The sequence below is a fragment of the Thrips palmi genome, unplaced genomic scaffold (assembly GCF_012932325.1).
Source record: "Thrips palmi isolate BJ-2018 unplaced genomic scaffold, TpBJ-2018v1 HiC_scaffold_17, whole genome shotgun sequence".
NCBI lineage: Eukaryota > Metazoa > Arthropoda > Insecta > Thysanoptera > Thripidae > Thrips > Thrips palmi.
In genome coordinates, this window is record NW_023144626.1 from 11062677 (window position 1) to 11201923 (window position 139247).

At 43.5% G+C, this 139247-nt stretch overlaps 14 protein-coding genes and 1 long non-coding RNA gene across 33 annotated transcripts; 11 read left to right on the forward strand and 4 right to left on the reverse strand.

Annotated features, from left to right (window-relative positions):
* The first annotated feature begins 4704 nt into the window (after window positions 1-4704).
* On the forward strand, window positions 4705-11316 carry LOC117643901. The gene is made up of 4 exons (XR_004587651.1): window positions 4705-4783; window positions 7885-8100; window positions 8804-9004; window positions 11263-11316. It is a non-coding gene; the product is annotated as an uncharacterized LOC117643901 (long non-coding RNA).
* A 5088-nt stretch (window positions 11317-16404) lies between these two features.
* LOC117643893 lies at window positions 16405-19154 on the forward strand. The gene is made up of 4 exons (XM_034383050.1): window positions 16405-16686; window positions 16840-16993; window positions 17105-18002; window positions 18078-19154. Exons 1-4 carry the CDS (start codon window positions 16449-16451, stop codon window positions 18330-18332), a joined length of 1545 nt encoding a protein of 514 aa, XP_034238941.1. The 5' UTR covers window positions 16405-16448; the 3' UTR covers window positions 18333-19154.
* Window positions 19155-27377: 8223 nt separating this feature from the next.
* LOC117643898 (E3 ubiquitin-protein ligase RNF166-like) lies at window positions 27378-35933 on the forward strand. 10 transcript variants are annotated; one of them, XM_034383064.1, is made up of 6 exons: window positions 27378-27478; window positions 30557-30676; window positions 32156-32287; window positions 34124-34179; window positions 34770-35092; window positions 35811-35933. In XM_034383064.1, exons 3-5 carry the CDS (start codon window positions 32156-32158, stop codon window positions 35056-35058), a joined length of 477 nt encoding a protein of 158 aa, XP_034238955.1. In that variant the 5' UTR covers window positions 27378-27478; window positions 30557-30676; the 3' UTR covers window positions 35059-35092; window positions 35811-35933. The 10 variants fall into 10 exon arrangements, with proteins under 10 accessions (XP_034238955.1, XP_034238953.1, XP_034238954.1 ...); XM_034383062.1 differs by lacking the exon at window positions 27378-27478 and adding an exon at window positions 28229-28285; XM_034383063.1 differs by lacking the exon at window positions 27378-27478 and adding an exon at window positions 28740-28776.
* Window positions 35697-41063, forward strand: LOC117644045. The gene is made up of 5 exons (XM_034383231.1): window positions 35697-35724; window positions 35811-36035; window positions 36346-36638; window positions 36750-36857; window positions 39852-41063. Exons 1-5 carry the CDS (start codon window positions 35697-35699, stop codon window positions 40467-40469), a joined length of 1272 nt encoding a protein of 423 aa, XP_034239122.1. The 3' UTR covers window positions 40470-41063.
* On the forward strand, window positions 40640-45027 carry LOC117644046. The gene is made up of 3 exons (XM_034383232.1): window positions 40640-40767; window positions 43746-43882; window positions 44888-45027. Exons 1-3 carry the CDS (start codon window positions 40640-40642, stop codon window positions 44962-44964), a joined length of 342 nt encoding a protein of 113 aa, XP_034239123.1. The 3' UTR covers window positions 44965-45027.
* Window positions 45028-45123: 96 nt separating this feature from the next.
* LOC117644047 lies at window positions 45124-62582 on the forward strand. The gene is made up of 9 exons (XM_034383233.1): window positions 45124-45178; window positions 47149-47280; window positions 47640-47695; window positions 49307-49638; window positions 61044-61292; window positions 61384-61685; window positions 61784-61891; window positions 61974-62309; window positions 62418-62582. The coding sequence occupies exons 2-9, from the start codon at window positions 47149-47151 to the stop codon at window positions 62580-62582; spliced, it is 1680 nt and encodes a 559-aa protein (XP_034239124.1). The 5' UTR covers window positions 45124-45178.
* Window positions 62583-69002: 6420 nt separating this feature from the next.
* Window positions 69003-79763, forward strand: LOC117643643. Of its 3 annotated transcripts, none has more exons than XM_034382635.1 (5): window positions 69003-69071; window positions 74206-74335; window positions 76225-76392; window positions 76932-77102; window positions 79403-79763. In XM_034382635.1, exons 2-5 carry the CDS (start codon window positions 74249-74251, stop codon window positions 79568-79570), a joined length of 594 nt encoding a protein of 197 aa, XP_034238526.1. In that variant the 5' UTR covers window positions 69003-69071; window positions 74206-74248; the 3' UTR covers window positions 79571-79763. The 3 variants fall into 3 exon arrangements, with proteins under 3 accessions (XP_034238526.1, XP_034238525.1, XP_034238527.1); XM_034382634.1 differs by having other exon boundaries at window positions 69004-69085; XM_034382636.1 differs by having other exon boundaries at window positions 69010-69071; window positions 74211-74335.
* A 1006-nt stretch (window positions 79764-80769) lies between these two features.
* Window positions 80770-87451, reverse strand: LOC117643647 (gastrula zinc finger protein XlCGF57.1-like). 7 transcript variants are annotated; one of them, XM_034382645.1, is made up of 4 exons: window positions 87433-87451; window positions 86363-86492; window positions 82350-82423; window positions 80770-82264 (listed from the first exon to the last, which is right to left on the reverse strand). In XM_034382645.1, the coding sequence occupies exon 4, from the start codon at window positions 82221-82223 to the stop codon at window positions 81543-81545; it is 681 nt and encodes a 226-aa protein (XP_034238536.1). In that variant the 5' UTR covers window positions 82224-82264; window positions 82350-82423; window positions 86363-86492; window positions 87433-87451; the 3' UTR covers window positions 80770-81542. The 7 variants fall into 7 exon arrangements, with proteins under 7 accessions (XP_034238536.1, XP_034238535.1, XP_034238533.1 ...); XM_034382644.1 differs by lacking the exon at window positions 87433-87451 and adding an exon at window positions 86705-86845; XM_034382642.1 differs by lacking the exon at window positions 87433-87451 and adding an exon at window positions 86663-86809.
* A 373-nt stretch (window positions 87452-87824) lies between these two features.
* On the forward strand, window positions 87825-92308 carry LOC117643646. Its single transcript, XM_034382640.1, has 6 exons — window positions 87825-87978; window positions 88187-88411; window positions 88528-88626; window positions 88696-88800; window positions 88882-89094; window positions 91092-92308. Exons 2-6 carry the CDS (start codon window positions 88187-88189, stop codon window positions 92181-92183), a joined length of 1734 nt encoding a protein of 577 aa, XP_034238531.1. The 5' UTR covers window positions 87825-87978; the 3' UTR covers window positions 92184-92308.
* A 7748-nt stretch (window positions 92309-100056) lies between these two features.
* On the reverse strand, window positions 100057-102359 carry LOC117644048. Its single transcript, XM_034383234.1, has 9 exons — window positions 102353-102359; window positions 102154-102270; window positions 101928-102065; window positions 101716-101853; window positions 101506-101640; window positions 101278-101420; window positions 101114-101201; window positions 100514-101036; window positions 100057-100121 (listed from the first exon to the last, which is right to left on the reverse strand). Exons 3-9 carry the CDS (start codon window positions 102048-102050, stop codon window positions 100057-100059), a joined length of 1215 nt encoding a protein of 404 aa, XP_034239125.1. The 5' UTR covers window positions 102051-102065; window positions 102154-102270; window positions 102353-102359.
* Window positions 102360-102492: 133 nt separating this feature from the next.
* LOC117644049 (ubiquitin carboxyl-terminal hydrolase 17-like protein B) lies at window positions 102493-104701 on the reverse strand. The gene is made up of 10 exons (XM_034383235.1): window positions 104586-104701; window positions 104349-104495; window positions 104102-104270; window positions 103916-104027; window positions 103777-103844; window positions 103476-103695; window positions 103210-103393; window positions 103026-103115; window positions 102721-102939; window positions 102493-102642 (listed from the first exon to the last, which is right to left on the reverse strand). The coding sequence occupies exons 2-10, from the start codon at window positions 104487-104489 to the stop codon at window positions 102493-102495; spliced, it is 1353 nt and encodes a 450-aa protein (XP_034239126.1). The 5' UTR covers window positions 104490-104495; window positions 104586-104701.
* Window positions 104702-105762: 1061 nt separating this feature from the next.
* Window positions 105763-107926, reverse strand: LOC117643648 (ubiquitin carboxyl-terminal hydrolase 15-like). Of its 2 annotated transcripts, XM_034382649.1 has the most exons (6): window positions 107863-107926; window positions 107530-107763; window positions 107045-107444; window positions 106841-106965; window positions 106446-106634; window positions 105763-106303 (listed from the first exon to the last, which is right to left on the reverse strand). In XM_034382649.1, the coding sequence occupies exons 3-6, from the start codon at window positions 107045-107047 to the stop codon at window positions 105982-105984; spliced, it is 639 nt and encodes a 212-aa protein (XP_034238540.1). In that variant the 5' UTR covers window positions 107048-107444; window positions 107530-107763; window positions 107863-107926; the 3' UTR covers window positions 105763-105981. The 2 variants fall into 2 exon arrangements, with proteins under 2 accessions (XP_034238540.1, XP_034238541.1); XM_034382650.1 differs by lacking the exon at window positions 107863-107926 and having other exon boundaries at window positions 107530-107858.
* Window positions 107927-113242: 5316 nt separating this feature from the next.
* Window positions 113243-117356, forward strand: LOC117644050. Its single transcript, XM_034383236.1, has one exon. It carries the CDS (start codon window positions 113243-113245, stop codon window positions 117080-117082), a length of 3840 nt encoding a protein of 1279 aa, XP_034239127.1. The 3' UTR covers window positions 117083-117356.
* Window positions 117357-122930: 5574 nt separating this feature from the next.
* On the forward strand, window positions 122931-126042 carry LOC117644052 (acylcarnitine hydrolase-like). Its single transcript, XM_034383237.1, has 5 exons — window positions 122931-123007; window positions 124153-124280; window positions 124444-124590; window positions 125673-125733; window positions 125945-126042. Exons 1-5 carry the CDS (start codon window positions 122935-122937, stop codon window positions 126040-126042), a joined length of 507 nt encoding a protein of 168 aa, XP_034239128.1. The 5' UTR covers window positions 122931-122934.
* A 695-nt stretch (window positions 126043-126737) lies between these two features.
* Window positions 126738-137460, forward strand: LOC117644053 (juvenile hormone esterase-like). Its single transcript, XM_034383238.1, has 4 exons — window positions 126738-126758; window positions 130398-130536; window positions 136295-136480; window positions 137177-137460. Exons 1-4 carry the CDS (start codon window positions 126738-126740, stop codon window positions 137458-137460), a joined length of 630 nt encoding a protein of 209 aa, XP_034239129.1.
* The last annotated feature ends 1787 nt before the right edge of the window (window positions 137461-139247 follow it).

Genomic DNA, 139247 nt, shown 5'->3' on the forward strand with positions numbered 1-139247 from the left:
CCATTTTCCAATCAGAGGGTACCGGAAAAAAAATAAGAATCTGAGCCGTCCCGGGCAATAGGGGTCCTCCTTCGTCGGAACCCCTAAAAAACTTCATTTACGATCAAGCGACTGACACTCCATCTTTCATTTGACACCACTCTCATTTTCCCACATGCTGTGAGATCTGAGATGAAAGATGTCCCCCCAAAACTCATTTTTGAACACAATACTCGTTCTAGAGTTTTGTATGTTAATGAGTGGTGTGTAAAGAACGAGTAAAAAATACATGTAACACCAGGAAATCGCGCAACACAGGTTGACCCTTTCCCTCTATTATTTATCGGATGCGGGCCAAAAACATTTTAGGAGTTCTGCCTTAAAACTATTTGAGATTGTCTAACGGTGCAATCAACAAATACAAACACCGCATGCTGTTTTGATTTGAGATCACGACGATAAGCGCGCCGATATCTATGAGGGGACCGTGCCGAAGGCTGCCCAGCGCCGCTGGCCAAAAGCCAAGTGTAAAAACCAAATTTTTGAAAGGATTGTCGAAACTGGTGCAGATTCTCAATGGCAAAGCCAATTACGACAAGCCACACGGTTTGCCGTCTACCCTGTTGAAGACGCCCCCACCCCCCTTTTCCCCCCATAGTGGCGTAGCAATACGCTTGGCCCAGACCGCCCCGATGTAGCGTTACACAAAATTAATTATTCATGAAAACATAGCTTTAACCCTCTCACATTCTGAGTGTTACGCGTGACTTAACGCCGCCCTCTCATGTCCATACCGCAGCGTAACGCTCTCGGCCCCCCTGCCTCGAAGAGCGCACCGTAATAAAGGGACGTCCCCAAACAAACGCAACTGGCAAGACGAACTCAAATCCAGGGCCACTTGTCCTGTTTTACCTTTGCAAGTTAGCCCAACGTAGATCGGAAATACTCACGTTCCTCGCCGACTTTCCTTCACGCTAATCCGGACGACCAGAAAGAAATCCTAAAGTCGTAAGCACATTTGACGGTGGATCGTGACGTTTACAGTGACCGGAAACAAGGGTGACCGGCTTATCTAGCGAACTGATTCCCTGGTTGAAATGCCTGCACAAACACTCACACTTAATGATTGTGAACAATTTTGTACGTGTAACTTGCACGATTATGTGCATGTAAGTTGAATTTGCATAATATTATGCGTACAAGTCCATAAATTTAAACAGATTTGAGCATAATCATGTGAAAAACGTTGCAGAGGTTTCAAAATACGCATCAGCAAGTACAAAATTGTGCACAAACATTTAGCGTGCAGGCTTTCTCGGCGCCCCGTTGGCAGTGGAGCCTTACCGTCGCGCGGTGCACCGTCTCTCTGCACCGTCTCTCGGCCTCGCGTACCCACTGCAACTTACCTTCGGGAAGTCCGCCTTGGGCAAGCCGACGAGGGACCGCTGGGAACACTGCGGCTGCGTTTCACGGCCCGAAGTGCGCCACGAACTCTGCAACGGAAGTGGAGCGGAATTGAAGAAGTAATGCAACAGATTCTGCGATAGTGCGGATGTCGAGAAAAGAGGAAGCGTGGAAGGGAATCGCTCGCGGTTACGCAATGTCAGGATCCGCATCGTTCTCGTTGCTTCCGCTTCAGTATAACGTACCCACTTCGAATCCAGAGGTCAGACTTCTCTCCACTCCAGTCTCTCGCCAACACACTAAATGTCATGGGACTTTTTTTGTCCCACGGTTTATGCAATTTTAAGCACATCCGGTGGTGATGCAATTTTGTGTCCGCCAGGCGGGACAAATTGTCTAGTGAAAGTACAAGTTGCAGCTGGCGCCGGACAAAATGTGTCACCAGACGGGAACAAAATTGTTTCAGCGTCGGATGTGCTTAAAATTGCATAAACCGTGGGACAAAAAAAGTCCCATGACATTTAGTGTGAAGGTTTGGCCAGATCTAAATGTCTCGCCAAAATTTTGTCAGACAAAAAAGTCTCGCCACTAAACGGTCAGACACAAAAGTCTCACCTCGAGACTTTTGTGTCTGACCACGGCCCTAAAAGGACGTAACCGATCGGCTCATTACGGCTTTCAGGTGGCGGTCAGACACTTAAGTCTCTGAGACTTTTGTGTCTGTCCGTTTTGAGGCGAGAATTTTTTGTCTGACCTAATTTTGACGAGACTTTCAGGTCTGACCAAAACTTGGCGAAACTTTATGTCTCGCTATATTTTGGCGCGAAGTCTTTCCATCCAATTTGCAGTGCAAGCTTGTGAACAAAGCTGGGTGATTCCATGTTAAAGGTCGCACACTTCCCGACTTCGATATCTTCGATTTCGCTCATATTTGGTAAATCGTCATCAATTAGTGAATAGATGACTCGTGCAAAATGGTTTCGGTCAGAAGTGAACCGTTCCAGAGATCTGCACACTAAATGTCATGGGGCTTTTTTGGTCCCACCGTTTTTGCAATTTTAAGCACATCCCACGCTGATACAATTTTGTTCCCGCCTGGCGACACATTTTGTCCGACGCCTGCTGCAAATTGTACTTTCACTAGACAATTTGTCCCGCCTGGCGGACACAAAATTGCATCACCACCGGATGTGCTTAAAATTGCATCATTCATGGGACAAAAAAAGTCCCATGACATTTAGTGTGTGGATACGTGATGTTTTTGGGTCACTAAAAAAACCGCGGTTCACTGTGACAAAATCACCCATAATTCGGCCATTTTTGAAGATATCGCAAATCCGAGACCTGATTTGGAAAGAGCAGAAAATTTTGCAGAAAACTGACTACCTCGATAGGTCGATGGGTCAAAGTTCGTTTTTCCACTTTTTCTGAACAGTAGTAAAAACTTTCATGAGCTACCCCCAAAATACCTATGTTTCTATTTGTCTCATATTTGGTTTATGGGGCCTCTACCTAGTAGAATAACCCCCTAAAATATTGCGACTCGTTTTTCACTCGTTTAGCCGTGGTGGGGTGAAACGTGCAACAACGCACCAGAAAATCGCGTTTTCCCACGTTTTTTACGCTTGAAGAAGGGCGTACTAAAGTTTATTAAAATTCAACAAAATTCGACTGAAATTCGTCTAAATTCGACTGAAATTCATCTAAATTCGACTGAAATTCATCTAAATTCGACTGAAATTCATCGAAATTCGACTGAAATTTGTCGAAATTTGACCAAAATTCATTGGAATTGTACACTGAAATTCACAGTGATTTCCTCTTCAGTTGCCCTGTTAATGACAAGTCGAGGGGTCCTAGTCAAATTATCTTATCTGGGCGTTCCCTCCAAGAGAATCTTATCTCCAACGCAAGTGAATTTTTCTCAGTTTGATCATTTGGGACAAACACGAGAGTAAGCGAAAAAATTTTCTACATGCACTTTTGGTTTCTTTGATCTTTCATATTCAGGTTTAAGTGAATGAAATCACAAATAATTTTGATTTTTAGCTATATCAAATGATCAAACTGAGTGAAATTTGCCTGCTTGCGGGATAAGATTCTCTTGGGGGAATGCCTACACACTAAATGTCATGGGACTTTTTTTGTCCCACGGTTTATGCAATTTTAAGCACATCCGACGCTGAAACAATTTTGTTCCCGTCTGGTGACACATTTTGTCCGGCGCCAGCTGCAACTTGTACTTTCACTAGACAATTTGTCCCGCCTGGCGGACACAAAATTGCATCACCACCGGATGTGCTTAAAATTGCATAAACCGTGGGACAAAAAAAGTCCCATGACATTTAGTGTGTAGATAAGATCTTTCGAATAGGACCCATCGTAGTGGTCTTCGTTTTTGCGTTCGCGTCGGGCGCCGGGTGCTGTCAAATGTGTTAAAGATAAAGAGAAGCTCCAATATACCTTTTTTTTGTCAAGACCTTGCAGTCCTCGTCCTTGTACGGCAGCGAGGTGCGTGCGCATCGCAAACACTGAAAATCAAATAGTGATACATCTCACTCTCTGAGGGGTGAGACATAACTGTCTCACCGAAAAACGGGTGATACTAAAATGTATGACCGAAAAAATGGTCGAAGTATCGCCTTTGCATTTGCAGTGTACGGAGTTAAAGCGCGGATGGCTTTTAAATGAAAATTTACCCCCCTTATATCTCCGGATCCACCCCTGAAATGTTCGAAATATGATCAGATTTAGAATCAGCGGCCATAAAAACAGAGAATATGGAAGGATGATTTTTTCAGAAAAGTAGTTAAGTTGTAATGACTTTTTCCGTCAAAAGTGGTCTTTCCGACCACTGCGCGGCCGCAACATCATCGCGAAATACTCCATAGCAGAGGAAAGCAGCCGGGCGATTCAGAAGACCGGTTTGTCGCACTGTCCCCTGTCTCTCTCGCACCCTTACGGAGAGCCCCATGCGTGCGAGAGGGACAGAGGGACGTTGCGACTCTTCTGAATCGCTCTGATTACGACGTTCTTCCAACTACAGCCGACACCGAACAGCCGAGCGATTCCGCATCAGCATGAGTCTGTCTCTCTCGCACCCTCACGGAACGCGCTATGCGTGTGAGTGAGACAGAGTGACAAAACCTTTGTTCGGAATCAGCCTGTATGCGCTTCCGACGCTCCAACGGGCGAGCGAATCTGAGTCGTTTCGTCGCTGTGTCTCTGTCGCACTGACGGGGCTGTCGCGACCGAGGGACGAGGCGGTGAGCGGGAGGCTTGAGGGCTGCGGCACGGCCAGCGCCGGTCAGTCAGTGGCCACCGGTTGCCGCGCTGTGTTGTGTTCTCCGAGTACGTCGCGCTGCCGCTCTGTTTACCATTTGCTGGACCATCCGAAACGGTAAGAAAATCATCAGTGGACAAATTTTCTGCGACCATTGTCCTCGCGTTGAGGCTTTGTCTATTTCGGACAGCTCCTGTTTCTTTTCGCTTTTAGGTGGTAAATTCAGTGCTGGTGGCTGATTTTGGTACCGTCGTGCCAGTGATTGCGTGTGCATGTTTGTCGATATGTGTCGTTCTGGTGGAAGTTACACTGTGGCAAAAAGGTACGGAAAATTCTGTTAATTTTTTTGCCAGGATTCTCTGTAGCCTTCTTATCAATATTCTCCGTAGGCTCTTACAGAATTCTCCGTAGGGCCGTACACACTAAATGTCATGGGACTTTTTTTGTCCCACGGTTTATGCAATTTTAAGCACATCCGGTGGTGATGCAATTTTGTGTCCGCCAGGCGGGACAAATTGTCTAGTGAAAGTACAAGTTGCAGCTGGCGCCGGACAAAATGTGTCACCAGACGGGGACAAAATTGTTTCAGCGTCGGATGTGCTTAAAATTGCATAAACCGTGGGACAAAAAAAGTCCCATGACATTTAGTGTGTACAGTATTCTCTGTAAGTCCGCACAGTCTTCTCCGTAGGACCTGGAAGACTGTATAGTCCTACGGAGATCACTGTAAGGTCCTACGGAGAATACTGTGCGGTCCTACGGAAAATACTGTAAGAGCCTACGGAGAATATTGATAAGGGGGCTACGGAGAATTCCCACAAGCTGCTTACAGAATTTTCCGTAGGTTTTTGCCACAGTGTATGGCCATTTTTGTCGCCCGCCATCTGTGTTCTTTGTGTGAGTGCGATAAGCAGGCAGCGACGCCGACGCGTTTCCAGCCGTGTCTCCTTCGTCCTGCCTGCCACAAGAGTGAGGTTAAGGGGCGACCCTCGTTCTGTGCACCCTCGAGGCGACCTGCTGCAGCCTTCCATCCGAATTCTCATCTGCGTCATCGCCGATGGATCCGTCTGCATCACCTGCTCCTTACTGTGGAATTCCAGGTGACTTTATGCCTCGCTTCTGGAGTGGCGAGAAGCCTGACCTTTGCATCTGAGTGTGTGTCGAGCTGCGGGTCAGGGTATTCCCCGTGTTCCTTGTTTGGGTTGCTTGGCAGTGCTGCAACCAGATTCAAGTTTCCGGGCATCGACTTTCCCCTTGAGCTGTGAATTTGCTAGCTGTTCTATTTTTATTTCGTCGGTATTTTCTTACTCGCTACGTCGTGATGGTGAACGTGATCCAGAAGGTGCCGCCGCTACGCGTTGCAGCGATAAGCGCACACTAAATTACTATGTAGGTTTTTCTGCGCGCTAATGCACGAAATTGTACATGCACTTCCTAACGCACGAATTTGTGCGCGACAATGCACGATTTCCTGCATACTTGCGCACGAAATCGTGCATTATCGCGCACAAATTCGTGCATTACGAAGTGCATGTACAATTTCGTGCATTAGCGCGCAGAAAAACCTACATAGTAATTTAGTGTGCGAGGACTGCCGCTGAGTCGGCGATCCGACATGTAAGAGGAGCGACGGAGGGGCCCGCAGAAGGAAGGCATGCTACAAAATGTGACGCTGACACCACCGAGGTGGCGGCCCAGGAGGCCTCCACTGTGAAAATTTCTTGTCACTTTATGACAAAAACATGGATGATATTTTCATCCCTTTCAAATGATGACAGTCTCATCAAAATTTGACGACATTTTCATCAAAGCTCCTATACTTATTGCATGGGCGTGACAACAAATTCATCAATTGTTTTGATGACATCGTTGTAAGGAAATTTAGCCTTGAAATCGTCATCAAGTGACCACTCAAATTTTCACAGTGTCACTGCATCTTTTTTGCCTCCGTGGTCAGGCGTGGATTGGAGGGGGGGCTAGATAGCCGCTTGAAAGGTAGGCAAAAATGCTACTTTGCCCCCCCCCCCCACAGGCCGCCTCTGGATCCGCCACTGCCCGTGGGCTGCATTTTTCTGCCCCTGTTTCAAGCAGGGTTGCCGGGTCGGAGCTGTGGGTTTCAGCGAACGAGTTCCCGCTGGCTCACTCCTATGTTTCTTGTCTGTTCGAACGAACCCGGTTTCCCTCCTACGCATTTTCTTGCTGCCGTCTTGTTCTTTTGCATCCTCCTTCCACCCTCCCCCTTTCCCCTTGCCCCCTTTCCCCTCCGAAACTTTCAACACCTCCCCCCCTTCCGCTTCCGCACTGCTAAAAATCATTGTCTGATACGGAGCATGCTACGGCGTTCCGTATACCCCCTGAAATGGTGATACGGACATCTGCCGTACCACTCTTCCCATAAGAGCCTGTGCTTTGTAAAGCGTGGTACGGAAATTTAACGGAAAATACCGCTTATTTTAGACCGGAGGTTGCCGTTTCGGTTTTCCGTTTGTGAAATAGTCCAAAATGCTCTACGGACCGTGAGACACGGACGCTGCGTAACGCAAAATTCTCTGACGAAACGCATGAAACGGTCACTCCGTAGGGATACGGACTGGCCGTTACACGTTATCCGTTACAGAACTTTGAGTGACGGAGCGTCCGTTCCTTACGGTCCGTAGAGCATTTTAGACTATTTCACAAACGGAAAACCGAAACGGCAACCTCCGGTGTAAAATTAGCGGTACATTTTCCGTTAAATTTCCGTACCACGCTTTACAAAGCACAGGCTCTTATGGGAGGAGTGGTACGCGAGGGGTTACCCACTCCGGGAATCGTGTGTAAACTCAGTCCGGGAATCGTTCGTAACTCGCTCAAAATTTTATCGAAAATCTTAAAAGTTTCAATGGAGAGGGATATGTAAGAGACACTAAACACTCAAAAGCTAAGAAAAATCTTCAAAAACCTCTCCTTTTATGCAAGATTTGTTCAGGAATCGCGGGAATCCGGAATCGTGTGTACGCCCTAGTACCGAGTGGCTAACCCCTCGGTGGTACGGCAGATGTCCGTATCACCATTACAGGGGGTATACGGAACGCCGTAGCATGCTCCGTATCCGACACTAATTTTTTTGCATTGCGGTCTGCGAGGGCAAGGGTTCACCGGACCTATAGCCAGGTGACCTACCCTTGGTAATATTTACATAATCTACATTTTATCACGAATATTTAAAATATTTACAGTGGGGGGGGGGCGATCTGCGAGGCCACCTACTCTGCTGACGGTGCGTCCGGCGGCCGGTGCAGTGCTGACCTTGCACTGACGGCTGTGCTCGCGGGGCGCTGGGCCTTCGCCGTCGCCGTTGACAGTTGGCCTTCGGCGTTGGTGCAGGGAGGTCGTTGCTGCTTCGTGCGGGGCAGCCACGCGGTCTACACGAAGTCGTTGGTGGGGACCTTCAGGTAGGTCAACGGGCGGGCACCGTGTGCGGGTGGCGCGGGCGGTGCCGTCGGCTGGGTGAGCTTCTCGCTGGCCGGCTGCTCGAGGGGGTGAGTTGCAGTGGCGCCCAAACGTTTTGAGGACGGTGTAGCAAGCCTTCTGAACTCCCTCCCTTTAAGCTCCAAACCTCCCTTTAAATCTTACCCCCCCCCCCCCCAAAAAAAAAAAAAAAAAAAAAACTTCAAAATTCGTTTGGAAGAAAAATGCACTGCATTCCGATCGTCTTATTTCGTCGTGACACGCCCCCATTTGCTATGGGCCGTTGCCCTTACACTCTAAATGTTGTACAGTGAAGATTCTCCATATTATGGTGAAAATGTTCCATATTATGGTGGTGCAGCTGACTTCGTAACATACCATTGAGAATTCCCTGTACCTTATGGAGGTTTTGACGAATTTCGCTGGTATTATGGAGAAAATCTCCACCATATTATGTAGGTGCAGCCTTTCACCGTAAGACATTTACTGTGTAGTAATAAAAGTAGTGTGAGGTAAGATTAGGGGTTAAGAGGCCCGGCGGGAAAGATTTGAAAAGGCCTTTATTTTTCAGTAGTAACACTGAGAATCCAAACGCTTTGAGTATAGCGTCAATTGGTGCAATACAAAAGCATTGCACATGAAGTGCAATGCCTCCTCATTCCCATGCATAAGCGAGTTGGCTTGCAGGTGGGCACGCGACGCGCCGACGTCCTTCAGGGATATTCTGGCCAAGTTGGTCACGTTGCTGCGGTCGTACGCCGTCAGCGCCAGGGCTCCGCCGGCGAGCAGGACGACGGCGAGGGGCAGAGACGCGCGGCTTGGTGTCATGGTGGGACGGAGCTGAGTGGAGTCCGTCTTTTTCGTCGCCCGGCTGGAGCCGTTGTTTGGGTTTGTGGAGGCGCGCTGGCGCCGTTCGTGCGGGGCGCTGACGCTCTGTCGATGAGAACAGAGTTCAGAGTTCGTTTATCTCTGGCGTCGAAGCGCCCGATAGATAGGCAACCCACCACACTGTCAGAAAAAAAGTCCGTAAAATTACGGAGAAAGTTACTCTAATTTTGGGAATGGAGGCTCCGTAAATTTTCCATATTTTTACGGAGATTTTCTATATTTTTACGGAGATACACCGCATTTTTGCAGAAATAAACGCATTTTAACGGTTTACTTCCTTCCACCTTCCATGTTAATGCAAACAATGTCCTTTTAGACGAAAGTGATATTCTCCAAAACTGTTTGAAGATCCACTTGACCCCATGCCATAAGGATCGGCTAAATGGACGGAAACCCAAAGGCGAGGTCGCTTTAAGGAAGGCGCACTCTTGGAACACCTAATCAGTTGGTCACCCAACCCATCGATAACGTGAGTTAGTCTGTTCTTTTTGATAAGTAAGGCTTCTATTTCATTTATATACATAACTTCCATATTTTTATGGAGAAAATCCATAATTCAAAAAAAAACGGAGATCTCCGTTAAAAAAAATGGACAGTCTCCGTTAAATTTCCGTATTTTTACGGAGTTTTCTGACAGTGCAGGCCTTCAACGCGGTCGTGTAGGGAAGGTTCCCTACAGGGGTTGCCTTTAATCGAGGGGTGACCCACTGAAAAATTTCGTGTACAATGATTGTGTGAATGTGCAAGATTTCTGGCGTTTTGCCACACATGTTGCCTACTTTGAGGCGTTTTTGCCACACATGTTGCCTACTTACAGGCGTTTTTGCCACCTGAACGTGGAATGTGGTCAAATTTTGTACCATGAATGTGGGAAGCTGTTCCCCCCTCGCCTTTAATGCAGACGAAAACGCGTCACCCCGCGGCCACCATTTGCCGCGCCAGAGCGATTCTCACGTTTCGGGGTAGTTTTGGCGTCTCTGATTTGCCGAAAGTGAGAAATATCCAATTAAGTTTTTCTGATTATTGGGGTCCTGAATGATACTAGAGTTATGGCAATGGTATTTATAGTAAAGACCTTGTACTATCTTCCTAAAAACATGAGCCATAAGGTATTCCCATACGTTTTAGTGGGTGTTTTGATCACGGAAATTACGTTATCACGGAAGTTACAAAGTGTGAAAATCAGCTTTAACGGCTGACTCGGGTTTGCTGTGGCTTCAAAGTCGTTCCAGGGTCAAATGATACTCTAAGCCCGACATTTCAGCGGAAAAATTTTTCACCTAGTGCTGCTGCAACATTGGGTAAAGGGTGCCACGGAAGTTACAGGTAATTGTTGATACACGCCATTTTATAATGCTCTAGCCCGCTTTGAGACCGTATACAGCATCTTAGATTTCCGCGACCCATGCAATTATATCCCAGGGACTCCACTTTGATGGCTTGTGTCATGGAAAGTTAAAAGTTTGGCTTAGGGAGAAGTCCAGAGCTGCCTTTTCGAAATTTGTGTAGTTAAATTGAATATACGGAGGACATTTTTCGTTGCAGGATAAGTACCTTTGAAAGAAGTGTGGCGTATTGGTCTTCGGTTGAAATTAGCTCGAGACATGCCAAGCTTCGAATCCCCATCGACAGTGGGCAGCATTTTCGAACCACACCGCCACACTGGGGGCGGAAAGTTCGAGTATGTTCTCTTTGGAAAATCACGGAAGTTACATTTGGGGTATTCCAAACGTTACTAGACCAATCCAACGAACGAGAACTTTTCGAAATGTGTGCGTTTAGTGGGAAATGGCCCTCCCTAACATCAGAAACAAACCCCATGTCGATATCTGCGCTCGTTTGGGCACAGGAGTCAGAAGAAACGAAACTACCCCGAAACGTGAGAATCGCTCGCCAGTGTCCGATTTCCAGCGCCTCCTCCCTAAATTTACCGTGCGACTCCGCTCTGTGGAAAATTCAAACGAGAACCACAAAGAAAGAGGAGTTCCCGAACCGACCCTCCAACGTGGCTGATGCTGTCACCCAAGGAGAACAGGTAGTCAAAATCAAATCAAACTGACATCAAATGATGTGATTTGGACATCAAAAGGGACCAAATTTTGCCCAAAAGATGGCTCATTTTGAGGTCATATTGACATAATTTGGACTTTTTTGTTCTCCCTGGGCACGGTTCGGACGACATGGTTCTTCTTTCCGGTTCCGCTTTGGATAGAGCGGCGGCTTGAATGCAAGTATTGCACCGTTCGTCATTGTTGCAGATGGAGTGCGACGTGTGCATGCAGCACTTCGACTCGGAGGAGCGCCGCCCCAAGGTCCCCTTTCCCCGCGGCCACACGTACTGCATCTCGTGCCTGAGGCAGCTGCCGGCCAAGCAGTGCCCCGCGCAAGAAGGGAAGGCCCAGCCTCAAACAGTGGGGGTGGTCATGTTTCTTTCTCTCCGACAGCGCATCAATGCTTGCATGGAATTAGTCCATGAAGTGGAGGGAGGACGCAACTCAATTTTTATATTTTTCTAAGAGAAAAATTTACCTGTTTGCAGAGTAAACTAAGCAAAACAAAAGAATCATGCAGATGGATATTAGTCAAGAAAGCATGGTGAAAATTTTTCCCTTTGTCACTCCGTTGACGGTTGCTGTGATTTAAATCTTTACGTTAGTATGGATTACGGAACTATGTTCACTTAGTTCTCCCAAACAAGGTGGAATTCGGAGACTATTCAAGTGGAGCTGAGGTATCAGTAAAGTCTTTAATAGTGCTCAGGAACATTATTTAGGAGTTACCTCTCTTTTTGGAACTCGTGTTCAAAACTTAAGGGTGGTTTAAGTTAACTCTTTCTCATGTAAGTCATAAAATACAAGTTGAGTTATCTCCTTTTTCAATTTTGTGCAATGAAGTCATGTGGACTCTGGTTGAGTTATCTCCATTTTCTGATGAAAGTAAGACCGCAACCAGGGCAAGTTGAGTTTTATCCAAAAAAGGGTACCAAAAATATCAGAAGATCTACGTGGGTTTTCTCCTAGGCAGCTTGGAATTAATTAATTAAATCAAAAAATTTTGGGGTAATGATGAAAGCCATCCTGAGGCACAATAACAAGGTAGGTGTACGCCAGGCCGTATCTTGTTGTAACAGGCTTCGCGATGCTGCGCCAGTTGCGACAATCCACGCCTGGCGTATACACCTACCTTGGCCTTCGGCAGGCTGTTCCGAGACAAACAGTAGAAATGGGCGTGATCCCCTCAAAAAATAGCATTTGGCGATCAAAATCTACACTGATGGGTCTTAACTGTGGGTCGGGGGTCAGGATGGCTTCTAGTTTCGTCATTAGCACCCTCATAAACACAGGAAATGATACGAGACTCGACCTAAAGTTGAAAGTACCTGTCTTTTTTCTGCCGTTTTCTAAGTGTTTTTCAGTTAATATGACCAAATAGATTGAGTTAGAAAGCTGAATTTTGGTTTGTGGCGATGATGATGATAGCCAAGGACATGCCATGCCTAATGACCCTGCAAAATCGGCCGAGCCGTTTAGGAGGAGTAGTGAACACACACACAGACAGACAGAAATTTAATTTTAGCCGCACTCGAGTAACGGGCTTTGCTATCGCGCAGCCAATAAATTAGCTCAGTTTGCATATAAGTCAAGTTATTCCATTCATCCGCTTTCTGGATCAATTATTATTGGAAAATAACTGAACCAGATTCCACATGACCCCGTTGCACAACAAAACGGCAAAAGAAGATAGCTCAACTTGTGTTTTTATGACTCTAATGTATAAAGAGTTAACTCAACTTAAACCCCCGTTTATTTCAGAACCTCGAGTTGGAAAAAAAGAGGTAACTCCAAAAATGTACGACAGCACTGTAGACTTAACGCAGACCTCAGCTCCAGTTGAATTGTCTCCAAATTCTACCTCATTTGGGAGAACTAAGTAAACGTGGTTCCGTAGTCCATTGCAACGAAATATTTAAATCACTCAAACCGTCTACGAAGTGATCTTACGTCTAAGAAAATTTTCAGTTACTAATCATGCTTTCTTATTAATATCCATCTGCATGATTTATTTGTTTGGATTTAGTTAACCCTGCAAACAGTTAAGGGGAGATTATACTGAAAAAATGGCCGTTTTCGGTCAAAAATGTGAAATTGGATTTTCACGAAAATACCTTGTTCAGACCTTTGTCTAGCCGGTACAGCAATTGTTCCTTCTCACAAAATATATTAAGAATCTTTAAAAGCTGGATTCGTGCACGCTCTGAGAAAACCTTACAAACTATTTTTGGCCTTACAAAGAAAAGTAGTTTGTATAACAACGTAGCATACGTAAGCTCACAAAGAAAATACTTTGTAATTTACAAACTATTTCTTCGTATAACAAAGTATTTTTGGCTGAGCGATAGCGAAGCCAGTTACTCAGGTGGGGTTGAAAAGTTTTTCCTGTCTGCGTGCGTGCGTGTGTGTGTGCGTGCGTGTGTGTCCGCACTACTCCTCCTGAACGGCTCGGCCGATTTTGGTGAGATTTTGCACACTTTTTAGGTATGTCCTTGGCTCGGCACACGCGAAATTTCACAATCCTAGCTCAACTGGTTCAGTTTTTATAGTTGAAAAACACCTAAAAACGGCGAAAAATCGAGTTTTCTGAAGATAGATCACTCCTATCTCGGAGAAAGTGGGGTCTGGGGGGAGGAGCCCCCCAGCCTCGACAAGTTAAAAAGTTACAAGGGTCAAGATCGTGTTATCTGTAGATGGAGCATCTCTGTCTAGAATGTAGGGGGGTCTGGGGGCGGAGCCCCCCAGCATGCAACAAGTTAAAAAAATTACCGACAATGGACGAGCCATTGCCTGCCGAAGGCAGGCTAGCGCCCTACATTCTAGACAGAGATGCTCCATCTACAGATAACACGATCTTGACCCTTGTAACTTTTTAACTTGTCGAGGCTGGGGGGCTCCTCCCCCCAGACCCCACTTGATGCGTAGTTCACTAAGTTTGCGCCTCTCGTCTAAACGAGACACAGGACCGAGCACAGGACAATCGTTCCCGACGGCTCTATTTGCTAAGGCACTTTCATACTTTAACTTAATCCCACTGACTGTAGTAAAAAGTTTGAAGCTTTGTGCCTGCATAGAATTAACTTTTGTCCCGACGTTTTCACTTCCCAAAAATCCACATGTACACTGTTACGAGTTTGGCACTCCAGGAGACAAACGGTAAGTCGCAGCCTCAATCTGAGGGCTGCAATGGATTCCGGATGAAAAAACACTTCTAGACACCAAGTTTTTAGGGATGTGTGTCAAATGGCTAGCACCTGATTGGTACCCAAATTTGAAAAAGGGGGTCGCGTTTTTTTTAAATGTAAACTCCGTACCCGATTTGCCACGGATCCCCTGTGCGTCAAACTTTCGAAATGTGGATGAAAACAATGCTTTGGTGGTCCTTTAGTCAGCTGTGTATGCGCGTTCTACTGTTTCAACTCATACGGCTGCAATCCAGGTATTTGCTTCAAAATGTAAACTCCGTAGGCGTCAATTTATGTAAACTCCGTAGACATTTCCCCTATAATTGGCTGAGCGTTAGCGAAGCCTGTTACTCCAGTTGGGTTTAAAAACTTTTTCTGTCTGTTTGTTTGTCTGTCTGTCTGTGTGTATACAGTACTCCTCCTGAACGGCTCGGCCGATCTGGCTGAGATTTTGCAGGCTCATTAGATATGTTCTTGGCTCGGCACACGCTAAATTTCACTATCCTAGCTCAACTGGTTCAGTTTTTATAGCCGAAAAACACCTACAAAATGGCGAAAAATCGAGTTTTCTGCAGGTAGATCTCAACCACTAATCGGGGGTTTCAAATAATCGCACGATTTACAAAATAATCGCGATTATTTTCGATTAATCGCCCAGGCCTAGGCGCTGAGTGCTGCGCATTCGATTCCTACATTTTTGCGTCGCGGTGTTCGTACCACGTGACCCTGGATGGCAGGGGACATTACCGTTGGGATGTTAGAAGAAAATACAATCCTACAGGGTCAAAAAGCTTAAAAAATGGGAAGGGGAAAAAACGCTCAACTTTGAAAGTGTGCCATTTCTAAACGGTTCGTCGGAAAAATATGAGGTTGTGCTCATTGGATTCCTTGGGAGCGATTCTCACGTTTCGGGGTAGTTTCGTTTCTTCTGACTCCTGTGCCCAAACGAGCGCAGATATCGACATGGGGTTTGTTTCTGATGTTAGGGAGGGCCATTGCCCACTAAACGCACACATTTCGAAAAGTTCACGTTCGTTGGATTGGTCTACGTAGCGCTTGGAATACCCTAAATGTAACTTCCGTGATTGTCCAAAGAGAACATACTCGAACTTTCCACCCCCAGTGTGGCGGTGTGGTTCGAAAATGCTGCCAACTGTCGATGGGGATTCGAAGCTTGGCATGTCTCGAGCTAATTTCAACCGAAGACCAATACGCCAGACTTCTTTCAAAGGTACTTATGCTGCAACGAAAAATGTCCACCGTATATTCAATTTCACTACACAAATTTCAAAAAGGCAGCTCTGGACTTCTCCCTAAGCCAAACTTTTAACTTTCCATGACACAAGCCATCAAAGTGGAGTCCCTGGGATATAGTTGCATGGGTCGCGGAAATCTAAGATGCTGTACACGGTCTCAAAGCGGGCTAGAGCATTATAAAATGGCGTGTATCAACAATTACCTGTAACTTCCGTGGCACCCTTTACCCAATGTTGCAGCAGCACTAGGTGAAAAAATTTTCCGCTTATATGTCGGGCTTAGAGTATCATTTGGCCCTGGAACGACTTTTAAGCCACAGCAAGCCCGAGTCAGCCGTTAAAGCCGATTTTCACACTTTGTAACTTCCGTCAAAACACCCACTAAAACGTACGGGAATACCTTATGGCTCAAGTTTTTAGGAAGGTAGTTCAAGGTCTTTACTATAAATACCATTGCCATAACTGTAGTATCATCCAGGACTCCAATAATCAGAAAAACTCAATTGGATATTTCTCACTTTCGGCAAATCAGAGACGTCAAAACACCCCGAAACGTGAGAATCGCTCTTGGCTCATTCGCTAAAGTTAAGACCACTGGGAAAGCCTCTCACGGGAAGTTTTGACAGTTTCCCCAGGATTTGGGACTTTTTTGGCAACTTCTGGCAGTTTTTTGCCAATATCTCCCGAAGTATGAGTCCTAGCTCAATTCCGGACCCAGATTCAGATTCCTTGGCTCATTTTACGTCTGAAAAACCTTATCTCAGCTTCCTAGTGCAAATACTGTAGCAAAAGTAGAAAATACTCAAATTTAAGTTAAAAACTCAAATTTAGAAAAACAGCTGCAGATTGGTCAATTGGCGACGCAAAGATTCTCCCGCGCGCCCCTGGTGGCCGCTTCGCGAAGCTCCCTAAAGGCTATACTGGGCACCGGCTTGCATGGCGATTAGCCGCGATGGATCATCAATACGCTAATGACGAGTCCCGTGGCTTGAAACGGAAGAAAGGAACCACTTATTGTTGTGTGCCACAGTGTTCACAATACGCCTCGGAAGGAATAAGCTTTCATTTATTCCCAAGAGAAAAAAACCAAAGGAAGAAATGGGAGTCAGCCCTCCGAATGGGCAAGCCAGCCTCGGATACTATGCGTGTTTGTTCGAAGCATTTCAGCTCTAAAGACTTCTTTCCCAGCTGTAAGTATCTGTAAGAATGTAATGTGGACCCTTATTAACCGTTCTATTCACTGGTTGTGGCATGTCACTTGCATAATACTGTGAAATTCGTTGTTTTGTTTATTGGTCTTTCGGGGTTATGTAAACTTTGTTTACCTTGCTGTTCTCTTTCAGCTAATTCTACCCAGAGAAAGAAATTGTTTCCTAAGGCAGTCCCATCTCAAAATCTGCCCCAACGAACTCATGACAAAGGTGTGACTTCAGATGAGGCTGAAAAACGTTCAGCCAGAGCAGGAAGAATTGCTAAGAGGGATGCTGCATCTCTAAGGTTTGTCTATTGTTTACACTAATTTAAATCAATAATAACATTGAAAGTATATTAAATGACAAATATTAGTTGTGTTCAAGATTGAAATTTATAAATTTCCATTATGTTCAGGTGCCCAGTCAACACTGAGACTGATAACGACACTAACGACACTCACACTGATGATGTAGAATTTGATGAAGAAATCCCCTGTCTTCGAAGCATTCTGGATTGTGCTGTTCAAGCAAATCTTGCTGACACAAGAAGTATTCGTCCTTGCTGTGAAGGTGTTACTCTGGCTGACATTCTAAGTGACTTAGATACTGGAGAGAAGTGCACTCAAGTCAACTTTTTGCCATTATGGAAAGATGAAGATGACAGCAAATCAGTTCCCTGCATTACTTTACCACAACTTCTGTGTACCAAAGAGAAACTGTTTACCTTCACTGGTCTCCATTCGCCTGATATGCTGGAGTGTTTAGCAAAATGTGTGGCAGATATAGCTGTAGATTCTCGAAGCAACAAGAAAATATTATCTGTTAGAGATAGAATTATTTTAACTATGGTAAAAATCAAGCAAAATATGGATTTCACTGCTATAGGTGTTCTATTTGGTATTAATCGTCAAACATGCTCTAATTATTTCAAGAATATGAGTCCGCTTCTTGCTAGAGTATTGAAAGTAGTGATACCGTGGCCGGACCAGAGCATGATAAGGTGTAACCTTCCCCTCTCTTTTGATAAATTTAGAAACACAAGAATTATACTTGATTGTTGTGAAGTAACCATTGAGAAATGTAAATGCTTAAAATGCAGAGTGTTAACATACTCCCAATACAAGAAAAACCACACTGTCAAGTTTAACATGGGAGTAGCACCTTCAGGACTCATAATTGAAACAAGCTCTGCTTTTGGTGGCCGAGCTTCAGACAAGCACATTGTCGCTGATTCAGAAATATTGAACAGGCTTGATTATGGAGATGCTGTCATGGTGGACAAGGGCTACCAAATAGAGAAGGAATGTCTTGAGGTAAGCTTCATATTATTGAATTTAACTGTAAATTGCGAAAAATGTTTGTCTTATTTTATTTTCTTTGCCTTTTAGAGAAATTTGACTTTGTATCGACCACCATTCTTGACCCAAAAGAAACAACTAAGTCGAGAAGAAGCTTTGTCCTGTGCTGAGATAGCTAGGGCAAGAGTGCATGTCGAGAGAGTTTTCCAGCGGATTCGAGAGTTTGATTTCCTTCGTGGGCCAGTACCTTGGCCTCTGGCCCCCTACTTTGAAGATGTCTTAACTGTTACTATGGGTCTGACTAATATAGGCCCACCAGTTATTAATATTGATAAGTTTATGTAAGTGTCTTCTCTTTTAATAAGAGGGACAGTTTCAATGTGTCAGACATTTTAATTGAAGTCAAGCTAATTAAAAACGAGCTTATAAAAAAATTGTTTTCTTAATGTCAGAAATTAAAAAAATTGTTGCACATGCCCAACATGAATTCACATACCTAATCATTAACAGTTTGATTAGACAGGTGGTCTTTTACCATCCTAGGTAAAAACTTATCAAAGTAAACATGGACAAGCCTTGAAAAGAGGTCTAACACATGTTTTTCATCAAAAGGAACTCTGACATAATGTGAATCTTTTCCACTTTCTGAGTAGACAACATATTCACACATATCTACCCCTGTGACCAACATACCTATCTGCATTTGGGCATAATGCTGGGTTTTCACCTTTACATTTCCATTCTCATCTAAGGTTTTAATACAATTATATTCCACAAGCTCCTGTGCATTGAGATGTTGACCTTCTTTAAATGTTTTAATTTCTATAGTGTTCAAAAACTTTCCTGTCTCATCGATTACAGTTCCATCAACACTAGCCCCGAACCAGGGTATTTCTGGTCTCACCAAAAGACCAGTCTCAAAAACTTTGCATCTACGTTGCTCTTCATAAAGGTCTCTTGCTAAAATTTCACAACGAAGTCCTGCAACTGTGTATTCATTTCCCTTGAATGTACTGTGGTACAACTCATTGTATCTTGCGTCCCAATCAGCTTTCTTGTTGACATAGTAGGTATACTGGGCTCTAGCTTTGCTTGCACTGATTCGAACACTGCGGTGCTTATGCCAAGCTGCTGTGCCCTGGGGTGTGTTGGCAAGTTCGACACACTCCTGGAGGTTTACTTTCACAAACCCTTCGTAAAACTGAAGTAGGTTTGGGGCTAAGCAGTCAAGCTTCTGTTGCGTCAGCTGTCTCACAGCTGATACAACCCGCCAAGTGCGGAATGTCAGCAGCCTTTTAATGGTAACTTTAATCTCCTCTTTGCGGCTTGCTGCATCCTGCGGGCAGCATGCTACTCCTGACCCTTGCCTCAGACAACTCGTGAAAAGGGAAAATTCACTGAGAACTGCACCTACAATGCACACAATAAGACACAAGAAATAAACATGAATTTGTTTATTTATAAAATACTTCAGCAACAGTTGTTAATAAACAAATCACAACACATACACAAAAGTGATTGACACAAAATAATTTCAAGGCTCAGACAGCCCACTCATAAAAGGTACAGTTCATTACAATACTATGACTTTCTCAAATAACAGAGAGAAGAAATCAAAAGAAAAAAAATTAAGTGCATTGATGGCTTGTAAAGAAAAACCAAACTTCATTTAGGCAAAAAGTGCCAAAAAGTAAATTATAAAAACGGTATAAAAAATGGAAAAAAAATCACGAGAATTTCTTACAGTTGGTCAGTGCTTCCTTCCACCTCTCTTCCATTTCTTTGGTGACCTCTGGCATGTTAGAAACATATACATCCCTCTTCGCTTTCACATGGCACAACTCGGTGAGTTTTTTCGCCTCGTATTCCTGAAGGGGTGCTGCCTTCAGAGAACCCCACTGCTGCTCAATGTCGGTGCAACTTAGGTCATCTAAGTCAGACTCTTCAACCCACTTCAACCCTAAAAAAAGAACAGTCCAAATATTATTTCCACTCCCTAGGGTACTTAAACTTGGTCAAAATAGAGCCGAATGCAGCGCTGGTAAGGTTACCTTGACAGGTACAGAAGCACTGCAATAATATGTTTGCACTTCTCGGAAGCTCCAGCCGGGCATTGACATTCAGGCGAGGAGTCTTTGGTAACACGCTGGCCAGGTGGTTTTGACAAATCAACCCAGATTTCAATAACATACGGAGTTTTGGTGGTAACTCCGGTAGTGCGAAGGACTAGAGCCTGGATGTGTAGTTCGTCATCATTTTTGGCTTTTATACCAATTGCGACAACAAACCCGGCCTGTAGCACTTGTTCGCCTTCGCGTATAGGTCTCTCAAAACCTATCGACGCATTAACAGCGTCTAACACCGATAAAATCATGCTGGATTGTAATATTGACAACGATTACCCTACACACGCCGTGTAAACAGATCCCATGGATAGCCTTTAGAGAGCTTCGCGGAGCGGCCACCAGGGGCGCGCGGGAGATCTTTGCGTCGCCAATAAATTTTTGCCGGACCTGCTACTCTGGCTTTTAGCATCTTTCTAGGGTGCTAAAACACCCACCAAAAATGAGCCAAATCGGAGAGGTGAAATCCAACACGGTCACCTCTTATATACTCTTGCTCAATTAGAGCCCACCCCGATCCCACCTCTGCCTGCCCTGACGCGGCAGGCCCGCTCGACTTGCCTGAGCAAGGGGCTGCCTACCCACTAGGCGTTATGTACGCTTTGTAGTGTGTGGGCTTTCCCCACGGTAGAAAAACGTAACTTCATTGCCAAAACCATGTCTCTGAGGTATAAAAATACCTTGCATGGTGAAGATTGCCAAAAGGAAGAGTCGCAATCGACTTCCGGAGAGAAAGAAATCTGTTTCAGTCATTTTTAGTGAAAACAGTGAAATTGAGCAACTTTGAGAGCCCGTAGCGTCTAAACCCGACGTCGTAGAGCCTCGAGCGACCGGCATTCGAAAGAGCGCACTTTTTTCTTTCGGAAAAATCATATTGGTAGATTTTTTAGTTAGCCGGCAGGTTCCGAGATCCCAAAAAGCCCCAAACCCTCAAAAACAGCCATTTTGGGGAGTTTTTGACCCGTGCCAAAAAGCCGATCGGTGTTGGATCCGGCCCAATTTGTGTTTAGGCAATTCGTTTTCTCTAGTTGAACCAAAAAAACCGGGAGGGAGCCAGATTTGAGGGGGTCCCCGGCCAAGTGTTTTTTTTTGGCCCGCCCTTCTATTCAAAAAATAGGGGGAGGGCCTATGCATTTGCCTTTGTGTCTGTGTGTTGTTGTTGTTGTTGTTGTTGGCGTCTGTGTACAAGGAAGGAGTTGAGCTAGAGTAACCAGATTTGGAGGGTACTTCAGGAGTACCGTCCAAACAAATAATCCGGTGGTGCAAATCCCGTCCGGGTCGCACAAGGGCTGCTGCAGGTGCATCATGGTTTACATGAGCGGGAGGGGGATTTCCGCCATTATTGGTGCTAGCAGGGCACATATGGGTATTTTTGGAAGCGGGGCGACGAGACAAGATGAATGGACCTGGTCCCGACCCCATCGGCCGCTTTTACAAGTTGGCCAGATCAGGATCTTCAAAAAAGGGGGTCGACCGACCAAAAAAAATTATTGCAGATTTCGATTGGTCTCAGCAAGACCTTTTCAACGAGGGGTCGGAAAGGGGGTCCAGGAGCCCGACATCGTCTATTAGTCACATCAGGATCTTGAAAAAAGGGGGTCGACCGACTGAAAATCTTTACTTAAGTTTTGGATAGGTCTTGGCAAGACCTCTTCAACGAGGGGTCGGAAGGGGGGTCCAGGAGCCCGCCTTCATGAGTTATGGGAAAAAGTGCGACGGACTCGTTTTGCGCTCCTGCTGTGCCTCTATTGCAAGGAGTTGCAGTAGCATTGCAAATATGGGTATATTCGGAATGAGGGCGAAGAGACAAATGAAACCGAATGAAACGGGCATATTCTAAGGACAGTTGGAGTAAAAAGAGTAAGGACTTTTGCATATTGTGAATAGAAGGGCGGGCCTAAGTCACGATGGTACATCGATAACTTTGCTTTCCCGCTCACGGTGTGTGTGATGCGAGCGGGCCGAAGGCCAGGGCCTTCGACTGGCCAAGTTGGGTCTGATGCGAGGGCCGAAGGCCCGAGAAAAGGCCGCCGGCAGGCCAAGCTGGGCCGGCCCCCTGTCGAACCGAGTTGCCGGCGCAGCGAAGCGGAGCTGGCAACTCGGTTCGACGGAAGGGCGGGCCCTAGCTTGTTTTTTCTGGAGCTGCTCAGTACATTTTTTGGCGATACAATCGAGTACCATGAAACGGGGTAATTTCGGACACTCGGTGTAATTTCGGACAACTCTGCCCGGAAGCATGGCGATGACGCTCCCATCTAACGGCCAACTTGGAGGCTTGTCCCGTTGCGCGCATCGCATCGGCCACACTTAAAACCATCTGATCAATCACTCGGAGGCCAAATCAGGGGTAAACTTCAGGAGAAAGAGTGGTTTTTGTATTGAACCATCTATACCTAAATTCGCTTTATGCGTAAAAACTTTGACTGGCAAGCCGAAACTGTTCATGGCCGGTTCATGAGATGATTGTTTGTCGATTCGATCATGTTAAGAGCATACTGTGTCAAATTTTCAATCACCTGGGTCAAATAGTATGGTTTAGGGCTCAAAACTAAAAAAATGTTACTTTACAGGGTAATTTCGGATATACAAACGAGGGGTCGGCAACTATATTACTTCGTACGCGGTGGCTATATTACCCGTATATTACTTGTATATTACCATATATTACTTGCATATTACCACACTTTCGCCTCTATAATACCCCTATATTACTATATATTACTTTGTATTACTTTATATTACACATATATTATCTATTTTACTGGTAATATACGTATACTCCCTCGTACACGGCCAAGGGAAGTTGCCGACCCCTCGCATACAAACGTCACGCCAGGGAGAGTGGGTATGTCCTGAACACTTTCAATTTCGCAGGGTTTGAGTGGTGAAAGCTGAAGAGCTCTTCTGAAAGTTGAAGATAATCCAAACACAACGATAATCCCACTTTGTAAACTTCGAATTTCATAAAAATGGGGCAAAGCTACGTCTTTAACACTTAGTTTTATGTGCATATCTTACCTTAGTGTCAACGACTTTTTTGTGATTAGTTTTCTTTCATCTGACATGAGAGTTGGACTTGGCAAATGGTTGCATAGCTCGCCGGTTTACTACAATTGAAATGCAAAGCTTTCCACTGAGCCCCTGTATCTTCCTAACTGTACATACGACACGACTACTTGCCCTTCATATACATGTATGTGATTGTATGTAATCTTGTAGACGAAGATTTAAGATTCACTTTCGCGTAATAAAGTATGATCCAAGTTGCCTTTGAAAGCTAATCGGTCAAAAATTTTAAAATAGAAGCGTTCTAAATGGCTCTACTAGCTCCACCCACTATTCCTGAAATCGAACTACATATGAGTGCAAAACCATGACTTCAAATTATGTATGAATGACCACCCCGACCTTGCCTTTACATCTAAACCCTTACGAATTTCTCATATAATCATATTAGCACTTTAGAAAGAGACAGTGATCGATTTTGGGACCAAAATCAGAACGAAAAGTCGTTTTTTCCAGGGGTGTCCGAAATTACCCCAAAACACGAGGTAATTTCGGACTCTGCTTCGGACCCTCCACTGTAAAAACGGTGAGGTGCAGATATTTAAAATAAGCGCCAGAACGAAGCTAAAGGTGGGTAGATGATAAATTTTAACCCTCAAGTCCATGACAGCACCACAACTTTCACAATTTCAAAAAACCTCTCATGTCCGAAGTTACCCCGTTTCACGGTATCGCCAATAAACGGCCTTACGGAAAAGTCGAGGGGGTATTCACTTCGAAAACTGGCGCACAGAGTAGTCGCTATTACGCTTATTACAATTATTACGCGTTATTACACATTATTTTACATTATTACACATTATTTTGCATTATTTTACATTATTTCACACTATTACAGGATTATTACAGTCATTATTACGGTCGTTTTTGACCGAAAGGGAAGCCCAGCACCACCTTGCCCCCCTCCCGTGTTCGCCATTCAACTGTAGTTTTTCATATTACAGAATGCTGTTTACATGCTACTAAAATTTTAAGTTTGTTTGAATGGGCAGAGAGATTCTGATGGATTTTTTTTCCAATACCCCACCTTACCGATAGGATTTCTAAAGATTTTCAGGAGAGCATGATTTTACTATTTTGTCCAATAATCAGCAGAGGAATTTTAACCAAAATTTATTTTATTCTAAATTTTGTTTCATATTTGTTGTAAGGGTGTAACCAAGAACAGTGAGTTTCAATGAAAAAGCTGCGTACGGATAGTAAACCCCTCACTCAGCTTTTCTATGAGCTTCTCTTTGTTTCCTTGATAAGTTTTTTTTTTTTTTGTAGCTTTCCCGCAGCCGCAAATATTCTTGGCAACCTTTCTTGCTCTGATCCAAGTGTGCGCAGCCTCATGAAATCAGCCACTCCACCGTGCCGTTTCCCGCCAACATGAACATCGGGGAGTGGGGGGAAGGGGGAGGGAAGGAAGGGTAGGGGAAGACGGTGGAAGACAGAAAGGATGGCGGGACCACCGGAAGGGTAGAAAATATTGCTGCACAGAGTAGCAAATTACCCCGTAAACAAAACTAGTACATGTCTGGAATCCGACGTCTTTCGGACGTCCCGAAGAAGTCGGTTTTGGGAGCTCTTCGGGACCTCCCTAAACGTACTACAAATGAAGCTCTCTCGTACGTCGCGCGGGGACCTAGTGTGTGGTGCCAGAGTTCGCCGCCAGAGCGCGCCCTGGTCGCTCGTCCCAAAGTAGTCGGTTCTTGGAGCACTTCGGGACGTCCGAAACGGTAGGTCTATGTGAGGTCTTTGGGAGGTCCCCCACCACACCCGTCGCAGCGTCCTGCGGCCATGTAGTTCCGAGTGTGTCCGCTAGAGCGCGCCTCGGGCCCACGCGATGCTCACCTGTTGTGCAGATGACAGATGACAGTCGGCGCACTTTGGCGCGCACTGTGCTTGTGGCGTTGGATCCTTACTTCTATTTATTTTTCTGTTAACTATAGTAAATTCATTTCTCCAAAGAAAAGAAACTACGCACAAAGATGTTCAGTTCTCAGGTGCACCAATAAGAAGAATACTTCAAAGCCTGGTGCAGGCTTATTTCGTGTTTCAATCCAAATCAGAAAGTGCCGGTGTAAGTTAACCTACAATATTCTGTTACTTTGATACTCTTATTGTCAAAGTGTTTATTTTGTTCGTCTTCTGATTTTATGCTTGAGAAATAGGCTCTTTGCGGAAACCTTGACCCACTGGAGTTGCCCAAGATTCTGGAACGATAACCTGCACCACTATGCAATTACATGTGGAACAAGAACTGACTCCTGTGCTTCAGTGTCAAATTAAGTGAATTTCCTGCGACAGAGCAAAGTAAGCATGACACCTTGGAATCAGTGCTAATTGAATTTCTTTCAGTCATTTTGGCTTATTTTTTAATCAAGGGGTGTTACAGTTATGGTTGCTGTATTTTCTTTTCAGTCCAACTGAGATTCCTCTTTTAAATATTTTGTTTTTGAGTCCTGTCCACCATTTTTGTCTCCATATTTTCTGTTGTTCGTGACAAGTCCTATCGTTTGATTTTTAATTTAAAAAAATCAGTGAATAAATACATTTTTCCTAACAGGTTATCTGTGTCATATTCACATTCCTATACGCATTCACATTCATATCCGGAACAGTGGCGCACCCTAGCGGCAGGCCATCGAACTACGACACAGGTGCGCGCTCTAGCGGTCACCTTCGGAACTACATGGCCGCAGGGCGTTGCGACGGGTGGTGGGGGACCTCCGAAAGACCTCTCACAGACCTACCGTTTCCGACGTCTCGAAGTGCTCCCGAAAGAGACGTCCTGAAATGTAGCACGGCAGTACTTCTTTCGGATGCCTTTTTTGTTTCATAAGGTACTCCTTCCGTACTACATTTTGGGATGTACAGAGCTCCGAAATGGTAGTACGACAGTACTACTTTTGATAGTAGTTTTGTTTACGGGGTAAGACCACTTTCATTTTGTAGCCAATATGTGCCAAAATTTCAGTACAAAATGCGTACATTACGCATTATTACGTGTTATTACACGTTATTGCACATTATTACACATTATTTTACATTATTCTACATTATTTTACATTATTTTACATTATTTTACATTATTACACATTATTACGCGTTATTACCCATTATTACAGGCATTATTACGGCCAAGGTGAACAGACTATTACAGCAGTGAATACCCCCTCGGCAGGCAGTAAGTGTGCCCACACGGTAGGACCTTCGGGCAGCGGTCCGTCCAGTCGAAGACCTGCTTACACACGTCGCACTCCATCTGAAACATAAACAGGACAAATAAAAACACATTCTATACTTGAGAGGCAAGTATCTTCTGCCTTCCTTCATGAAAATGTCGGAATGCACAATTGACCGCACTCAAAGAATATTGTACGGTAATATTACCGCACTTCTTTATCTTCCGAACTGCACGCGTACGGCGACGCCGGGGTGCAACGAAATTCTCAAAATCGGAAAACTCTTAGTTAACCTTGACAAGATATTGTGTCAGACAGGGTGGCCACATGCCAGGACAAGACAGGGAAATTAAAAGAGGTGACCGGGAATCGTCCGGGAAAATCAAAATTGTCGGAGGCAGATTGAGCAGTGTGGGCGAGAAACTCATCTAAAGGCTGACATCGAACCGACAGAATCGAATTTTCCTCTATCAACTTCTAGGTCGCTTCGTCTAAAATTACTTGAAGTGTCGACAAGCAGAATTTCTATTCCATAATTTTCACTTCACTATTTAAGACTGGTCAGGGAAAGTTGGTTCCACGTCCCGGGAAAGTCAGGGACTTCGACTATCCAAAGTTTGTGGCCACTGTTGATGTTTTGGTCGTCGTAAATTAGACACTGTTTAGACAATCCGAAAAGGGCAATCAAAAGCTTTTAAGTCCTGCAAAAAATCAGCTCGCAACATGTTGCGGTCCAGCTTTTCTCTAGGATGATTTCTTGTTCCATTAAACTAACGTCCGTACCGTTTTGATGGAACTGCTTCCGAAGCTGTTGACTCTTGACAACTTGCAAAGGGATAGCTCTTCGCAGGCAATGATTTGAGACGTACTGTTTTTACCAACAAAATAAGGGGCAATCTATTGACCGCCCCTTTCAGTCCCCAGTGAAGAACTTAAGTAATCAATGATCAGGAACTAGATGCACGCCACCTAGCTGCCGCTGCTATGAACTTCGTCCTGACCTACGCTTGTGACTGATCTGCTCATAGGGTTCAGGTTTTGACTGTTCGCAGAACGGCCGCTAGGTGGCGCGCTGCTGGTACCGGAGTTTTTGTTGAATACTTCAATTCTTCAGCCGGCCACGACTGAAAGGGTCTATAGTGTACTTTCGTAGATCCTGAACCGGAAGCAAGCAGACGCCATATTGGCCGGAAACTCCCCCCCCCCCCGGGAACAGGGTTGCCAGATTAGGCTAGAAACCGCCACTTAGGCTATTTTTTGGTCTCAGTCGGCGGGTCGAAATTCCGATTTCCGGGAAATCTCAAATTAGGCTATAAATGATACAAATTTGGGCGGTTTTGATTCCAAGTGATCGAAATGGTCTTTTTTGGTTGTTTCGGCTGGTTTCGGGTCCAAGTCGAGAGCACCAATACCTCGCCGCCGAGGTAGTTTGACCGCACCGTATTATTTCTAGGGTTTGAAGACGAAAACTTTGGGGTTAGGGCCTATTTCATTGTTATGTATTGTCACGGAACAAATAAAGACTGAAACATTAAAATCGGATTTATGATTATTTGTCCCGCGAATTTAGGCGGGATGGTGCTTTCATTAGGCGGTTGTAGGCTATTTTGAAAGGTGGCGGGAAGCGGCGGGTCGAGCGCGCTCTGGTGGCGGGACAGTGCACTAGGGGTCTGGCAACACTGCCCGGGAATTTTAAAATAAAGACGAGCTGTACAAATATTGCTCGCGAATCACATATGCATGGCAAATAAGTATCAAACGATTATTAAGGATAAGGTGTGGCCGATACGTTTGACGATCGTCTCTTTCCCATGTCAAGTTTAGACTTACTTCCGCCAACATGGCGTCTGAGAGCTTCCGGTTCAGGATCCACGAAAGTACCCTGATACGTTACGCAGTTTTGAGCACTTTTTGACCACCACCCCCTCCCAGCCTGACTGTACGCTAAATTTAACGTGGAAAACCTTTGAATATAATCTCATACACACTAAACTTCTTACGGATACATGCTATCTGTATTACGGACATTTTTGTGCAATTGCAATTACGGATAGATTTTGCTTGTAATACGGGATGAAATCATCCGTATTACAAAGAGTTTTACGTCCGTACCATACGGATATTTTCGACTGTATGTTACGGACACGAAAACCTTTGTAATACGGATAAAATCATCCGTATTACAAACAAAATCCATCCGTAATTACGCTTGCACAAAACCGTCCGTATTGCGGATACATGGTGTCCGTAAGGAGTCTTGAGTGTATGTTTGAAGTGTTAAACGTAACGTTATGCTGGCTCGAATGCCGGTACCCCCATGAACCGCAGCGTTGTGCACGCCAGAACCCCCTTCCCTTAAGAGCTCTACTAAAAAGCACTACCCTAAAAGTGGATGTCCCTGATCAACACAAAGCAAAGAGTGAAAACAACGTTTGTCTACGCTACAACGCTACACCTCATGATTCACAAATAATTTTCGCACTTTTGATTCCAATAAAGCATTCTAGTCGTCGCCGATCGAAGAACAAAAAGAACAACAAAATCGGAAGCCGGGCAGAAACGGAGTAGGTATCAAGCCCGGTTGCAACGAGAAATGTCGACAAATATTTTTATTTCCTGAGTCAAAAAGTGTTTGAAACAAACGAAAGTGCTTTTGAAGAAGATACGCTACAGAAAACTCAGAAACCAGTCCACTTATAGCAGTCTGGGAGGTTATGTTGCCGGGGCCAGTTCCGGCTTTGTTCTTCTTCTTGTTCTTCGATCGACGACGACTAGAATAGTCTAAAACGATGATCTTGGTAAGGAAGATGCTTGCACGTTTAGAATTCCTTATCTATCTTTTACTCGGTTCGATCCTGACTAAACTATCACTCGATAAGTTGACGTTCCGAGTCAGGACCGGCACACAACGGTCTTTACAGCCTTTCAAAGAATGTTTTCAAACTTCCGGTCAGGAGACCCGGCTCACCTTGGCCGCCTCAGGGGACAAGTGTCGATCTACATTCACGTAATCGTTACACTCTCATTCCAGGAACGTGACATCACGTTGAAACGAACGTGACAAACTGTCACGTTCGTTTGAGCATTGTGTCACATTCGTTTAGGGTGTGAATTGGCCGAAAATCAGCTCGTTCACATTCAAACGAACGTGACACAATGCTCAAACGAACGTGACACTTTGTCACGTTCGTTTCAACGTGATGTCACGTTCCTGGAATGAGAGTGTACCACTTCAGACTTGCTCGTTGATTTCCTGATCGCTTGCGTAACAGCTCACCGAACAACCCGTCGCACGCAACTATCTGTAGCCACCTCGAACTTATTTCTCGAAAACAGTGGTCCTTCACGTTTGACGGACTGCCTCTTGAGCTGGTGGAGGCAATCATGGCTGTCATTCTAGGAGAGTTTGTCATGTTCTGCCCCCTCCGCCACATCTTCTTATGTAATTGAAACTGTCACTGGTACCTCTTGTTAGAGTTCTTCTTACTTCCGTCTGATTGGGTAGGAATACTCTAATCAACAGAAAACTGAGTGCGGAAGAGATGAGCACCGGAACCAGTTACCAAAATCGTCATAATCTGAATTTTTGGGGGGTTGAATTATGAAACGACACTCTAATTAATTTTAGCCAATTATGAAACCCGAAACAACGTGTAGTGGTAAACATTAACGACTCCTAAGGACTGTTTCCGGCTTTTGTTCTTCTTTCTCTTCACTCGCCCCCCTCTTTGGTGGCGGTGTGTACACAGTAAAAACTCTACGAAGAATCGCTTCGCAATACGGAGTAAATGAAGGCATTGTAAAATCTACGAAGAAATGCTTCGTATCATGAAGCAAAACACTCTCATTCCAGGAACGTGACATCACGTTGAAACGAACGTGACAAAGTGTCACGTTCGTTTGAGCATTGTGTCACGTTCGTTTGAATGTGAACGAACTGATTTTCGGCCAATTCACACCCTAAACGAATGTGACACAATGCTCAAACGAACGTGACAGTTTGTCACGTTCGTTTCAACGTGATGTCACGTTCCTGGAATGAGAGTGAATCCTTAGTAATACGAAGCATTTCTTCGTAATACGAAGCAATTCTACCACGCCTTCATTTTCTTTGTAGTTTTGAAGCATATCCTTCGTAGGCTTTTAAGAGTGTAGACTCTCTGCGTGTTCGTGTTGCGACAGCTGAAGTCATCTGCCTCTTCCGTTCTAGCTCTGGCGCTGCGATTGACAGCGTTCTCCTACATCCCTCCTTTCTCTCCGGGACGGACGCTTCTTGGTGTCTACTGAACGCAGCAGCTACCATACGGCCGGGAGTTTCTTCACCCTGAAGGTATGACATTCGTCTCAAACCAAGTCCTGCGTAACATACTTGTCTTTCAGCCGTTCCCGCCCAGTTTACCTAAGCTGCTTTTCCAAATGTGTATTTTTCCTTCAGACAATCTCCCTAAAGCAAATTTTCCTAATCAGTTTTGAACTCATTTGGGGCATTGCGTAGGAGCCACCGGAAGCGAAGGTCGCACTCTCATTCCAGGAACGTGACATCACGTTGAAACGAAGGTGACAAAATGTCACGTTCGTTTGAGCTTTGTGTCACGTTCGTCTGATTGTGAACAAGCTGATTTTTGGACAATTCACACCCAAATGAATGGTACACAATGCTCAAACGAACGTGACATTTTGTCACATTTCGTCTCGTTTGTTTGAGAAGGAGAGTGAAACCGGAAGTCAGGGAAATGGAGCAGACAGTGAGTAGCGAGCCCAGTTAAACGCTGAAACGTCGATTAATATGCTTCTTTCTGTTTTTCGAAAGTTTGAGTTAATGTGAAGCGCTTTTGGTTTTCGATTTTTGTGATTCTTTGCTCTTCACTAGCTTTTTATTTGTGCGTTAAGTGGCTATGCCAACTTCACGGAGGTGGTTCGAATCGCTGCGTATTCTGTAAGGAATTAGTTATGAATTTACGTGGCACTTCGGTCAAAAATGTTGTCAAAGGTTCCTTTGTAAATTCACGGATACTGTAGAACGGGGTAATATGGGACATGAACAAAAATCTAGACTAAACGCAATTTTTTCAGTTTTTGTCGCGCTGCTCTCCAGCGGTCGCCTGGAACACCACCGTGAACTTATAACGTGATGTAGGAGGCCTTGGCTGCTCACAGGAGACGCATATTCTTATAGTTTCATGTGATGGGTTAAACCAGAGTACAACTTACTACTTTCGTTTATACATATTTCAGCTATCTTTAGTGTCACCCATTTTTCTTCCCTCCAGTTTTTATATCTTCTTTACGAAAGTCCCCAGTCATCTTTTAAAGGAATGTAAGGTACTTACAAAGCTCCAAACCTGCCTAGAAGAGCCTATGTACCATACTTCTTTACCATTTTCCTTGTCCCACATTACCCCACATTGCAGGGAAATACGGGACGACGGGACGACAGTCCGAGTGTTATTGAGGGTTTCATGCATCTAAAAATCCTAGATTTGGTGGCAGTGCAGCCAAAGAGTCAATGAACAAGTGATAACCAACTCAGCTCCTCAAGTTGAAATTAAAAGGGTAAAAAGGGTGAAAGTGGCATAAAACCCTCGAAATTTGTCTCATCTCCGTTCTACGGTATTATTTGTTAACACGAAGAATCTTTGGAAAGGCTTCCGTGAGTTTCCGCCGAATGTCGACGGACTTACAACGAATCTCTGTAAGATACCGAGTATCTTCGTAAATTATCAAAACTTCTCGAGATTTTATAAACATACCTGAAAAGTTTGGCTTCTTGCTACCTTTCAGGCTTTTTTTAAACCAAATTTTGTTGCAGATGGATTGCGACGTGTGCATGCAGACTTTCAACGATGCAGAACGTCGCCCCAAGTTCCTTCCCTGCGGCCACACGTACTGCCTGTCTTGCCTGATGCAGCTGCCGGCCAAGCAGTGCCCCGTCGACCAGAAGGTGAGGCCGAGCCGGACATTGCCTGGAACCCGCGATTCCTTACGAAGATTATATCGGCCAACCTTTCAGCCTCCCTGCACCACAAGGCCCATCAGAGTCAGGCGCGGATTCTGCATTTACATTTAAGGAGATAATAGGGGGCAGGGGAAGTACACTGGTTTTCCAAGTGTAATAGTGAACTAATTTAAAAAGCAATAATATTTTTATTGCATTAGTAGCCTCATGAAAAATTTATTGCATTATAAGTGCAATAAATATTGTATTGCATCAGCGCATTTATCGCTTTATTAGCGTAGTAATGATTTTATCACACAAAAACGGTGATAATGTAGGCCCAGACCAGCCAAAACATAAGAGACTTATTGCATCTTAATGCGATAATTTTATAGTGCTGCCACAGATGCGTTAATTTGAAGGAGTCACACTCGCCTTTTTATTACAGCAAATTGTATGAAACTTATCACATCAGAAATATCAGCGTAGCACCGTACTGCACTAGTCGAGGGGATTTTCACTCGCGTTCACAGTTAATGTACTGAAAAATTTAAATTTTTGTACGAGACCACTGGTATTTCTAATGTGATAAGTTTCATACAATTTGCTGCGATAAAAAGGAAATGTGACCTTCAAAATGCATTTGGCACTGGGGTGTCGAATCGTGAATTTTGTTTCGAATCAAATCGAATCGTCTCCGTCAAAAGCCCCGAACAATCAATCGAATGAATTTTTTCCCCGAATGAACGTCCGAACTCTCCAAAATTTTCGAACGAACCAATTTGTTTTTCTTTTCAAAATTCTAATGCCTTGGGGTGTTTTTTTGCATTTTAAAAAAGGGGGGGGAAAAGGGGGGGGAAGGGGGAATCCCAAAACGCGGGCTGGATAAAAAATTGCGACCCTTTAGCCCCAAGGAGGGCCGGAAAATCCAAATGGCGGGCGAAGGAGTTGACGAAGAAAAAACGGACGCGCCCCGGGAACGGCGACCGGACGAACGAATCAAACTATGCGTTCGTTCATTTTTTCAAAAAATTTGAACCCCGGGCCCAAAAAAAAAATCATCGCTTTAAAAATGCAATAAGTCCCTTGGTTTTTGGCCGATCTGGGCCCAGATTATCACATTTTTGGTGCATAAAATGATAACTACGCTAATAATGCGATAAATGCGCCAATGCAATACAATAATTATTGCATTTATAATGCAATAATTTTTTCATGGCGCTACTAATGCAATAAAAATGTTATTGCGTTTTAAATTAGTTCATTTTTACACTTAAAAATCAGTGACATCATAGTTTGTTGTGCACACGAACTTTTCGTAAAATTTTTGTACGATAAACTGCCCATATATCCCCCTTTTTTTGCAAAGTTTTGTACCAACTTATACGTATAAAAAGTTCATGTGCACAAAAAACTGTGATGTCTCGTCCAAAATTTGTGCAAAACATTTAGGGTGATTGCCAATAGTCGAAATTCTCGGAATTTTACCCCTTTCTTTTTGTTGTTTTGGGACATATTTTTTTAACTCGCCCCGGCGTAATGAGCCTATTCGATGTATTAGTCGGTTCCTATGATTTCCCGAGTGCACCCCTCGGTCTTAGTAGTCCTTGTACCGGCCTTTTCGGCGGCCCGCCAGCGGGGGAAAAAAAATTCTACGAAAATTTCGAATTTTCTCATCCAGTTAATGTGCAAAGATCAGTAAAATTTATTTCCGTGTTCGGAAAATTGTCATCAAAAGTGCTTGAATATTTTCCAAATTTTTTTCAACAGTGAGGGGAGAGAGGAAAACACTCCAAAGGTAATTCTTCTTCCATTCTTTTTCCATTCTCCTTCGGGCCGCAGGTGTTCCAGTTGGACAATTTGATCGACAACTACAAGTTGCTCAACGCGCCGCTCAAGTAAGTCTCAGTGTCAAATGGATGTGATGACTTGACCCGCAGGCGCACTCATGGGGCTTTTCCCTGCACCAACCAAAAGCGTACATTGCTTAATGAACTGGAGCACATATTTAGTGTTAAGGGATGGGGTTTTTTGCAGCAGGAAGCGTGTATGCACTAGTAACACTGCAAGAAAAAGTGTAGATAGTAAAAAAAGGTACAACAGAAACTTTACAGTAAAATACGACAGGGGCTGTAGAAAATACGAGAATTGTACAAACCACAACGAGCCCTGCACTGCACAGCACTCTTCATGCCAGTTCCATTGTACTTCGTACAACAATTGTTGTACTTGAAAAGTACACTAAATTCCTGATAAAAAAAATTTGCTAGAAATTTGTGTACTTTTGTTGTGGTTATTTCCTGCAGTAAAGTGCATGCTTCGCAGGCATGCGCTAGCTAGAGTATGCTTGCAGGCATGCTCCAGGCAGAGCATGCAATGTACGCTTCTGGATTTGTAGAGCAAGAGCGAGATGGTCAAAGCGACGAGAACGACTCTCCGAATCATTCTGCAGCGTTGTCTACGTTAACAATGCACTGTCTGTCTCCAGGCCCCCACGCTTCTGGTGCATCCCCTGCGAGAAGGCCGCGACCGAGGAATGCCTGGACTCGCACACTGTGCACAGCCTCAAGCTGCAGCGCACCAAGGCGTCAGGGCCGCTCCTGGAGGCGCTCCGGCAGGGCGAGGCGGGCTTGTTGGGGCTGGCTGGGGTCCTGGACAAGGCGGCCGTGGCCAGGCAGGCGGACGACTGCGGCGACTGGCTGGAGAGGCAGCATGTTGACCTGGTCGCAGCGAGGAACCGCCTGGAGGACGCGCTGGAGGCGGACACGGCGGCCTGAGACACGGCGGCCCATCGGACCGTGTTGCAGATCGGTAAGGCTTGTCGGTGAAAGTTAACAACTTAAATTTTGCAATACTCTGTGGCAAAAAGCTACGGAAAATTTTGTAAACAGCTTGTGGTAATTTTCTGTAGCCCCCTTATCAATATTCTCCGTAGGCTCTTACATTATTGTCCGTAGGACCGTACAGTCCTCTCCGTACACTGGTAAAACTGAAGCGTAGTTGTACGCTTGATTCAAGCATACATCTACGCTTGAAGACTTAACGCTTGACGTCAAGCGTAGAGAAGAAATTCTCCCACGCATTTAGATAGGCGGGAGAGAGGCAAAATGGAAAGCTTGAAGCCGAGTGTAGTTCTACTACGCTTGAAGAAAGGCGTAAAAGTACGCTTGAGTTCTACCAGTGTAGGTCCTTCCAGTGTTATACTGTACGGCCCTACGGAGAATTCTGTATGAGCCTATGGAGAATATTTTGATAAGAGGGCTACGGAGAATCGTGGCAAAATAATTATTAACATAATTTTTGTAACTTTTTGCCACAGTGTATGATACCTGCACGTCAAACCTGCCTACTTAGGTACACACTTACAATTGTATGCTTGCAAGCACACACCCAAACGCATGCTACGCAGTTACACATGCCTATGCTTAGCCTGGAGTTATACGGTGCCAAGCATACGTTTTTCAGTGTGTAACTTGCCCAGCATGCGTTTGAGTACATATTGGCGTTTTACAACTTCCGTGTCCCGCAGAATTGCCCAAGACCGCGGCCCAGCTGGCGGCCGACCTGTCCAGCCCCTCTTCCTCGTGCTCAGTGACGGTGCGGCGCGCTGCTGGGGGGCCAGTGGCGTGGACCGGCGAGGTGCGGCCCACGGAGGACGCGGCAGCCAGGCTGCTGCTGTGCCGACTGGCTTGCAGTGGAGGGCTGCGCGCGCCGGAGGAGCAACCTGGGCGGCAGCAGGAAATGGGCGATATCGGTGAGGTCCCCACACTGTAAAAAATTCCGTACTTTTAGACGGAAATGGTACAGAAAAATAAAGTACGGCGGTACGGAGAAAAGTACGGAACGTTCCGTACTTGCTCCATATGAACCCATGTAAATGGGTACGGAAAAAAGTACGGAACGTTCCGTAGTTGGCAAGTACGGACGGTCCAGGCAAATTATTGACCAGACATGTTCCGTACTTTTTCCGTACTTTTTTCTCACAGTGCACTCCGCATGATCCATCCATCCTCTCTCTTATGACTCATTCATACCTTGTCTACGGAACGAATTCTTTCCCGCAGCCCTACTCTGGGAGGATCGCTCCAATCAGGCCGAGGTGGACGGGGAGGGCAGTGTGACCTTCAGCGTGGGCAGCAGGGTGGCGCGCGGACCGGGCTGGAGGGATGGGGACCAATACGACGGCACGCCCCCCGGACCCGGCACTGTGACAGCGGTCAGAACTGAAGTGATTAGAAGTCAAGGCAAACGGATACGGACGACGATAGTAGACGTGAAATGGGGCCGCACCGGCGTAATAGGGACTCACTTTAAAGAGGGAAGCACCGAAGTACTCCGCTTGCTGCCGCCCGAGCTGGTGAGTGGCAGTCGAAAGGGTTGCGTTGCAAATCTCAGCCTCCTGAGGAACCCCTTTAAATGGTATTCCTTCCCTAGGCCGTCTCATTACAGCCTGCTTTCCTGTTTTCAGAAACCACACATTGGGTCAGAGGAAGAAGTCCTCGACGTCGCTGCCATCAGTTTCTGCGTCAACATACAACCCAAGGGAGAACTACTGGCACGCACTGTCTTCTCATGGGTAAGGTGGCGGTGCTGGTTACGTACTGTGTTCGTCGCAGAGTTCTATGACTCACCGCAGCACTAGAGATAAGTTCGTTGTTGGACCCGAGACGAAACGCCCATCGGAGAACTGCCGGGTGTTCTCCGGGTGTTCCCCGGGTGTTCTCCGGGTGTTCTCCGGGTGTTCCCCGGGTGTTCCCCGGGTGTTCCCCGGGTGTTCCCCGGGCGTTCCCCGGGTGTTCTCCGGGTGTTCTCCGGGTGTTCCCCGGTAGTTCGCCGAGTGTTCCCCGGTAGTTCCCCACACACTAAACTTCTTACGGATTCATCTATCTGTATTACGGACATTTTTGTGCAATTGCAATTACGGATAGATTTTGCTTGTAATACGGATGAAATCATCCGTATTACAAAGAGTTTTTCGTCCGTACCTTACGGATATTTTCGTCTGTATGTTACGGACACGAAAACCTTTGTATTACGGATGAAATCATCCGTATTACAAACAAAATCCATCCGTAATTGCAATTGCACAAAAATGTCCGTATTGCGGATACATGGTGTCCGTAAGGAGTCTTCAGTGCAGGTGTTCCCGGGGAGTACCCGGGTGGCCCCCGGGAGTTCCCCGGGTGTTCCCCGGGTGTTCTCCGGGTGTTCTCCGGGTGTTCTCCGGGTGTTCCCCGGTAGTTCCCCAGGTGTTCCCGGGGAGTACCCGGGTGGCCCCCGGCAGTTCTCCGATGGGCGTTTCATCTCGGGGAGTGAAATACGTGACAAATGACCAGTGAAAAATAGTGTTAAAGTTACATAGTGTCAAAAAAGACACCAAGTTCTCTTTTTGAACGTCATAAATATATTTTCAGAAGTAACTTAACGTTTCCAGAACTTGTGAAACATGTTGAAATGTTCAACTTCAAAGAAGCGTAAAAGGGCTACATTGATAACAAGTTACATTCTCGGCCTCGTACGACATTATATCCATTGCCAATAGGATTTTAGCGCAAACGTTTACTATTTTCTTATTAGCTTCGTACGATCTTGTTTATCATACAAGGGTGTTCAATCCGTCAAACCTAACTTATTGTCATTTGCAACATACTCTTAAATTTCTGTAGTCCCCTTTCTTAAAAACGATAAAAAACGTGCAGAGGTAAAAATAAAATACTAAGTTTTACGTCTGCTCAAGAAACTTGAAAAGCAGGAAAATAATAAAAAGTCCATATGGGTCTGAGAGTGTTAGGACGGTGTCCAAAACGCAAACGGAACGCAAACGAAAACGGTGTCGAAAAAATTGAATTTGATAAATTCACTAAGAGGCATTTTTTTTTTTAAGAAGTCCGATCGTGGAACACGACCGATGCCGATTTCCTCCATTTTTTGGTCAAAGGTAGTCCTTGTGGGTCTAAGAAAGGCCACAAATTTTTTGGGCCGAAATATGCACCGTTCAGACTCTATGGACAATTTTCGTTTTCTCTGACAACTTTTCACATAATATGGCCAAAATTGAAAAATCACCTTTCTGAGGCCTCTATGCACTCGATTGAGCTCAAAATGTGGTATCTTATGTAAAATCACGCGAGGAACACGAATCCAGTGCCCGTTTGTTGATAGGACAACCCAAACAGATGTTATGACTGTTTTTCAGGTTTCGTAGTGGTTTTTACTTTTCTTGGGGTTTTGGTGTTCGGCATCGATTTTCGCCAATCCGATGAGTGGATTTTTATAGATAAAGGACCAATCTATCATACTACGAGATAAAAAGTTTGTGTACGCCGCGTGAAAAGCAGTGGCGCTGCAAAAATTGAAAAACCGTCATTTCTGGGTAGTTTTAGATCAGATAAGCCACCTTTCGCGTGACCGTCTCCGCCCCATATTCAGTCTAAATATTGTCCCAAGTGATGTCAGAGTTGGTGTGAAATTTCACCGCTGTAGCTCAAGTAGTTTGGAAATGGCAGCTTTCTAAAGTTTTGCAATCACGTAAGGCATTTACTTTAAGTAGAATTGCGGTAAATGTGAAGACTCGTCACAGATCGGGTAATAAATGAGATAGATGAGTGCGTCAAAGTTTTTTAAGCGTAATTTTGGACAAGGAATCCGATTTTGCTGGTACGAACACCCTAGGCGAACTCTGAAGTTGGAAAAAAGGCCATTTTTATGTGGTTTGCACGGAAACGTAGCTTTAGAGTACACCTAGGGCCTTCGTACCGGCAAAATCGGATTCCTTGTCCAAAATTACGCCTAGAGAACTTTGACGCACTCATCTATCTCATTTTTTACCCGATCTGTGACGAGTCTTCACATTTACCGCAATTCTACTTAAAGTAAATGCCTTACGTGATTGCAAAACTTCAGAAAGCTGCCATTTCCAAACTACTTGAGCTACAGCGGTGAAATTTCACACCAACTCTGACATCACTTGGGACAATATTTAGACTGAATATGGGGCGGAGACGGTCACGCGAAAGGTGGCTTATCTGATCTAAAACTACCCAGAAATGACGGTTTTTCAATTTTTGCAGCGCCACTGCTTTTCACGCGGCGTACACAAACTTTTTATCTCGTAGTATGATAGATTGGTCCTTTATCTATAAAATCCACTCATCGGATTGGCGAAAATCGATGCCGAACACCAAAACCCCAAGAAAAGTAAAAACCACTACAAAACCTGAAAAACAGTCATAACATCTGTTTGGGTTGTCCTATCAACAAACGGGCACCGGATTCGTGTTCCTCGCGTGATTTTACATAAGATACCACATTTTGAGCTCAATCGAGTGCATAGAGGCCTCAGAGAGGTGATTTTTCAATTTTGGCCATATTATGTGAAAAGTTGTCAGAGAAAACGAAAATTGCCCATAGAATCTGAACGGTGCATATTTCGGCCCAAAAAATTTGTGGCCTTTCTTAGACCCACAAGGACTACCTTTGACTAAAAAATGGAGGAAATCGGCATCGGTCGTGTTCCACGATCGGACTTCTTAAAAAAAATGCCTCTAAGCGATGATGGTGGCTTGTTCAGGTGCGCACGCTGCTGGGCCTGCACTGCGACGTGGACCCTGGCTGGAGCCTGACAGTGCTGCAGCAGACCGCGCCCCGCCTGAAGGCCCTGCAGCTGGTGTCGCCGCAGCAGCAGCACCTGGACGCGGCCCTGGCGATGCCGCTGCTCGAGGGCCTCTGCGTGTGCAACGTGACGGGGCCGCAGCTGCAGCAGGTGGTCCGGATGGCGTCGCTGCGCCGCCTGGAGCTGCACTGCCCGCCGGACGCCCCGCTGCCGGTGCTGGCGTTCCCGGGGACTGCCGCGGGGCTGCGGTGGCTGCGCTGCGGCGTGCACCCGCTGGTCACGGCGCTGGCCCTGGTGCGCGCGCACGCCGACACCCTGGAGGAGCTGCAGCTGGTGGCGGCCTCCACGGAGCCCTACGGCTGCCCCGACCTCGCTAGGGAGCTGGTGCGTTGTGGGCTCAAGGAACTCAAGAAGATTGTGCTGCTGCGACAGTACGCGTTCGAAGCATTTTGTGGCCATGACAAGGAGAGTTGCGTGAAGCAGAAAGCGCAGATAATAGTTTCCTTTCTCTGCAATGGTGGTTTAAGTGTGGATGTGCTATGCAATGAGTGCAACGAGGGTTGCGAGGCGAAGTAAATGCTGGTCGAATATCACTTGATCAGACCTATCGTTTTCTTTCCGACTGTAATAGTTATGTTCCAAGCCAAAATGTTCACGGAAAGAAACAAAGAGACTTTATTCATTTGCATGGACCGGAAACCATGCTTCGCCACTGATTCTATTGCGGCCTCAAGAAGCTGAGGAGAATGGTGCTGCTGCGAGAGAACACGTTCGAAGCAGTCTGGTGTCATGATCAGAAATCTAGCAAGAAGCAGATAGCACAGATTACTACGGACTTTTTCTACAAGATTGACTTCAGTGTTGATGTAGTGATGTAATGTGTGCAGCGCCGGTTGTTAGGGATGTGAGGCTTTGTGATTGCTGACTCTTTTTAGCGCCTGAGCTTCTTCAACTGATATTCTGAAATCGCATAGACGATTACCGGGTCTTTGAAAGAGGTTTATTTAACATTTTTTGTTTTGCATCCATCATATGAATAGTTAAATCTTCATAACGAAAGGAAAGCCTGTTCTGTCAAGTATCTTCTTAATTTTCGACTTTCTGTCGGTTGTCTTTGTGCTTCTATTACCTGAGTGCGCACGCTTAATAAATTTACAAAAAAAGAAACAACTGATTTTTTTTAATGGTGCCTTATTTTTCCTTGTTACTTGCATTGCAACTCTGAATTATTTATTTGTTTAAAAAGATATTGTCAGCCTTTTTTTTAGTCTTTTTATCATTTACAAAGAGGGTTACCATATGCACACTCAACATCTTATGATCGTTTTTATACGTAGTATTACGATGGTTTTTCATCGTAAGGTACGCATAAATTTGCACATACGTAATATGCTTAGTTTTTCATCGTATTACGCATGAATTTCATCGTATTACGCATGTGTATCATCGTATTATGCATGAATTTCATCGTATTACGCATGAATTTTATTGTACGTATGTTCTCATTTCAACGTATGTTACAATGGCCCTTTCATCGTAAGAATCTGAGGGTGTGCAAGAAATCCTATATTTCGGGTTTATTGTATAGCTTAAGAGTATTCTTGAGTACTCGTTCAAGAGCATTCTTCGAAGTACGAATAGCGGCCGACAAAACACTCGCGAGATGTTTTCTCTCATGTTTTACTACTTACAATTAAAACATACCTTTCTTGCAGTGTAAAAGACAGAAGTCGGTACACATGTATTTTATTGTCCCGTTTGCAATTCGATGGGTCCTATGAACAAAGACCGATCTCCTTCGGGTCACTCGAACAAAGACCGATCTCCATTTCGGCCGTTTCTGCATTCGCCGCTTCTTAATCTTGTGCGGTTCTCGCAACAGACATCCAACTCAAGTGATAGTTTGCAGGTTTTGTTTCAAACATATAGAGAATGATTATCGAACACTCCTTTGTGTGGAATCAAAACGTAGAGATTGTTCTGGGACTTCAAAATGAACGCGTTGAGAGGTTGGCAAATGGAGATCGGTCTTTGTTCGAGCGACCCAAAGGAGGTCGGACTTTGTTTGAGCGGCCCAAAGGACATCGGTCTTCGCTCATAGGACCCATCGAAGCACACATTGGATGGTGATTGAATTTTGTGTCCACCAGGCGGGACACATTGTTCAATGAAGTGCAATTAGCACACGGTTAGCGCGACCCCTCAAAAAACAAGAACTTTTTTTTTTTTTTTTTTTTTCAAAGCAAGAAAAGATGGAACACTTTAAGGAAGTTCCCTGGAAGTCTGCTCCCGTTCCAAGGAGGCTTTCTTGTTTTCCAAGGCCAGTCCCTTGTATTCTGTAACTCCAGACAAATTTCAAGGGCCCGCCTTGTTTTGGGGGGGCACACTTCCACACTGCACAAGCCTGAGTTACGTCGTCGACCACGTTGTGAGGTCCCCGATGACGTCCCCCTGGGGTTCACCGTGCCCATGTTTCAATGTGCCTTTGAATCGTGATATCTTCTAAACGTTTTGAGACAAAACTCCGGGCGTGGTCTCATTCGATTCAGCGCGTCATTTTCTGCAAGATGAGATCACCCACACACACCAGGAAGGCAAGGAACGTCAAACAATGCTCAAAACCTGCATTTTCTAATAAATAAATGGCAAAATTTTCATACTTTGAACCGCTATATCTCCTAAACGGTTGGACATAAAAACCTGCGCGTGGTCTCATTCGATTCATCGCGTCATTTTCTGCAATATAAGATCATCAGAAGTTCTTGTCCACCTATTTTTCCAGAAACCATTAGAAAAAACTGTTTTTTACGACTTTTTAGGTGCTTTTAGGGTGTTTTGGGCGGTTTACTCTATTGGTATTCGTCGGAGGTCAAATCCAAGGTCATATTCTTGTTCCTTGGCCAATTTTACATGAGGCGACCATATTTTAGCCCTCTACTATGAAAAGTGTAAAATCAGTCCAAAATACCCAAAATTGTGTTTTTTCTCCAAAAGTTGAACTAAAGTTGGCCATATCTCGGGCAATAAATTTTTGCCGGACCTAATATTTTGGCTTTAGGCTCTCCTTTAGTTAGTTATTAAGCCTACAAAAAATCAGGCAAATCGGAGAGGGTCGCTGGAAGAAGTGGTCCGTCTGAGTTGATTTTGCCCCCTGTTGGAGCAGATCCAAGACAATCCTAACTTTTCGTGTCAATGCAGAATTACTCTAACTGCATATCACGTGAATAGCGGTGTTTTCGCAAAGTCCATGACGCTAACATACTTCATAAAATTACTCGCTGGAGGGTTATTGTTACAACGCTTTATCCTTATATAAATACGTGGACATTGTATTTCAGGTATATTGAGACACTCTGATTTACAGTAAAGATACTTCATGAACACTTTTGGATACCTCTGCAGTTAATATAGTTCTAAGTCTGCACTGACAATAAGGATTGTCTTGTGTCAGCTCTGGCAATGTGGATTGTCTTGGATCTGCTCTGACACTTAGGATTATTCTGATAGGACGCGTCGAATTATAGTGTTCGTCTGCTTTCAGGGCGAGGACAGGTGAGAACCATCGCGGCCGCCACACAAATGATGAACTGTTACGCCTTCTTCACATTTTCTTCTTTCTCTTCTTCACTTTCTCAAAATATCTCATGGAAACTGCCACTGGTGACTTCCGTATGAGTTCTTCTCACTTCCCTCTGTTCGGGTAGAAATACTCGTCAGCAAAAGGCTGAGTGAAGAAGAGAAAAGCACCGGAACCAGTTCTCAAACAGGCATGTTCCGAAGTTTGAAAGCGATGAAACGAGACTGAAATTAACATCACTACTAATCCAAAAGTGTGAATTCTCGCCACTCCAGAGGCGAGACACGAAGTCTCGCCAACTTTTGGTCATCTGAACGTCTTGCCAAAATTTGGTCAGACACAATAAACTTAAGTGACTGCCCGCAGCACGAAGGCCGCACATGGATCTTTATGCCCATCCGGCACATGGACGGTATTAACGGACATTGCCGCGGTTCGCCACTAACGTCTCACCATTTTGGGCGAAACATTTTCTCTGACCAAAACTTGACGAGACTTTCCGGTCTGCACTCTAAATGTTGTACAGTGAAGATTCTCCATATTATGGTGAAAATGTTCCATACTATGGTGGTGCAGCTGACTTCGTAACACACCACTGAGAATTCACTGTACCTTATAGATATTTTGACGAATTTTGTTGGTATTATGGAGAAAATCTCCACCATAATATGTTGGTGCAGCCTTTCACCGTAAGACATTTACAGTGTGGCGAAGACTTGGCGAGTCATAATTTAACGCGAAATTCATCCATTTATTAGCAGTGTTCGGCTAAAATTCCAACCAGAAACAGAATGTAATCGTTCAAACAGGGTGTCCAATAAATCGACGGCCCCTATTCAAAAGATCTTATCTGGGCGCTCCTATTCAAAAAATCTTATCTGCAACGCACGCGAATTTCACTAAGTTTGACCTTTTGGTACGGAGAAGAGGGTAAGCGGAACATATTTCTACACGCACTATCAATTTCTTCGATCTTTCATCTTCAAGTTTGTGTAACTACAATCCCAAATTATTTTGATTTGTAGCTGCCTCAAATGATCAAACCTTGGTGAAATTCGCTTGCTTTGCAGATAAGATTCTTTGAATAGGAGCGCCCAGATAAGATCTTTTGAATAGGACCCCTCGAAATCTGGAAACGGAAGAATAACAAAAGTAAGCCTTCAAAACAGCTTCTGCGCATGCGCAGACGTTCCTCCACCACCCGGAGCGCATGCGCAGAAACCGGCAGAAACTGTTTAAAGGGCTGCTCACTTTGGTTCCTTTTCCGCTTCAAGATTCATTGGAGTACCCTAGTACCGATACCGACTCCTAGGGACTTTCCGGCTTTTATTGTCGTTCTTCCTCACGTGACCCTCTCATAGTGTCTAGTCCATGTGCGTGTTCCCTCGGCTGAAGCCATCTAACTCGTCCTTTCTAGCTCATCAAGAGACGCTGCGCATGACTGCTTTCGCCTACCTTTTCAGTCTCCGGTACGAACGCTTCTTGGTGCAGTAAGAAGAAAGGTGTAGCCCAAACGCAGCAGCCTCTAACCACAGGGCAGCGAGAGTTTCTAGAACCTTGAAGGTATGACATTCGTCTAAAACCAACTCTTGCGTAACATACTCGCGACCGAGTCTAAAGAGCAATGGAGCGTTTCGCGGTTTTGGACTCTCATGGGGTACATTGGAGGATATCCAACCAGAAGGGCAAGGGCCACTGGAAAGTGAAGGTCTATGAGATCATTTTAGTCGTTCACTGGTAAAACTTTGGTGTAGTTCTACACGGTAAAAACGGTTCCTGGTTTTCCCAGGAACCTCCTGGAAATCGCCTATGCATTCACCATTGGCTTCCTGGGAAAACCAGGTTCCGTTTTTACCGTGTACGCTTGATTCAAGCGATGAACAACGCTTTTAGACTCTACTCCCTAACACTGGAAAATGTAAAGCGTAACTCTAGGCTTGAGTCAAGCCTAAAGTTACGCATGACGACATTACGCTTGAAATCAAGCATAGACTAGAAATTCTCCCATGCATTTAGATAGGGGGAATCTTGGCGGATACGCCTGTTACGCTTGAAAACAGTAGGTAATACTACTCTTTAGTTTTTACCAGTGAAGCGTATACAATTACGCTTCACGATACTTACCTCCATGCATTTAGATAGGTTTCCAGATATTATCTCTGAAAATGCCCTTATTTTCCACAAGGATTTCGTCTAAGCAACTTTTTAGTCTGAGGCCAAAATCATCTTCAGCCTCGCTGGCTGCGTTCCATTTGGGTCCCCAGGACTTTTGACTTCAGCACCGTGTTGAGGTAGTGCTTGACTACCAGGAACCCGTCAGCGGTCGTCGTCGGACCTCCGGTGCGCCCAGGATGCCGACGAACGTGGGTGCTGTGCCGCCATACGGTTCAACACCGTTGTCGCCACCACCCAGGTGGTCCCTGCAGGGTAGGGTGGAGCGATGGGTCTTAAATCGAAAATTCTTTCACAGAAATGGGATCTTTAGGATACTGTAAGACTAGTGCCCACACAGTTTTGGCCGGGGCCACCCCCTTCATGCCCATCAGAGGCCTCAAAAATGGGTCTAAACGTCAAAAATGACAATTTTACGAGCATAACATTGGAACCAGGGAAAAATTTGACATGCCCTATCTCGCTTTTAGTGCGGAATATATGTCCAAATGCTGTGAATTTTTTGGAGAGCTGTCGGACAAGGTCTTTGACTCGGGCGAAGGCCGTTGTTGTCAAAAAACGGCGTGAAAATCGACGTTTTTCCTTATTTTGATGCTTTTTGCCGTTCAAGACGTCCCACTCGATCCATCTCTAAAGACCCATTCTGAAATATCATTTGTGCATCCAATCAACTCCGGAAGTAACCAGAGTGGGACCGTACATGGCCATGATTGCGCCGGAAGTGCGCATGCAGCCGAAAAGGCGAAAGCGGCGCTTGCCTATTTTGACCGAAACGTGTCCACATCCGGCGCGATCGGGGCCAGAGGCCGGAGATGGTTATTATCGCCAAAATTTGGCGATACTTTCGAGTATCGTCGAAATCGGGCAATAAACAAAGAACTAGTCCCCCTCATTTGTTCAAAGTTAACTGTCAAATCCTGGTTGAACTCCAAAGTATCGCCAAATTTTGGCGATAGTTTTGTGTCTCGCCGTTTTGATGGCAAGATTTTTCAGTAATCAGGCCTTTCAAAGAAAAGCAGTTTGTTATAATTAACACTGAAAACGTAATGGTCGGACACATGGCCAAATTATGGCGTGACCAACATTCACGCCAAAAATTGGCGTGACACGAAATTCACGCTAAAAAACGGCGTGACATGTGAGTCAAGCCCTCATTTGGCGTGAATGACAACGCGTTTAGTGAGACAAGTCGCGCCAAAAAGCGGCATGACAAGAAATTCACGCCAAAAATTGGCTTGAACTTTTCAGTCACGCCGATTTTTGGCGTGACTTTTCTGTCATGCCGTTTATTGGCGTGACACTTAATTCACGCCCCTGTAGCGGCACGAAGTCACGCCGATAGATTTTCAGTGAAGTATTTAACATAAGCTTACAATGAAAATACCTCATAATTAACGAACTATTTCTTCGTAGAACAAAGTTAACTAATTTGTATTGTGAATGCTCAACATACTTCGTAAGGTTTTAAGCGTGCGAGATAGGTTTCAATTTGTCCCGTTGTTGCAGATGGAGTGCGACGTGTGCATGCAGCTCTTCGATTCGGCGGAGCGCCGCCCCAAGTCCCTCCCCTGCGGCCACACGTACTGCCTTTCTTGCCTGGAAAAGCTAGCTCAAAAGGAGTGCCCCGTCGACAAGAAGGTGAGGCGAGTCCGACAGTTTGACAAGCTTACGCTCTCATTCCAGGAAAATGACATCACGTTGAAACGAATGTGACTAAATGCCACGTTCCTTTTGGGCAGTGTGTCACATTCGTTTCAACGTGAATAAGCTATTTTAATTTATGGTCGATTCACGTCCCAACGAAAGTGACACAATGCTCTGCTCAAAGGGGTGTGACATTTTGTCACACTCATATCAAACGTATGATGTCACGTTCCTGCGGACTCAGCTACCTGGTAAAAACCAGGAATTCGTAACTTAACATTTGAACAGTGCTTTTATGCACTGTTGCTAGTACTTCGAAATACAAATCTGGATGTTTTCTTTTCTGTGTGCAGGTGTTTCAAGTAGACAAGTTGGTGGACAACTTCATGCTGCTCAATGCGACTAACAAGTAAGTTTTAGAGTCTTTTTGACGCATTGGCAGTCGATCCACTCTCATTCCAGGAACGTGACATCACGTTGAAACGAACGTGTCCAAATGTCACGTGTCAAAATGTCACGTGACAAAAAATGTCACGTTCGTTTCAGCATTGTGTCACATTCGTTTGGGTGTGAATTGGGCAAAAATCAGCTTGTTCACATTCAAACGAACGTGACAGTTTGTCACGTTCGTTTGAACGTGATGTCACGTTCCTGGAATGAGAGTGTCATCTCGCGCCTCAAGCTTTCTACTTCCGTCAAGGTGGTTTTGAGCGGTGTGGCAATTGCCAAGGAGATCGTGAAGCCATGCTCGAACGTTCGTTGCACGAACGTCTTCAATAATATCATGAAAACCAGGCTTTCGTTTTCAAAACGGTTTGCATCGCAAAATGAAGAATGCACCAGCTTACAAAGAAAATACTTCGCAATTTACGAACTACTTGTATACTTGTAACATTAATGCTCAAAATACTTCGTACACTCGCAAACCCGCTTTTGACTGAGTTTATGGTATGAAATTTTGTTGATACTAGCCTACCTCTTTTTTGTGCAACGGTAATATGTACTTCACACTTTTATTCCTATTATATATGTATTTTTGTTTGTACTTATTGACAACAAAATTCTTAAATAATTTTATGCAGTAAATTGTTTGTACCTAAGAAAAAAATACGAAATATTATTGGTGTGCTGTGTTATAACACCTGGTTACTGACGACAAACTTAGTAAGTGGCCGAGAGTGCGAGGCTTACACTGAAAATCTATCGGCGTGACTTCGTGCCGCTACAGGGGCGTGAATTAAGTGTCACGCCAATAAACGGCATGACAGAAAAGTCACGCCAAAAATCGGCGTGACTGAAAAGTTCAAGCCAATTTTTGGCGTGAATTTCTTGTCATGCCGCTTTTTGGCGCGACTTGTCTCACTAAACGCGTTGTCATTCACGCCAAATGAGGGCTTGACTCACATGTCACGCCGTTTTTTGGCGTGAATTTCGTGTCACGCCAATTTTTGGCGTGAATGTTGGTCACGCCATAATTTGGCCATGTGTCCGACCATTATGTTTTCAGTGTAAGCAGGGGGTGGCAACGGCCTAGGGAGAGCGTGAATCGATGCTCGCGCCGTCAGTGCAGAGGTTGCGCACTTGTTCGAGATCATGAAAACTAGACTGTTTTTCAAAACGCTTTGCACCGATGTAAAGGGCTTGAAATTTAGGGTGCATTAGGCCAATTGCTCTTCTCGAAACTCCCCTCTGACTTTATATTAAGGTGCAGTGAAAACACCGGAAAACACGAGAAATCATAACATTCAGGAAAAGCTCGAATGCGCCATGTTGATGTAAATGATTCCGCCCTTGCGTTCGGTTGAATTAAAAGTATCGGGCAGTCTACTAGGCCTAATGCACCTTAAATTTTGTGCTCTTTTGATCTGCGCAAAGCGTTTTGCAATCAACGGGCTAGATCTTCCAATCGAAGCAACATAAGTAACCCCTGCACCTCCCTCGCGCATGGCTTCACGCGCTTCCTAGGCCGTTGCCGCCCCCTGGCTTAAGCTTGTATAAACGACTTTTTCTGTGCTTCCAGGCCTGCCCGCTTCTGGTGCATCGACTGCGAGAGGGAGGCGACGGATGGCTGCATAGACGAGCATGCCGTGCGCAGCCTCAAGCAGGAGCGGACCAGAACGTCGGAGCCGCTCCTGGAGGCGCTGCGGCGAGGCGAAGCAGCCCTGTCTGGGATGGCCAGGGTGGTGTACAAAGCGGATGTAGACTTGCCCGGGCAGACGAAGGTCTGCGTGGAGCGGCTGAAGCGAGAGGTGGTTCGACTTGGCTTGGCGAGGCACCGCCTTCTGGACGCGCTGGAGGGGAACGTGGCGGTCTGGGAGCAGGCCAAGGAGGCCGCGGTGCAGGTGCAGAGTGGTAAGATTGTGGCGTTGACGGCGCGAAACTTGAACCTCTCTGCAAACTCAAGTGTGCACCAGGCATGCACCAGGACCAGGGAGACCAGGCGCACACTTGAGTTTGCAAAGCTGGCAACACTGTGGGGAAAAATAACTGTAAATCCTGTAGTGATTAGTACAGCTGTCACTAGTTCCAGAGTACAGGATTCACTGTACTTTTCTACAGGATCTAATGTACTCTGTAGGGGATTTACTGTACCACAAAAGTGGAGTACGGAATATCCTGTACCAGGTACAGTAAATACTGTGGCCAGGCACAGTAAATCCTTGTTCTGTGAAGCTTCGAAGTAAAGCTACGCGATTAGTATTCACACTTGTGTGAATACTAATTGCGTAGCTGAGTAACTCCACCCCAAGGTGGACCGAGATCTGGGATTGGGTCACGGATTCGGTCCAAACTTTGTGGGTTCAATAGGTACCACTAGGACCTATCAACCCTAAAAGGAAAGTTGGCTAGCTCAAATAGAACCTGAGATATTTGCATTTTTCTAAATTTGACTAATTTAGCGGAAAAATGACGCTTTCTGATTTTATTATGGTAAAAGTTGTTTGCTTAGTTCTGGCTTATGTTTGTTCTTTCTAGTCATAGAAAAAGAAGAAAAATGGTGGTAGGCCAAGTTTTGTACGTTGCTTGGTTTGGCCTATGTGAGCAATTTCGTCGAATTCATCGAAACTCTCATATCCAAAATACTCCACCTTAGATTTGACCCTGGTACGTCTCATTTCACTTCTTTTACTCTAATAAACAATTGCTATATAGTCCCTAGCGTCAACAATTCTATATAAGCCAGAAAATCAAAAACACATTTTTCAATTTTCTACTTTGACCTATTTTTGGCGCTTTTGTCAAGATTGGGGCTTCTACATGAGCTTGGGTGATAGGAAAGATACTCCCTGCCCTCAATTTAGATAGTATCAACACAAACAAAGAAACCCAAACTCAAGGTGCCCTAAAAATTTATAATGAAATTGTTTCGAGCAAATTTTACAAGTTTACGAGTGGTGTGAGGAATTTAAATCGGAGGAAAATGTGATGCTTCAGCCAAAGGTGGATTTGTGGTTCATTAGTTAGCTTTCTCTAGTAGGATTGTTGCCCTTTTAACCATGAGAACGTTCCTCCTTGATAATCAGTGATAAAACCCTCATTTGGTACGGGGTTGTTGGACTTACCATTTCAATGCATTAACAAAGTAATCATCCATTTATTTTGGTTGTTCGCAACGTGTAAGCTGAACCCCTTAGTCTTAAATCATCCAGTTGGTCTCAAAAATTTACAAACCAAATGGAACCAGGCTGAGTTATTGAGACTAAGCGGTCGAACTTATACATTGCAAACAACCTAAATAAATGGGTCTGTTAATGCGTTGAAATCGTAAGTCCAACAACCCCATACCAAATGTGTTGTAAAGTTATGAGTGTGCCGTGTCTATTTCTCCAAGTAATAGCAGTTAAGTTGCAGTGCAGAGGACAGGGTAAATAAATAGATGTGATCAGTTCGAGAGCTTACCACAGAGTGACCGAGGCAAAGTTAGTTTATTGAGTTCAACACCAGAGCGCTGCAGTCGCAGACAAAACACAGTAGGATTTGTAGACCATGATTAGGACAAGGCAGTGAGTGTGTATGGCGGGTTTATTTGAAATGGTAGTTAGTAATGAGATGAAGCATTAAATATTTACAACACTCCCCCTTAATGCGGAATCTTTAAAGAATAGTCTCGCCAGTCAGCCAGCAATTAATTATCTAATTTATATGAACACTAATTGAGCAGAGGATTGCCCCATTTGGCTGGGTCCTGAAGGGGCCCATAGTGTCAGGGAAAACCTCTCTGAAGGATAGGAAAACCTCACCAGCAATCTCCCACTCAATCAGGCCATAGACAAAGTATTAACAACAACAAAATATTAACTAGATCAGTAATATTTACAAATCATACAATAAATAAATTAAGTAAGTGCATTTGGTGAATGCTGTGGAAGATAAGAGGATTATTTAATTCAATATTTAATTTACATACAATATAATTGAAAAAGGCTGTGAAAAGAGGGATAAACGGTAGTTAATATACAATGTAATTTCACGCATAATGTAATTTCAATTGTCTGCAGCCTTGTTCGTGGTCAATCCGCTCCAGACCTTTTGTAAATATATCTGCGTGATTCTCCTTGGAACCAACGTAGGTCAAGTCAATTATTTCCTCTTTGATGCAATCTCTTGCTAGTTGGATCCTGCACCCAAAATGCTTTGATCTCGCTTTGAAATAATTTTCAGAGGTTGCAAGGTCGATAGCGGATTGATTATCACAGAACAATTTTACCTTCTGCACACCACAGTCAAACAAATTGTCGAGCAAGTTGTTGAGATATAAACATTGTTTAGTGGCTTCCGCCAATGCAATTGATTCTGATTCAGCTGTCGACTGGGCTGTGCACCTCTGCTTCCTGCTCTCCCAAGACACCAGATTGCCATCCAGGGTGAAACAGAAACCAGTGCATGATCTATAATCAGTGGGGTTGCCAGCCCAGTCAGCATCTGAATATCCAACCAAAGAAAAGGAAGGTTTACTGACTCTACTGTAATTTAAGCTAAATTTAGGGTTTTGTTTCAAATAGCACAGAACCCCTTTTGCCAGATCCCAGTGGGTACTGGTGTAGCAACAATTAAATTGACTGAGAAAGCCGACCGCATAGGAAATATCCGGTCTTGTATTTGTACTAAGATACAGGAGGCTGCCAATTAACTTCTGGTACTGGAAATCACCTTTGTAGCCCATTTCAAAATCATGGAGCTTTAATTTGAATTCTAAGGGCACTGGCCTTCCAACACAATTTTCCATTCCAAACTCTCTCAAGATAGAGTTTGTGTACTCCTCTTGGTGAAGCCTGAGGGTACCTCTGGCCCAGTCCCGTTCAATTCTCATGCCCAGGCAAGTTTTGGCCTCCCCCAGATCTTTTAAAACTACTACCTTACCTAGAGCAGCAATGAGTTCGGATTTTACCTGCTCACTTTGGTAGAATAGGTAGAAATCATCGACATACAGAGCGACAATAGTTACTGTGGATGTGGCAGAGGTCTTGATGTAGATGCATGGTTCCTGTTCGGAGTTTAGGTATCCTTCTCGCCTCAGAAGGTTGTCCGCTTTCAGGTACCAGCTTCTGGCTGCCTGCTTCAGTCCGTAGACTGCCTTTCTCAGGCGGCACACTAGGTGCTCTGATCCTGGAACAAGAAAATCAACAGGTGCATCAGGTTATGCCATGTAGACTTCCTCGGAAAGGTCTCCATGCAGAAAGGCGGTTTTAACGTCCAAATGAGCAATTTTGAGGTTAAAATTTACTGCGACAGAGAACAAAATTCTAAGGGACTCCTTTCTCACTACTGGTGCGTAAACTTCAAAATAGTCCACCCCATACTGTTGGGTGAAGCCCTTCGCAACCAGTCGAGCCCTGTACAAAGTAGAGCCATCAGCATTAACTTTGCGTTTAAAAACCCATTTGTTTCCAACTAATGGGGCACCTTCTGGCAAAGGTTGTAGTGTCCAAACACCATTTAATCTGAAGGACTCTAATTCTTCTCTAATAGCCGCTTCCCACTGCTTGCACTCAGTGGAATTCATTGCATCTCTATAGGTTTGGGGGACAATACTATGAGCCTTGGACGCCAGCCAGGCTGACCGTCTGGGTGAATCCTCATGGGCATTCTTATCACTGGCTCCCCCAAAACCGTACAACACAAAACCTTCAAAATGCTTTGGACGCACCGAACACCTCTTTCTGGAAGGAGTTTCAACAAGTTCACTCATTTCAGAGTCACTTGTACCCTCCACATCAGTTGTGGAGGTATTGGAGTTGCTTGCGCTATCTCCATCATGGAATGTACCTGACAAGCTAGTGTCAGTCTCATCACCCCAGCCTTTAAACTGGGTATTTACTTCAGGCTCAGATTCAGAATCAGAGTCAGAGTATTCGTCAGAGTCATTGCTCTGTGCTCCGGAGGGACCAGCCCCCAGATTTACCCGAGAAGTAACAACTTCTGGTATTTGCACCCGAGAAGTAATAACTTCCGGTATTTGCACCCGAGGAGTTTTTGCTCCTGGTATTTGAACCCGAGAAGTAATAACTTCTGGTATTTGACACCCAGAGATCGTGACCTCTGGTATTACCGCAGGCACCACTTTTGGGCGAACCTGGGTGTTACCCAATGCTGGAAATATAGTCTCATCAAAGGTGACGTCTTTGTACCGATGAGAGGAGACTGCATTGGTTTTCTGGTCCATTAATTTGTAGGCCTTTCTTTCATCGTCATAGCCCACAAAGATATAGTCCTTGGTTCGATCTGTTAGTTTCTTTTTAGTTTCAGTGTGGGCATGTGCCAGACACCCAAACACCCTAAGAATACTAACATCAGGCTTGGAACCTGTCCATGCCTCGAACGGCACCATATTTTTGACAGCTTTGGTGGGAGAAATATTTTTGAGGAAAACAGCAGTGTGCAGGGCGAGCGGCCAGTATTTTATGTGCAAGGCAGCACCTTTGAGTAATGCTCTGGTTTTCTCCAGTAGGGTGCGATTTGCCCTCTCTGAGACACCATTCTGTGATGGATTTCCAGCCACAGAAAATTGGTTGAGCATGCCCGAATTTGCAAAACACTGCTTGAATCTCTCATTTGCATATTCTCCACCATTGTCGGACCTCAAATATTTGATATAATTACCAGTGTGCCTCTCAACAAGAGCTCTGTATTGCTCAAACTTCTCATATACATTGCTCTTGTATCTTAGCAGCCCAATGTAGGTGTATCTCGTTAAGTCATCAATAAAAGTAACAAAGTATCTGAACCGCTGAACAGACAAACCATCAGTCACTTCACATACGTCGGTGTGAACAATTTCAAGAAGCATGGTTGCTCTACGAGCTCCCCCTGAAGGGAAAGGAGCTTTTGTCCTTTTTGCTCTCCGACATGTGTCGCACTTTTGGTTGGCTGCACTGACTTTACCCATGCCATCAACTAGGCTTGGGATAAGACTGAGATTATTTTTGCCAAGGTGGCCTAGCCTTTCATGCCAAGGCTCATTTACAACTGCACTAGATTTTAAAGCGGTTACACCACTAGATTTTAATGCGATATGCTGTTGCATTCTAACTTCCAGGTTCACTTTATAAGTGCCATCTGTTTCGCTGGTTTTCAGCAGAGGTTCACCATGAACAGCGAGATCCCCTCTCTTAAATACACCACACATGTTATCAACGAATACAACAGCATAACCACACTTTGTCATCTGACTGACGGAAAGCAAGTTTGACGTTAAGTTAGGCACATACTGAACATTGCCAATTTCGACCAAGCCATTGTGCTTAGCGGCGTTAACTATTAACCTGCCACTGCCATCAATGTAGAGAACTTGGTCTCCAGCGCACTCAATACGCTGTTTTACTGAGCTTGCAACATAGTCAGACAAACCCGAGATACAACCACACATATGGTCTGACGCACCACTGTCTATGAAAAATTGCAGGGTATTAGCAGCCAAGGGAGTTTTACATACCGGTTCATTTGTACCAGCCATCAAGGCTTCCGCTGCACTCCTTTTGGCAGACTTCGCAGAGGCGTCGCCTTGTTTGTCCTGGGAAGCGGACTTGGCGCAAAGACTCCACTGGTCGGGTCCACGTCGGCCCCGCTTGGAAGGAGCGCCTCGCTGCTGCTGGGCTTCATCCCTGCGTCTGCGACCGGCCTTCTTGTGCCAGCAGTTTCTCTCGATGTGGCCCGCGGTCTTGCACCAGTCGCAGAAGGGAATCCGGTTCCCTTGGCCTTGGTCGGCGTCGTCCCTGCCGCCAGAGTGATGACCAGCTCCACGACCGCCACGGCCTCCACGGCCGCCTCGTCCGCCGCGTCCTCGGCCCCTGTTGCTGAAGCTGCCCTTGAAGGCCTTCAGCGCCGTGCTGCCGTTGACCGCGGCCTCGGCCTCCTCCTTCTGCGCCTCTAGCCGGAGCTTCTGCACAACGAGACGAAAACTTAATATCGATTCCTGTTGCTCGTCCACGACAGTGCAAGACTGCTCCGCGAAACGCTTGACCATTTCGTCCTCGGGCCGGAGGTTCCGAAGGACTATGGCTGCGGCTACCTCGTCGCTAAGCGACTCGGCGCCGCCGCTGGTCAGCAGTTCGCAGGTCTCACTCACACTGTCGACGAACGCTTTGAGAGAATCAAAGTTCGCGCGCTTAGTGTCAAGCAACTTATACAGGAGCGTCAAGCGACGCTGTACTCCCTGATTCTCGAAATTTGTGCAGAGCGCCGTCCACATATCGTATGCCGTCTTCCGGCACGCCGATATGAGGCGCATAAGGTTGTCCTCCAGGCAGGAGGCTATGCAGAGGCGCACATGTGCGTCCTCACGCGCCGCCTCCGAGGTGGTGTCCCGGAGGGCCAGGTCCGTCGTCCGGGTGGTTAAGTAGCCGTCGAGTTGGATGGACTCGAGGAACATCAGCATTAGCAGTTTCCACGACTGCCAGTTCTCCTGGCCCTTCAGCTTATTGCAGTTCGCGGGTGGGTGCCTCAGAACCCGCTCGGAATCCTGCATGCTGGTCTGGCGAGACGTACTGGCACCGCGTCCGCCACGGTTGGACATGTTTGCTGGTTTTTGGCTAGAACACTACACACAGAAAAACCAGGCGAACACGAGACGTGGTCTACCAGTTACACACGCGTAGCGTGCCGGCACGGGGAACCTTAACCTCAAAACAACACAACACACAACAAAAACCGCGAAAGGTATTTACTGAGTAATCTAGCAAAGACACTTGCGCGGTGGAGGCGATAGAACTGGGCCCATAACCTGTTGTAAAGTTATGAGTGTGCCGTGTCTATTTCTCCAAGTAATAGCAGTTAAGTTGCAGTGCAGAGGACAGGGTAAATAAATAGATGTGATCAGTTCGAGAGCTTACCACAGAGTGACCGAGGCAAAGTTAGTTTATTGAGTTCAACACCAGAGCGCTGCAGTCGCAGACAAAACACAGTAGGATTCGTAGACCATGATTAGGACAAGGCAGTGAGTGTGTATGGCGGGTTTATTTGAAATGGTAGTTAGTAATGAGATGAAGCATTAAATATTTACAACAAAATGAGGGTTTTATCACTGGTTATCAAGGAGGAACATTCTCTTGGTTAAAAGAGCACCAATCCTACTAGAGAAAGCTAACTAATGAACCACAAATCCACTTTTGGCTGAAGCATCACATTTTCCTCCGATTTAAATTCCTCACACCCCTCGTAAACTTGTAAAATTTGCTCGAAACAATTTCATTATAAATTTTTAGTGCACCTTGAGTTTGGGTTTCTTTGTTTGTGTTGATACTATCTAAATTGAGGGCAGGGAGTATCTTTCCTATCACCCAAGCTCATGTAGAAGCCCCAATCTTGGCAAAAGCGCCAAAAATAGGTCAAAGTAGAAAATTGAAAAATGTGTTTTTGATTTTCTGGCTTATATGGAATTGTTGGTGCTAGGGACTATATAGCAATTGTTTATTAGAGTAAAAGAAGTGAAATGAGACGTACCAGGGTCAAATCTAAGGTGGAGTATTTTGGGTATGAGAGTTTCGATGAATTCGACAAAATTGCTCAAGTAGGCCAAACCAAGCAACGTACAAAACTTGGCCTACCACCATTTTTATTCTTTTTTTATGACTAGAAAGAAGAAACATAAGGCAGAACTAAGCAAACAACTTTTACCATAAAAAAAATCAGAAAGCGACATTTTTCTGCTAAATAAGTCAAATTTAGAAAAATGCAAATATCTCAGGTTCTATTTGAGCTAGCCAACTTTCCTTTTAGGGTTGATAGGTCCTAGTGGTACCTATTGAACCCACAAAGTTTGGACCGAATCCGTGACCCAATCCCAGATCTCGGTCCACCTTGGGGTGGAGTTACTCACTTAACTCTTGTGAACTTTTCGAATGCACAGCACAATTATGCACTTTGTAATTGTGCTGTGCGGTACGGAATATCCTGTACCAGGTACAGTAAATACTGTAGCCAGGCACAGTAAATCCTTGTTCTGTGAAGCTTCGAAGTGAAGCTACGCGATTGGTATTCACATTTAACTCGTGTGAATTTTTCGAATGCACAGCACAATTATGCACTTTGTAATTGTGCTGTGCGTACACGGAATTCCTCCCCCCCCCCCCCCCTCCTCTCTCTCTCTCTCTCTCTCTCTCTCTCTCTCTCTCTCTCTCTCTCTCTCCCAACGGCTGACGCGCGAAACCAGTGTGCTCCCCAGTTTTATTGACTTTTAACTAGTTTGGAGGCGTTGAAACGCCTACAAATACTTTCCCACGGCAAGTTAAAGAAGAAACCACCAAGATGTGATAATAATCACAGCCAGTTGGTGCTCTTCTAGAGGATAAATCTACAACAACAAACCCATCAGCCGGCAACGGTCACAGTCATGGCGTCCCGCCAGGCTCTGGCCGAGCTCAACAACAACCATCAAAACAACCCCACCGTCCTCAGCGGCAACTCTGGAATGACATCTTGGCTCAAGACTTCATCCAAACCATCTCAGGGAAAATGTAAACGAAAGTGTGCATACGCACAACACAAGAAATAAAAAAGACATTCATAAAAAGCATATAAATAAAAAGTCACCTATTTGCGTCATCACGGATATTTATAACAGAATTCCAAAGGTATTAAAGGAAGAGCCAACACTGGAGAGATTTAAGAAAAGCCTCAGAATGTGGATAGTGGAAAAGGAGTATTATAACTCAGGAGAATTTTGGGGGGACACTGTATGATCTAGTCTTTTTTTGCCGCCATCTTGTATCCTGTAACTTGTATTTTATATTGTATTTTGTACAAAAGTTCATAGACAATCAACTATATCCATAGACCAACTGCTTCATGCCCAGGCTGGGATCCATGTGTTACGCCGCTCCCTGATTGGTCGGTACCTTTCACTTCACTCGTCATTGGTCGGCTGTGGTCACCAAGCTGCCTCGGCAGCGAACGCCGCGTCCTGATTGGTCGAGGAGGCTCGAGCTCCACCAATCAGAACGCGGCGTTCGCTGGCGGAGGCAGCTTGGTGCAGTCGATGCCACACTTGTGGAACAGTTTATACCTTTTAAGTTGATGTTCAGCTGCTTTCAGTGGGTGAAAAAGAAGCTCACATAAATGAGGAATATCATCAAACGGCTCGATTTTTCAAATGAACTTTAATTTTAGAGCCTCAGAGGAAGTTTTACGGAGGAACACCGCTCGTGCCGCTCGTGCCGACAACTGATTGTTTGTGTTTCACTTGGTATTTATACCAACAAGCATTGCTCAAAAACCAAGAGCCAGAAACATAGATTTGAACAGGCTGAATGCAATCAGCCCACTAAAATTGACATTTGTCGAGTTTTTAACCTTGAAACGTTGAAGTGAAAGGTACGGACCAATCAGGGAGCGGCGTAACACATGGATCCCAGCCGGGCATGAAGCAGTTGGTCTATGGATATAGTTGATTGTCTATGAAAAGTTGTTTCATCAGTGACGATAGCCGAGAGTTAGGGTAAAGTGCCGAACATAGATCGGGGTACCAAACATGGATCATTTCTGTTTTGGGGTCTATAACTAAAGACCAGGTGACCAGATTCTAAATTTCTGTCTTTCCTTGCTTAGAGTGACCCTTTGACTGTTCGATGTGAAGCTGACCAGTTTGTAACTGCGTCTCTCTACTCTGCAGGGTTGCGTTTAGAAAGACACCTAAAACAGGCCCCCGAAAATCGATGGAAAAATGACGTTCAAAAAGGTGATTTTTGCACCCCTGATTCTGGGCCAAGCAATCACCGCAGTGACTTCAAAATTTTTCATCGTGCACTTTGGACAGACTACTTTGATATTTTGGGACTACTGAATGCATACCTTGCTTTGTGTCCTTACGCTGGTGGGGTGATCCATGATTGGACCACCCTAACCTAACCTTAGCAAAAATAGCCATATTTTCTTGTCCTCACAACTTCCAAAGTATTCGAGTTAGAGGTACCATTTTTGGTAGCCATATGACCAGTAAGGTAAACATCAATATTAGATTCAAAAATAGTAGTCAACCCATACTTAATTTCGATCTAGAGAAGATTATTTAAAAAGTGATCCATGTTTGGTAACCTTACCCTATGTCAACAGAGATGATTTAGTGTGTGCACACTGTCTGGCACCAGGTCACATCAGAGAAAATTGCAAAAAACTCCAAATCGACAACATCAACTTCCCAGCTTTCCAGCCTTCAGTGTCAACAAGACTCGTCAACACAAGAAAACCCACTCCGCTCAACACAAATCCATGGAACCAGCCCAACCTAACCTCTGATCCAACGACAAGTCTCTCCAGTCCACCCAACAACAACTGGCAGCCAAATAGTCACCAAGCACCAATAGTTTGGGGAGACATCCTTCATCCGAACAATTCAATGCCATCCAACATCACTCAAGAAAGCCAGCCTGCGTTGAACCAAACGCTGCCTCAACAAGACCAACCAAAATTGTCGCCCCTTGACGTATCAATCACTAGCTCTACTGAGGACACTGACTTTCAGGGTTGTCAGCTACAATCACAAGAAGATGCTGTGCTGCCCTTCAGAGTACCCATGTTCAAGTAACGGACACACAACCTAGCAGTGCCAACGCTTCAGTCAAGAGAGTACATTCCCCCACAAATGACGAAGACTCATCAGCATCAAGCTCTTACAGTGGAGTGGATCAACAAGACAAGCCTGAGAGAAAAAAAGTCAAGAGAGCCAAAGAGCAACTAGCTGTCAACCAACTAATGAATGAAATGAAACACAAATCATCATACCTAAGCCAAGAACATTTCCGCAGTTTTCTCTCTGAGTGTAGAGGGAAATGTAACTCAAAAGCTGTTGCATCTAAGTATACCAGTGACTTCAGTGCTTTAATTGCTCAACTAAATGATGCTCAAATACTATGTAAAGATTTTAATTTACTAAGGAGACTAAAGCGTGCAGCTGAAGCTCTCATTTAACAATTGGAAAATTGTATATTTTTCCTCTCAATGTAAAAGTGTAAATTACCTCATCTGTTAAAAATTGAAAAAAAAAAAAAAAAAGCTAAAAAAAACAACAAAAAAAAACAACAAATGTAAAAATTTAACAATCTCTCTAAGTTACAAAATGTAAAACCAGCACCACAAACATCAAAACTTTAAATAACAGAAACTCTGCATGCATTTTGTGACAAAAATTACACCACCCCTTGGCCCGAATGTGAAATCAGAATCCCCCCAATAAATACTGTTAAAAACTAAAAAAACTCTCTCTCTCTCTCTCTCTCTCTCTCTCCCTCTCTCTCTCTCACACTTCCAACTGCCATGCCCTTCAGAACAAGAACTCTCCGAGACGGCGGCCCTGCTGGCGGCAGACCTGCTGGACCCCTCGTCGTCGTGGACTCTGCGGCGCGCTGCTGGGGGGCCAGTGGCGTGGACCGGCGAGGTGCGGCCCGCGGAGGACGCGGCGGCCAGGCTGCTGCTGTGCGGACTGGCTTTCAGTGGAGGGCTGCGGGTGCAGAAGCAGGACCCAGGACTGGAACCAGAGCAGCGACCTGAACCGCAGCTAGAACATCGTGAAGTAGGTGAGTCTGAGACCCTGCCCTGATTCTCCAAGCATCATGCATCACCCGATGTACTTTGACAACAGTGGCCCGCCACTCGTCTTTCCCACAGAACTGCGCTGGCAGGACAGCTCGAACCGGGACGAGATGAGCGTGGAGGACATGGCGGCCAGGATGACGGCCGGCAGCAGGGTGGTGCGGGGCCGCGACTGGGTCTGTGAAGATGAAGATGGCGATCCCCCCGGGCCGGGCACCATCGATAGTATTGAGATAGTTGAGGAAGGTGAAGAGTTCTTCGACGTAGGTGACAAGCAGGTAAATGTGATCTGGGACAACGACAGCGATCGCAAAATCATCTGGTACAGAATGGGGAGCCACGAACAGTATGAACTCCGATTGGTGCCTCTGCAGCTGGTGAGTGAAATCCGAGTCACTTTGAACGCATTGGGCCCTATGTCGTTGAAGGTTTGCCATAGCTCGTGTCTCAATCTTACCTTCTGCCTCGGTTTCAGAAGCCAAACATTGGTGCAGAGGAAAAGGTCCTCGAAGTCAGCTCTGTTTGTTTCAGTACGAACATGAAACCCAAATGGAAATTGTTGTCAGACAACAATTTAGAAGAGGTATGAAGCATAACGCCTTGAGAATTTTCAAAGCGCCTCCATTCATCATTGCTTATCGACACTAATGATCTTCATCATCCAGGTGCGCACCCTGCTCAACCTGCACTGCGACGTCCATCCTCTTTGGAGTCTGCTTGTCCTCCAGGAGGCCGCGCCCCGCCTGAAGGCCCTGCAGCTGGTGTCGCCGCAGCAGCAGCACCTGGACGCGGCCCTGGCGATGCCGCTGCTCGAGGGCCTCTGCGTGTGCAACGTGACGGGGCCGCAGCTGCAGCAGGTGGTCCGGATGGCGTCGCTGCGCCGCCTGGAGCTGCACTGCCCGCCGGACGCCCCGCTGCCGGTGCTGGCGTTCCCGGGGCCTGCCGCGGGGCTGCGGTGGCTGCGCTGCGGCGTGCACCCGCTGGTCACGGCGCTGGCCCTGGTGCGCGCGCACGCCGACACCCTGGAGGAGCTGCAGCTGGTGGCGGCCTCCACGGAGCCCTACGGCTGCCCCAACCTGGCAATGGAACTCCATCGCTGTGGGTTCAAGGAACTCAAGAAGATGGTGCTGCTGCGTCGAGATGCTTACGATTCGTTTTGTCGCCATGATGAGAAATCTTGCAAGAAGCAAGTGGCACAAATTACATACTTTTTCTACGAGAGTGACTTGTGTGTGGATGTGCTGTGCAGTGTGTGCAACGAGGGTTGCGAGTAATGTCATGCTGTGTGATTGCTGACTCTCTCTTTAACGTCTGAGTTACGTTTAATGCTATTCCAATATTACATTGATAAATGATCTTTGAGATGGGTCTATTCTGAAGCTTTTGTTTTGCATCCATTATTTAAATAGTTTAATTTAAATTCTGAATGAAAAGCCTGTTCTACGACACATGTGACCTGTGGGTTTCGTTCTTATTTGTTCATTTTCTGTCCGATGTTTTTGTGCTTCAATTACCTATTTGAACAGTGGCCACGCTCAATAAACAATTTACAAAATAACTGATTTTGTTGCAGACAATTGTTAAATACACCTTTTGTGCTGTGTAAAAAACAGAAGTGTGGTACACATGGGTCTTTTTGGTCCCATTTGCAATTTTAAGCACACACTGGATGATGATTAAATTTTGTGTCCACCAGGTGGGACTCATTGTCTAATGAAATGCAGTTAGCAGTCTGCTTTGGACGTGTGATATTATGTGTCAAAGCTATGACTTTTTGAAGGCATAATTATGCATGCACAGATACGTCAGTAAGGTGCACCTTACGTGCGTAAAACATTATACATCACTGTGTACATTTCAGGCCAACTTGCCTGCAGGGCGTGCTAACGGGAACAGGCTCTCGTGTCCCCATTGAATACGTCCCTGCGACAATTCGTCCCCACTCATTTCGTCCCCAGGCATAACTTCCTCTTGTATAAATATGTCGTCGGTCCTATGACCCAACTTATGTCCCCAATTCTTACCTCTGCTACGTCCTGACTACAGTTCAAAGTTTTCAAGATTGGAAGGCACCTGATTCCTCCATCTATTGTACCAATAACAGGAAAAGTAGCGATAACCATCGGCAACTTTGGCCCGTCCCGTATATTAAGAGATGTGCGAATTTAGCCTATGTTTAACCCCAACGGGATTTGACCCTGAGTCTGGGGTCAAAATAGATGTTATTTTCGTCATCAGCACCCTCAAAAACATAAGAAATATTGCAAAAACTCGAATAAAAAGAATATTCAAAATATACCCCACTGGGATTTGAACCCGGGTCCAAACTTCTCCGATTCGCTTGAAACTGGCACCTTTAGTTTTGTCTTGTCGCCCTGATTCCAAAAATACCCCTACATGCCCTGCTAGCTGTATCCGTTGCCGAAATCCTCCTCGACCCCATGTAGACCATGATGCACCTGCAGCAGCGCCCCCGGGGCTAGGATCGGATTTGCTGCCACCGGGCGGTTCTTAGGATCACCCAGGGAGGCTGCATACCAAATTTGGTCAAGATCGGACCACGGGAAGTCCTCGGACGGACGGACGAACGGACGGACGGACGCACAGCAGGGATCATCCTATATGCCCGTCCCTCCGTCATTTTTTTTTTACAAAAAATACACGGGACGGGCCAAAAACGGGCGATTGTTAACGCGAGGTAACTCGCTTTTTTCTCCAATTAAGGGGAGCGTAAAGTGAAATTTCGAAATTTTTCATGTTTTTTCAGCCGTTTTTGGCCCGTCCCGTTTATTTTTTGTAAAAAAATGACGGAGGGACGGGCATATAGTATGATCCCTGCTGTGCGTCCGTCCGTTCGTCCGTTCGTCCGTCCGAGGACTTCCCGTGGTCCGATCTAGACCAAATTTGGTATGCAGCCTCCTTGGGTGATCCTAAGAACCGCCCGGTGGCAGCAAATCCGATCCGAGCACCGGGGGCGCTGCTGCAGGTGCATCATGGCCTACATGGGGTCGAGGAGGATTTCGGCTACGGATACAGCTAGCAGGACATGTAGGGATATTTTTGGAATCAGGGCGACGAGACAAAACCAACGGTGCCAGTTTCAAGTGAATCGGAGAAGTTTGGACCCGGGTTCAAATCCCAGTGGGGTACATTTTGAACATTCTTTTAATTCGAGTTTTTGCATTGTTTCTTATGTTTTTGAGGTTGCTGATGACGAAAATAACATCTATTTTGACCCCAGACTCAGGTTCAAATCCCGCCAGGGTTAAACATAGGCAAAATTCGCACATTTCTTAATGTACGGGACGGGCCAAAGTTGCCGGTGTATATCGCTACTTTTCCTGTTATTTTTTTACATATTGGTCTCCCTGACATGAAAATGGACATCACCATTGGATTCTCCATGCCTTTTTACCATTTTACCATCTTTGGTTGCGCGTCTGGTGGCACTTTTTGAACTATCGCAAACATTTTAGATTTGGTCCATATGTGGGTTTTAATCCTTGCGCGCAGTATTTCAAATCCAAATGTTGTCCCAAAAAATCTGACGAAGTTGCAACATCTTTTTATGGTCAAAATGAAGAAGACAAGGGAGCCGGATTTCAAAAACATGTTTTCTTTCGGTCTTAATCTTGAAAACTAGAATCATGACTGTTTTTATGTCGCTTTTGGACATTCATTGACCTGTAACTAAAGATTGAGACACATTTTTGACAAAAACACTGTAAAAAATCATCGTGAATTTACGAAAGGTTTTGATACCAATTCATTGTTAAGTAACAATAACATTTCGTCATTTTATGAAATTTATTTGTAGAGGCCGTTTTATGAATTATTCATCACAGAAATCTTCTTAATTTTATGAAATTTATTAGTGAACACCTCCTTATGAAATGGTACGAACGAAATTCATCTCAAAGGTGACTACCACGTGGCGTTGAGGCCTCCGGTCATCGTGGTGGCTCACAGGGTTGTTAACGTTACTTTTCAGCATTTTTGCACAATTTAATTTGAAGAATTTGCCAAAAAGATTTTTTTATTGTATTATTTTGATGTCTCTGTTGCAATAGACTCTCAGGAGTTCAAATGTTCTAGAAAATTTTTTGGTTCGTTAAATTGTGATAGGGTTGGCTCTAGGAGGACGAGAACCCAAAAGTAACGAGTAACGCGTTACTTTTGGGTTCTCGTCCTTCTAGGGCCAACACTATCACAAATTTCAGCGAACCAAAAATTTTTCTGGCATATTTGAATCTTTTTGAGTCTTTTCCTACAAAAACATTCAAATAATACCACAAAAAAATATTTTTGGTGCAGTTTTAAAAGAAATGTGTGCAATTTCATTGAAAAGTAACGTTAACAACCCTGTTTACTGAGCGACCACGATGACCGGAGGCCTCAACGCCACGTGGCAGTCATCGTGGTGGCCCTGGAAGAACGTCATCGGGGACCTCCCGGTGTCGCCGACGACGTTACCCAAATTTAGAACGACGATTTTGTGACTGCCCAACGCTGGCTCGTTACCTGAATTTGAGCGACGATGCGTGCGTCACCCAATGAAAGGGCGATGGTGGTGACACTTTCATTCTCAGTGACGTGCTAGCACCACTAATGGCCGAAATCCTCCTCCGGCTCGTGTAAACCTTACCTTTTTCTGCAGTTTTGTAGTGTACTTTTACTTCCTGTACACAACACAGGAACCGTGGCTTGTCGTAACAGGCTTCGCGCTGCTGTCAATCCACGCCTGGCGTTTACATCTACTTTGGTCTGCAGCGCTTCCTGCTTGCTTCGGCAAGCCGTCACTGAAATTTATGTTGGAGCAATAAGTAGATCACTCCGCGACAAAAGGTTTCAAAACCAAACCGCAATTTGACTTTCCAGTCGAGCCCCTTCATCCAAGGTACAAATCTGGCCAACTGCCTAAGTCAAAAACCAGGACACCCCTTCCTTTCCGACCCATCGTTGAAAAGGTCGTGGTCAGACCTATCGAAATGTGGACTAAAAACTTTGGGTCGGTCGGCCCCTTTTTTCTGAGATTCTGATCTGTCCAACTCGTGGAAGCAGCCGTCATTGTCGGGGCCAGGTCCACTAAATCGGTCTGGTCGCCCGATTCAAAAAATACCCCTGCATGGCGTGCTAGCACCACTTCTGGCTGGAATCCTCCTCCCGCTCATGTGAACTTCCCCTTTTTCTGCCGGCCTTTAGTCTTTTATGTTGGTCATGACCATAGATTAAGATAGATAGCTGAATTTTGATGTGTGGTGAGCCAAGGACATACTTTTTGACCCTTCAAAATCTCAGCCGGATTGGCCGAGCCGTTCAGGAGGAGAAGTGTACACACACAATCTGTCTCTCTCTCTCTCTCTCTCTCTCTCTCTCTCTCTCTCTCTCTCTCTCTCTCTCTCACACACACACACACACACACACACACACACACACAGATATTCAAAACTTTTCAACCGCTCTGGAGTAAAGGGCTTCGCTATCGCTCCGCCAATGAAGGAATTGAAATTCTAAGCTGAATATTGGTGTGTGGCGAACGATGGCGAACCAAAAACATAACGAGCCTGCAAAATCTCAGCCAGATCGACTGAACCGTTTAGGAGGAGGAGTGCTCACACATACACGGAATAACCTTTTTAACCCCACTGAAGTAATAGGCTTTGCTATCGCTCAGACAATTATATTTGCAGCAATCTCAAGAATTATTGTAATACTGTCATCTGTCAACATCCTGGTCGGTGGGGTGTGGGCTTTCAAAGTCAGCCCTAACACCATTGCAGAATACTTGTCAGCACTTTTATTTGGGGCTGATTTTTTGACAGACCAAATATTTTGTAGTGCACTCTTCTGAAAAAGTTAAATTCTCAGTTGAAAATTGATGTAATTGCTATAATGAAATGATCTTTGTTATAAACGTACTCTGCAGAAGGGAGCAGGTCTTCAATATCCTCAAAAACGGCAGGAGTTGATAAGCTGGTGGAAACAAACCAGTGGTGCCAGACCCAGTCGAGCGTTTGTCCCACGCAAGTTAGCCAATAGTCCCACAAATAGAAAAAAAATCCCCTTTTAGCCAAATTGCTTATTTAACTCTAAATGTCGTGAAAATTGGTCAAATTTATAACAAGATATGAATATTTCGTGTGATACCTACCCCTCACAAGCAAAAAATGTGCTTTAAAGGGCTCTTCGTCACCACCACTTTCGTTCGAGAAAGGTTGCCTGCACTGTACTTTCAGGACAATGGAACAAAGCGCTACATTTGAACGGAGGTTTATTGCACGTATCTCAAATTACAGCCATCAACACTTACTAATATATCATTGGTACAAAGTGTAGCTTAAAGAAATAAAATATTACTTAAAATATTGAACAGTCACACAGTTTGTAGACTAGAACCGTGAAAAAACTCGCTAGATATGGCCAGTTCGCTAATCGCGTCATTTAAAATACTTTAAAACAAGACGATAAAATACTGTAAGTGGAGATACACTTAATCATATAAAAACAAAATAATTAACGACATTATGAAGTATCATGAGACTTCATTTGCTAATGTCGTTAATTAAGTTTTCAGTCGTACATAGAAGCATTGTGCTTCTCCAAGTGCTTGTTAGTAATTTCCAAAGACACAGCATCATAATTCTTGGTGCGAAACGCTACCCGAGTAGCGCCGTTCAAGGTCTTGTTACACATCCTGTTTTTCTTCTTGGTTTTAGTATCAGTGACAATGGTGAAAGTGCGTTCACAGTCGGCGTTAGCATGAGGGATGATAAACACCAAGCGAGCTAGCTCGGCAACTGGGGGCACTGCGGTTGTCTTGGAAGTCCCTTGCATTGTAAATTTCAGCCCAGAACTCTTCTGGATTCATTTTCAGCAGCGCCTGTTTCTGCTCCTCGTCAAAAAGACCTGGGACTGTTCTCCATTCAAAGGCCACAGTTGTTGCATCAATTCCTAGTTTCTCCTGTAACAAAATGATGATAAATGAAATTATGCTGCTGACAATGTCGCTACCCCACGCGCAGCGGAGGTTCTCCCGGGCCACGCGCGTGGGGTACCGATGTGGGGTGCATTCTTTCACGCAGAAACTTGCCTTGAAGGCGTTGGAAAGGATGCTCAAATCGCGCAAATGAGGAAGACCCCGTGTTTTCTCATCCAGAGCAACCTAGGGGTCGATAAATTCCATTTCCTGGATAACGGGTTTTCCAATTGGAAAAATCGTCTGGATCTGTTTTGCTGCCGTGAGATAAAAATCCAGACAACGAAGCCGAAATCAATTTATATCTTGCTTTCTCCTCTGAACCAACTGTTCTATGGGGAACTTTTTCTCAGGGTCATTGGGGAGAGGAATCACCTTCAATGCTTCTTCACAATCTGGCCCCAAGTACACCTCATCCAAAGCATTCTGAAAACAATAAACATGTTTTTTAAAATACAATTTTTAAAAAAATTATCCAATTTAATATATTGACACTTACCTTATGGGGATGAGTCAAGTTCAAAGAAATGTGTGCAACAAACAACGACTGTAAAAAGTTAACGTAAAACGAACGTACAGGCCTGAACGTGAGTTGACTCGGTAGTCCACTCCAACCGTAATCCTCACATTGTCCATGTACTTATGGCTGTGGTCGTGTGCAACCCGCCAAGGTCAGTGAATGCGGCGTGGATTCCTATTCAGCCATTCTCAATTGTGCCGTGCCCGGGTAACACCGCGGTCGCCCACAATGTATGCAGAGGCCTATTTATTTGGATTCCTGATAAAAGTACTAAGTGACAGGTAGCTGTAAAGAAAATTGACAACCATGCTATTCCAAAGTGCAAATTGTAGTCCGAAACTGCTCGTTTGAGTAGGATCCGAACAGATTCTGGCGGTTTCTGAGTCATTTCTTTTTTTAAGAGTCCCTTTAGAGGCCCTGACATCTGCTAAGTAAAATACAAGTGGGAAACCTGTGGTTTTACTTGCTGATTCATTAATTGTGTCATACGTCTAATGGCTATCAAGCTCCCTGTGCGGTATCACCAGAAGTCGCAAAATGACGCGTCCTAATAAAATAATCGTTACTGTCAGAGTAGATCCAAGACAATCCTATAACTGGTAGTGCAGATTTACAACTATCCTAAATGCAGGGGTTCCTGAACTATCTTTACTGCAAATCAGTGAATCGCGATGTCTGTGAAATACAATGTCCACGTCTTTATATAGGGATGAAACTTCTCAACAAGCCCTTCGGTGAGTAATTTTGTTAAGTATGTTGGCGTCACGGACTTCTAGACTAGGGGTACGCGCCGTTCAGTCTGGGCGCGTAGTGTGGCTGAGCGATGCGAATGGACATTTTTTGTGCACTTTGGACTTTGCTTGAGTAGACGAAATGTCCATCTTATGGGCTCATATTCAGTGAACTTTAGACCAGGGGCACAAATGGAAGTGATTTTCGTTATCAGAACACCAAACACTGCTGGGATCAATGTCAAACTCGATTTAAAAATTTTGGTCCAAAATTGGTCAAAATTCGGTTAAATATGAGTCTGGGAAAAGTTTGAAGGTCATTTTTGAGTTCAGCACACCAAAAACTGCAGGAAACAATGTAAAACTCGACATGAAAATTTTGGTCCAAAATGATCTAATTTGCGATGAAAATATAGGTCTGAAGTCGAAATGAAAGTGATTGTCGTTATCAGCACACCAAAAACTGCTGGGATCAACGTCAAACTCGATTTAAAAATTTTGGTCCAAAATTGGTTAAAATTCGGGTAAGTGTGAGTCTGGGAAAATTTTGGAAGTCATTTTTGAGTTCAGCACACAAAAAACTGCAGGAAACAATATAAAACTTGACTTGAAATTTTTGGTCCAAAATGACCTAATATGGGATGAAAATATAGGTCTGGTGTTAAAATTGCCCCAAATTGCGTAGCTCTAGATGAAAATGTAGGATTGGCATTGAAATAAATGTAGTTTTTGTTGCCAGTACACTGCAAACTACATACAATACTTTAGACTCAATTTCTGTATATTGTTCCTATTTGTCTTCATGAAGCACCCTCTGCCGTCACCAATTCCCTGATGCCACACCAAGGCGAATCCCTGAGTCGAGTAAAATTCAATTGCCAGCTTTGAATCGCTTAATTGGCTACTCGTATGCTTGGGTCACTATTCGATAACTCTTTTTTCTTAACTAATGAACTCACAATTTTATAAGTTATATTTATGAAACATTTTGTCATTCTTTCATTGTGAACCAGTGAATAAAACAATATTGATTGGAACATGTTATCACAGTAAATATTAAGAGAGTCAGTTTAGGGTAGGCTGATCTAAATCAGTTAACGGGGACCAATTATTGTCAAATCCAGTGATTCGTCACATAGAGTCCAATGCCAAGGCTACCCAAGGCTAAATGAACCGACATAATTTATCTTACTCATGTAAACAATACTGAGTAGTACCAGTTATATTAACTTCGGTGAAGTTAAAGGAATCGTCTCACTAAATCCAATCACCAATTCACTCACCGCTCAAAACCTGAGTCGTCTCTTTGAAACCAATATCAATTCAAACTCTATTAGGATTAAATATACACAACCATACATTGATTCTATTAATAAACTCATGTTAGTGCTTTTGTACTCTTGTCAGCTTGCAGCATTGCAATAGAATGAATTTCTCGAGTCCAAACTAAGTATGCCTGCCAATTTCAACACAAGTTATTTATGCATTTCCCTGATTTCCTCTAGTTTGAAAATTTTAAAAAGAGGATGACACTAGAATGAAATAAAAAGATGCACACAATACAAAAGGTCAAAATAAAAACATCCTTTTTACAATGCTTTGTCAAAAGTGCACTGACCTGAAGATGATTCCCCTCTGACAGGGGAGGGGGGAGAGGGGAACGAAACACGTAAATCATTTTCGAATCCATTCTCCATATTTCGCTGTGTTGGTGTTCCAAAAGGGTTTTAATCATTCTAGAATGTTGAAAAACTAAGGCCGATCTCATTTCCAAACCCTTCTGCTCTTTATTTAGTTTTATTGGCTTATTTGCTTGAGTCCCGTATTTGAGAGCCGTGGACCCGCAGGTATGAGAAATTGGTAAGCGCTGCTGCCGCGCTGCCAACCTAACCACGCTAATGACCTGATTCAAAAATAGGTTTTGATTATTTCATACGATACTAAACAACGATTTGAAACAAACTCGTGTTGGGGGGTACTAAGGCGACGTTAAATACGAAATCTTGAAACTATAGCCACTGTAGTTGCTGAGAATCGTTGGTGAGTACAAAGTCACAGACAGACGCACGACCAGTCACTTTTCAGCGCGCCCAAACACGGCAAGGGCTTCGCTATCGCTCAGCCGAAAAAGACCGCTTTTTCAGGATAGTTCTAAAGTAAGACTGGCAGGACGGCCTTGGATCTGCTCTGAGATGTAGGATAATTCTATTGGGACGCGTCGAAATCTGCTATGCAGGAGTACGAGTATTATCGGGAACAGAATCGTTTTTAACACGTCCGCTGCGATACGAGAACATGCAACCTCGTATCGGGCGGTCCAAAACTGCGGTACGATAACATGCCGCCTCGTATTTTGCCAAATTTTTGCTCTGGCCAGAACGAGGAAACGGGCATAGGTGGGGAAATGAGACCGAAAAAATTTTGACCTACAAGGTCTCATGAAAATTTCGGCTGTTGTTTCCACGTCCTACGACCATTTTCGAACGAGAACAGTGTTCTCGCATCGCAGGATGCGCCTTGGCATAATTATTTCTCCGGCGTCTCCCAATGTTGCCTGCAAGGGGAAATCAGTGTGAATTGCGGTGTACAAATCCAATAAATTTCAGTCGAATTCAGATAAATTTCAGTCCAATTTCGATGAATTTTCGCGAATTTTAAACGTTTGATGAATTTCGGTGTACACATTTGGCTGGAGTTGTTTCCCTTTGGTTGCCTGTAGTGTCTTCGGTGCGTGGCCGGAAAATTAATTTTTGCCATGGCGCTTCCTGCGATACGAGAACACCGTTCTCGTAACTGCCCTTTATCAAAAGCGCGGTACGAGAACACGCGTGAGACCTGGCAGGTAAAAAACAATTTGGTCGCTCTTTCCTACCTGTTGCTGTTTCCCCGTTTTGACCAGAACAGAAATTTGATCATACGACCACGCGCGTTCTCGTATCGCAGTCTGGGCGCCGCGTACTGGTGGGCTGGCCAATACTGCGATACGAGAAAGCCCGTGGTCGTATTTTTTAGGGGTTCCGACGAAGGAAGACCCCAATTGTTTCTGACGGCTCAGATTTCTTCTTTTTTTTTGGTATCATCTGATTGGAAAATGGTTCCCGCCAAATTACTCCTTATCATAACCAAATTATAAAGGCGAAAAATTTCAAAAATTTATCGTGAGAATTTAACGTAAACGACTAAAACATAAATTTGCAACAATCGAAAACGAGACCCGTCGATGCTATCAAAAAATAGTTCAAATAAAAAATGTGCCACTCCTCAAAACTAAACGTCCTGCCTCATCAAAGTGACAAGAAATCGTCTGTGTTGTGAGTAAATGGTTAAAACATGAAAAAAAAGTCTCCATGGCAACGACACGCACTGTGCGAAAAAACAACAGTGAATCCTGTTAATTTTTTTGCCGGGATTTACTGTAGTTCAGAACACAGGATTTACCGTGCCTGGCTACAGTATCTACTGTACCTGGTACAGGATATTCCGTACTCCACTCCTGTGGTACAGTAAATCCCGTAGAAAGTACAGTAGATCCTGTTACAAAAGTACAGTAAATCCTGTACTCTGAACTACAGTGACCGCTGTACTAATCACTACAGGATTTACTGTGATTTTTTCCCACAGTGCGGTGCCATCGGGGATGTGCTTTCAAAAGTCAAATTTTAGTCTCTGTCGAAGAAAGATTTTATATTCCGAACAAATTATGACAGTGGGATCCATTTGGAAAATGGCAAGATTTTCACCAGAACCTCCCACACTCTTAAAATCCTACGAAGCATTTGCTTCATAACTACGAAGAAAATGAAGACATTGTAGAATTGCTTCGCATTATGAAGAAATGCTTCGTATTACAAAGGATTTTGCTTCATAATGCGAAGCATTTCTTCGTAGGATTTACAATGCCTTCATTTTCTTCGCATTAGGAAGCGATTCTTCGTAGAGTTTTTACTATGCATTAAGGCCGTAATGTGCCGGACAATTACGGCCTAAAGGCCGTGGTCAGGCCAAAAAGTCTCGCCATTTGGTGGTAAGACTTTTTAGTCTGACCAAATTTTGGCGAGACTTTCAGGTCTGACTAAAACTTGGCGAGACTTTTATGTCTCGCCATATTTTGGCGCGAAGTCTTTCCATCCAATTTGCACTGAACAGCTTTCTTGCGCAGTGTCCCAAAGTGATAAAAACAATTTCCAGATCATTTCAACTGGTGGTTGAATTTAGTGAGTTCGACTTGGTTGGGAAGGCCGGGGATCCAGCAAGCGCGGTTTAAGGAGCTCCCGACAGGGATGGCTTGTGTATTAGTCCACCTACATGGGCGTGATGCTGGTGGCCCGCGTTAAGGGAATCTTACAGGGGGGGGGGGATCGCACGAATGGGCGTTATATTCATAGCGTTTGGATTCTCTGTGACCTTCCAACGTGTAGTGACACACGGGTTCTGTCAACAGTTTCTTAGTTTTTGTTGACGGAATTTGCCTCTTTAAACCTGAAATTTATTGATGGAATGGCTACCGAAAAAGCCACGCATCTTTGTATTTTCACATAAAATGGACAAAATCCCGCAAAATCCTCATTATTCAGGGGTTTTTAACACATTTTGAACACTTACCGCATCTTTTTTTTTGAAGTGCTATGCCTTTCTTCCCGGTTCAGAGCAGTGAGCTTTTCTTTTTGCAGTGCAGCCCCTTCAATTGAAGTGTTCTGATCTCCATTCACCGCCATGTTACGACGTGGCTCAGAACTTGTCGTGGTACTCATTGTCACATTGTGGAATCAAAGTTTTCAAAAATCAATCCACAATACTGCGGTAAGCAACGTTTAGTTTAAGGCCTTGAAAGGAAAACTAGGACCCACCCGTCCGTTGTTATAAGTCCAGCCGTTTCAGAATGGGAAGTTTTCACACAGTCGGAAAATGACCACTGATGCTAACACACGGCAAATCACTGTTAAGGTAAAGTGCCGAACATGGATCGGGGTACCAATCATGGATCATTTTTGTAAGCGAGCCCGTACTGCCAAACCAATCGACCAATTTAATTTTTTCGAAGTATTTCATGAAGTCTACACCTATAACTTTCAGAATCACGCGCGGCGGGGAGCTGATCAATCTTACCGTTACCCGTAGGGGAAGGTTGGGGTAGAAAAGTACAAAACGCGTAGTTTGCACTGTAGAGCAGTTCCAAATGAGGATTCAACTATTCTGCTCTCGTGAACTTATAATCCAGTCCCTTCCTGATGAAATAGACCACTGTCCAATGATTGTAGTTCCCCACATTACGTACAACATGCCAAAATATATGTGATTTCGGCACTTCTTGAAAAGGGTAAGAAAAGTACACTCTACCAAAAATGTCCTGTAAATGCCGTTAATTTATTACCAGTTTTCACTGTAGGTAAATTCAGAGCGTTTACTGTGATCTGCTCACACGATTCACTGTGATCTTGTTCACGGTGTTCACTGTGATCTGGTCCCCAGTGAACACTGTGAGTTTGACGCCGCTGAGCACCGAAGTACTGCAAATCAGGCTCCAATTCACGGCGTTTACTGTGGCCAGATCACAGTGAACACTGTAACCGAGATCACAGTGAACGCCGTGAACTAGTTCACAGCAAACGCCGTGAATTGCATAACAGCAAACATTGGTAATAAATTAACGGCGTTGACAGGACATTTTTTGTAGAGTGTACACCACCGGGAAAGAAAAGTACAACGAAAAGAATTGCGATTTCGAACCAGAAGATTCCCAATCTTGGCTCAATACAGGTTTATCCTTGAAGTGGAGAGTTTTCACTTGCCATTAGTTCAAGTTTCGTCAAAATCGGCCAATTGCTTCTCATTCTACATGGACTCAATATAGAAGGTCCAAGAAGCCCTCTCAAGTGGGTACCGTAGATGCGGGTAATTTAGACCACCGTGGGTAACATGGACCACCTCTGACCGTCTCCCGTTTGATTGGTGCTGCCACCTAGCGGCCGCCTCGAGAACTACTTCCGCGCGCTGGAATCCGAACGAAATTGTTTTGCGGTTCGACTTGTAACAAACAGGAGGAGGTGGGAGCCTCAATAAGCGAAATAAGCTCGATTTCTCTCAATTTGAAAGTAACCCTATTTTAGCATTTTTGAACTTTCCGTGATAAACTTCGGGTGCAGAGCATTAACTAGGAACGATCTAGCCGTTTCTGGCATTTTTTCTTGTTCGTACATGTTTTGAGGTTATGCCTGTGAAAAATGTTTTTTCTGTCAAGTAATTTGGAAGTTATTGGCGAAACAGTAAAACATTGTAACTTGGACCACCCAAAATGGCTCGATCAGCGCCCAGGCAAGGACCGGTTCGAATCAAGTACTCCAAAATCAGCCTCCAAAAAGCTTTGAATGCCTGCAAGAATGGGGACAGTATCGGGAAAGCATGTCAACGTTTTGGAATTCCCAGAACAACCCTTTTGAGCACTCCCTCTGGGAACAAGATTCCGTGTCCACGGACGAAAAAACTTCATTCGCATACTGCTTTTCCAGTGATTTCATGAAACAGTGGCTTCCAGGTGGGCCGTTCAGGGAATGGCTAGGATGTATCCAGGTCGCTCAGGGTAGCTCCACAAGATTAAACCCTTTCTGCCTATACCAAAGGGAATGTTTATCACGACCTGGAAGTGGAGATGTAAATGAGACGATCAGTTTACGTGGTTTTTTTCTGCACAGGGGCCTTTCCGCGTAATACCACGCTACGTGACCCATTGCCCACCCGCTTTGCAGCCTGCGCAGCCCCTCGATTTCTACGTGAGGCAAACACGCGACCGGCATGACCCAGACCTCTGGTACTACAGCGGCAACTTCACCACACTCTTCACGTGGACGAATGACCATGACGTGAGTCCCCAGGTTCCTCGCGAATGCTCACTGGAAACTCAACTTTTGCTTAACATCTTGCTGTTCACTTCAGACGTTGGAAGTTTGATCAAGGTGCAACAACTCGCTTTGAAGCAATCACTTTAACCATTTTTCGAGTATGCTCAGTGAAATGATCCCTAAAAGGGATACATGCGATGATACCTAAAAGATAGGACGGAAATCCAAGTTGCAAATTTGCAACTTTTACTCTTAATCGGAAACGGCTTGATATTATTCCGGACGGTCCTTGATGTCCTTCACCCTCCGCGCCACCATCATTGCAAGATGAGTTTCTTCAAGTTTGGATACGAACGCGCATAACCATTTTGTGGTGAGACGCATGTCTGACCGAAATTTGGCGAGACTTTCGGTCTGACCAAAACTTTTCTCGCCTCGAGACGGTAGTGAGAAGTCTGACCCTTGGAATTGTAGTGGTATTAAAATTGTAACCTGCAACATCTAAAGTTTTGACACTATTACTTCGTAATGTGCAATAACACTTTTCTGACTGTCGTCAGGTTGACATTAACGTAGCGTCGTGGAGCAGCCGCGGTGGCTGGAAGGAGAACGCATACATTTTTAGAGTCAAGCACTACTGCTCGGCCTTCAAGACCTACGTGCCTCAAGCCTGGCGCAAGATCATGCTGGCGATCCACGGTGACGCCAACGCTGACTGTCCGTGGCCGCCGGTAAGGAGAGTAGCGTAAGGGGGCTCGTGTATGAAAACATTTTTTTTGTTGACGAAGGATCAAGATTTTATGATTTCTGTATTAAACCTCTTTTAGATACTTGTGTAATCTTCATTCACACTTCATCTCTTCTGAAAATTAAGAATTGGACGATCTGAAAATTTTGAGCTAAGTAGTCTGAATAAAGAGACACGGCCAGCCTAAAGAAAAGTCAGACAAAAACACTAAATTTCGACGTTGAACCTTCTCTCCTATGAGAGAGAAATCTTAGATGAAACGTGCACGTTACTAAGCGGTCGTGCACCAGGTCGGGAATTTGAATCTGTCGGTATTCGAACCATCGAATCTACGCTCGTCGGTGTTGCGGGCTTCGTTTATGAAAAGGTTAACAACACAAAACTTTACACTTGGACATTGCACTTTAGGTGAATTTTTACATTTGCCTTGTTGGTCGATCAGAAAGTTAGTTTGAATTATTTTGCAGTTTGTGCGTAAGGGATTGTGTTTCCATGCTCGAGCGAGGAGCCGGGGTTGGGTGATTCCGTGCGTCTGGGCGAATTCTGGGTGCCACACATTTGAAAAATGAAACTTTCATTTCGGGGAACATTTTGGTTATCTGATTTTCCGCATGTTTCGGCCTCCTTTTGCTCTGCAGCCCTAAAGTTTTCCCATGTAGCGCAAGCTTTCAACATGTTTCGTTTGGTAGTAAAAGGGGATGACGGAACTTACATCAATAAAAATACGCACCTAGGTAGTTTTGGACTTACCCCGCCCCACCCCGCCCTTCGTACTCTATTAAAGACTGTGATATCCACTGATATCCACGGTTTCTTATCCTAGGGTACACGGCAAAAGTACCGCCTGGGATTCCCAGGCGGTGCCTGGAAAATAGGCCCTTTTTCCCATGATGCGCCTGGGAATCCCAGGCGGTAATTTTGCCGTGTAGTCCGGCTCACGATGACGAGAACTTTTCATCTCTCGGCCCTGCATCGACCGGAAACAGCTTGTTATTTCAATTGAAGACTGATGCTTTACACTTGCGGTGGACATTTTTCGGGTATTGATTTGCCCTACTTGAAGTTCGATTGGGGAAGCCATATTCTATTGAAATGATGTCTGGGTGCCAAGGAACAAGTTCCAATACCGTTTAGTGCAAGCAATGATCCCAGTTTCTCGCAACGTTGTTGTAAAGTTGAACTTTTACCCAGTAGGACAAGGACGGATCTTACATTTGGACTACTTCTACATCTTTTCCGAAGAATCCTCGTGACATATGGGGTCGGTTGGAGTGGGGCATCATCAATCTCAATGCGATTCTTCATTTTGCTGTGCAACTGCACCAATGCAATGCACTCCTTCGAGCCAGGAGGGCGAGGACACAGAATTCGCCCATACGCACGGAATCACCCCGCAAGGCATTTGCCTTTGAGTCTGTGTGTCGTCGTCTGCGTACAAGGAGGGAGTTGAGCCAGAGTTCCAAAATTTGGAAGGCACTCACTGCAAAGCTGGTGGTAAGTTTGCTTGCCACAAATTTGGCAAGCCGTTTTGAAAGGCCAAAATTTGGCAAGTCTCGGTTGGAAATCTTCATAAGCTTGTCAAATTTTTAGAAGCTAGGTGGTATTTCCAGGCCAAGCTTGCCAATTTTTGACAAGCTGAGTGGTATTTCCAGGTCAAGCTTGTCAATTTTTGGCATTCAAACCGGCTTGCCAAATCTGTGGCAAGCAAACTAACCACCAGCTTTGCAGTTCTGTAGTAGTGCCTTGGATCCTGGAAAAAGGGGGTCGACCGCCCGGAAAATTTTATTGCGGTTTCCGAGAGGTCTCGCCGAGACCTCTTCAATGAGTGCTCGGAAAAGGGGGGGGGGGGTGTCTACGAGCAAGCCTTCGGCAGTTATCAGGATCAGTATCTTCGAAAAAGAGAGTCGACCGACTGAAAATTTTTTGTCCATATTAGTCTATATTATGGATAATAGGGTGGACCTTATTCAAGATGATGCATCGGTTACCACCTAAAGGGGTGTCGGATGCGGGTGCCGAAGGCCCGAGGAAAGGCCACCGGCAGGCCAAGCTGGGCCTGGCCTCTGTCGAACCGAGTTGCCGGCGCAGCGAAGCGGACTGGCAACTCGGTTCGACGGAAGGGCGGGCCCTAGCTTGTTATTTTTGTTTTTAATTTGTTACAGCAGTTGGAATTCTGCGCTCGTTGACAAGTGCTAACTTTGACAGGATTTTATTCAACTTTTTACGACATGTTGATGACTGCATGTTGTAGACCACTACTCACTTTACGATGTTCCCTCGCAGGGCGTGTACCATGTCCGAAACATGTCGACCGACTTCCGCATCGGCGCCTTGCCGGCCTTTTACTACGGAAAATGGCGGGCCACATTGCGACTTATGGAGAATAACTATCAAGACACGCTCGGGTGTTTCGTGGCGTACGCCGACACTGTGCCCCGAGGTGGATTGTAATTCAGTTTTCCGCAAAGAAGCTGGTCCAGCTGGTGAAGGATTCGTTTGGTGAAAGACCTCCAGACCGTTTAGGGCGTCGACAAATTTCAAGATCAAGCCTAAGCGTTCCATTTGGTGGTAGTAAAAGAGTGAATCGCAGTGTGCATGGCCGGTTGGAGCTGATAATTAAATTGGCGCTTTCGCCCTCATTGACTCACTGTTATATCATTTCGTACCGCAACCTGCAACGGGCCGTGCGCGTGAGGGCGCGTGCACCGCGGCAGCGAGGTTCACCTCGCTGACGCAAGAGAATCTTATCTTATGCGCATGCAAATTTCACCCATTTTGATCCTTTGGGGTGGATACGGGAGTAAGCGGATTATACTTCTTCATGCACTATTGGTTTCTTTGATCTTTTATTTTCAGATTAAAGTGAATGAAATCACAAAATATATTGATCGGAAGCTGTATTAAATGCTCAAACTCAGTGAAATTTGCCTGCCTTTAAGATAAGATTCTCTTGGGGGGAACGCCCAGATAAGATCTTTTGAATAGGACCCCTCGATTTGACCCAAAAATTGTTTAACGTTTACACAGTTCTTGTGTACAGGGCATTACGCGAGTGTTTACACCCTTGGACACACTCATCCCACCTGTCACTTCGTTGAAACGAATGTGACAATGCTCAAAGGAACTCGAAATTTCGTCACATTCTCTTCAGCGTGATAACACGTTCCTGGAATGAGAGTGGAGCCAAGGGTAAACTACTTTGAATTCCAGTGTACAGGTTTTTTTAAATGCCACATGAATTTCAGATCTAGAATTAAAGCCAACCGAAATCTCAGGAAATTTTACTTAAATTCCAGGTCTTTCCTGAAGTCTGATGTACAAATTTCAACCCGTGTTGTTAGAGCGTGCCAAGGGGGGCTGATTCTCCTGAACCGCGTACGAAGTGTTAAATATTATAGGTACTATGGAGTATTATAGGTATTATTTCGGATATTTTATGTCGATATTTGTGTCATATTTCGCGGTATTCCATGCAACAACCGGTTATAACCGTTTTTAAAGTGTATGAATGTTTTTGTGAAAGTGAAAAACGGTAATAATCCAATGATACAAATTGATGTAAGGGTCGATCAGGCCCGATCGGGTCAGGACCAGGGCCGGACGAGCGGGTCTGAGACAGGGTAGGAAGGAAATGAAAAGATACATTCTATTGTATTTTTTTACTACTTACAGACTTGAACACTAGTGATACCATGTTAATCATGAAATAAACTAAAGTTCAGACCGGACTTCCATACCAGCTAAGATTAACAAAGCAATCATTGCGGCTCACAAGAAGGTACAATGTCTCTTTACGCGTAACATGTGTTGGAACAAAGGAATGATGATTTGAATATACCAAAGATGTAAATTCACATCAGAACCGCAGTGCATCTAGAGACGCATTGTCAGACAAAGCAGCATCGGAAATGGAGCGTCTTCTCACAACTTATCATTGAAAACCATTTCTCCTACAATTATTGGTGTGAAATTTAACTAATTAATCTAATTAACTTAAGTCTTACAGGTGGTTTCCTCTACTGTGTCACAAAATATAACTGTCAAAGCTGTTGGCCGGTCGTCAAACAAACACTTAGATAACAAAAAGTTGTTTTTTTTTTGTTTTGTTTTTTTAAATATAATTTTCATTTACATTTTTGGGGACAATAATTTTGAAAATTATCAATTCAGAATGAAGCCCAGTTTGCAGAATCACGTAGCATAACCCACGACATGAAACCTAAATTCCAGTTCTAACTGCTTGTCCACTGTTGCGTTGAATTGGGTTGCGAATACATTATTTCGAAAATAAGTTACTGCTCTCAGCGTTTGCTACTTGTTCCTGGCTGGAGAAGACAGGCTTCTCGACACCGCATTATTGGACCTGTTCCCCACGGCGCATACTGTCCTTAAAATAACGTCAGCTGAAAGCACACCCCTTCACTCAAGGCATCTCCGCAGTGTGGGTACGGATGTGGGATCGGAGGGAAACTGGGAGACGAAATTTCTTGGCGCAAGCTGCACACTCATAGGGCTTCTTACCAGTATGTATCCGAAGATGAGTTCGGAGGGTTGACGTTTGACTGAACTTTTTACTGCAGACCGTGCATTCAAACGGCTTGTGCCCGGTGTGTACGAGCAGGTGCTTCCTCAGGTTTCCTGTCTCACTGAACTTCTTCTTGCAGACCGTGCACTCAAAGGGCTTCTCTCCGGTGTGAGTGCGGACGTGACTTCGAAGGTCTCCTGCCTGACTGAACTTCTTCATGCAGACCGTGCACTCAAAAGGCTTCTCTCCGGTATGGATGAGGAGGTGCTTCCTCAGGTTTCCTGACTCACTGAACTTCTTCTTGCAGACCGTGCACTCAAAGGGCTTCTCTCCGGTGTGAGTGCGGAGGTGCCTTCGAAGGTTATCGTCCTGACTGAACTTCTTCATACAAACCGCGCACTCAAAAGGCTTTTCTCCGGTGTGGGTGCGGAGGTGCTTACGAAGGTTTCCTTCCCGACTGAACTTCTGCTTGCAGACCGCGCACTCAAAGGGCTTCTCTCCGGTGTGGATCCTTGAATGCACGGATAGCGCTGACGGCGAGACGCACCATTGACTGCAAACTGCGCACTGGACGGGCATCTTCACGAACGTCTGCGAGGATGTTACAATGGACGTTGTTCCTGTCAGTCGGAGACACCAGAACAACTCGTTACTGAGAGGGACCGCACGGAGAAGTAAGCACACTACGACTTGAACAGGACGTACCTTAGTGATGACTCGGAAGGTCCTGGGAGACGTCCCGGGACACAAGGAGGCGCGGTGGGACCAACAGTAGCGATCTGCGAAAAGACACGAAGAGGGAAATGTAAAGGCACATCGCTCAAACGTACACGCTCAGAGGGTCGTAAAATTTGGCTGCACTCTCAGCCAATTACTGATAATTTCTTACCAGCAGAAGCATTTTTGTAAGCAACCATCTTGTTAAGAATTTTTCATAAGTTTTACCTAAGCGATTTGTTACTACAGGGGGGACCCTGGTGAAAAATTGGCCAAATTTGCCAAAAAATAGTATTTTTAAAAGTTCATAAGTAAAAATGTGCATCGAAGGTTCCAGATTCAACAGTTTGAACACGTTTAAGCTAAGTGGGTAGTTTCTTCATCACTTATAGGAAATAACAATGAGAACAGTTGTCGTTGGCTTACGCTTAACTTCTCAGCTTTGCTCGGTCGATAAAATAATTTTGTCGTAGAAAGACTTCCTGCGTTCCTGGTTAACACAGACATAAGTTGTTTTGCATGGACACTATTCTTTGATGACTTGCACAAATTTTAGTGATGGAAACTTAAAACCAATTTACTTTACAAACACAAAAACTTTACAAACACAAAAAAGTTTGAAAAATAGGCAAAAAACTCACTTTATTGTATTATTAAAATATAAAAATTTGTGTCCCAGGACAGAGGTTTATTTAAATAAAATCGTAACACTTAAGTGTCACTTTTCTCAAAGACCAATCAACATTTTGGATTGAATTTTGTTTCGGGAACTCACCGTAATGAACCTAAGAATTAAGCCAAGTTTCAACTTTCTGGGTTTATTTGAGAGCCTACTTGAAAGTTTCACCAGGGTCCCCCCTTAATGAACTAAAATGTTCAGTTTCTAAATAAATTACGAAGACATTTTTAAATATTTAGAAGGGAATAGGAAGTCTTATGGTTACTTAAAAAAATACGCCTGATACACTGCAAGTAAAAACCACATCAAAAGTACAGAAATTCATGTCAATTTTTAAATCAGGAATTTAGTATACTTTCAAAGTACAACAATTGTTGAACAAAGTACAATGAAACCGGCGTGACGAGTGCTGGACAGTCCAGGCCTCGTTGCGGTTTGTACAATTCTCGTTGTACTTGATCCAATCTCTGTTCTATTTTCATTTAACAGTTTAGGTCGTACTTTTGTTTTTGTTATACTATTTACACTTTTTCTTGAAGTGTAATAAAAATTGTTGGCACACTCTAAACCTACACTGAAGGAAATAACCACAACAGAAGTACACAAATTTCTGGCAAATTTTTTCTCAGAAATTTAGTGTACTTTTCAAGTACAACAATTGTTGTACACAGTACAATGGAACCGGCATGACGAGTGCTGTGCAGTCCAGGGCTCGGTTTGTACATTCTCGTTGTACTTTCTACAATCCCTGTTGTACTTCTACTGTACAGTTTTTGTTGTACTTTTGTTGTACTATCCACACTTTTTCTTGCAGTGTAACTGTCTACTAAGAACACGCTTACAAACGCATGCTTGCAAGTACACACTTACAAGCATGTATTTGTAACTGTGTACTAAGCAGACAGTTGGGTTTGCAGTGTATGAGGCTGAGGGCGTGCGCGTGCAATGAAAGATGCAGATTCTAATACATCCGACGGTGGTGTGTGTCTCAGGCATGTAAGGGAGGGTGGGGAACCATGACCACTTTTTTTTTGTACCTCCCTCTACTCCACCGTGTGGTTCGAAAAGTTAAGTTTCCAGCATGAGGGGATTCATTGGACCTCCAAGGACCTCTTCCGCCCTTTGGAACTTGTCTGCAATGCACGGCAGGCTCACAGAACACTTTGGAAAATAAAACGCAAAGTGGTCATGGCGCCCCACCTATGGGGTACCATGCACTGCGAGAAAAGATCACGGTAAATCCTGTACTGATTACTCCAGACTTCACCGTACTTTTTTTAACAGGCAATGCCGTCGTTTTTTTACAGGCAATACCGTACTTTTTTTACAGGAAACGCCGTACTTTTTTTACAGGGAATCCCGTACATTTTTCCCCGGCAATCCCGTACTTTTAATACCTATCAAAAACTGCTATAATTTTGTTCAGTCGGTTGACCCTCTTTTTCCAAGTTCCTGATGTACGCAACTGCTGAAGTCGGACTCCTGGACCCCTCTTCCGACCACTCGTTGGAAAGGTCCTGACGAGACCTATTGAAAGGTGCAATAAAATTTTTCAGTCGGTCGACCCCCTTTTTTCAAGATCCTGATGTGGACACTTCTTAGAAGCGGCCTTTGTTGGGACCAGATCTGGTCTTTCCTACGGCATGGACTGTACGGGAGAACGGTAACTACTGTTAAAAAACTACGGAATATTTTGTAAAACAAGTACGGTAAATACTGTAGTTTGTACGGAGGATACTGGTTTTTGAAGTACGGTAAAGTTTGGCAAAAAAAATTATCCAGGATTTACCGTCATTTTTTCTCAGAGTGTGTTCCCGAGAGCGAGGGGGGTGGTCATGGTGCCCCAGTGGTCATGGTGCCCCACCCTCCCTTACATCGTCCGACGTCTTCCGCAGCTCTGCCTTTAACCTCTCGAAAATTAAAATAAGAGAAAAAAAAACCAAGATTTGCCGAGAATGCATTGACAACCCTCGAAAGGAATGAAAAGATAGTTACACAGATTTTTTTAATCGCAGTTCTTGCAACAACGCAGTGCTCGTGGACGGGGGCACAGTTGATGAAAAAGTCATCACTTCCTGAAGACATTGGCATCGTTTGCAAATAATGACAATGCACGATTTTGATATGAAGCAGCAACAGTGAGGGCACTGGTAGCCACGAATGTGACGTCACGATTCTTTTCACGTGAAAACGGCAATGGTAGTTTGAGCGTGACAAACGGTGAAACCGAACGTGACGTCACATTCGTTGGCTACCAGTGGGGGGTGGAGCCAGCGTAACGGAATATCACACCAGTTTCGGGAGTTGATTGTGTTTCGGAGCAGGTTTAAACCCGAAGCTAGGAGCCACCATTGCCGGAAACAAATAGTTTACATTTCTTGTTACGAAGCATACCGTCGCAAATATTTATTAAAGGTAAACTGTGGGACTAATTACGCAAAAAATAAAGTAAGGAATGGATTTTCAGTCTCGAATCACACCATGTTCTAGGTTCAAACTATTGCGTTTGACATACCAAGAGGGTTCAAAGATAACGAGAATCAGCTTGAGCGTCAAAGTACACGGTTCATTTTTAAAGGTAGACTGTGGGACTAATTACGCAAAAAATAAAGTAAGGAATGGATTTTCAGTCTCGAATCACACCATGTTCTAGGTTCAAACTATTGCGTTTGACATACCAAGTGGTTCAAAGATAACGAGAATCAGCTTGAGCGTCAAAGTACACGGTTCATTTTTAAAGGTAAACTGTGGGGTACGCAAAAAATAAAGTAAGGAATGGATTTTCAGTCTCGAATCACACCATGTTCTAGGTTCAAACTATTGCGTTTGACATACCAAGTGGTTCAAAGATAACGAGAATCAGCTTGAACGTCCAAGTACACGGTTCATTTTGTACCGTTACTGACAGGACACGTTCATGCATCGGCGTATGTTTCGGAACAAACATAAAGGTATTCCTAGGGAGCTCTGACCCGGAAGAACAAAAAAACAGGAGTATGAAGTGACAGTTTCTATGAGAAATGAAGGCTGCTGCGGATGAGCTCCAGTCCTTGCCCACTGCGTAGAAACTCTCATTTCGCACTTCCGGTTTCGATTCTCTCGCAGGCCAGAGCTCCTTTGGAGTGCCCTCCTTACTCCTTGCTTCCGGTCACGATGTCGGCTCCTGGATTCCAACCCGGACATCCGCAGAAACAGCATGCATGGGGCTTCAACTCCGAAACGAGACGAATGAACGTGCCCTTGCCCAAGCACGTTACTGCTCGTACGCAGAAGTGTCCTGCGTAATGTTACGCAGGACGTAGTTTAGTAGCGCACAACATACCTTCAAATTTGAGTGATGACCGCTGCGGTGTGTCCAGAAGCTGATGCGTTCGAGGAACTGTCCACCCGACTCAAATGGGCATCGGTTCCGGAGAAAGAGAAGGTGGAGGAATGAGTCGCGAGCAGTATTCCTGATGAACGGGAACAGAAGAGGTGCAGAACTTCAGTCGTATGTTGCCCCGCGCTCATGAAACATGTCCTAGCCGTTCTATCTTAATGTCCCAGATAACGAAGAAATCTTCCCAGGCAGGTTTCAGTCGTACACAATCTGACGCGCAGCTCACTTGTCAGTAATTTTTACCTCAAAAGCTTAGCAGCGACGATCTGAGCACAATCTACTTACGACGACGTCAAGAACAACCGCTTCCGCACAGGAGCGGGAGTCAAGATAGTTGCGCAGTGCCAGCGTATCGTAGCCATTCACTTTAAATTTGACAACACCATAGAAGATAACTTTAAATACGGACTAACTGCAGTATTTCACGTGCAGAAATTTCGCAGCGTAGCGTTAGGCAATGCTTATATCCGAGGGGGAAATCACTCTTAAAAACTGTGACCCGACTCAGGGGGCGGCAACGGCCTAGGAAGCGCGTGAAGCCATGTGCGAGTGAGGTGCAGGGGTTACTTAATTTGCTTCGATTGTAAGACCTAGCCCGTTGATTGCAAAACGCTTTGCACAGATCAAAAGAGCACAAAATTTGGGGTGCATTAGGCCTAGTAGATTGCCCGATACTTCCAATTCAACCGAACACAAGGGCGGAATCATTTACATCAACATGGCGCATTTGAGTTTTTTCCTCAATTTTATGATTTTTGTGTTTTTCGGTGTTTTTACTGCACCTTAATATTAGGTAACGGGGGAGTTTCTAGAAGAGCAATTAGCCTTATGCGCCCTAAATTTCAAGCCCTTTCCATCGGTGCAAAGCGTTTTGAAAAACACAGTCTAGTTTTCATAATCTCGAACAAGTGCGCAACCTCTGCACTGACGGCGCGAGAATCGCTTCACGCTCTCCCTAGACCGTTGCCACCCCCTGCCCGACTACTCCCTATTACGTTCTATTACGCTATTACCGTACGTAAGGCTTATCACGCTCGAAATTATCCATATTTAGGCCAAAATCGGATCCTAAATAGGGAAAAATTTAAAAAAATTGGCTATTACGCCATCACTATTCCGCGTAATACTAGGAATCGGTGACCCGACTAATACCAGGGGGCGGCAACGGCCTAGGAAGCGCGTGAAGCCATGCGCAAGGGAGGTGCAGGGGTTACTTATTTTGCTTCGATTGGAAGATCTAGCTCGTTGATTGCAAAACGCTTTGCGCAGATCAAAAGAGCACCAAATTTGTGCATTAGGCCGAGTAGACTGCCCAATACTACCAATGAGGTATTTTGCGATAGTGAAGAAGAGAAAGAAGAAGATGCGGCGGTGGGGGTAGAACATAACAAACCCTCACTTGTTCGGCCGCCATCTTGCCTGGCGTCTGCTAGAGGCTCCGCGCGTCGTCTAATCGTGCTCAAACGAATAACAAAGAGATTTAGCGTGCGGGGGCTGTAAATTCGTGAAGTTTGCGGGTTTTTTAAAAATATTATCGTATCCTAGAAAGAATATATAAGGTGAGCATAATTTATTTGCAATAATGCATTGTTTTTAGAGCCGGGAACATCTCTAACGGGTATCGGTTAACCTTACCGGCTCGAATAGTTTACTTATTTTATTATTGCCTGTCGTACAGGAGTGAAATAGGTGTTCAAATGACACACACTAATAGAAATACTCCTCCGAGGTCTTTGACGGTGTTTTTGTTCATTTGTTTTATCGTAGATGCGTAAGTGCTCTTATGGGGATTGCGAGCACAAGGAAGTGAAGGGCTCCAAATGTAAATTCTATAGACTACCAGCTAGTACAAGGAAATGTCAGTCATGGATGGATGCTTGCAAATTTAAGGGTACCCCACGGAAGATGGCTGCTGCTCTGTTTGTGTGTTCTTGTCATTTTGTGGGTGGAAGAGGTCCCACTCGAGAGAACCCTGTTCCCATCAAATACCAGGTGGGATATCCTCATTTTAAGATTTATTTCATTTAATTATAATGGAAAATTGTCATGTCTGATTTAAAAAAATGAAATTCTTATTATCAAAGAAAAAATGTATCTTTATGTTAAAGCGTACTGACCCTGCTGGTGACACTCCAAACGCCAAGAGCCTGCCTCGTGCGAAAATGGTGTCAACCCTTTCACCTCCGATTGAAGATCCTCCATTGAATGTGTGTACATGAACATAATGAGTCAGTTTATGTAATGAATGAAATTTCAATTAATATCTTTCTATTCAGTGCTTTGAGGAGCTGGATGCAGATGTTGATGATCCAAGTGTTGATGTGGCAGAAGTCAACAAATCATCAGCCGGTCCAGTGTGTAAAACACCCAATCAGATGATGGTATGCTCATATTGAGGATGTTAATTAATGAACGGAATCTGTGTGAAAGTTATCAATGAGCTAAGTGAAACTGTATTGCAGGATGTCGATGCATATTCTCCTCAGAGCAACTTTTCCGTTATTCGTCCTGGTGGAACTGGAGGTTCTTTCAGCAGCCTGGCCGCATCACTTCCCAACTCATTTGAAGGTTCGCCCAATCCCTCACAAGAAAATGTGGAGAATGATATGACTGAACTGCGCTTCAAACTTAATAAACAATGGAGGGAGTCGGAAGTGAAGGTGACAAATAACGAGGTAAGCATCCACAACCAATAATAAGCTGTATTCTGTTATTAAAAAAAAATAATTGGAAAGTTAGAAAAGTGTATGCACACAGTAAACAAAATTATTGATGACTCACAATAATGAAATATGGACTAAAAATCTAATTTAAAAAATTACCACATATTGCAAGTTACTCCCAAACTGGAGCAACATCATGGCAACAATCTTATTTTAAAGCTTCATCACAGCTGAAATCAACTCCAATCACTAGTACCTGTACTTGTAAAACCTTTCGTAAGTATAAGACTGGTATTACAAAAATTCTTAATTTTTTATCACAAGTGAAATAAATAGGAGCAGGAAACTTGTATCAAATCTACAATCATACCACTTTGAAGAAGAAAATTTCTTTTGACCTGCATTCGTAGTAAAGCGAATGAGAACAAGAAAAATTATTGCAAGAGGCATCAAAAATAACATTAATAGTAGCAACAAACAAATAAAATCAATAGGATCTCCTAACATATTTCAAATCTTTATCACAAATAAAATCAATAGCAACAAGTTTTGTCAGAAATAAAAAAATTCTAGGAGAAACAAACTTAGTCTTAAGTTTCAGAGCATACTTAAAGAATAAAAACAATAGGAACTGCAAACTCACAGTCAAGATTAGAGAGATCAAACACATACTTTGTGATGGCATCTGTTTCTTACTCTCAGTAAGCAACTTCAACCAAAAACTTAATCTACATCACCACTGCCAACATCTTCACCACTGAGATCTTCATCATCTTCAATAATTCTTGCAGTCTTGTCCATTCTGTCAAAAATTACGATTTTCTTTGCAGGCTGCACAGAAGGGTAGTCATAAATTAATTCAATGGGTGCCAAATGCCGTTTAGTTCTCTTCAGGAAAAATTCAGGAAGCAAGAGTTCACGGTGCCTTAGAATTAGTCTTATTCTCTTCTCATTCCAGAAAAAACGATTATACCGTACTGGCACTATGGTGTACCCTGAGGCAGAATAAACCATCAAATGACACCATTCAAGCTCCAAAATGTCCAGGCCCATTTGAATTTGATAATAATGTCTGCTGCTTTGTTTAAGATCAATGAGACCTTGATTGTTTCTCTTCAGATAGAAGCGTTTGATCTGTTCCTCAGTCATGGTTTCTTCAAATTTGTCTGGGTGAACATGTCCGCTCATGAGGAACTTTGCCTCAAAAAGTATCCTAAAGTCACCATCAATTGTGGGTACATGGATTATGCCATCAGGGCTGCATGACAAAGTAGGGTACTTTGGATTGACGATTGACCCTTTTTCCTCTATTGTCAAATCCATATTCCCGCTGAGTGTATCCCTCAGGTCCTCTTGATACCGTCTCCTTGCACCATCTTCATATAATTTACCCTGCCTCATAGCTTCTGTTTCGAATCGGTCCAAATTCCAAACTTTCCTTCTGAGATAATTTATTTTTGCCTTATCTGTGGTCAGGCCAAGGAAAGTTCTGCAATCGCTTGCAGTGCACCTGATAGCACGCTCATCCATCCACCTCTCACTTCGATCTTGTCCACTTGTGCTCGGCAGTTCGAAAGGTTCAGTCTTACCTTCACAAACCTCAGACAGTTTTGCCAACATTTCGTAGCAATGTTCAACTGCTTCAGAGCAGTTTTCAGTCACATTGTCAAGCCCATCACATTCCTCTTCTATGTCGAACAGGGGCCCAATGTGGTGCATGAACAGTGATGAAGATAAATCTTCTTTTAGGTGGTTCCGAAATTTCTTTAGATCATCTAGCGACATGGTGCCCTTTTTTTGAAACTCTGTGGCCCGGTAGTCGAAAGTATTTCTTCTATCTATTTTTCTATGTGAAGAGTACTGCTTGATGGAGACAAATCCAGGGTCACGCCCTGGGGCAGCCTCTCTCCAATAACATTCTCTTCCCGTAGTTGTAATGGCTGAAACAAAAAAAAACAAACGAATATAAAATTACTAATATCTAATTTCTTTTATTTTTGTCTTCACAGAGGGCGAAGCCAATGGAGGAGCAGATCACAGAAGAGGAAGAAGAGGAATCAGCACATGGGACGGAGGAAGCTTCTGAACCTGTTTTGAAACGAACAATCGGAATTCAAAGTGACATGGCAACATTCTCCTATGACCGGAGCAAACAATGGAATGATGATGATTTCCATTACTTCACAGGGATCAGTAGAAAAGCATTCGAAATCCTGTTTGAATTGGTGGGAGGGGAAACGAACAAGAAAATGAAGTACAGGCATGATGCAAAAACTCCCCAAAGAGAGTTGTATGCTTCACATTCAGTCAGGGATAAGTTATTCCTCACTCTAGTGCGCTTGAGAAGAGGATATTCTCTGCGTGAAATGAAGATGTTTTTCAATCTACCTGAAAGTACTATCAGTAACATTTTTACCGCTTGGGTAAGAACCCTATCTGAAGTCTTCAAGTCAATGGAGGACGCAATATTTGTAAGTGTCCCAGCCCAAGAGAAAAATAAGCCAGACTGCTATGCTCCATTCCCAAACTTACGATGTGTTGTGGATTCAACGGATATCAAAATTCAGAAGCCATCCAACATGGATCAACAAAGCCATTCTTTTTCTAAATACAAAGCCCACAATATTGTCAAATTTTTGTTTGCCACCTCTTTGTATGGTGGATTATCCTTCGCAAGTGAAGGGATGGAGGGTGTCATTACAGACAGACAACTGTTTCTGAAGTCCGGAATAATGAAATATTTGAAACCTGGGGAGGCTGTAATGTGCGACAGAGGATTTGATATGGAGGAAGATCTGAATGATATTGGAGTTGACATTCTAATACCAGCATTCCTTGGAGACCACCGAACCACATTCACTGAGAGGGAAATTCTTTTGTCTAAATGTGTAGCAGGCGCTCGGATTCATGTCGAAACTTTCATAGGAAGAGTGAAGTTCTTCAAGCTAATCAGAAATGTTGTGCCCAATACCATGATAGACATATTGTCCGATGTTGTGCGAGTATGTGCTAATTTAGTAAATTTTGAAGAACCTTTCATCAATTGGAATACCAAGAAAAAGGAGAAGAGGAAAAAGAAATCACAAGTTGATAAAATGTGAAACCTACTGCAACTTATTTGAATGCAATGACTGAACTACATCAATGGACTTGTGTAAATTGATTTTTAACTGTTGCATTCTCATACATATATTTATCTCGGTAATAATTGTACTGATTGGAATGTACCGACTGAACTACATCAATCAATTTTTGTGAATAAATTTGTAAGATATTTACCTTCATGTCCTTCTTTCTTGATGTGGTTCCACACAAGAAGCATAACTGCTGCTATGTGTCCACAGCGTTGCAAAGCAGCAGTCTTACATGCACAAGAGGCATTGCATATATTTCCCTCCTTATCGAAAATAATAAGGACTAGGTAGAGTATCTGTTTCATTGAAGCATGAACCTGTGCTTTTATGAAGTGATGGTTGTCTCTTTCAGTATCAAGCACAGCTCCTACCCGACCACTTGTGAGGAACAGCTCCCCACGCTGCAGTGCCTTCTTGACTGCCCTTCGACAAAGGTCAGTGAAGGACATGCCGGGATCATCTTCCTCTGCACTGTCGTTGTCCCCTTCCTCGTCTGTACTGTCATTGTGAAGTTGAGGAGAGGAAGGTGATCCAAGAACAACCCCTTCTCGATACGAAAAGTCACAATGCGGGATATCTTCAAAATACCTCACAATGGACTGATAATCTAAGTTTTTGGGCAGTCTGACACTGGGAAAGGGTTGCCAACACTTCTGACCCACAGGAACGATTGGCAATCGTTGGTTGATGGGAATTTTACCCTGAAAAAGGAGCAAAAAAATTAGTACATGAAAATAAATAGGCCATTCCGCTGGTTGGAAAAGAAGAAGTAAAGAAGCACAAAACCGGATCCGGATACGGTCGGATCTGCTGCTTGGCTTCCGGCGGGTATGAGAAATCGGGGTGCGGGTGTAGCGAGCGGCGTAGTTCTGTGTTATTAGTGTAAACGAAGAGATATTGTGACATATATAAAATTTTTTTCTTGAAGAAAAATTTCTACTGATTTCATTGGTAAGGAATTAAGAGATGTTTTCGATTAAAATTTGAAGTGAAATACGCTTGTATGGTCAAATATGGGGACCGGGAGTGACATAACCCCTACAACCCGGTCTCTCTTTTTCTTATTACATTGAACACACGCATTGGCAACTCCTTATATCAATGAATTTAATAAATTAAACCATCCATTTAAGATATTTTGTCGAAAAAAGTCATTGTTTCATTCAGTTTTGAGTCTTAGTGTCATCGTTCCCAACTTGCATCTCGGAACTTTTTTGAACTTATCCTTTTTACTGCTTACTCACTGGTTCTATGCCATGACATGTATGGAGCGTCTCTTAAATACTGTAACTTACATTTTCTCATGCTTGCCCTATTTTTGCTTTCACACCTGTACTGTTTCAGCTCGGTTGCAAACAGTCAACATGCCGAAACACATTGATGGGGGTCTCACAAATACCAGGAATGCACCTCATGTTCTTGCTGCTGTTCAGGTGAGTTTATGCAAATAAACATGTAGTTCTCTTTCTTATTGGCTGAGCGATAGCGAAGCCCTTGCCGTGTTTGGGCGCGCTGAAAAGTGACTGGTCGTGCGTCTGTCTGTTTGTACTCACCAACGATTCTCAGCAACTACAGTGGCTATAGTTTCAAGATTTCGTATTTAACGTCGCCTTAGTACCCCCCAACACGAGTTTGTTTCAAATCGTTGTTTAGTATCGTTTGGAATAATCAAAACATATTTTTGAATCAGGTCATTAGCGTGGTTAGGTTGGCAGCGAGGCAGCAGCGCTTACCAATTTCTCATACCTGCGGGTCCGCGGCTCTCAAATACGGGACTCAAGCAAATAAGCAAATAAAACTAAATAAAGAGCAGAAGGGTTTGGAAATGAGATCGGCCTTAGTTTTTCAACATTCTAGAATGATTAAAACCCTTTTGGAACACCAACACAGCGAAATATGGAGAATGGATTCGAAAATGTTTTACGTGTTTCGTTCCCCTCTCCCCCCTCCTCTGTCAGAGGGGAATCATCTTCAGGTCAGTGCACTTTTGACAAAGCATTGTAAAAAGGATGTTTTTTTTTTGACCTTTTGTATTGTGTGCATCTTTTTATTTCATTCTAGTGTCATCCTCTTTTTAAAATTTTCAAACTAGAGGAAAAACAGGGAAATGCATAAATAACTTGTGTTGAAATTGGCAGGCATACTTAGTTTGGACTCGAGAAATTTATTCTATTGCAATGCTGCAAGCTGACAAGAGTACAAAAGCACTAACATGAGTTTATTAATAGAATCAATGTATGGTTGTGTATATTTAATCCTAATAGAGTTTAAATTGATATTGGTTTCAAAGAGACGACTCAGGTTTTTAGCGGTGAGTGAATTGGTGATTGGATTTAGTGAGACGATTCCTTTAACTTCACCGAAGTTAATATAACTGGTACTACTCAGTATTGTTTACATGAGTAAGATAAATTATGTCGGTTCATTAAGCCTTGGGTAGCCTTTGGGGTTGGACTCTATGTGACGAATCACTGGATTTGACAATAATTGGTCCCCGTTAACTGGTTTTGATCAGCCTACCCTAAACTGACTCTCTTAATATTTACTGTGATAACATGTTCCAATCAATATTGTTTTATTCACTGCTTCACAATGAAAGAATGACAAAATGTTTCATAAAAATAACTTATAAAATTGTGAGTTCATTAGTTAAGAAAAAAGAGTTATCGAATAGTGACCCAAGCATACGAGTAGCCAATTAAGCGATTCAAAGCTGGCAATTGAATTTTACTCGACTCAGGGATTCGCCTTGGTGTGGCATCAGGGAATTGGTGACGGCAGAGGGTGCTTCATGAAGACAAATAGGAACAATATACAGAAATTGAGTCTAAAGTATTGTATGTAGTTTGCAGTGTACTGGCAACAAAAACTACATTTATTTCAATGCCAATCCTACATTTTCATCTAGAGCTACGCAATTTGGGGCAATTTTAACACCAGACCTATATTTTCATCCCATTTTAGGTCATTTTGGACCAAAAATTTCAAGTCAAATTTTATATTGTTTCCTGCAGTTTTTTGTGTGCTGAACTCAAAAAAGACTTCCAAAATTTTCCCAGACTCACACTTACCCGAATTTTAACCAATTTTGGACCAAAATTTTTAAATCGATTTTACGTTGATCCCAGCAGTTTTTGGTGTGCTGATAACGAAAATCACTTTCATTTCGACTTCAGACTTATATTTTCATCGCAAATTAGATCATTTTGGACCAAAATTTTCATGTCGAGTTTTACATTGTTTCCTGCAGTTTTTGGTGTGCTGAACTCAAAAATGACCTTCAAACTTTTCCCAGACTCATATTTAACCGAATTTTGACCAATTTTGGACCAAAATTTTTAAATCGAGTTTGACATTGATTCCAGCAGTTTTTGGTGTTCTGATAACGAAAATCACTTCCATTTGTGCCCCTGGTCTTAAGTTCACTGAATATGAGCCCATAAGATGGACATTTCGTCTACTCAAGCAAAGTCCAAAGTGCACAAAAAATGTCCATTCGCATCGCTCAGCCACACTACGCGCCCAGACTGAACGGCGCGTACCCCTAGTCTATATCAGTGCTGGCATTTTATTAAATGTTCCTCTCTACAGGCACTCCTCCACTGTTCCGCAATGGTTGACTTCATTCTCGACGACCTCGAACATAGAGAATCATGCAAGTCCCTACTGTGCATGTGCTGTGCCCTCTTCAAGCTGTACGATGAAATTGAAAAACGTGGGATAGGAAATCCGACTACATTTGTCCATAAGTGGAATGGTGAGCATATCATAGTTGCTTTCAGTTTCCCATGATGTCAAAATTTTATCCTTCAAATATTTTTAATTACAGATGTATCCAAGATGATGAGTGCTGCAGATAGGTCCAGCCCATTGAAAGTGCTTGAGATTTTCATAGATAAATTACGATTTGAACAGGTTGACAGAAATGATGAGTAAGTCTAGAATTTTGTTATTTAACTATGTGCTTCCAACTTGTTGAAACTTTCACTTTAAAAATTTTTACAGCTTCAAATATTTACATATGTCTCCCATCTCACTAATGTGGAAGTCTGACATCTCATACCGAGGTAACATCATTCCTCTTTAATTAACTTTGTGGTAAAATTGGAATTTAATTGCGATAATGCAATGTGTATTTTACAGTTTGGTGTTCGTGTGGACAGTACGACATTAACCAGCAATTGTCCACACTCTATTTGGAGTCTATTGTGTATGACTTTCGTGTGGCTATTGAAGATGCTTTGGAGCGAAGTAAGAGAGACATCTGCACTCAGTGTTGTCGAGCTACAGCAGATTGGACTCCCTTGAATACCACCAGACTTGCTGAGAGCTTCGTTGTGCACCTAGTGTAAGTATTAAGTACTTGCAAAACAAGTTCTTTTCATTTCAGTTTCTTTTGTTGCATGGAATTATTGTTACAGGCACCCTGCAGAGACTACACCACCTCTGCAGATTAAAATCAAGGGGGAACATTTTGAATTGAGATCAATGATGTCTGAACCAAGTGGAACAAATGACAATGCAGTGTTCATTGCTGTGTGCCCTGATGGTCGTTGTCGGCGATTTAATGACACCAAGGTAAGCTGGTCCAAAAATAACTTGGCTTTTTCGCCAAAAACAGTGTGTAACACTTCATATTCTTTCAGATTGAACCTTTGTCTATATCAAACCTCTTCATGTCTCCGTTTATTGCACAACCCAAACTGACATTAATTTATGAAAAGAAGGAGGTGGCAAATGAGTGGTTACTAGAGGTAAGAAAAAGACTCTACAAGTAATTATGAAATATTTTTGTGTATTAAAATCAGACGCAGATCTATTCTGCTTAGATTAATTTTTAAAAAAGGAAATGCAGTGAAAAATTTTTCTTTTCTTTTAGGAACAACAAAAGAGGAAAAACTTGAACACAAGCGGCACCAGCTCAACAGGACAGGTATACAATATAGAAAAAGTATTACATAAAAAATCAGAAGTAGATAACAGAGCAAATGTTAAAATAATTTTAAAAATAACATCTATAATTTTCAAAAACTTAAATAATATAATACTTGTCCTTAACATAGTCAACATATAAAATTTAGTCTTAAAAATTATTCAAGTCTTATAGGGCATAGTTTGCGGGGTGTGCGCTTTGCAAAGTACTCTGGGAGAAGATATTCTTTATGGAACTCCAGTGATGATTTTCGCAGTTCCAACCACCTCTCTTCATTGAATGGAATATGGAAAGTCATCATATTCTGAGGGGTCCACACAACAAAATCACAAGCTTGTAACTGCAGCAGGCCCATACAAAACTGCACCTGATCATAGTATGCATGATTTTTCTTCAGCTGAGCCTCCCCTGTAGAATTTCTTTCCAAACAGAAATTGGATAATTTTTCCGCAGTCAGATGGGTGTCAAATTCAGCGGGGTCATGATCTCTGAGGCTGTATAGCACCTTAATTTCTACCAGCCTGCAGGGATCATTTTGAGATTTCCGCAACCCATCTGGGCTGCAAGAAAGACCTATGTGTTGTGTGTGGAGAAACATGCCACTCTCCTCCACAACAACTGACGGGTCTATGAGCTGTTGTTCCTCTTGGTACTTTCTCCTAGCGGTAGATTCGTGCTTCTTTCCATATTTCATAGCCTTGGTCGTAATGTTTCCTATACCCCACAAGTGGTGTCTGAGAAAATTTGTACGGGCTGACTCTGTCTTAAATCGATTAATGCGCCGGCTTGGCTGGGCAGAGCATTGCAGGGATCGAACTCGACTCCACAGATCTGTCGAGCTTTGACCTCTTGTCCCTGCAAGTTCGAAAGGTCCAGTGAATGCTGGTGATGGTTTCAGGTTATTAACTTGCTCCTCCAGTGCAGTGAACAGGAGTCCAACATTAGTCCTGATTATTTCACGGTCACTTTCATCATATGCGAAGTCTTCATATGTTAAGGATCCAAGCTGCTGGAAGAGAGAGGGTTCTTTCTTGTAGCTGAGCTGACTCAGGAGATACATGAAGTTCATGTGGCTTGTACGTCCTTCCAGTTCAATGGCAGGTCTGGGATCAAATGTGGCACGTCGCAAGAAATCACGCTTCACAGAATCATATTGTCTTGACTTGGAGAAGCCTGGTTGACGTTGTAGAGACCCAACATTCCATACGTTAGGCAATGAAGTGCAGGTGATGGCTGCAAAAGACAACACAATAATTAATGCAAGCACGCAATCATGTAATCTTTTCTAAATCATGCACATATTATGTACACTTTTTGTCAGTTTTTTATTGCCATTACTTTTGGTTTGGAAGAATACAAATTTGAATTGAAGAGTACTTTGAAAGAGCACAATATTCTTATATGGGTTCATTGAAATGAAGGAAAGAATTTTAACAACGCAATCATTCCTATGTTACAGGTGTCTAAACAACTAGAAGGACTGGATCTATCAGATGAAGAAATGGTTGACGACCCCAGTGAACTAGAAACTACAGTAAGTTTGTGAGAATTTTCATTTTCAAAATAAGATGATGTTCCTTGACTAATGCAAGCATTTTATTTTCTTTTGTTTCTGTAGGTTTCAGAAGCAAATAAATCCAGAAAAGTTAGTATGGAACTATTGTAGCTTCCTTATTACATAAAATGCTTTGTTATTTTAAGCCTTAATTTTTTTTCTTTTTCAGGTGCAAATGGTTGACAGAGGCACCCAAACATTGCCTTATTACACATATGAGACTTGCAGATATGATAAGAAGTTCAAATTTTTCACTGGCTTAAGCGTTGAAGATTTTGAAGTTTTGTATAATTTTATTGGAGGTTTCCCAGTGATTTCTAAATTACAATTCAAATATTCAGTCAAAGAGAGAGTGAGATTAAGACCATCAAAAATAAACTGCAGAGACAAATTGTTCATGTTCCTCCTTAGATTAAGAAGAGGATACCCACTGGAGGAACTTAGTGCCATGTTTAATTGCAGTGTTTCCTGGGCTGGTGAACTTTGCTACGCCATGACAAGATTGATTTATTTATCTTTGAAAGATATCGAAAAGGAAATGTTCCCTACTGCAGAAGAGCAGAGAAAAAACAAGCCTGATAAAATGAAACCATTTGAGAATCTTAGAATTTTGATTGATGGTGTGTCATTTTTTACTGAGATGCCTTCAAACTTTGAACAACAAGGCAACACCTACTCTAAGTATAAACGCCACAATGTGGTATTGTTTTCAGTAGGAATATCATGTAATGGAGCTACTATGTTTTGTACTGAGGGAATGGAGGGCAACATGTCTGACAAAGAAGTGATACTACATAGTGACTTACTGAGCCGCTTATCTCCCGGTGATGCCGTAATGACTGATAGAGGCTATGAGCTCACTGCTGAGCTAAAGGCAATAGGTTGTGAATTTTTCAAGCCTCCTTCCAAGTCTGCAAATGAACCCCTCACAGGAGAGGAAGAGATTGTGACAAAAGCCATAGCAGCTGCTCGTATCTACACTGAGCACACAATGGCAGACATCAAAGACAACCGCCTGCTTCAAGGTATCATTCCCCTGTCTATGCTTCCAGTGCTCTCTGACTTGGTGTATATAGCAGCATACCTCAGGAACTTCAATAAATCACGCATCCTCAACAAGACTCTGAGAGCCAGCAAGCCTCAAAGTGCTCCTCCTGATTCTGGCGTTAACCCTGATGATCCGGATGACCCTGATAGGATTGAAGGCTGAAAAACGTTCTGTGTATTGCATATATTTTATTGTCAATTCAATGTTACTACCCTGTAATCGTATCAGGATGTCTTTGATTATTAAATTTGTTACTAAGGTAATATTCACCTTTATCTGCTGCTTATTTTTAAAAAAATATACCTCAGCCACCTACCACTACCAATCCATTACTACGAGAAAAATAATTCATGCAACTATCAAGTGAAACTGCAGAGATATAAATACTAAAATAGAATACATGTGAGAAGTGACGTAAGAATTAGGATGCAACTATGAAACTGTGTTAGGAAAGGCAAGACCAATAGGATGCTCCCACTTCCCCAAAAGTTTTTTGTACGAAATAGGTTGGTGTTCATAGGTCACAGAATTTGTGAGAAAAATGTCAGTTGCAAAAGCCAAAAATCCAGACCAAAGTATGAAACATCACACCGACCAACACAGTATCGAAAAATACAAGACCTGCTTCGGATGCCAACACTTACACTGCCAGGAACAAAAGTGATGAACCCAAGAGGTGCCAGGAGGAAACTTCCCAATCTCATGAAAGAAAATTCAATGAATTAAACTTATCGTAAATGGAAATAAAAGTGTCCACTCACCTTTAGGACCATTCAGGTTTTTATGGAGTAATAAATACAGCAACAGTGCACTGATGTGACTGCACCTTTGCATTGTGTGGGCACCACAGTGGCATGAGGCCTTCACCACAGAACCAGAAACTTGAAAAATTGCAACTTTGACATGATAGGCTACCTTCGACATGGAAGCACGTACTTGTCCCTTGTAGCAATGCAATCTGTCTGGTAAGCAATCATGTACATTTCTCACATATTTACTTTTTACATACTGCAAGCCTCTTCTTAGTTTTTTACTGCATTTGATCTCAGTCTGCTCAGCATCTTCGAAGGGGTCATTAATAATTACTACATTTTCTGCAATGTCCTCTTCATCCGATGAATCTGCCAAAGGAGTATTACTGGCAGGGTCTGGCAACTGAGGCATTGTCTCCACTATGTAGTTGAACACACTCCCAAAATTGAAATTGCTTGGCATATCTCTACTAGGGAAAACCTCCCAACCAGTAGGAGGGAAAACATCATCATCAGGTAGTTGGGCAACATCCTGAGGAAAAGAAGATGTTAGAAAACAGGAAACTATTATTTGCTTCAGTTATTTTTTAAAAATCTTTCCGTAAGTACCTTTGTTAGCACCAGTCTTTGCTGCTTTTTATTGCAAACATTGGGCTTAGATACAGGAGCAGGTTCTAAAGCCATGACCTCTTTTACCCTGAAGAATTAGAAAAAAAAAATTCCACAATAAAGTGACAAAAGGACATATTTTCAAGGCTGAGGGAGAAACTTACTTGGCAATGAGATCAGCCTTTAATCTAGGTACAGGTAATATTTTTCTTGACTTTAGATAATTTTGTAGCTGAACCACTGTATTTTTCTCGAGTTTATCATTAGGCAGCATAAATTTTGGTACATTGTGAAGGGACACATACTCCTGAAACATGAAAATGAGGAATGGGAACAAAGTGTTAGAGAGTAATAGTATAGGAATACCACCAACGTAAAAAAGAGAAACTGACGCCAAGGTTTTCAGATGCACAAGCATTGTTGTGACAATCTTGATTGTCACTGTCAGTACTTGGAATGTCACTGCAGACGTAAGGAATGTCTGCATGATGGCAGGTATCGACTTCAGCTTCAAGTTGGTTCTTTTCCTATGCAAATAAAAGGGATAAGCTTCCATTGTTTAAAAATGATTATACACATTCCAATATTATGACACCCAGTACCTTTGCGCTGTTACGCAATGACTGCAGTGGCTTCTTATGTTGGTCTGAATTCCCATACTCAGAACCAAATAGGTTCTTCAACTCCTGCGTTCTCCACATGTTTCCCGGTTCAGGTGAACCTGTTAACATTTCTGGCTCCTAACACAGCAAAATTAACTTAGTTGGTAAAAGAGAAATACATTGATTCATTTGTGAAGCTGAGGCAGACTTACTGTGCATATACTATTTCCTGCTTGACTGTCAGGGCACTCCTCTGAAAAATTGAAGGCAGCAGTCCTTGAAGTAGATTCAGATTGTTTCAGCTGCAGTTTAATAGGGGTCAAGGTGGCTGTCATTGTTGTATCAGATTGCTGCAATGAAAATGTAAATAAATTTATATTTTAAATTTGAGGGAATGTAAATGCAACCAGAGCGTTACGTGGTAATGATGAAATTCACCTTGTCTTCGTCACCTTCTGTAATTATGCTTCTCTGATCAGGTGGATGGGATGAAGTTCCTGCAGGTCTCTTTAGTATTTTGATGGGGGTCACTACGGCTGTCTCCGTAGTCTCAGACTGATAGGTGGACAAAATAAAAGTTTTAAATGACATATTTTTAAGAAGAGGGGGAGCAGAAGGTGGAATTACAGCAATGTACCTTTTCTTCATCTCCTTTCTCAATTACTCTGTAATCGTTACTTGATTGCGATGAAGTTGAAGGAGGTACAAGTTTCCTCCTCCTCTGCACAACAATTGGCGCAACAGTCTTTCCCTCTTTTACAGCTGCTTCCGTTGTTCCTAATTCCTATGATTGGGGAGAAAGACACTTGTGTCACTTTTAGCAAAATGGGGTAAATCGTATTTCAGAATATTCCGTACCTCTTCATCAGACATTCCCCGGTTACATGCTAACTTCATTATCCAAGATTCCTTCTTCTCAGGAAGTGGCTATCAATGCAAGAACAGAAGTAATTTAAGTACAGAATAAAATTATAATTGTCTGAAATCAACACTATACTGCAGTACCTTGGCTAAGATGTCATCTCCTTTGAAAAGCTTGGGTTTAGATGGCAAAATGCTATGCATGAGAGACCCCACTTTTCTCTTGAATTTCTTTGGAGAGAAAGTTAGTTTTTTACCCCTTTTTTCAAGAGACCTTTTCATGGGTGAAGAATGAATCTTCTTCCTGAGGGGGCTCAGGGCATTAGAGGGAGTTTTTGCAAGAGCTCGTTTAATGGAGTGAACCTACGAAAATGAGAGAAATTAGTTAAATACAATTCCCTTGCACATCCATTTTTTGGAATGAAAATTGTATTAAATGTATGCCTTGCCTTCATATGATGAAACTGATAAAACAGTACATACACCTCACGTTTACATTTTGGGGAATTAAGTCCAAATAATCCCTTTGCCTCTGAGATCTAAAAAAAGAAAGAAATTTGAAGCAACACTTCATTAGTGTGGACACAAATACAAACTTCAACGCAGAACCACTTTCAAATTATCAAATATTACCTCAGCATCATTTATGAACACAAGTTTGCCATCATGTCTAGTAGCAAGGCAGGTGTAATGGCCTTCAGTAGCTGTATTCCCATCATGTAATACACAACTCACAAAGGAATATGTTGCATCTCCTATGACAATAGACTTTTCTACAGATACAGGTTGGCTTCTCTTATAACTATCATTGTCAAATCTGTAAATTACAGAAAATAATGATGACACATTTTATACTCAACATGCTTCAGGCAAAGACATAACAATGTGAGTGTATTGACCTATTGAGTACAATTCGAAGTACTTTGGGGTAACTGTAGAAGTCTACAGTCTGAAAGGCAACACGCTTGAGGCACTTTCTAATGCATGTGAAGTCTTCAACTATTTCTACTTCCTTCAATCGCACATTGATTGCTGACTGCACACTGTCATCTAAAGGCAAAGATAAACTTGTTTGTGGGGCATATGTTAATGTGCTGGTAGAACAGTCTCCACATTTACCTGAAAAAATTCATGAAATCATTTTAATATTAACTAGTAATGCACTACAGAGAACAATCCCAAGATCACACACTTACTTACCTTCTGTTCTTGACCACCAGCCAAATATTTGCCCCACAGCTGTTGTTTGCCTCGAACAGAAATCCACACTGTAACGAGATCATTATTACTAGAGGTCTCTACATTGGCAGTACGAAAATTATGTGCATTTGACACTTACTTGGCTGGGCCACCTTCCCTTAGAATTAATTCTTCTGTTACTTTATCTAACAGAGCAACAATAAATTCGTCTGCATCCTCTTGCCTTCCTCTTTTGAGCAGAGGACTCAGTTCTAAAGTTATAATACCACCGATTAAGACAAGTGACCCTAGGTACACAACACCAAAAAATAACTGGCAAACTTACTAGGCAAGAGATTGAGAAGGCCTATGGGTCGAAAGGCAGCATGAAGACTCATGTTCAGGTGGGTGCGGTTCAGAGCACACACCACACAGTTCAGAAGAGTGAAGCAGCCCTTCCGATGAGCTATGTCTTCCGCCAGAAACTTGACAAAGCCTGGGAGGTGCATCAGAGCCTGATAGAATAAACGTTAGTTACAGACAACATTGAAAGAACTATAACGAAAAAAACTTAGAAAAATCTTGAAACTCACTTGTACAGAGGCATTTAAGAAGCAGGAGTTGTTAAGGTTCACGAGGCCTCCATACACAGGTGTGACGCCCTGCCATGTGACAGCCACATCGTTCTGATACAAGATTCGAGTTGGATTGGGAGGGTCACAGTTGAACCACATCTTGCGCTACAAACAAATGAAAGAGAAACATTTGACTTCAGCACTACAGAGACTTTCACATAACTTTAGTCATTCATAAAGAGAAAGGCTGCTTACCTTTTACATATCGTCCTTATCACAACCGAGCTGAAACAGTACAGGTGTGAAAAGCAAAAATAGGGCAAGCATGAGAAAATGTAAGTTACAGTATTTAAGAGACGCTCCATACATGTCATGGCATAGAACCAGTGAGTAAGCAGTAAAAAGGATAAGTTCAAAAAAGTTCCGAGATGCAAGTTGGGAACGATGACACTAAGACTCAAAACTGAATGAAACAATGACTTTTTTCGACAAAATATCTTAAATGGATGGTTTAATTTATTAAATTCATTGATATAAGGAGTTGCCAATGCGTGTGTTCAATGTAATAAGAAAAAGAGAGACCGGGTTGTAGGGGTTATGTCACTCCCGGTCCCCATATTTGACCATACAAGCGTATTTCACTTCAAATTTTAATCGAAAACATCTCTTAATTCCTTACCAATGAAATCAGTAGAAATTTTTCTTCAAGAAAATATATATATATATGTCACAATATCTCTTCGTTTACACTAATAACACAGAACTACGCCGCTCGCTACACCCGCACCCCGATTTCTCATACCCGCCGGAAGCCAAGCAGCAGATCCGACCGTATCCGGATCCGGTTTTGTGCTTCTTTACTTCTTCTTTTCCAACCAGCGGAATGGCCTATTAATAATGGGGAGGGGGTGGGAAATGTGAAGACCAGTACCACAAGTTTGTCTCTCTTTGCTCTGTGAAATCTTCCTTCATCAAAACCTGGGTATATGAGGGAGGACTTCCCCATTTTATGGTGATCTGATATTCTGCAATAGTGAATGTTTATGACAATCCTAAAAATTCTTATTACCTTTCACAGATAATTATAAATATTGCAAATCTTACATTTTAATGATGTCAGCCTTGTTGCCATCATGTAATGGCAAACGTCTCATTCGGCACCATCTCTCTAAAACCTTCAGTGTGTATTTCTCCAGGTTAGAATAATCCAAGACAGCGCCTGGTATGTCCTCTTCCAGGATGATGGGATCATATGTATTCAGATCATGTCTGGCATGATTACACTTTGTGTCTGTGATGCTGTCACTGCTAGGCTGAAAAAGGAAAAGACAAATTAGCGTCAAAAGAAAAAAAAAGTTAAAATCTTTGAGCTGTGCAACAAAGAAAATTGGAGGTAGAAACCTTTGGGTCTGTGAAGTCAAAGTTTGGGATCATATCATCTGCGAGTGCAGCCGATGCTGTGGGCAGTAACGAAGGATGAGTCACTAGTGTTTTTCTCAAAGACACAGGTAGAGGGTTCAGTTTAAAACCATGATTGGGCACTGCTTGCTCATTTTCCTCCAATGTTTTGTTAAGGGGGACCTGCTGCTCAGTGTCAGCTTCATTAGTGTCACTCGTCTTAAGGGGCTGCGTAGAGCACTTTGACTTTTTTCTAGCAGCCACCGAAATGGGAGGAGCCTGTACAGGTGTGGGTTGGATTTTCCTTTTCAAATTTTTTTTTCGGTGGTACTGGCCTCTGGGCAGATTTGCCTGGCAATTGTTGTTGGTCACCCTTATTTTTGCTAATGTTTTTAGATGTATTTTTTGAAGAGGGTTGGTTAAGGTTTTTAATTATAGCTGCTGTCTCCGCATCAAATGGGTGAGTGCCTGAGTCAACCTTCAACTCCAACTGATACCACAACAAGTAAGCAGAGTTGCTCACTACTCTCTTTGCAGATGTGGAACTGACATGCTCGTCATCAAAGTTGTACCATCTAAGTAAAGGCAACCACATCAAAAAAAAAAATGTTAGAAAATGAATGAAGTAAAAGGACAGGACCATTCCAGAAATGAAAAAGATCAAGAGAGTATGAGAAGAAATGAAGAATTTTAAACAAATCACCAAAAAAAAAATACCGATTGTTCCTGAGACATGCTGCGATCACATGGCCAGCCCCCATCTGGCCGGTGTGACTGGTCACAGCAAACAAGGAGTACTCCGTATTAGTCTGAGCACTGTCAATAGCAAACTCTGCCAAGTCTATGTTGTGGTCGTACAATACTTCTGAGTTGTTTTTGAAGAAGCCATACAAAGTTGGTCCATATCTGCAGTCACATTAGAAACATGCATTGATAGAGTGGGAACCTTACCCATGATAAGCAGAAAGCGCACAGAAGTGAACGTAACCAAAATACATATCCATGACACACTCAAAACAACTACAAATTTTCACACACTAAATCCTTAGAATACATGGCCAAAATTCATAGATGACTTACAGATGGACAAATTCTATTCCACTAATATTTACCTTTTTAACTGAATCACTAAAACTGGTGGTAGCCTTCCAAATCTTACAATGCTTTTATAAGTGGCAACACCTTTACATTTTTCGCAAGGGCCCCTGTTCTCCTCACAGAAAAGTTTGAAGCAATCCTGTGACAGGCAGAATGACAATTAACTACTGTAGTAAAATGTAGATGTGATTATGAAATGATGACTGTCAGAGTAGTACCATTAGGGTGCATTTTTTCCCTGAAGGAAGAGCAAGAGATACGATGAACTCAGGGTTGTCACAGACACCATTTGTGTAGCCACACTGACACTGGCTCAGGCGTACACACTGGATACCAAAGACCTCAGATACCTTGGACCTCTCACCAAGGTTCCAAGCCTGGCTGACTGCCTCCACAATGTCAGTGCTGTCACAGAAACTTGCCTGGAATTCAACGCCATGCTTCTCCTGAAACAATTAAATAACAGTAATGAAAAAATATCAACGTTCCCCACATTATTTGCAGCAGCATACATACCAAGATCTCGCCATGAATTGCAGTCAACAAGAAATTAAGAAATTCTTGTGGATCTTGTTGACTGTCTTTTGTGTACACAAACCAACTTTGAGCAACAATTTCCTGCCAGTTACATAAGATACGAAATTAGGTGCCTCATTAAAAAATAAATGCATAAATTAAACGCTTAAAAGGTTTGAAGACGTACCATTAAATATTCACATCGATAAGAGGAGACTGATTGAGACAGCTCATTGATAGTGATTTTGAGGGCAGCTGTCAAAGGTTGAGTGTGAGTACAGTTAGTTATCTGGTCCAGCATCTGTCGCACAATCTTAGAGGACAAAATGCATTGCAAGACTGCATTACAAAAGCAAACGTTTTTTAGTCCATCCTTATTATTTATCATGCCACAAAGGCCTTGACCAATAACTCGCTTCACCTAAAAAATGGAAAAGAAATTGTATGTAAAGTGTCAAAACCAACTCTAAAATAGATCAACAAGATACATGAAATCAACCAAAATTCACTAGTAACTTACTGGACTGTACAATGACATCATTCTTCATGACATTCAATAGACTTTGAACACCTATTTCACTCCTGTACGACAGGCAATAATAAAATAAGTAAACTATTTGAGCCGGTAAGGTTAACCGATACCCGTTAGAGATGTTCCCGGCTCTAAAAACAATGCATTATTGCAAATAAATTATGCTCACCTTATATATTCTTTCTAGGATACGATAATATTTTTAAAAAACCCGCAAACTTCACGAATTTACAGCCCCCGCACGCTAAATCTCTTTGTTATTCGTTTGAGCACGATTAGACGACGCGCGGAGCCTCTAGCAGACGCCAGGCAAGATGGCGGCCGAACAAGTGAGGGTTTGTTATGTTCTACCCCCACCGCCGCATCTTCTTCTTTCTCTTCTTCACTATCGCAAAATACCTCATTAACTCAAACTCAAGGGCGGAATCATTTACATCATTAAGGCGCATTCGAGTTTTTCCTGAATTTTATGATTTCTCGTGTTTTTCGGTGTTTTTACTGCACCTTAACATAAAGTCAGGGGGGAGTTTCGAGAAGAGCAATTAGCCTAATACACCCTCAATTTCAAGCCCTCTCCATCGGTGCGAAGCGTTTTGAAAAACACTGTCTAGTTTTCATGATCTCGAACAAGTGCGCAACCTCTGCCTGCACTGACGGCGCGAGCATCGCTTCACGCTCTCCCTAGGCCGTTGCCACCCCCTGCTAAGGGAGGGTGGGGCACCTAGTGACACTTTTTGGATTTTGGATCTCACTCCGATACTGTGCGAGAAATGAATCTGCTTACACTTCAGAAGGTTGCTTTGATCCTTCCTTGATCTTAAAAACATGTTGTGGCGTTTTGACAACACCTATTTCTATTATTTACATAGCTTCCCGCAGACCTCTGCACTTGTCACTTAGTGCCCCAGCCCGGGGCACCTAGTGACAGGTCATATAACTCACATTACCAGCATAGAGCGACGCTCCAGCTAATTGAAAATTATCCGTTTTAGGCTCTTAAAGCTTTTTTAATATCAAACCACACTGCGAGAAAAGATCACGGTAAATCCTGTACTGATTACTCCAGACTTCTCCGTACTTTTTTTAACAGACAATACCGTCGTTTTTTTACAGGCAATGCCGTACTTTTTTACAGGCAACGCCGTACTGTTTTTACAGGGAATCCCGTACTTTTTTACCCGGCAATCCCGTACTTTTAATACCTATCAAAAACTGCTATAATTTATTTCACCCTCGCTTTTCAAGATTCTGATGTACGTAACTGCTGAAGTCGGACTCCTGGACCCCCCTTCCGACCACTCGTTGAAAAGGTCTTGACGAGACCTATCGAAAGGTGCAATAAAATTTTTCAGTCGGTCGACCCCCTTTTTTGAAGATCCTGATGTGGACAATTGATCCAGGAAGCGGAAGAAGGGGATAACTCAATTTTGGCCATTTTTCAGGAGAAACAAAAAACTGTTAGCAGGGAAAACTAAAACAAAACAAATGAATGTTGCAGATGTTAATAATTTCAAAAAGCATGAGTAAAATTTTGGAAAAAAAATCAAAAGTGTAAGGTCACTCCGTAGAGGATTTCTGCGACTTATCACTTTCCGTTGAAATGGAAAACAGAGTCAGCTCACCTTATATTTCCTAAACAAAGAGGAATTTGGAGACAAGTCAAGTGGAACAATAGTCTGCATAAAGTGTATGTTACTCTGGTGTATTTTTTGGACTTAGCTCTTTTTTCCAAATTGAAATTTAAAATTAAGGGGGGGGGTTAAGTTGAGTTGATCCTTTTTACACTAGATCCATTAAAACACAAGTTGAGTTATATCCTTTTGCCAATTTGTCAAACGGACTCATGTAGACTAAAGTTGAGTTATCTCCATTTTCCAATGAAATTTAGACTGTAAAAGGGGTTAAGGGGGCTCATACGTTTTAAACATGACTTCGGTTTTCGTAGTGTTAAATATTTTGGGACAAAATTTTTTGAGTTTCTGGGTAAAAATCCTAGTAGAAAATAGAAAAATGAACATTTAAAAAAAAAAGTTGAGATTGGACCATTTTTGTAGATTTTATGGTGAAGTCTAAAATTTTCATTCTCGTAAGATTCAGACCACAATTCTGGTTCGATTTGAAAAAAAAAATTACTGGAGACTCCTTTCTATGCCCGCTATAGAATTGACTACAATTGTGTTTCTAAGTTCAGTAGTTTGGGAGAAAAAAAATAATCTTCATTTTTTTACTAAAATGTATCAAATTTATTAATTGAAAAAATTTGTTCATCAACTAAATCTTGTCTAATCCTCGTCATTGTAGTCAATTCTATGCTTACTGATGTTGCGAACACTCAGTTAAAATTTCAGACCTCAAACCAAAGCGAGTCATTAGTTATCTTACGAGCAAGGTCAAAAAACGGCGAGCTGAGAAAACAGGGGTCAAAGGTCACGCCTCCACCCCCGGGGGTCGCTGGATACGTGTTGGGGGACAGTGCAGAACAATGCTGCGCGAGCTCCTGTGGCGCGAGCTTTACGAATTCGGACCTCTCCTTAGGCTTAAAAGACGCGGAAATGAGTGCTTTTTCTCAAGGCATCGTAACCAGAAAACCGATATTTTGACCATTTCAAAACGTATGAGCCCCCTTAAGTTGAGTTATACCCTTTTTCCATGTGGATTTTCTCCTAAACTGCTTGGAATTCAGTCAAATAATTTGGTGAAATGATGTAAACCATTCTAAGGCACAATAGTAAAATAAAAACTCAATTTGGGGATAAGTCAAGTTATTCCCTTCTTCCGCTTCCTGGATCAATTCTTGGGAGCGGCCTTTGTTGGGACCAGATCTGGTCCTTCCTACGGCATGGACTGTCCGAAAGAACGGTAACTTCTGTTAAAAAAACTACGGAATATATTGTAAAACAAGTACGGTACATACTGTAGACTGTACGGTGGATACTGGTTTTTGAAGTACGGTAAAGTTTGGCAAAAAAATTATCCAGGATTTACCGTCATTTTTTCTCAGAGTGCATTCTGAACGGCGCCATTTTTTTCAAGAAACTGCATTTTGTTACATTGCCAATCAAATTCAATGTTCTACGAAATTGTCGTACAAATTAGTCTTATTTATGTTTCGTTGTGTGACAATCGGTGACAATTTACTTTGTGGTTGCTCAATCGATGTTTTGAAACGTTTAAATCGTTAGAATACGGTAAATAGAGTGTGTCTGTCACTACCTGCCCCGGGGGCTCATTTTCGTTCAGAATTTGATATTAAGGAAATGAAATCATATGTTTGAGCTGGTTCAGCGAAAACCACTTACTAAAGGTCCTTATTATTGATTTAAAATGCCAGAACGATCGGCAGTGCCGTTTACTGGAAGAATGGTGAGAAAACATTTTGTAAAAAAGACGTAAAATCTGTGATTTTGGGTAATTATTTTCTTGGTTTTAGGGATGTAAAGGCCGGTAATATTACCGGTAAAGAACGGTAAAATACGGTATTTTACGGCGACCCCGGTAAAATAGGTATTTTTCGGTAATTTTGAAATATTGACTTATTTGCCCTTCTTTTGCTGCCACACGATGAATTAGGACGTAGGGACTGAAAACAGCGCCTCTTGGGAACTCTTGGTTTGTATCTGCCCCTCGCGCCGCCCTATGTACGTGTAAGACGTCATCTCTGGGCACTTAAACAAAGCAAGAAGTCAATGTTCTCTTCTTTTGCAAAACTTGTGGAAATTAAAATCTAACTACACGAGCCAAACCAGAAGCTTCTTTGTTGCCAAGATAAGCATAATGTGTAAACTAACTTAAAGCAGAAAATAGGTAAAAATAGGGGTAGATACTGGTTAGTTACTTGAGCTGAAAAATGCAATAGACATGAACATGATTGGACACCATGGGGCCGCCGGTGCCTTTCAGGAAAAAGAATTTTCATGAAATTGAGCCAACTTACATGGACAACGAGAAAAAAAGGCCCCATTTTTGCACTTCAGTATATTTGGGCTGTTAATTTACGGTCAAAAGAACCAGGCAGAATCAAAATTTATTTACAAAAAGGGAAAGTCCACAAAATTCAGACATAAGGGGGAGGGATCAGTAAGTCAGAGAAAAGTTAATAACCCACACAGTGTTCGGTCCTTGTCTTTCAAAATGCGACGTTGTTCTTGAGTCATGTTCGCTTGGAAGTATGTATGAAACGATGTAACCGATACACCCTCATCCAAACGTACCTTTTCCCCTCCTATTTTCACAAGAAGTACCACAATTACCCCTCAAAGTCGAGAAAAATCAATTTTACCGTATAATACGGTAAAATACAGTATTTTACCGTATTTTACGTAACTTTGAATCTTACCGGTATTTTTGCATCCCTACTTGGTTTTATTCTAGGTGCTAAAATATTTGGTTCAAAGTCTCACTCTCACTTGAACATGATTCCACAGCACAAGACCTTTAGATTAGACACCTCAAGATGTCAGAAAGTGCCATAGGGTGGCCAGGGCACCTCTGTGTCACCAGGTGCCCCTGTCACTAGGTGCCCCATCCTCCCTTAAGGGGGCAGTAGCGTCATTTTCACGTGTTTTGACGATTTTCGAACCTCCTGTTTAGACGTTAATATAAAGATAAGTATGAATGCCAGAGACAAACGGCAGGCACCATTTAAAAGATAAAAGTTTTTACAACATTTTCAAAAAAAAATATTTTGTTTTAGCATTGAATTAGGATGTTTTGTGTTATATGCAAAAATGGTCTGCAAAATTACATGGTTTCACTGCGCGCACGATTGCAGCCAAAGTTTTTAACTTTTTACCAATCGGTAAAATGCATCTGAAAAAGCATGAAATTGCCCATAAAATGACCCTTGGGTTTCAATATTGGGCAAGAAAAACTATTGAAACGCTCATCTTCAACTTAAGATGGAAACGAACCACATTTTTTCTGGCCCAATATTAAAACCCAAGGGTCATTTTATGGGCAATTTCATGCTTTTTCAGATGCATTTTACCGATTGGTAAAAAGTTAAAAACTTTGGCTGCAATCGTGCGCGCAGTGAAACCATGTAATTTTGCAGACCATTTTTGCATATAACACAAAACATCCTAATTCAATGCTAAAACAAAATATTTTTTTTTGAAAATGTTGTAAAAACTTTTATCTTTTAAATGGTGCCTGCCGTTTGTCTCTGGCATTCATACTTATCTTTATATTAACGTCTAAACAGGAGGTTCGAAAATCGTCAAAACACGTGCAAAAGACGCTACTGCCCCCTTAATACACTGCTCAATCCATATCAAAAATGTTATTTTAACGGCCTGTGATAATTTGCCATAATTTCTACTTATTCTGTGATATATTTTACCTATTTGTGTCCTAAATCTTTATCAAAATGGGAGTTAGTGGTAAAAGTGGTCTGCCTACTAACAAGAGGTGCTCGGCTCTTGGTTGTGAAAGTAATGCTAAACTAACTCCTCAGTATCGCTTCCATCGCTTTCCCTCCGATGTAGACAATTGCTATAAGTGGGTCATGCTTTCTGGTAACTCCTTGCTTCTTATGTACACTCACCATCAGCTTAAGACGACTCGTGCTTTGTGTAGTAAACATTTTACTCGGGATCAATACATGGTGGCTGGGAACTGTCTGTCTGCTCTTGTCCGCAATGCAACTCCTTCTATTTTCCAACATCCTCCTATTCCCAGGGACAAAATTCCTTCTACTTTTCTGTCTCCTGCTAATAAAGAAAATAAACCCGCTCCCAAAGCCCCGCTTCGCATTGCCATCCCTGTCTCGCACCCTCTTGTTGACAAACCGCCTACTTTACCTGAGCTTAAGACTGATTTAGTTACTTCCTCTTCTGTAGACTTATTGTTTGGTCCTACTGTACCTGAGCTTAAGACTGATCTAGTTAGTTCCTCTCCTGTAGACTTATTGTTTGGTGAGAGTAGTTCTTCTTCCTTCAAACTGTCTGCGCATTCTAGTCATGCATCTACCCCGGTTTTTCCTAATGCTGTTTTTAAAAGGAAAGTTCTAGATGATTTGAGCAACAGCTGTGATAGTGTGACCAAGAGACGCTGTGTTGAAGCCGCTACAACTACTCCACTTCCTGCGAGGCAGCCTACTTGTCGCCTTCTTTTCAGTGATGACTCTGGTTTGAGCTCATCTGCCTCGAGCGCATCTGCTTCAACATCGAGTGGTTCATCTAGTCGTCCTTCAGCCCCCCTGAGGAAGGTGACTCGTAAGTCTGTCAGCACCAAGTATCGTACTGTTTTAGGATCCTACAACCTGTCCCAGGGCGACATCACACCAAAGAAGAAAGCCATCATTGACGACAACAAACTGCTTCTCAAGCAGGTGGCTTCCCTGAAGCGCTCTCTTCTCGCAGTGAAGGACAACAGAAAGGCCTTGGTTAAGTTGTCTAATGCGCCTTTAGTTTCCCAGCTTAGAAAGAAGATGAAGACCAAAGAAGGTGCTTTGCTGATGGAAGCGCAGATTGCTAATCATGGCCGCAAGCCACAAGGTTTTCGTTTCACTTTGTCCCAGAAAACATTATCTTTGGCTTTATTTAAATCTTCAAGAAAAAATTATAGCTTTTTGAGAAAAATTTTGCTTTTACCTTCAGCATCTATTTTGCATAAATTAATGTCACGTTTGAAATTTGATGTCGGTTCTAATGTAGAATACTTCAAGCACTTGAAAGAGATAATTAAAAATTTCAACCCCAGAGATAGAGCTTGTACAGTGATGTGGGATGAAGTTCATCTTGCCAAATCCCTTAATTATAGTGAGGCTAAAGATAGAATCATTGGTTTTGAAGATAGAGGCAAGGGCAGTGTTAAAAATAGAGTAGCAGACAAAGCTCTTGTTTTCATGGTGCAAAGTTTAACGAGAAAGTGGAAGCAGCCTGTGGCTTATTACTTCAGTCAAGGTGATGTGCCCGGTGAAATTTTGCTTGAGTTGGCTGTGAGTGTGATTTCAGCTCTGCAGGAAATTGGCTTCGATGTCAGAGCTTCTGTGAGTGACCAGGGCAACAACAACAAGTTGGCAGTCCGCCTACTTCGAGAGTCCCACAACCCACCCAAGCGCACCAAACCTAGGCTGTGTGACACCTGCAGAAAGAAGCGCATTGTTATCACCAAAGCAAGAAAGAGTGGTGCCCAGCTGAAGAATGATGAGCGCTTCTTTTCCAAGCGTTCTTGTAGGTTGTGTCGCTCATTTTCCATCCGCCCAGCCCAAACAACGCACTACATGGTAAATCAGCGTAAAGTGTATCATGTGTGGGATGTGCCTCACCTTCTGAAAAATCTTCGGAACAACTTTCAGACCTACAATGTTGAGTTTGATGATGGCAAAGTTGCCAAGTGGGTGCACTTAGAAAAACTGAAAGAGCAGGATGGCATTGACGGTACATTCTATGCAATTAGCTTGAAACTCACTGATAAGCATCTGAAAGCCTGCCAGAATTCAGATAAGATGAGTGTGGCATTGGCCGCTCAAATTCTCAGCCACAAAGTTGCAACTGCTTTGAAAATGATTGATGTTTGGAGTGATGGCAAAGCCATTCCGGGGTGTAAGGATACCAGTGATTTTATTTATTTTTGTGACAAGCTGTTTGACAGTTTCAATGGGAGCAGTCCCAGAGGCCGAGGTAAGGCCCTTCGAGTCAATTTATCAGAAAACTCACCACATTGGGCTTTTTGGAAGGAGGCGGAGGAACGCATTAAAAAGTGGTGGTTTGTGAACTCAAAAACTGTGTTTTCCTCACACCTCGGATGGCTTGAGAATATTAGTGCTGTGAAAGACTTATGGCAGGATCTGAAAGATGATTATCAGTTTGAGTATCTCAATTTGAGAAGGCTCAATCAAGATCCACTGGAGAACTTATTCTCAGTGATAAAGTCAAATGGAGCGAAGGTGCCAACTGCTGTTCAGTTTATTGCTGGTCTGAAGACTTCTATTGTCACTAACCTGAGGAACAGTGGGATCAGGGGTGCAAATTGTGAAGAGGACGGAGGAGAGCTGTTGACAGATATGAACAAGTTGTTTGAGGAGGCATCAAAGAAAGTGGCAGAAGGCAAATCCTATGAGGAGACTGGTTTGACTGATGATGTAGTTCCAGATGAAATGTCGAGAGAGGAGGAGCTAGAATTGTTGCAGCTTGGTGTTTCCGCTGTTCCTCAGGATGAAGTGAATGTGAAGTCAGAAGGAGAGGCACAAGTGAGTGATATATTTGGAGCGTTGTTTGGTGATCAGCCACAGGGGAGTGATCCAGATTCAGTTGTGTGTCTTGCTGAAGATAATGAAAGTGGCATTACTGTAGAAAATGCGCACAAAATTACTGAGAAGAAGAAGTTGAGTAGGAAGAAGAAGAGTGATGCAAAGCAAGATGAAGAGAAGGAAAAACAGTGTGTGAAAGCAGCACTTCAGAAGGAAAACAAAGGCTTGTTTGGTAAGCGTAGGAAAATGACTGCATTTGTAGCGGGCTATGTGGTGAAGAAAGTTCTTGCAAGAATTTTGGATTGTGATGAGTGTAAAGAGTGTCTTTTGTCAGAAGAGATCAAGCCAGAACATGATTTAGTGGTTGCGTTTGAGTATGATGAGAAGAAGCGGTTGGTTTATGCAAGTGTGTATGTTATCGACACCATGGTCTGTTGTGTTGATATTTTTCTAGAAATGATGCATACTAGCTTTCATCTCCCTAACCTGATGAGTACCATAAAGGAACGAATAATGCGAGATGTGGATGTCAAATCATTGGGATGCAGTGCGCATCTTGAGGAGATACAGAGACTCTTTGTGTTATACTTCCTGCGTGTGTCAATATATCACAGGTGTAGGGTTTTGAATAGAGAATATGCTCAGCACTGGAAAAATAAAAAGACAATTGCCAGCCTTGCAGCCAAGAAAAGAAGTGTGTCAGTGGGAGCACCAAAGAAGAGGAGCAAGAAGACTCAGAAGCAGATTGAAGAAGACTTAACCAGTATTGAGAAACAAAATGAAGAAAAAATTGATGATCCTGGTGCAGAAGAAGTTGTGTTGTGTGAAGAAAAGTGTGTGATAGGGCTCCACAGAAGACTCAGAAGCACCTTGAAAAAGACTCTACCAGTATTGAGAAGCAAACTGAAGATGCATTCAATGATCCTAGTGAAGAAGAAGCAGTGTTGTGTGAAATCTCCTCTGTGGCTGAAGCGAGAGTGTTGGAAGGAAAAAATGTGGAGTGAAATTTTCTAGTCAGCTGTGTTTGAGTTCTTGTGCCTTAAATCTCTTTGTGTATTTGTTTTATTTTTCTTTTTTTTTTGCGAGGTTTTCATTTGTGTGGGTGGAGCTTGTGTCGGGTTCGACCTTGCTTTTCCCAACTCATGGGAGCTGAGCTACTCTAAATCTTTTTTCCCTAATTTTGTCTGCTGCCTACATAATTGTAGACTTGCACACAGCTCAACTATGACTGTCTTGTACTGTACCATTTACTGTTACAGTTGCAGATACCCGATTTTGTCTTGGCTTGCATTGTCCCCATTTTGTTATGAGGATTTGACGGGGTTACCTCACCAGATATACATTCCCACCAGATATAATCCCGCCAGATATAAATCTCACCAGATATACACCTAGTAATTTTATTTTTATAAACGCATATTCACACGAAATATAAATCCCACCAGATATACAGATATTTATATTTTAAAATTAACCGTCTCACCAGATATAATTCCCACTAAATATAATTCCCACAAAATATAATTCTCACCAGGTATAACAATAAAAACATATCATATGCAATGCAGGTTAACATGTTAGCAGAACTGCAGTTTATATATGTATGGAACGGGTATCTGAAGTGCTCTACTCTGCAAAGTCAGCTCTGTCTTGATTGAACGCACTTGTACACTCTCTTTAGCGTGTACCCAAGAGAACAGTCCCACAAGCGTGTTCTCAGCTTCATTCGTTTTAAGGGAACTACGTTAAGTGTTTACTGACCTGAGCACACTCGTTGGAATATACTAATCTGAGCACACTCTCATTGGAGTGTATTTAGCGAAGCTCGTTAGAGTGTACTTGTGAGTACAGGTCAAATAGCGTGTACTGAGCACACTGTCGAGTATGCAGTGTAGTTGCGTTGCGTCGCAAGAGCAGGGACAGCTGCATATATATTTATTTTAAAAAAATAATTACTGTATATCTGGTGGGATTTATATCTCGTGCGAATATGCGTTTAAACAAATAAAATTAATTACTGTATATCTGGTGAGATTTATATCTCGTGAGATTTATATGTGGTGGGATTATATTTGGTGAGATTATATCTGGTGAGAATGTATATCTGCTGATACCATCTCGGATTTGACTGCAGCCCCCCTGATTGCGTCCTACAACTCCAAGTTACTCCATCCATTTTGTGTGATTGGCCACAAATGTGCAACGGGAATGACTTTGGAGCCTGTACCTGATTCCGTCCTTATGAAGTTGATTAGTTCCTTCATTGTTTTCTGTATATATTTTGTACATAGTTTTTTTACTTTTAAGTTTTTAATAAATTTATTTTTAGTGTTCACTAACCATTAATTTTTTTAATTTTTTCCCTTTTTTCCCTTGATAGTATTATGTTTAGCATTGTGACCCTGGTTTGTGCTGTGTACTAGAGGCCAATCTGGGGATCACTGGGCTCTAATTTTTTTCTCTTTTTTACAGGGTTGATCTAATCTCTTTTCTTTCTCCTAGTGTGTTAGCATTGTTAGGTTGACCATGATGACAATTGATGTACTGCAAGTGTTTTTGCTGTTCCCTCTGAGTCCACTTTGTGCTTTCCACTGCTTGTCTACTTTTCTCTGTTCTAAGGCTATTTTCTACTCTCACGTCTGCCACACAAGCGTTTTTTGCCTTCCTATAGAATAGTAAAGAAGAGCAATAATGATTTGAAAATCATACTAACTGGCACTCAAAGCAGTCCTCTATGCAATTCAAACACCAAAACCAGAACATTTGGCCAGGATGAGCCATAATTAAGCTTAAAAAACCGGGTACCGAGCCGGGCGGGCGGCGCGCCGTGCCGCATCGTAGCCTAGGCCATTTTTGAGGCTCCACAATTTAAAACTGAGGGGCTGCAGGAGGTATTTTGAGGCACGAATAGCTACTAGCCCTGCCCGACTAAGCTCTCTAACAGTCAATTGTTCGAAATTCGGTCCCAGCTCCTTACAATAATAGTTCAAAACTGCTTGCCGAGCCTGCCGCCCGGCCGCCAGGCGGCGCGACCGCGCATTCAAACGAGCGGCGCGGCCCGGGCCGACCGGGCCGTGTCGAGCTCCAGCCAAAAAGCGCGCGACCGCACCGCTAGGTGCGCTACCGTCGGCGCGCGGCCGTCGGGCCCGACGAAATCGGCGGAGCGGCTTAGCATGGGAGTTATACCTCTCTGTTCCGTCCTCTCTGGTGCCTACCTCGCAGGCGCGAAGGCTAATTACAAAACACCAATTATCTCCGTACCTAGACGTTTGCGCCCACTAGTTCATTGGTAGAAAATGATCCCCTTGGGGTGCCCAAACTACCTACAAATTATTGACACATTGAGAAAACTCACCCTGTATACAGTCTTCGAGGTCCTACGGAGAAGACTGTGCGGATTTACAGAGAATACTGTGCGGCCCTACGGAGAATACTGTAAGAGCCTACGGAGAATATTGATAAGAGGGCTACGGAGAATCCTGGCAAAAAAATTAACAGGATTTTCCGTACCTTTTTGCCACAGTGTACGCGAGTGATTTCCCCCGCTTATATCCATGCATTTTGAAGGCTCAAATGGTGGTAACACGGTAAAAACGGAACATGGTAGGCACAGGAAGCCTGTCTTAGAGACAGGCGATTTCCAGGGAGATTCTGGGAAAAGCAGGAACCACTTTTACCAGTCCAATGGTCATCCTGGAGAGTGGAATATTCTCATATTTTCCGGATTTAATTTCAAACGTAGCATCACAATTTTGCTCCAAAACTGCTCGTTTTGGGGGTCGAAATAAGGGTTTGACAGTAAATTGGGTGACGTTTTCATGATGAGCACATTAATACTCTCTGAAGTGTGTACTCAGTCACGCTCAGACCTATATGAACTTTTTTCTCTCTTGCTCTGCAAACTCAAGTGTGTGCCAGGCACACACTTCCTGGTGCATGCCTGCAGGCACACACTTCCTGGTGCATGCCTGGCAGGCACACACTTCTTTTCTGCATGCCTGGCAGGCACACACTTCTTTTTTGCATGCCTGGCAGGCACACACTTCTTTTCTGCATGCCTCAGGCACAGACTTGCTTTTATGCACGCATAAGCGACGGCAAGTGTGTGCCTGAGGCATGCACCAGGAAGTGTGTGCCTGCCAGGCATGCAGAAAAGAAGTGTGTGCCTGCCAGGCATGCACCAGGAAGTGTGTGCCTGGCACACACTTGAGTTTGCAGAGTGCTTATAGCGGTTTTTGAGCATACGTAAAATGTACTATTTTCTTCTTAACTATGCACAATTTTGATCGTTTTAGGGATAAAATTGTCAATAGAGCATATAGAAATTGAAAAGTACATTGCTAATGATATTAAGTCCGGTTTAATGGACTATAAACATTATACAACGAACAAAATAGTGAATAGTCATAGAGAAAATACTACATATTACGTTTGCACAAAAACCTTTATGGCAAAAGATTAAACAGTCAATACGAGTCTGAGAGTGTATGCATCTACAGGTGCATACTTATAAGTACACACCTACAGATGCATACTTAACAGGTATGCATCTGTAGATGTGTACTCAGCTAGGTATGCATCTGTAGGTGTGAACTTATAAGTATGCATCTGAAGATGCATACTGAGTATACACTTCAGTTCGTAGAGTATTCTAGTATCAATGAAAAACTCGATTCAGTTCCACTGTATCACAAACTAAAATCGACGCGTGAAGAACAGCGACTGTGTTGTTTGCTGGGCGAGAACTGAAAGCTGTGCTATCAACAGAATGTTGTGCCAACTGCGCACCTGATAAAAATTAAATATCTGCTAATAATTTAAAATGCGAGGAATCGAAAAATGGCTCCCTTACTTTTAATTTGGGCATTTATATAGTGCGTATAAATTTTGAGTCTCATCTATCCCGTGGTCTCCTCAGAGACGGACATACTCGCGACCGCAGGATGGGCTCTGCTATCGCCACAAAACGGTTATAGAAGAGACCTTTATTTACACTTCATTAGTGATCTGATCAAAGAAGAAAATTTTGAGCAAGTTAGTGAGACACTCAGTAATTTTGTTTCCAATCTGTCTGTCACCCGTCAGTGGCGGGTTTCGTATTACGCGTACGAGCGCGCAGAATATCGACGTTTCAGTTCCCAGTGAAGTATTCGTGGGTATTCGTATGGCGGCCTCCTGGGCGTCCAGGCGGGCCCGGCGAAGCTGAATTCTTGACTCCTTGGTAGCTGCAGCACTTCGGATTCCAGCATTGGCGAGACGTTGGTCGTCCCTGTTGATGCATTCTTCCAGGCATTTGAGCCCCACAGCACACCCCATTCCTTTAAAAATGGTCATGAGAGTCTTGCTGCCTGCACTGAATAGGCAAACTGCAATGTTGGCTGCAGTTTCTAAAATAACGTTGCTCCCAAATTTGGTTTTGGGAGCCATACTCCACACCACTGTATTGAAGCTTTCGTTGGCATTTAGTGTGTGGGCTCCAAGACACCGCTCAAGTAATTCGTCCTTGGTTGGATCTTAAAGACTGGTTTAATTTTGGTCAAAATATCCTTGGACAAGCGTGGAGTGTTGTCAAAGCGTTGATGTTTAGCCTTGGCTTTTTGGAAGGCACATCACGATTCCTCTCCGATGGGGCAGAATTTATGATATCCACCACGATGATGAAATGTAGTCCAGATGGCTTTCTTCACGTCTTCTACTGATTCGGGATGTCTCTGATGGCTTTTCCATAGTTTAATTTATCTATCTCTGTACCCGTAAGTTTCCCCCTACCACCAAGTCCTGGAACTTTCTTCTTTAACTCCCTCAAACGCCTGCCCATTCTCTTGCCAACATGTCCCACCACACACTCACGCTTTTTCACAACACAATTTCCATAAGGATTTTCCTCAACAACACCCTCATTAGTCTTAGAGTCCCCGTCGCCTACCATAATTTCATACACAACATCTCTCTGAGCAACGGAACGCTTGCAAAGCTCCACAGCTCTGGCAGGGGCGCAGGTCATCGGGGCTATATCGGGACGGGGCTCATGTCGACCCTGCCGAATCTTGGCCAAAGAATTAACAGAATTTTACGTACCTTTTTGCCACAGTGTAGTCCTACCACAAGCTGTTTACATAATTTTCCTTAGTTTTTCGCTACAGTGCGGCTCGACCGATCTAGCTGAGATTTTGCAGGGTCATTAGGTATGTCCTAGGCTCGCCACACGTCGAAATTCAGCTGTCTACCTGGATCCATTTCATCATTCCAGCCATAGAAACACATTTGAAACAAACAGCAGAGACGTGGAGAATTCTCCATGGCAGAAACGTCAACTTTTCAATGACTCACATTTTCATACTTAGTTTAACATCAGTTCATGTGAATAGGGTACTCCAATGAATCTTGAAACGGACGAAGAAATTAAAAGAAATCCCTAAAAACAGGTTCTGCGCATACGCAGGCGTTCCCCCACCACCCGGTGCGCATGCGCTGAAGCTGTCTTCGGGGCTTACTATTGTTCTTTTTCTTCTGTTTCAAGATTCATTGGAGTACCTATTGGGAGGTTGCTGATGACGAAATAGGAATCCATTTAGACCTCCGGATTCGAATCCCAATAGGGCATAATTTCGCCAGAATCCGAGTGTGAGCCCATGAGCGAGCACCGCAGGCCAAGGTGGTTTTAAACGCCAGACGTGGATTTCGGGAACTAGCGCGGCATCGCGAAGCCTGTTAACGACAAGCCACTGTCTGGCGTACCCCGACCCCTACCTTGTAATTTAATGTAACATACCATCTCTTCAACATGTACTATCTTCCCCTCCTTTCCCCGTCGAGACTTTGTCACGTTTACAGCTGCGCGCCAGGCACTGTACTTCGCGTGTTTGATGGTTATCGGGCAGCAGGTGGCCACGGCGCCGGGAATATTAGACGGCCTTCGACAACAAGGGGCGAAGTCAGGTTTGTCCGTTGATACAGTTTGCTAATTTCGCCGACATCTTGTATCTCTTGACTGTTATTCCGCTGCAAAGCCAGTGGTAAGTTTGCTTGCCACAAATTTGGCAAGCCGTTTTGAATGCCATAATTTGGCAAGCTTTGGTCGAAAATCTTCATAATTAAGCTTGCCAAATTTTGGCAACGTGGGGCGTATCTCCGGGCCAAGCTTGCCAATTTTTGGCATTCAAAACGGCTTGCCAAATTTGTGGCAAGTAAACTTACCACCGGCTTTGCAGTGTCACGCTGCAAATCAAAAAGCGTACATTGTATGCTCTACCTGGAGCATGCCTGCAAGCACGCTCTAGCAAGCGCATGCCTGCCAAGCATGCACTAACTAATGCATGACATGCCATATACACGCTAACTGGAGCACACATCTAGTTCACAAGGGATAGGGAGTCGTCTGCTTCAGGAAGCGTGAACATGGCATGTATGCGTCAATAAGTGCATGCTTGGCAGGCATGCGCTAGCTAGACCGTCCTTGCAGGCAGGCATGCTCTAGGTAGAGCATACTATGAACGCTCTTAGATTTGTACAGCAGTTTGCTATACTTCGGGGATATCACTTCAAATGCTAGGTTTTTGTGAAATGACCAATAGAAATAGACTGTAAAACGTACAAATTTTATGCTTTGCCCATAAAGAGAAATCAAAACAAGGAACAATGTTGGCGCAACGTTTAGCTTGCGTTTAGCCGATATAAGAGTAACTCCAGCCCAAGGTGGGCCGAGATCTGGGATTGGGTCACGGAATCGGTTCAAACTTTGTGGCTTCAATAGGTACCACTAGGACCTATCAACCCTAATAAGAGGAAAGTGGGCCAGCTCAAATAACACCAGAGATATTAACATTTTTCTAAATTAGACAAAATAAGCGGGAAAATATCGCTTTCTGATTTTCCGATAGTAAAAACTGTTCGCTCAAGTGTTATTTGGGCCAGCAAACTTTCCTCTTAGGGTTGAAAGGTCCTAAAGGTACCTACTGAACCCATAAAGTTCAAACCGATTCCGTGATCCAATCCGCAGATCTCGGTCGTAGGAGCCCGTAAAGAGTATGAGTGTTTTTCAGCCTGCGTTGAACTGATTCTTGCCGTGATGCTCACATTGGCAGGACCAATAGTCCGAGTTCGCGAGGGCTCTCTTCGTGGTCTTCGAGATGTATCAAAATCTGGAAGAACATATCTGTCTTTTCTTGGTGTTCCATACGCCAAGCCTCCCATCGGCCACCTTCGATTCAAAGTAAGTGGGTACTTCCTGATATTTCTTTAAAGGATGTTCTGCGTTGATGTAGTTTACAATTAAAAAGTGGAGATACCTAATGGTAGTATGACCTGGTCTAGCCACGAAGTCTACGGTTGCCGCCAATCAGTCAAAGAGGCCTGAAGTAATCTTTTTATTTTAGGGACCACTTCCTCCCGATTCTTGGAGTGGTGTCCGAGACGCCACTAAAGAGGGGGCCATGTGTCCTCAGGCTATGTGGTCAAGACTGATGCGGGTGCCATTTGTGAACGAACAAGGCCGACTCCTTACTGAACTCGTGAAGGAACTGGTAGGGCCTACTGGTACAAAGACCAACTACTCCATACATTGTGAGCAGCTCTAGGCCAGTGGTTCTCAACCTTGGGGTCGCGAAAAATTTTTGAGGGGTCGCCGCTAGGTGGCTGGGGTCGCGGCGGTTTCCCGGCTGGCCTACAGGCCGAGCACTGCCGGGAACATAAAGTCGCGGAAACTGCTTGAAGTCGGCCCAAAACACGATTTTTCAAAGGCATTTGTAACCGTTTTGATCAACTTTGAGACAATACTACTCCCAGACTAAGGCCGAAAATCGCACTACGTAACAAAGGCATGCCAAAGAAAGGTCCAAAGACCAATTGGTCCACGAAGCGGAAGAAGGGGGTAAGTCGAGTTGAATCCGTGCACTTTTGCAAGGCCTAAAGCTTGCAGGTGGAAGAACAGGTGGGGAATGTCATCTAAAAATAGATGCAAGAGGATGGGACGTGTCTCACCATACTTATGTTTGGTCCAAATTTTCGCTCATGTTTACATGATAGACTGATAAGAGGTCACTGAATCAACTCGACTTAACCCCTTCTTCCGCTTCGTGGATCGATTGCCCGTTGAGAAAGTACGAAGGCCCGCCTCGGATCAGACGCAGTGACTACTTATAAACGGCCAAAAACTCAATTTTTGTAAAGAACTCATGACATTGAACATGTATCTTCAAATGTGATAGTGAGAAAACATATGCCAGATTTTAAATGTGCCCAGTTGGGCATGTCTCATCACTGTTTTTATAAGCATGCTAATCATCTAGTGGACAAAGATATCTTGGACACATTTCTCTCTGGGGCATAATGCCAGAGATATTAGCCAGCCAATTCTTGAACCACTATTGGAAGCAGCGTTGCCCCCGGTGTGGACCAGCTCCTGGACCAATTGGATGCAGCAGTCGCATTGGAAAGGTGTGATGCTCCATTTTCAGAGGTTTTAATACCACCTCTGCTTAGTTACTTCAAGGAAGATTCAAACATTTTCTACGAAGCCATACAGGTATACCTTCCATCTTTTTTCTTCCCTGTCTCATTTGATGTAGATTGTGTGAGGAGCTTAACCATGCTTATTTGTTCGCAGTTCAATGCTTCTAATGATGAGGTCTTGGCTGCAGCCTCCAACGCAAACTTAAACCCGCACGGTAAAAACGGAACCTGGTTTTCCCAGTAAGCCAATGGTGAAGGAATAGGCGATTTCCAGGAAGTTCCTGGGAAAAGCAGGAACCGTTTTTACCGTGCGATGATCATTGTTCGAGGTGAGTTTCCACATAATGGCGAATAAATCTCTGTAATCATGTGAACACTTCCCGATCTTCTGCGACGACTTATTTATTTTATTTTCTCTGTCTACAGGCAACTCAATTTTTTATACTGATGACCATCAGATTATCCTCTTGAATGTGGTCATTATGTCAGCACCAAGCTTCATTCAAGCTGTATTTATTGGCTGAGCGATAGCGAAGCCCTTGCCGTGTTTGGGCGCACCAAAAACTGACTGGTCGTGCGTCTGTCTGTCTGTAACTCACTCACGTTTCTGAGCAACTACTGAACGAATAGTATCCAAACTTCACACCTGATGTCTCCTAAACATCCTCCAGGGGGAGTTTATCTTAGATCAGCAATTATCATAGTTTGAAATATTCAAAACACCGTTTTGAACTAGGTTATTAGCGTTGTTAGGTTGGTAGCACCGTGTGGCCGACCAATTTCTCATACCGGCTGCCGCGCTTGCAAGCCGTCTGCAAGACGGGACGGCACTTTTGCAAATAAACAAACTGAAGAGCTGAGGGGCTCCGAAATAGGTTCTGAGTTACTTTCTTAATATTCAAGAATGATTGAAACCCTTCCGGAATGTCAACAGAGGAAAATACGAAAACTGAAAGTGAGAATGGTTTGCGTGTTTCGTACTCCTCTCCCCCTCTCCCGTCACGGGGGAATCTTCCTTCAGGTCAGTGCACTGTGAGTGTAGTTGTGGATTGTAAATAGAATATTTCCTTTGCCTTTTACTTTGTATGCATCTACTGATTTTGTTTCCTCTGTAAACATCTTTATTTTTAAATAACGTAGTCAATCAAATCAGGTAAATGCATGAATAACTTCTGTTGAAATTAGAAGATATGTTAATTGTCTTGGTTTGACTCGGGAAATGTCATTCTATTGCAATGCTGCAAGTAACATAAATATTCTAGTCCTAACATCTATTGATTAAAAGAATCAATATATAGATGTGTATATTTAATGCTAACAGATTTTCAATTGATATTGGGTTTAAAGAGACGATTCAGGTTTTGAGCGGTGAGTGACTTGGCAATCGGATTTAATGTGACGATTCCTTTCACTTCACCAAAGTTTGTGTCCGGTAACTGGAACTTAGTATTGGTAATGATTTGGCTCTCTGAACGTTAGCCCAATACCCAATGTTAATACTATACTGTCATCTTTTACTCCAAAGATAAAATATCCCAAGACACGAACAAGATGAATTATGTTGGCGTATTGAGCAACAAGTGGCCTCAGCATTGGACTTCATGAGACGATTCACTGAATTTGACAAAACTTGATCTCCGTCAAATGCTTCAGATCAGACTGCCCAAAAGTGAGTCACTTAATATAAACTATAATCACATATTCTAGTCTATATTGTTTAATTCACTGGTTGAAAATGAAAGAATGACAAAAGGCTTCTCAAATATAACCAATAAATTTGTGAGTTCATTGGTTTGAAGAAAAATATAAATCGAATAGTGACTCAAGCAGACAAGTAGCCAAGTAAGCGATTCAATGCTGGCAATAAAATGTTACTCGAGTGAAGGAATCGCAGTGGTTAGGCATCACGGTATTGGTGACGACAAAGGGTGATCCATGAACGCAGACCCATACTTTACCCATTATAGATCAATTTAGTATCTATATTTTTCAATTGAAACTCATATTGATTCTTGCAGTTTTTGGAGTGCTGATCATGAAAATCACTTCCACTTCTACTCCAGACTTATATTTTCATCTCAAATTAGGTCATTTTGGATCAAAATTCTCAGGTCAAGTTTAATATTGTTTCCTGCAGTGTTTGGTGAGCTGAACTCATAAATAACTTCCAAATTTTTCCCAGACTCACGCTTTACCGAATTTTGACCAAATTTGGCCCAAAATTTTTGAATTGAGTTTGATGTTGATCCTAGTAGTTTTTTGTGTGCTGATAATGAAAATCACTTCCATTTTGACTCCAGACTTATATTTTCATCCCAAATAAGGTCATTTTGGATCAAAATTTTCAAGTCGAGTTCAATATTGTTTCCTACAGTTTTTGGTGTGCTGAACTCAAAAATGACTTCCGAAATTTTCTCAGACTCACGCTTTACCGAATTTTGACCAAATTTGGCCCAAAGTTTTTGAATTGAGTTTGATGTTGATCCAAGTAGTTTTTTGTGTGCTGATAACGAAAATCACTTCCATTTTGACTCCAGACCCACATTTCACTCAATATGAGCCCATAAGTTGCATATTTCGTCAACTTTAGCCAAGTCTGAAGTGCACAAACTAATTCGCATCGCTCAGCCACACTACGCGCCCACACTAAACGGCGCGTACCCCTAGTATACTCTGCAAACTCAACAGTGTGCTCAGCACACTCTTTTCAGCGTGTACTCACAAGAACACTCTGACAACAGTTCACTCAGATGAGTACACTCTGACGAGAGCGTGCTTGATGAGTACACTCAAACGAGAGTGTACCTAGATGAGTACACGCTTACGAGAGTGTGCTCAGATCCTGGAAATACATGCAGTTGAGTACACGCTCGTGGGAGTGTGCTTGTGAGCACACGCTGAAGAAATGTACTCGTCAGTACACGCTGAAGAGAGTGTACTCGTCAGTACACGCAAAAGAGAGTGTACTGAGTACACTGTTGAGTTTGCTGAGTATTTTCTCTTTTATTATGTGCACAGACTAAACTACCCAAAGATTCTAGCTTCTGCCTAACTACAGGTCACACTAGAGTTTTGCCAAAGGTACGTATCTTGTTATTGATTGTCAATAGTGTATTTTGAATGTGAAGCAGCATTAATAATGATTCTTTTCTGTCTTTTTAGAACTCTCCTTCAAATCAATCCTCCAACTGGTGGGAAGAGGGAGATGACAAGGCCAGGAACTCCATCAATCAACAGCGAACTCATCACTTTATCGAACAACTTGAAACTATTTCAGTCTGCGCGTTCTATTCTGTGGACTGAATCCAGATTTATGATAAAGGGAAATAGTTTTGCTGCATCTTGTGTATGCTTTCACATGGATATTTTTGGCTACGTTGGGCATAAAATCTGGCATATATTTTCTCAGTATCACAGCGGAAGATACATGTTTTATTTGTGGTTGTTTTTTTTACGGGCTGCTGTGGTTTTACCCTTGAAGTTGGAAAAGTCCTGCGGACCGATTGTCGCCAGGCGAACAGTTCCCGAGAGCGAGGGGAGAGGTCATGGTACCCCGTGAGATCATGGATCCCCGCCTTCCCTTGAAGCTTATTTTGGTTGTCGCATGGACCATCTACCCGAGAAGTCTCCAGATGCCACTCACACTCTTGCGGGAGCATTACCCGGTATATTGAAGGGTGGAAAATTGGCAGACCTGTGGTCCTCAACGTATACACGCCTCAGGTAAGACGTTCAAAGAAGTTGGACCGAGGGGACGATCCATTGCCCACATAAAATCAGGCGCGGATTGAGGGGAGGGGTAGCGAGGGTGATTGCCTCTCCCTCAGATACTTGAAAGGCCGCCTGGCAGGTAGGCAAAAAACACTGCATGACCCCCTCCCTTTGATCTTTGAGCTTGAATATGCCTTATGGGTCAAATGTTACTACAGGGGTGTACAGTATGAACCTTTACCTTCAAAATGGTATACGTGAAATCCAAATCTCATCAACGGTTAGGGAGATATAGGCGCCTAACTAAAGCCCTGCACGTGTCCGGAATTATCCCAGCCTGGGGTATTACCCGTAATACCCCGGACGTAATACTAGAGGAACCACCAAAGATTGTAAATTTCGAGCAGAGATCCTTAACTTAACTTGGCATTTAACTAACACTGCTGTCATAACGTAACATAAGACAATGTTCGCTATAGGTTAAGGGTACGGACTTATGAAAGTACTTGCAAAAAAGTATATCCATACACTGTGGCAAAAAGGTACGGAAAATCCTGTTAATTTTTTTGCCAGGATTCTCCGTAGCCCTCTTATCAATATTCTCCGTAGGCTCTTACAGTATTCTCCGTAGGGCTGCACAGTATTCTCTGTAAATCCGCACAGTCTTCTCCGTAGGACCTCGAAGACTGTATAGTCCTACGGAGATCACTGTGCGGTCCTACGGAGAATACTGTGCGGTCCTACAGAAAATACTGTAAGAGCCTACGGAGAATATTGATAAGGGGCCTACGGAGAATTACCACAAGCTGTTTACAGGATTTTCCGTAGCTTTTTGCCACAGTGTACAAATTCGAGACTTAAAAAAATAACTTACCCTTTTGAATAGATGTTAGAAGTGAAGGGTAATAACTTTAACTCTTATGATAACGTTATGATGCCCTTATGAGGTAAGTTACGGATCCCTGATTTCGAGATCGAACCTTGCAAATTTGATTCCGAATGGCATTGAATTCTACCGCACGTTCGATTCCTTGTCGAAATATTCGCACACCCCTTCTATCGCTACCGCGGTCGTTTGTTCCCCGCTCGCATTAACCTCTCTCCCGATTAAACCACTGCTCTAATGAACGGCAGACGATGCTATGAATAGGTTGATCTGCCGGCCCAGTCCTTGCTTCCAGTCCTCGTCTTCATTCACGGTGGTGGCTTCCTTTGGGGAAGTGGCACCAAATCGATGTACGGCCCTGACTATCTGATGGACCGTGGCTTAATCGTCGTGTCAGTGAACTACCGCCTGGGGATTTTAGGTGAGTATACTCAAAAATTCTTGCGAAGGATTGTCCGGCATTGTATTACGAACTCTCTTGCAAACTAAATGTAGGTAAGAAAATGCTTTGCAACGTACAAACCAATGCTGCGCAATCTTACGAACTTTTTTCTTTGAAGCACACCGTAAACCGGGGTAACTTGAGACAGCAAGGGTAACTCGAAACACTTCTGCTTTTCTACCTTTTTGGGGCTGCCACCTAGCTGGGCACACTCGGAGGTCAAAACTGCCCAAGCACTTTTTTTACATACTTGTTTGGAAAGACGATTAAGCGTTTGAACGGTGGGCTTGGACTCAGCAAGTCAGTTTTATAACAATTTTTCCTCGGTAGTCGAAACACGTCTTGTTGAGACCCAAATGACTGTAGTACCTTCCAACCCTATTATTTCACACTGCAAGAAAAAGTGTGAATAGTACAACAAATGTACAACAAAAACTGTACAATAAAAGTACAACAGGGACTGTAGAAAGTACAACGAGAATTGTACAAACCACAACGAGGCCTGCACTGCCCAGCACTCGTCATGCCGGTTCCATTGTACTTTGTACAACAATTGTTGTACTTTGAAAGTACAATAAAAACCTGATAAAAAATTTGCCAGAAATTTGTGTACTTTTGTTGTGGTTATTTCCTGCAGTGCATCATTCTAAATGTAGCATTAGTTTCGAGGGAAACCCATCGTTCATCGGGTAATACTGACTTTTATAGAAAATGGTATCTGTACGGGGTAACATGAGACATCAAAATTCATTGATTTTGCCGGAAGTTGAGTAGCGTAACTTGACACATGCACCTCCTTGCATAACAGGGTGGTTTGTAGTAACTGACCTCTCCAATCTAAGATCATAGCCAACCCGCATTTGATCGGCAATCAGTTTCTCAGACAGTGTAGAGGGTCCGAAGTGACATGCATCTTAAAGTTAGAGTCTCGGTTAGAGTTTTTTCTCAACTATGAACGGACCAGATAAGACATTAATAAACCTTGAGGCCTCAAAAGATGGAGAATTTAATTGCCTTTCTAACGGGCTAGATGTCGTTCAGATCGGGTAAGTTTTAGATCAAGACCCGTCGTTTTATCATGAGAAACTACGGTAAAAATAGCTTAAGAATTTTGAATAAATTTTAAGCATTGACTAAGGCTATTTATCTTTGCAGGAATGGATCTGTGTGGGTGAGAGAAAAGAAAAATGTCTTAACAGGTGACAGGGTTGGAGGTGAAATCTTTGTGCTTGGGTGACAGGGTTGGATGTGAAATGGGAGAATCGTTGTGCTTCTTAAAGCACCGTTATCCCCCACATCACAAAATGTAACTTTGTTTTAAAAAAACTCTTAAGAGCTTCAAATATCTTCTAATGTATTCTACGACTTGTACTTTTCATTGAAAATAAGGTTAACAGGAAATCAGCATGGACCGGCGAAAACCCCACTTCCGTTGAAAAGCAAAGTAAAAATACACTGATGGACAAAATTGAAGCACTACTTTTTGTTTTCCGAGCCAAATCTGAATGCGCCGGCCGATTTCCGTGAAACTTCGCTCAGTGGTGGGTGGGCAACCCATCTGTCACAGTTTCGCTAATTTCGTGCAAATTCCATTGTTTTTGTTGTGCAATGAAAATTTTTAACATCATTCAAGTTGGGATCACAATTTAATGCTTAAAGACTTTCTTTTTCATCACAAACAAAGGAATGAACTTACAAATTGACGGATGAGTTGCCTACCCCCACGGCGCGGGTCGGATCTGCCCGAGACGGAAAGAAAGGTTGGGTGTTGCGCGAGGGCTGACTTGAACCCTTACGGTACGCGTTGCAGGTGTGGGCCTTTGCAGCAACAGAGTGGAAGGTCTCGAGTCACTTTGCCACCCTGAGTCAAAATTTTCCGCCCACGGGTTCACCCTGTGCACCCCTCCGAACTTGGGGGTTGATTTTTCAACCCCTCATCATTTTGGGGCCCCAGAGGCGTTCCCGAGGGCTGCGATGCTGCGGGACGGACTCAATGTGATGCCTGCAGACCTCCCCTGCCGTGCTGCATCAAAGCCGCACGCCAGGACCACGTCGGTGGGGCCTAAGTGCACACAGGGGGCGGGGGGGTGGTTTTTGACGGTGCTGCTGCGTGCGCGATGTTCAACTCAGGTTTGGGCATTAGTCTGGGGTTGACTGTGCCCCATCAACCATTTCTCAACATTTGCTGCTGTTTTTTCCACCCCTTTGAACCAAAACCCAGAAGGGCCTAACTACCCCCACCCCCGTAGAGGGGTGGAGGTTGTTCCAAATCGCTCGCCCTCTCGTGAGGGTGCTTGCACTCTGAGAAAAAATGACGGTAAATCCTGGATAATTTTTTTGCCAAACTTTACCGTACTTCAAAAACCAGTATCCACCGTACAGTCTACAGTATTTACCGTACTTCACTGTTAAAAAAAATTACTGAAAATTCATAATTTTTTGTAAGAAGTCGATTTACTTACATTCAGTCTGAAATTCCATACCAAAACTTTCTTACATCGCGGTCTGAAAGTTTCAGACGACTCTAGTCTGAATTTTCAGATCAACATGTTGTATGAAAAATGATACCAGTCAGTCTATTTTATCAGACTAAGTTGTACGAAGAATATGAACAGTCGCACTAAACAATGCCACTCTTTAGAGTAGAGCTCAAATCGGCGAACTTTTGCCATCGGTTTATCGCAGACGCTCAGCGGATCGCCCCGGCTCAAAAATTAAGTGCACGGCAACAGGCTCCTTCTCGCAAAGGTAGTGAAGAGGGTAGAGGTGACTGCTATTGCAAGAGAGAGCGGCCTTAGCCCAACCACTCACCGACCCGTGGCCATGCGCGAGAGTGAAATTGTATTCTTTGTTATTTAGCTTATACTGCACTTATTAACCTGAATCTTGCTTTGGTGCGCTCATGCCCTTTCAGACAATCACTTGGAATAAGTTTGCAACAAAATATTCGCGATTTCGCTCTATCCGCTAGGTGGCGCTAGTGTCGCCATGCGACACTAGCGCCACCTAGCGGATAGAGCAATAAGTGTCCATTTCGGAGCTCTGAAACATTCTCTATGCTTTTACGGCACCAAACGTAAATATTATTTGAAATACAACAGTAGTATTGATAAAAGTTCTGAGAAAATCGAAAAATGTACAAAGGGGACGGGTTTTTTTTCACTCGTTTTCCGATTTCACAAGTATGAATTTAGTTTTCGGACGACAATGTACAAAACTTGATAGCCATCGCTCTAAATATTCAGACTTGCTAGTCTAAATTCAAATTTCAGACATCAGGTCACATTTTTCAGACAGTTGGTCTTAATATTCGTACCATTTTATGAATTTACGATTCAGACCACCAAGTAAGACGAAATCAGTCTGAATTTTCATATTTTTTTTAACAGTGTTGTACAAAATATTCCGTAGTTTTTTAACAGAAATTACCGTTCTTTCGTACAGTCCATGCCGTAGGAAGGACTAGATCTGGTCCCAACAAAGGCCGCTCCCAAGAATTGTCCACATCAGGATCTTGGAAATAGGGGGTCGACCGACTGAAAAATTTTATTGCACCTTTCGATAGGTCTCGTCAAGACCTTTTCAACGAGTGGTCGGAAGGGGGGTCCAGGAGTCCGACTTCAGCAGTTACGTACATCAGGATCTTGAAAAACAAGGGTCGACCGACTGAAAAAAATTATAGCAGTCTTTGATAGGTATTAAAAGTACGGGATTGCCGGGTAAAAAGATACGGGATTCCCTGTAAAAAAAGTACGGCGTTGCCTGTAAAATAAGTACGGTATTGCCTGTAAAAAAAACCACGGTATTGCCTGTTAAAAAAAGTACGGTGAAGTCTGGAGTAATCAGTACAGGATTTACCGTGATCTTTTCTCGCAGTGTGGGGACACCATACGGACGGAGTACCTGACGCCACGAAAGCCCATCCTCGGCAGTGGGGGCACACACTGGGGCCTAAGTAACGGTCCTTACGTCTAGGGGTGGATTTTAAGGGGATGAAGCTTTCGGTGGTGGATTTTTTTTTCACGAGGATGCTTTGAGGACGTCCCTCTGAACGCATCCTGAGGTGCAGGACCCCATACCCTCAACGAAAGTGTGTTATACGCGATCCATTTTTTTAACCCAGCGGCCGTTTCTGCCCCGCGGCACTTTAGGCCCTTTTGACGCCACCCCCTGCGACCCGCGGTCCCACCGTTTGGCGTACCTGTGGACAACCCTTTCGACCACCACTGAGCGAAGTTTCACGGAAATCGGCCGGCACATTCAGATTTGGCTCGGAAAACAAAAAGTGGTGCTTCAATTTTGTCCATCAGTGTAGGTGTGTCTCAAGTTACCCCAAACAGCGGGGTAACTTGAGACAACTTTAGAGGCCCATGACTCTCATTTTAGGTGACCCCAAAAAAAAAAATTCATGGGTGCCAAACCAATTGAAGTCATGTGAAAATAAACATAGTTAGGATTCGGGTTGGTGAAAGAAGTTTTGTAGACATGCGGTCAAAAAAACGTGAAATATTGTCTGAAGTTACTCCGGTTTACTACCGGTACTGTATTTTCTTCATAATGCGAACAAAAAAGATCGCGGGTGCTCGTAATAGAAGCCGGAAAAGACTTCACACTGCGAAACTTTTCTCTGCAATCTTTTACAGAGAGTAAGCTATTTTCGGGCACAATGTGTGATTTCTATGGTTTCTGCATACCCAGAATGATGGCAGTGTAAGGAAGGGTGGCGCAGTTACAACACTTGCAAATTATCATAGATTCCGTCGCACCCCTGAGATATCCCGTTGCACATAGGTAGTTGGTGTTCATCCTAGTTGAGCTGCAGAGAAAACTTTGGTGTTTGAAGAAAGATGTGCCATCTAATGAAGGCTAAAGTTTGATACCCCCGAAGTGGCTCAAAACCTAATTTATCTTTTATTTTAGAGCCCTTCAACTTTGCCTGGTACGGGCTTTCTCATTGTTATCGATTTGTCAATATTTCATTTTAATTTCACGGAGGAGCATTTCAAGAATACACTCCAAATCTAAAGGCGGTAATATTGCCACCCTTTCCTGGCGGTAATTTGGTATTGGCGGTGCCCACGTTTTACCGCCAATACGAAGGCGGTACAGAAATTACCGCCCTAACAGAACCATTTGTACCTCCTTTCGAGAGCTTTACCGCCTTTTTCTTGGCACTCTGAGGGAACGTTACTGGCGGTAATATTTTGTACCTCCTTTTACGCAATGTCTAAACGGCGCCCAATGGGCGGTAATATACTGTACCGCCCGGTCAGGGCGGGGAAGAACTGGACAGAGGAAGAACTGGACACCCCATATTTAACTTCAAATACTGTATGCACAGTCATAACAACTATCAAAAGTTGTTCCGTGGCATCAGCGGTTCATTACATGAAAGTTGTTAAGCCTTTATACGGTATTTGAGGTAAAATGTGGGGTGTCCAGTTCTTCCCCGCCCTGACCCTACACTTGCAAGTGTGGGACGATCGGTTTGTCACACTTAAAAGTGTGGGAAAAACAAGGCTCACACTTGTAAGCATGAGACATAGTTGTTCGCACCTGTGAGAGTGTGAGACTGTCTCACACTTGGATTTGTGGTGCAGGCCTTCGGAAAGTAAAAGATTCAAAGAAACTTTAAGGCTGAAACTGTTCGCTGCACCTTAAATTTCCTGGGATTCGCGCCGAAAATAGGCGTCAGTATGTACCACCACGCTCCCTTCCTCAGGTCTTTTTTTTTTAGGCTTCCTCAGCAGCAACACCTCCGACGCTCCGGGCAACGCAGGTCTGAAGGACCAGGTGCAGGCACTGCGATGGGTGAAGAAAAACATACGCAGTTTTGACGGAGACCCTTCAAGAGTCACCATATACGGCGAGTCCGCGGGTGGAGCGGCTGTTCACTACCACATCCTGTCGCCTCTGTCCGCTGGTAAAACGCCTCGAATTAAATCGTCCCGATGCATAGTTCACAAATTTCGCGCCTCTCGTATGTCTCAACGAGACACAGGACAATCGTTCTCGAGGGTTCTATTTGCTAAGGTACTCTCATTCTCAAACTGAATCTCGCTGACTTTCATAAACAGTTTAAAGCTTTGTGCCTGCACAGAATTACCTTTTGTCCCGACGTTTTTACTTCCCAATAATCCACGTGTACACTGTAACGAGTATAGCACTCAAGGAGACAAACGGGAAGTCCCAGCCTCAATATGAGGGCAGCAATGGATTCCGGATGGAAAAACACTTCTAGATACCAAGTTTAAGGGATGTGTGTCTAATGGATAACATCATATTGGTACCCAAATTTTGAAAAGGGGGCCTCGTATTTATTGTGTATGTTAATTCCGTACCCGATTTGCCACGGATCTACTGTGCGTCAAACTTTCGAAATATGGATAAAAACAATGCTTTGGTGGTCCTTGAGTCAGCTGTGAATGCGCGTTCTACTGTTTCAGCTCATACGGCTGTAAACCCGGTTATTTGCTTCAAAATGTTAACTCCGTAGGCGTCAATTTATGTAAACTCTGGGCATGAAAAATCGCATAAGAGAACTGCCCACAGTGACTCAATTTCTCAAAAATACAGGAAAACTGTTCAAGTTGTTGCAACATTTATTATTTTTTGCCAGGTCTCTTCAGTGGTGCCATAATGTCTAGTAGTACGAGCCAGTCGGGAGCGTACCAAGGCCTGCCGTACGACCTCGTGCGACGAACCACCAAGATGTATGGCGGCCCCACCAGTGGAAGTCCATCTGACATGGTCAACTTTTTGAGGACTATTCCGGGACTAGTGCTGGCTGCCACCTTCTTGGAAGTAGCCACCGATGAAGTTAAGCAATCATGCCCGACGGCAAAGCGTGTCGTGTGCCGTGGTGTGGCGTCTGACGAGGAACTTAACTCAACATTTAACTAACACTGCTGTCATAACGTAACATAAGACAATGTTCGCTATAGGTTGGGGGTCGGACTTATGAAAGTACTTGCAAAAGTCTACGCAAATTCGATACATAAAAAAATAACTCACCCTTTTGAAAAGATGTTAGAAGTTAAGGGTAATAACTTTAACTCTTATGATAACGTTATGATGCCCTTATGAGGTAAGTTAAGGATCCCTGGACGAGGACCTATTCGGTGGTTCCCAGCTCTTTCCATTCATAGGGGCGACGATAGACAGACTTACACTGTTAATCAAAGAATGTGACATCACATTCGTTAGAATGTGAATTTTGTCACGTGTTCGTTTGAATGTGATGTCACATTCGTTGAACAACAGTGTATACAGAGCCAGCGGCATCACCCACTGCCGATCCCAGTCTAGGACAAGTACACACTTCGAGGGGTCCTATTCAAAAGATCTTATCTGGGCACAAATGATCCAGAAAGCGGAAGAAGGGAATAATTAGACTTATCTCCAAATTGAGTTTTTATTATGTCGTTGTTCGTTAGAATGGTTTGCATCATTGCACCAAATTATTTGACTCAATTCCTAGCAGTTCAAGAGAAAATCCACTTCGAAAAAAGATGTAATTCAACTTGACCCCTTTTACACTCTCAATTTAGCGGAAAATGGATACATCTCAACCAAAGTCAACATGACTCCGTTCAACATATTGTTGATAGGAGATGACTCAACTTGTGTTTTTATGTATCCATTGTAAAAAGAATCAAGTCAACTTACCCCCCTTTAATTTTAAGAACTTATACGGAAAAAAGAGCTAAGTCCAAAAAATGCACTAGTGGAACCAACACTCTCTGCTGACTATAGTTCCACTTGACATGTCTCCTAATTCCACTTCGTTTAAGAAATATAAGTTGAGATGACTCTCTTTTACATTTTAGCGGAAAGTGATAAGTCACAGATATCCTATAGGCAGTGACCTGACACTCCTGAAGTTAATCTCAAAATTTAACTTACATTTTTTGAACTTGTTATCATCTATAACATTCCATTGTTCAGTTTTAGATTTCCCTGCTAACAGTTTTTTGTTGCTCCTGAAAAATGGTCAAAATGGAGTTATTCCCTTCTTCCGCTTCCTGGATCAAATGCATCACTGAAAAAAGGGTGATACTTCCCCAGGAAAACAACGGCTAACCTCGCTGATGTCTCACCTTTTTTTTGGTGATACATTTGTGTACGACCTTTTTTTCGGTGATACATTCGTGTACGACCTTTTTTTCGGTGATACTTTTTTTATCGCCGAAAATTGGTGAGGTCTCACCCTTTGAATTACAGTGTTAGCGGAGCAGCGACGGGCAACAAAAGAAACCGCGAACCTTGCGGGCAAATGTCATGAAAAGCACTGATTTGTCTTAGTAAAGGCATGAAATTAACTGTCGTAGGAAGCGAAGCAGTTGGTGCCAACCCTCCCCTGCCGAGCAGTTGTCGAGCCAGCCAACAGTGGGGAACCAGCGTTCTTCTCAGAGGACCCCAATGACCTCCTCGTTGACGGCCGCTACAACAAAGTCCCCATGATCATCGGCAGCAACTTTCGCGAGGGCACCCTGTACTTTGCACGTACGTTTAACATTTTGACATATTAGGGGGGACACTGACGGTATGAGTGTAGCGTCAATTGCTGCAATGCTTTTGCATTGCACATGAATTGCGATGGCTTCCCACGCCCATGCATTATAAAATTATCACACCAAAATATGTGAGAATTGGGCCAAACCGTAAGAAATTCGGTGCATTTAAAATTA

Coding starts and splice junctions, on each gene's coding strand:
- LOC117643893 (XM_034383050.1), top strand. CDS start 16,449: ATGGATCATCAATACGCTAATGACGAGTCCCGTGGCTTGAAACGGAAG. Junction 16,687..16,839: donor TAAAGACTTCTTTCCCAGCT/GTAAGTATCTGT, acceptor GTTCTCTTTCAG/CTAATTCTACCCAGAGAAAG. Junction 16,994..17,104: donor AGGGATGCTGCATCTCTAAG/GTTTGTCTATTG, acceptor CATTATGTTCAG/GTGCCCAGTCAACACTGAGA.
- LOC117643898 (XM_034383054.1), top strand. Junction 32,288..34,123: donor AGTGCCCCGTCGACCAGAAG/GTGAGGCCGAGC, acceptor TTCGGGCCGCAG/GTGTTCCAGTTGGACAATTT. Junction 34,180..34,769: donor TTGCTCAACGCGCCGCTCAA/GTAAGTCTCAGT, acceptor GTCTGTCTCCAG/GCCCCCACGCTTCTGGTGCA.
- LOC117644045 (XM_034383231.1), top strand. CDS start 35,697: ATGCCTATGCTTAGCCTGGAGTTATACG. Junction 36,036..36,345: donor GCAGGAAATGGGCGATATCG/GTGAGGTCCCCA, acceptor TCTTTCCCGCAG/CCCTACTCTGGGAGGATCGC. Junction 36,858..39,851: donor CACGCACTGTCTTCTCATGG/GTAAGGTGGCGG, acceptor TGGCTTGTTCAG/GTGCGCACGCTGCTGGGCCT.
- LOC117644046 (XM_034383232.1), top strand. CDS start 40,640: ATGGTGCTGCTGCGAGAGAACACGTTCGAAGCAGTCTGGTGTCATGAT. Junction 40,768..43,745: donor TTCAGTGTTGATGTAGTGAT/GTAATGTGTGCA, acceptor TCGCCACTCCAG/AGGCGAGACACGAAGTCTCG. Junction 43,883..44,887: donor GCCCATCCGGCACATGGACG/GTATTAACGGAC, acceptor CGTCCTTTCTAG/CTCATCAAGAGACGCTGCGC.
- LOC117644047 (XM_034383233.1), top strand. CDS start 47,149: ATGGAGTGCGACGTGTGCATGCAGCTCTTCGATTCGGCGGAGCGCCGC. Junction 47,281..47,639: donor AGTGCCCCGTCGACAAGAAG/GTGAGGCGAGTC, acceptor TTCTGTGTGCAG/GTGTTTCAAGTAGACAAGTT. Junction 61,892..61,973: donor CAGACAACAATTTAGAAGAG/GTATGAAGCATA, acceptor TTCATCATCCAG/GTGCGCACCCTGCTCAACCT.
- LOC117643643 (XM_034382635.1), top strand. CDS start 74,249: ATGTTACGACGTGGCTCAGAACTTGTCGTGGTACTCATTGTCACATTG. Junction 76,393..76,931: donor CGTGGACGAATGACCATGAC/GTGAGTCCCCAG, acceptor GACTGTCGTCAG/GTTGACATTAACGTAGCGTC. Junction 77,103..79,402: donor CTGACTGTCCGTGGCCGCCG/GTAAGGAGAGTA, acceptor GTTCCCTCGCAG/GGCGTGTACCATGTCCGAAA.
- LOC117643647 (XM_034382645.1), bottom strand. CDS start 82,223: ATGCCCGTCCAGTGCGCAGTTTGCAGTCAATGGTGCGTCTCGCCGTCA.
- LOC117643646 (XM_034382640.1), top strand. CDS start 88,187: ATGCGTAAGTGCTCTTATGGGGATTGCGAGCACAAGGAAGTGAAGGGC. Junction 88,627..88,695: donor TTGAAGATCCTCCATTGAAT/GTGTGTACATGA, acceptor CTTTCTATTCAG/TGCTTTGAGGAGCTGGATGC. Junction 89,095..91,091: donor TGAAGGTGACAAATAACGAG/GTAAGCATCCAC, acceptor TTGTCTTCACAG/AGGGCGAAGCCAATGGAGGA.
- LOC117644048 (XM_034383234.1), bottom strand. CDS start 102,050: ATGACAGCCACCTTGACCCCTATTAAACTGCAGCTGAAACAATCTGAA. Junction 101,641..101,715: donor CATTGCGTAACAGCGCAAAG/GTACTGGGTGTC, acceptor TTATTTGCATAG/GAAAAGAACCAACTTGAAGC. Junction 101,202..101,277: donor AAGGCTGATCTCATTGCCAA/GTAAGTTTCTCC, acceptor CTAATTCTTCAG/GGTAAAAGAGGTCATGGCTT.
- LOC117644049 (XM_034383235.1), bottom strand. CDS start 104,489: ATGTGGTTCAACTGTGACCCTCCCAATCCAACTCGAATCTTGTATCAG. Junction 103,394..103,475: donor CTTCGAATTGTACTCAATAG/GTCAATACACTC, acceptor TGTAATTTACAG/ATTTGACAATGATAGTTATA. Junction 102,940..103,025: donor ATCAGTTTCATCATATGAAG/GCAAGGCATACA, acceptor TCATTTTCGTAG/GTTCACTCCATTAAACGAGC.
- LOC117643648 (XM_034382649.1), bottom strand. Junction 106,635..106,840: donor TTAGTGATTCAGTTAAAAAG/GTAAATATTAGT, acceptor ATGTGACTGCAG/ATATGGACCAACTTTGTATG. Junction 106,304..106,445: donor GCATGTCTCAGGAACAATCG/GTATTTTTTTTT, acceptor GCCTTTACTTAG/ATGGTACAACTTTGATGACG.
- LOC117644050 (XM_034383236.1), top strand. CDS start 113,243: ATGGGAGTTAGTGGTAAAAGTGGTCTGCCTACTAACAAGAGGTGCTCG.
- LOC117644052 (XM_034383237.1), top strand. CDS start 122,935: ATGGTTATCGGGCAGCAGGTGGCCACGGCGCCGGGAATATTAGACGGC. Junction 123,008..124,152: donor ACAACAAGGGGCGAAGTCAG/GTTTGTCCGTTG, acceptor TCACATTGGCAG/GACCAATAGTCCGAGTTCGC. Junction 124,591..125,672: donor CTGAACTCGTGAAGGAACTG/GTAGGGCCTACT, acceptor ATTTGTTCGCAG/TTCAATGCTTCTAATGATGA.
- LOC117644053 (XM_034383238.1), top strand. CDS start 126,738: ATGTCATTCTATTGCAATGCT. Junction 126,759..130,397: donor TGTCATTCTATTGCAATGCT/GCAAGTAACATA, acceptor CTGCCGGCCCAG/TCCTTGCTTCCAGTCCTCGT. Junction 130,537..136,294: donor CTACCGCCTGGGGATTTTAG/GTGAGTATACTC, acceptor TTTTTTTTTTAG/GCTTCCTCAGCAGCAACACC.